The 131966-nt window shown below is 47.6% G+C and overlaps 4 protein-coding genes, 2 long non-coding RNA genes and 1 pseudogene across 11 annotated transcripts; 4 read left to right on the top strand and 3 right to left on the bottom strand.

Moving 5' to 3' along the window:
• Positions 1-2581: 2581 nt before the first annotated feature.
• On the bottom strand, positions 2582-49506 carry SEMA7A (semaphorin 7A (JohnMiltonHagen blood group)). Its single transcript, XM_081925635.1, has 14 exons — positions 49354-49506; positions 19698-19831; positions 17124-17168; positions 15803-15898; positions 15244-15328; positions 14173-14283; positions 10489-10634; positions 9044-9222; positions 7776-7884; positions 6544-6730; positions 6015-6130; positions 4880-5046; positions 4321-4388; positions 2582-3680 (listed from the first exon to the last, which is right to left on the bottom strand). Exons 1-14 carry the CDS (start codon positions 49487-49489, stop codon positions 3298-3300), a joined length of 1962 nt encoding a protein of 653 aa, XP_081781761.1. The 5' UTR covers positions 49490-49506; the 3' UTR covers positions 2582-3297.
• On the top strand, positions 15905-19663 carry LOC309378032. Its single transcript, XR_014171801.1, has 2 exons — positions 15905-16095; positions 19215-19663. It is a non-coding gene; the product is annotated as an uncharacterized lncRNA (long non-coding RNA).
• A 2612-nt stretch (positions 49507-52118) lies between the features above and the next one.
• LOC309377278 lies at positions 52119-52420 on the top strand. The gene is made up of 2 exons (XR_014171500.1): positions 52119-52243; positions 52312-52420. It is a non-coding gene; the product is annotated as an uncharacterized lncRNA (long non-coding RNA).
• A 15346-nt stretch (positions 52421-67766) lies between these two features.
• UBL7 (ubiquitin like 7) lies at positions 67767-80937 on the bottom strand. 2 transcript variants are annotated; one of them, XM_081925712.1, is made up of 11 exons: positions 80798-80937; positions 76726-76971; positions 75760-75879; positions 75444-75526; positions 75210-75294; positions 74086-74143; positions 73407-73540; positions 73196-73245; positions 70476-70643; positions 69771-69893; positions 67767-68379 (listed from the first exon to the last, which is right to left on the bottom strand). In XM_081925712.1, exons 1-11 carry the CDS (start codon positions 80859-80861, stop codon positions 68242-68244), a joined length of 1269 nt encoding a protein of 422 aa, XP_081781838.1. In that variant the 5' UTR covers positions 80862-80937; the 3' UTR covers positions 67767-68241. The 2 variants fall into 2 exon arrangements, with proteins under 2 accessions (XP_081781838.1, XP_081781839.1); XM_081925713.1 differs by lacking the exon at positions 80798-80937 and adding an exon at positions 80631-80737.
• Positions 80938-85774: 4837 nt separating this feature from the next.
• LOC309377978 (actin-2-like) lies at positions 85775-98519 on the bottom strand. 4 transcript variants are annotated; one of them, XM_081925727.1, is made up of 2 exons: positions 98440-98519; positions 85775-87226 (listed from the first exon to the last, which is right to left on the bottom strand). In XM_081925727.1, exon 2 carries the CDS (start codon positions 87213-87215, stop codon positions 86088-86090), a length of 1128 nt encoding a protein of 375 aa, XP_081781853.1. In that variant the 5' UTR covers positions 87216-87226; positions 98440-98519; the 3' UTR covers positions 85775-86087. The 4 variants fall into 4 exon arrangements, with proteins under 4 accessions (XP_081781853.1, XP_081781851.1, XP_081781852.1 ...); XM_081925725.1 differs by lacking the exon at positions 98440-98519 and adding an exon at positions 98304-98325; XM_081925726.1 differs by lacking the exon at positions 98440-98519 and adding an exon at positions 89039-89175.
• An 8829-nt stretch (positions 98520-107348) lies between these two features.
• Positions 107349-109731, top strand: LOC309377979 (actin, cytoplasmic 3 pseudogene; annotated as a pseudogene). The gene is made up of 2 exons (XR_014173326.1): positions 107349-107471; positions 108215-109731. The product of XR_014173326.1 is annotated as an actin, cytoplasmic 3 pseudogene (transcript).
• A 10269-nt stretch (positions 109732-120000) lies between these two features.
• Positions 120001-130873, top strand: LOC309377980 (actin, cytoplasmic 3). Its single transcript, XM_081925729.1, has 2 exons — positions 120001-120129; positions 129717-130873. The coding sequence occupies exon 2, from the start codon at positions 129728-129730 to the stop codon at positions 130856-130858; it is 1131 nt and encodes a 376-aa protein (XP_081781855.1). The 5' UTR covers positions 120001-120129; positions 129717-129727; the 3' UTR covers positions 130859-130873.
• Positions 130874-131966: the final 1093 nt, after the last annotated feature.

Consider the following 131966-nt stretch of genomic DNA (forward strand, 5'->3'; position numbering starts at 1 on the left):
ATTCCTCTCCTCTCCTGTGGTTTCCAGCAGCAGGTAACCAGAAGCATTGCTACCTTGAACTGTTGGGAAAGGGCATAGCCATGGGAGTAGCAGTCATTGACAGCCCTCTGCTCCATGAAAGTGGGTTTACTGTGCCAGACCTCCCAATCAGCCACAATGGCAAAACCTTAATTTGTGAAAAGGTGACTTAAAAGCACCCACAGACAGCAAAGAAGCAACACGTTTTCTCCAGTTGATTTTGACGATGCTTTATTTATATAACAAAAATACATTATTTCTGCTACAATGCCGCTGCAAAGCAAAATACAAATCGTATGTTAATATGTTAACAATTCATACTACTTTAAAGTGCATGGGTGGGGAGAAAACTCATTGCAATTAAGAGGAATGGAGCTCAAAAGCATTTTTAAAAAATTGTAGTGCAATGGAGTGTTGTCTCCTTGGCCTGAAAGCAAAGTTACGGAACCATCCCTTGCTAAGCCAAAAAGGAACACTCTCAAATTTCACAGTTTACGCTTGAGGGGACTTGTGCGCAGATGGTGACTCAACAGTGGCGCAAAGCAAAGGCAAGCAGGCAGAGGGCACAGATTAGACCTCATCCAGAAACTGGCCTCCTTGGTCCAGGTGACAAGGGAGTCACCAAAAGCCATTTGCTATGCAGAGGGGCCTTTGGGGGGCTTTTGCATTTCTCAGTTTCATTTTTTCCTGCATTCCTAAGTTTTTCAGTCTTAAAGTTCAGTTTGCTACATTACTACATCACTTTGCATTTTTTTTTAAAAAAGTCTCCATGAAAATTTATCAAGCTTTTAGCCTGCATTTCATAGAACTTTCACTGGAAGTGACCCAAATGCTCATCTACGGCAGTCCAGAACATTGCAAACATCTATATTCCTCCACAGATTGACATTTTTTGCAATTTCCCCAGCATGACAGCATTTTTGGGTATGCCATCTTCACCAATCCATGCATTTTTGGCCACGCTCTCCCCCCAAAGAGACACTTTCTTTGGTTGGAGAACTGTGCTGCAAAATTTGGAGAAGTGCAAACTTCCAAGGACAGATGTTTGGGGAAGTGTGAATGAGGTAGGTTTGCGTTTAAAGGCAAAGCGAATCAAACGTCCCCCGCTAACGCTCCCCCAGCAAAGTTGCTGCTCTCAAAACTAATCTGCTGGGGAAGGTTTTCCCAACCTGTCAAGATGCTGCCTGCCTGCACCTGTGGCAGAGGCGGCTAGCAGCCTCGCTTGGCAACTGCTGCCCATGCAATAACCATCCTTGTTTAGCTACAACCCAACTGCAAAACCCTTCAGTCGGTAGCTTTCAAGTCTGGTTATGACATCAAGGAAAGCATACTTGGAATATAGATGAAAGGTGTTAGATACAGATTAAATATTTTGGTTTTTTGCTGATGTAACTAAAGGCACAAAACAGGAATAAGGAATCTGTGCCCCCCCCCATTTTTTGTTTATTCCTTTTATCATTTACACCCCACCTTTCCCAGGGGCCGTACACAGTTCCCCTCCAACTTGTTTTATCCTCACAGGGATACTGTGACTGTCTCACCCAGCGAGAGCTTCATGGCAGAGCAGGGAATTCAAACCCTGGTCTCTCCCAGGTCCTACTTTGACAGTAGACCCACAACACCACATTGGTTCTGGTTTGGAAGAGAGAGAGAATATATGAAGTAGTTTGTATTTAGATACACACTTAAATGTGCATCCTCCACTCCACAAAACTGGCTAGAACAGAGATAAGGGGGACTCATGTGGGGGTTGAAATGAAATAGACTCATTTGCCAATCCCTTGGAGGTGCTGGTATCAGCTAACCTGCCTGCCAGCCAGCCGAGAAGACCAAGACAGGAAACAGATGTCTGCCTTACTCTGAAATCAGCCACCGAACCACCTCGCTCAGCATCGTCTCGGCCACCGGCTGCAGCTCTCTAAGGTTTCAGAGGGCAGGAGCCTCTTTTCTTTTTAATGCCAGCAATTGCAGCTTTTGCATGCAGAGCCTGAGCTCCCCCAGCCATGACAGTGCTTCCTCACAAGGAAGAAGAAAAACAGACCCACATCCAGATTGCTGGTCTACTCACAAGAACATGTACACAATATAAGAGGTAGAACTCAGCCCTGTGAACACCCTGGGATCTCCCTCTTTCTTCTCTATATGAACCGACTTCCAGAAATTAAGACCCCCCCAAAAAAATCACCTTCAAAGGCTTTCCAACATCTTTGCCTACAAGTGGCCCTGAGGCTTGTTACTATTTTGTTCCCCACAAAAAGAGGATCTGATTTTTTAAGAAAAATATAATAAATAAAAATAAATATCCTTCATCCAGTGAAATCATACAAAGGATTTCCAAACATCTGTGAGTTAACCGGCCAGGAAGCTTCCCCCGTCTCAGTTCCTGCTCTGATGCAGGATCAGAAGGCAGGAAACTGCATCCCACAGTTTGAGGCAGGAAACTGCGTCCCTGACACCCCACAGCCCAGGCAATTGTGCCAACCCATTCTCCACCCTTGCCAGATGGACAGGCGTAGAAGCAGGCGAATCTGGGACTAGGCAGGACAGACCAGGTGGTGGCCTCTTGACCTCCTACTGCTAATGGGGAATCTTCCAAATGCTAGACTAGGTGGCTCTTCATCTGAACCTACAAGATGTTTCTTTGATCTTGGTGCATGTTGGAGATGCCTTGATATACATTAATTATGCCTTATAACTGTTCAGAGATCCTGAGCATGTATCATTGCTTGGAAAATGTCAGAAACATCAAAAGAACATTCAGAACACCAGCTATGTAAAAAAGATGCAGCAGACCGTCAAGTCTTATAAACCTTGGGCCTGAAAGTTTGCTCTCGAATCTGAGGAAACTTTTATTTAGCACGTGAGCTCTGTGCTGGGTCCTGATGCCTGCCTTTGAAGAAGCCTGACGTGGACCTTCTGGGCCACCTCAGCCATACCCTCTGCCCTGTTAGCTGCCCCATGCCTTGTTGTTTGCACTGGTTCTACTTCTTCACCCAGGTGTTCATATCATCATGTTCATTTTGGAAGGACCCATCCTGCTCAAGATTCAGGATCTTGGTGCTTCTGCAGACAGAACAGCCACCAACCTCACCTTCATTCTGCTATCAACTATGCACCACCAGGTTGCCACTTCTCTAGACAAGTGGAGAATAGGTGGCTTCTAAGCCCAAGGGAAGAATTATATCTATTGAGGGACCCATTTCTGAGATGGAACAAGACAAACTAGAAAGAGGTACAGTTTGGTCACTTGTGCTGGTAGGCAGTCAGAAGGTCAAGTCCTCAATGGGTGAGCAAGACGACTGCCACCATATGCAACAGCCCTAGCCAGAGGGACAAAGATGTTTGGGTGGCCCAGTCCTTTGCCATCTTATGCCTGGGCTCCTCAAGCAGCATCTTCACATTGGAGGGCTTGGTCAGGCATTCTGTCACAAGGGTCTGGTTAAACCAATCCTCCTGGGAAACGCAGGAATAAGTGCCATAGAGCTCGTCCGTCATATTGTCTATGAAGTGGATGCAGTGGCGATGGCCAGATCCACAGTGCGCAACCGTTTGGTTGTCACGAAGCCAAGTGTAAGTGGCATGGTGGGATTTGATAGAGCAGTTGAGGTAATAGCGGGCGCCGGGTGCCACGGTCACAATCTCACAGTGCTGGTTGTCATCACCTGGACAGGAAGGAAAAGCAGATGGTGAGAGAGTGAGTGAAAGAGAGATTGAGAGGTCACCCCTTGCACACCCCGGTGTGGAACAGCAACCGTCAGGAGGCCTTTGTGGTGCTTGTAGTGTCAAGATGGGACCAAGTTTGACTGAAAATCCCTAGCTACTGAATCACAGTGCATTATTCCTGCTCAAGAGATCCATCTCCTTGCTCGCCAGCTGTTGGTGAACATAAGAGCACTGCTAGATGTTGTGCTGATGGCCTCTGGGTCCCTAAATCAACCTCTTGCAACCTGATGGACTACAACTCCCACCGGACTCAGCCAGCATGCTCAATGGTCAAGATCAGGGACCACCGCTAGCCCCACAGGCAGGTTGCTATTGTTTAGCAAGGCCAACGCTGATCAAAAGGTGCATCATCCATGCTTGGAATAGCTGGCCAACTGGCTTCCCTTCAAATCTAAAGCAGGACTGGGAGAACCTGTGGCCCTCCAAAAGCTGCTGGACTCCAGTTCCCATCTGCCCCAGCCAGAACGGCCAATGGTCGGGGTGACGGGAGCTGAGGTCCAGCAGCATCTGGAGGGCTGCATGGCTCCACGTTCCTGATCTTCAGGAAGGGCAAGAAAATGGTTTATTTGCAAACATTACCTTTAGTGTGGCTTGGAGATGAACAAATATCCGTAACAGGGTTGTGTGTTAGAGCCTGTAGCAGTGTGCTAGAAGAGAAAGAGAGAGAGAATTAGAATGTAAAGAGAGACCAAGAACTCACAAGGTGTTGGTGTTGATACTTTATTCAAAGAAACAAAGAGAGTTCAGGTTTAGTGAGCACAGCAACTCTTCCCCGTAGGTTTTGATCCATGCAGGCACTTGCATAAAATGGGGAGGAAGAGAGCCATGGACACCACCTTGAGCTTTTTGGAGGAAGAGGTGGTACATAAATGTATTTAAGTAACAAATACATTTTTAATGCTTCAACCAAGGGTTCCCTGCAAGCAGAAAGCTAGCTCAGCAGCAACAAGGTGGGGCTAGAACGTCTCGTCCTGAGATGATCACTTTCTGCATGCAGGAAGGTGTCACCCAGAAGTGTACTCAAATGCTTTGTCACCTTGCTCTGCCACATGTCTGTAAGCGCTGAAGAACATATAGACATAGAACGTGCAACTGTCAACAGTAGAAATGAAGGGGGTTGAAAATCAGAGGGACCTACTCATTTCCATGCTGGTCACGGTCATAAACAGAAGTGCATCTCCCGTTGATCCATCCGCAGTCAGGATCCCTCGCCAGGATGCAGCTCTCACAGCTGTCCTTATACACCCCACACATAGCCATGGGCAGCTGAACCACCTCACTCTCAGAGGCTACAAACAGCTCCTTCTGCAAGATAAAATAAAGCAACAGCTGCACCGAGCTCCTTCCAAACAGCAGGACTAAGAGATGAGTCGTGCATATTCTTGAAGGGCATCATGGACTAGCCTAACTGTACCCAGGGAATGAGTAACATCAGTCTAACAGGAAAAGCAACAGCCACTGAGTGACGCACAGGAATTGCTCCTACTTTTGCAGAGGAACAGGGGACTGAAGGGGATCCCTTTTGCACGCCAGTGTATTCAAGGAGCAGAGGGCTGTCAATGGCTACTAGCCAGGACAGCTCTGCTCTGCCACCACAGTTGGGAGGGGCTCTAGGGCTCAAGTCCTACTTGTCAAGGGGTTCCCTAAATGGGCACCTGCTTGGCCACTGCAAGAAGAGGAGGCTGGACTAGGTGGGCCATTGGCCTGATCCAGCAGGACTCCTCTTACGTCACCCCTAGAACAGATACTCCCTGTGTTCAGAAAAAAACAGCATGAGACTGTTAGTCTCAGGGTTGTGGGTTTGAGTAAAAAGATTCCTGCATTGCAGAGGGTTGGACTAGACCAGCTTTTCTCAACCTGCGGGTCCCCAGATGTTGTTAAACTACAACTCCCACCACCCCTAGCTAGCAAGGCCAGAGCTCAAGGATGATGGGAGTTGTAGTCCAACAACATCTGGGGACCCACAGGTTGATAATTGCTGGACTAGACGATCCTTTCCAACACTGGCATTCTATGATATCTGCATGTTTGTTCTGAGAGATGAGGCCCTTCCAGCCCATACAGAAAAAGTGGGATGGCATTTTTCAGATCATCTGCACATTTTTTGATCCAGCCACTGCTGTTCTGCCATGGCCTGGTGGGTCAGCATCATTCCAGCGACCCAGTATGGAACAAGTCAGGGGAGGCCTCCAGTTTGCAATCAAACGGTCTAGAATTTTGATGAAATAAAGCCTGGAGCAGGCAAAGGGAAAAGAAGGGAGGTTCTTCCTTACTCTTTCACTGTCCAGAGTCATGGTCCGAATGCCAGCAGGAGAGAGGAAAGGCTGGATCTCCAGGACGTTGTTGGCCCCCGTGGGCAAGACAGCAACTTTGTGGACGGTTCCTCTGTCTGCGTAAAAGGGCAGAAGAAAAGGTTGGGAAGCTGGAAAGAGGTAATGGGAATGTGGGACATGATGCTGGTTGGACAGAGCAGGGATGAAGGCTGTAAGGTAAGACCTGTAGTCCTGCAGATGTGGCTGGTGCGGCCCAAGGAGACCCAGGTTCAAATCCTGACCCAGTACTGCTTTGGGCTGGTTGCTCCTTAGCCTGAGCAGAGGGAGACCTGTGGTCCCCAGATGTCACTGGGCCCTAATTCTCATCTGCCGACAGCCAACATGGCCCATACAGCCAGGAGTGATGGGTGTTGTAGTCAACATCTGGAGGGCTGCAAGTTCCCTCCCATGGTTTCAGAGAAAGGGGCAGTAACTTGCTCAGCAACGCCAAAGGGCAGCGATGCCAAGCGAGGGGCAGCTCTGACCGTACCTGTGGCCAGGTACAGGATGCTGTAGGTGCCGCCATCAGCTGCTGGAGTTCTGTGGACACCAATCTGCTGGTAGCGGTGCTTGCTGTAAAACAAAATGTCTTCCTGCTTCACCCTGCGCGCCACCTCAGGATGGCTGTCGGCCACTTTGAAGGTCTCGTGGGGGGTCTGCTGTTCTCCTTCTAGACACTGTTGGGAGGGACAGATAAGGCCACCAGATTAGGGGTGACAAGAAGGAGCTACAGCACCAGCCCTGGATGCTACCAGGCAGAGATGGAGAACCAGTGGCCCCCTCTGGACCACCAGCCATGGCCAGCACGGGTCCCAGTCAGGGATGGTGAGAGCTGGAGCACCACAGATGGCCCACTCCTGGCTCTAAGGACCTTTCTGGCTTCTGCCCTGGCAACAGGCACTTCTGCAAGCTTCTCTGAGCCTTGAGCACTAGAAACTTGCTTTCCTTTTTTTAAAAAAAGCTTGCACTGTGTGAGATGCCAGTGATATGGAATTTTTGCCCCAGAAAGCTTGCAAGTTTCTCTTCCCAACCTCCCAACCTTTGCTACATAATGCATAACAGGATTGTACAGTTCTTTTCAAAACTCCCCACCTCCAGATTCAAAGGTCATCACTACACACTGTCAGTTACGGGCAAAACTGCAGCAAAAACGGCAGTCACCAGCTCTCAGTCTCCTTTCAGTTCTGCACGTCTAGTCACTCTTTGACTGGAGCAGGGCTCCCCAAAGTGGCAGGCAGTGATCCCTTCAGGGAAGGGGGGATTCCCTCTCAGGGCACTAAGAGGCAAGGAGGCGGAAGGAGCTGGGGATTTAAGACTCCTGCTAAGTGACTTTAAACCAAACACTGGGAAACCACATTGAATTAAAAACAGTGAAGTTGTGGACTAAATGTGGTGTTGAAGACTCTTGCTCAATTACTATCAGACTTTGAAAAGTTGGCATACCTGGACCAACGTCATTCATTTCGTTCAATTTATTGTTTTTGTTGGATTTTGAATAAATGTGCAATTAACTGTGACTGTTCTGAATTGGGTTATTAGCTTCTTTACTGGCCCATGCAAACTGCTATGCTGAATAATGCTTTTTGGAGGGGAGAGGGGGAACTGGGGAGGAGTTTGTGGAATCAAGGGGGCAGTGGCCCCCAAAACTTTGAGAACCGCTTGGCTAGAGGATATATGCCCCAGTGATAAATCCACCAAGAGAAGCAAATTTGCATCCCTTACCTGCCCAGGCCTCACAGGGGGGAGTTTCTCGTGGTAGTCTTTGAGAGGCGATGTTCGGAAGACCTTACTGATGTCACCAACGGAATAGACACAGACTGCGGAATATTCCCTGGGGATAAGAATGAGAAGCAAGGGATCCGTTGTTTTTTTTTTATTGCTCTGCTTTTCTGTCACCACAACTACCAAAGCAGCTTATGGGAAGAAAATTGACAATGGTAAAAACACACTGGTAAAAACACAAGCGTTTCACCAGTGACTATGATAATCTCTTAATACATCAGATCAATTCTTAGAAGCTGGTTGAAATGTTCGCAAGTTTTCAGAAGCAACTTTTTAGAAGGAGGGACGTGGCGCTGTGGTCTAAACCACAGAGCCTAGGGCTTGCCGATCAGAAGGTTGGAGGTTCAAATCCCCGTGATGGGGTGAGCTCCCGTTGCTCGGTCCCTGCTCCTGCCCACCTAGCAGTTTGAAAGCACGAAGTGCAAGTAGATCAATAGGTACCGCTCCGGCTAGAAGGTAAATGGCATTTCCGTGTGCTGCTCTAGTTTGCCAGAAGCGGCTTAGTCATGCTGGCCACATGACCCAGAAAAAGCTCACCCCGTCGCAGGTATTCAAACTGCCGACCTTTTGATCGGCAAGTCCTAGGCTCTGTGGTTTAACCCACAGCGCCACCCACGTCCCCAGGGCTAAGAGAAACAAACAAACAAAGAGTCGGTGGAAGAAGATTGGAAGAAATTTAAAGTTTATTTACAGAAACATTGTAAAATTAAGGAATGTTAGAAGGATGTTGGAATGAAGTTATGTGGTTTTAGCAGAAATGTTATAAAGGATTAAGTAAAAATAGATTGTTAATTGGTGAAAGGAGAGAATGTAAAGTTACATTATATTAAGATAAATTATTAGGACAAAAATTGGGAAAGATGGAAAGGATTTGCTGAAATAGCTAACTGAACTAGAATACAAAAAAGGGAGGTGTGAGGAGGTCAAGGAAACAAGCAAATGAATGAAAGATAAGTTATGGGAAGGTTTGATTTGTTTTTTTTAATTGCTTTAATTTTTCTGTTTTTTTCTTCCTTTTTTTTACTTATTGTGATGTATTGTCTTGCTTTTGCTTAATTTGGTGTTTTCTCTTTTCTCTTTTTGTAACCTTTAAAACTTTAATAAATATTACTTTTTTAAAAAAAAGAGAAACAAACAAAAAACCCTCCGCCAAGTGTAGATGTGACCTTAGTGTTCATTTGCCCCTCACCACGGAGCAAGGCACTCACCACTCATTCCAGAAGAGCCCGTAGATTCTCGTCTCCGACCAGTCGGCAGACTCCAGGATGAAGACGTCCTGCAGCTGGTTAAAGTGCCGGTCGTTGTCAGAGTCGACGCAGAGCAAGGTGGCTTTCAGGAAGGTGGTCCATTTGGCAGCCGAGAGGGAGCCGGTGCCTCCTCTGTCTCCCTGTAGAAACAGGAACGGTGGTCAGGGATTGGCAGCTGGCCAAATGCATGGCAGCACAGTTTCACAGAACCATAGAATAGTGGAGTCGGAAGGGACCTCAAGGGTCATCTAGCCCAACCCCCTGCTCTGCAGAAATGTCAACTAAAGCAGCCAGGACAGGTGACTGTCCAACCTCTGCTTAAAATCCTCCTAGGACGGAGACCCCACCACCTCCCGAGGGAGACCGTTCTACTGTCAAATGGCCCTTGCTATCAGATAGTTCTTCCTCATGTTTCATCGAAATTTCCTTTCCTATACAGTAGTACCTCTGGTTAAGAACTTAGTTTGTTCCGGAGCTCCGTTCTTAACCTGAAATCTGTCTTAACCTGAGGTACCACTTTAGCTAATGGGGCCTCCTGCTGCTGCCAAGCCGCCACCGCCGCACGATTTCTGTTCTTATCCTGAAGTAAAGTTCTTAACCCGAAGTGCTACTTCCGGGTTAGCGGAGTCTGTAACCTGAAGCATTTGTAACCCGAGGTACCACTGTAATTTGAAGCCACTGGTTCAAGTCCTACCCTCCAGAGCGGGGAAAAACCATCTTTCATGTGAAAACCCTTCAGATATTTGAAGATAGCTCTCAGGTCTTCTGTTCTCCAACCCCCTCAACTGTTCCTCATAGGGCTTGGCTTCCACATCACATTTGTGTGTGTAGACACGTACTTACACATTTTGCCTCATATCTTAGGTTCTACAAATGCTAGAAACACTTTTTGAAAAAGATGGAAGCTGGGAATCTGGGGGTTATGGTTCAAGGGGAAGAAAATATTCCCTTTGCCACCCACCATGGGCAACTCTGTGTGTGTGTGTGTGTGTGTCTGTGTGTGTGTGTGTGTGTGTGTGTGTGTGTGTGTGATCACAGCTAGATGTGTGTGAATGGCTGAATATAGCCTACCATGAAAAGGTAAGCATTGCATTCCCCCCTCCAGTTGCTGCTCACCCGCACCCCTGCCTCTGGCACACACAAACACAGAATGTTGCCCATGAGAGGATTGGGCCCTCAGACTAAAAATGGCCCTAAAGTAACCGCAGCTACTTCTTCCCAAACCACTAGTATTTAGTGTGCGATCCAATGACATGACTTAGCCCAAGGGAGTCCTGCTCATTAACACCAATGAGTCTACTCTGAGGAAGTGGCCCCTGGGTCTGATCTTCAGCTGATCCCACGGCTTCTCATGCAGCACCCAGAGACCCCAGCACAGCCTCCCAGACCACCACCCCCCCACACACCTTGCACAGCTGAGCCACCCTGGAGACATTCCTTGGGGCGGCTGTGTTCTTCGGCCAGTCGGGGTTTTCTTCTCGGAAGAAGTAGTAGATCTTGTCATTGTAAGCCTCCTCTTGTTTTATGATGGCAGCCTTCACAAACTTCGGATCTGCAGGCAGAAAAGACAGAGAGACCGTGAGGCAGGAAGGAACTAAGCAGAACGTTCAACTAGGGCAGTCTGGGCAGAGGAGACATATTAAGAGCATAGGAGTCGCCTGCTGGATCAGGCCCATGGCTCATTCAATTTCCGTACATTTCCGAGCACAATTCAAAGTGTTGGTGCTGACCTTTAAAGCCCTAAACGGCCTCGGTCCAGTATACCTGAAGGAGCGTCTCCACCTCCATCGTTCTGCCTGGACACTGAGGCCCAGGGCCGAGGGGCTTCTGGCGGTTCCCTCATTGTGAGAAGCCAAGCTACAGGGAACCAGGCAGAGGGCCTTCTCGGTAGTGGCACCCGCCCTCTGGAACGCCCTCCCACCAGATGTCAAAGAGAAGAACAATTACCAGACTTTTAGAAGACATCTGAAGGCAGCTTTTAATGTTTAATAGACTACTGTATTTTAATACTTTGTTGGAAGCTGCCCAGAGTGGCTGGGGAAGCCCAGCCCGATGGGCGGGGTATAAATTAATTAATAATAATAAATAATAATAATAATAATAATAATAATAATAATAATAATAATAATACTATTATAGCATCGCTGCCTCCAATTGTGGAAGCAGAGAAGAGCCATTGTGGATGGTAGCCATGGACAGCCTTCTCCTCCGGCTCCATAAAGCTGTCCAGTCCTCTTTCAAAGCCATCCAAGCTGGTGGCCACCACTTCCTCCTGTGTAAGGGAGTTCCATAGTTTAACTCTGTGCTGGGGGAAGAAGCCATTTCTGAATCTCCCAATATCCGGCTTCACTGAGTTCTAGTGTTACGAAGAGAGGGATGAAAGCTTTTCTGTGCCTACTTTCCCCATGACAGGCATAATGTTACAAACTTCTATCGCGTCGCCTCTCCCTCTCCTTTTCTCCAACCTAAAAAGTCCCAAACACTGCCACTTTTCTTCATGGGGAAAAGTGGCTGCCCATTTTGGCTGCCCTTTTCTGAACGTTTTGTTGCATGGCTCCCCCCCGAAGAGTCCTGGGAACTGTAGTTTGCTAAAGGTGCTGAGAGAGACCCCTCACAGAGAGACCCCTCACAGAGCTCAGCACCTATGAACACATGCAGTTCTCAGATAAGCAAGGGCACCCACCTTAACAACAAACAAAGTGTGCGGGGAAATGGCAATATCTCACTACAATGAGACTGAGGCGACTATTTCTCACAAGTTAATGATCAAAAGCCAGTGTGGCCTAGTGGTTAAGACTGTTGGATTGGGACCTGGGAGACCAGGGTTCAAATCCCTACTTGGCCATAAAGCTCATGGGGTGTCACCTTCGGCCAGTCACTCACTCTCAGCCTAATCTACTTCACGGGGCTGTTGCAAGGATAAAATGGGAAGGAGGAAAACAGCGTAAGCCACCTGGAGCTCCTTAGAGGAGAGGAGAGATACAAATGTGGGGGGGGGGATGAGGCGAAGGAGGCGGCATACACGACCCAAACAGAGGGAACCAGTGGAAGCTGCAACAAAATGTTGCTGCGTGGAGTGTCCACGAGGTGCCGTTCCATGCTGCCTCCTACACATGCAGGGCCGTCTTAAGCATATCTGGCGCTGTGGTGCAAAGATCCCTCCTGCACCCCCTGCCCTGGCAACTACAAAACAAGGGAGGGGGCGAGGGGAAATGTCCTCTGCCTCCCCCACTGCCCCGATCCCTGGCGTGGTGGCGGTGATTAAGCAGGAAAACGTGCTGGTGGACATGCTCTCTGGCGCTGGGACGCCCGAGAAGGCAGCTTTCACCAGAAAGCAGGAGGAGGACAACAACCCCGTCTTTAGCAGATGTAGTTGGCGGGGTGCAGGTGGCGGGCGTGCAGGAAAAGGGGAGGCTGCCGGCAAAGCCACGCAGCCCCCCCCTCACTAGGATGCCCCTGAGAGGCCGGCGCCCTGGCGCAACAAACCACTAAGACCAATGGGAAAGACGGCTCTGGTCCTACCCAACCTAGCTAGCCAATCAGCACTCTTGCGCCTCTGAGCATGATCAGTCCTCATCAGGCTCATTTTGGGGCAGAAGGGTGTTTCCCTCTCCCTCAGAGTTGCCCCCCCCCCAAGATATGTTGTGCTTCTGCAACTCCCAGAATTCCCCAGGCCTGCAAACATCTCCCTGTCATGGGCGGATGTGGCTACATAACAACCCACCTGGGAGAACTGAGATCACTCTTTTTGCTGCCCATGACGCAGGTGTCCCCGCAGAGGAGAAAGCCTCACCTGTGTTGTGTGCTGGAAATGCCCCTGGCAATCCCCTCGCTCCCTACGTGATCTCAGAGGGGGAAGGTCCTCCACAGGGATCCGCTGAGCGGAACACTAACGTCACCTGAGGCTCACTGTGGCGGATCCTCCTGGCACTGGGGGAACTCTGCCTCCGTGGCGCTTCTGGCACAAGAGGCACCTGCTGTGCTGTTATCACCTGCTCTGAGCCGCTCCCTCTGGGCCAAGGGTTGTGTTGGTTTTAATGCGGCAACTTCCTCCTCTCCCTTAGCCATGAGGCTTGTTTTCAAGTGGGGAAGCCCTGAAAATCTCCAGGTTCTCCCCCTCCCTCCCATGAGCAGGTTTGTTGTGTTAATACCTCATAAGGCTGCTTCATTATGCCCCACACAGGTATAACATCAAGGTGTCTCTACACGGCTGCAAATGCTTGTGTAAAAGAGCACGCACTGTTGATTTGCACAACTGAGCTCTTGCATATGCAGACTTGCTGCAGGGTACCTGGGAATCACCGTACAGCTCAACTACTGGGGTACACAGAAGGGCACAGGAAGTACCCTTGTTGGGTCAGTGTAATGTGTGAATGCCCCCTATGGGAAGGGACTCCAGTTCTAGACCTCCTGGCAGCCGGTTCGTAGACTCACAGAACTCAGAGTCAGAAGGGATCCCAAGGGCCATCTAGCCCAACCCCCTGTTATGCTGAAATCACAGCTAAGAACTAAAACCAGCTCCAGGTTTGAGGAGGATTCTCAATGAAATCTCCTCGCAGGGGACCCCGTCAGAGCTCCTCTGGCCCAAATAGCAGGCAGTGGCAACACTCCAAATGAGTCTGGGTGGCTAGGAGCTGCCATTTTAACACCCTACAATGCCCCTGGGGTGGCGTCACTGGGAAAGGCTTCAGGGGCAGCTACCAGGCACTTTTGGAAAAGTTAAGGGGCGGCAGTTGGCCAAGAATACGGCATGCCAGTGCTGACCCTAACTCGCTCTTTACCAACTGGGCTGAACCCAGAGGGCTGAACTCCCATCATCCCCAATGAATTCGGCCAGTGGTCAAGGGGGGGTGGGCAGCTGGGGTCCAGCCACACCTGGAAGTCCACAAGACGCACATCCTGAATTTCAACTAGAGAAGGCAGGTTAAATGCTCTGAAGCCTTGGCAACACCATGCTACTGTTGAGTGGCCATATTAAGCCAACTATCTCGTGGGTGTGCTGCTGGAAGACAAGGGAGAGGCGGAGCAGTCTGAGGAGCCCCTCCGTTAGGGAGACTGGACCCCATCCCTTCAAGACCTGCCACACTCACTATTCATGACGGTGTCGCTGGTATAGAGCTCCGCAGATCCTCGAATCCGACGGAAGCGAGGTGTCCGCCCATTGTACTGGTGCTTTCTGATGGTAGAGTAGATGTCCTTGCCTGCAAGACAGGAAGAGAGACCAGTGGTAAAGAGGAATGCAGGCGCTAAGCCACCTCAGAAAGAAATGAGAATGTCAGGCCACGGCTTGAGATGAAGTGAACTGGAGTCACCGCTTTTCAAATTTGGAAAACTGCACTTCCTACAATGTATTCAACAAGACTGATAGGTGGGATAATATATACAAATATAAATGTATTTATTTTAAATTAATAAAGATATTTTTTTAAAAAAAAGACTGATGGGGGGGGGGGGACAAACAAGAGATGAGGACCCACAGCTGCCAATTGCTTAAAATTCTCCAAGTTTGCTTGGGATGCAATCCAGCAGATCTTGTTTAACCTTTGAAAGGCTGTGGGAAGTATACGTGTATGTGTATCCACACACACAAAACACAAATTCATTCTCATGCATCCTTAAACTGCTTGTAAACATTTTTATTGCTTTTGAGAGTTCCTGAAAAAACTGCACATGCCCCCTAATTGGCTGTGTAAATTTAATTTGTGGTTTATTTTATTGTTACAGTGGTACCTCGGGTTAAGTACTTAATTCGTTCCAGAGGTCCGTTCTTAACCTGAAACTGTTCTTAACCTGAAGCACCACTTTAGCTAATGGGGCCTCCTGCTGCCGCTGCGCTGCCGGAGCACGATTTCTGTTCTCATCCTGAAGCAAAGTTCTTAACCTGAAGCACTATTTCTGGGTTAGCGGAGTCTGTAACCTGAAGCGTATGTAACTTGAAGCGTATGTAACCTGAGATACCACTGTATTATTATTGGAGAGGCCTGCCAGGTGGGGAGGGCGCTTCAAGACCCCTTGCAACACCATAGAGAATGTAGGGCCCGAACTCTGGGTTTGCACAGCACAGCAGCTCGGGAGGAGGAGGATGGTGCTCGAGCGAGAGGCCTGGCTGCGTGTCCCGGCTGGGCCAGAAATTCATTCAGCATTAATGAAGGAAGGCTTACCATCGATGAGGACAAGAGCGTTTTGATTAGGGGCAAAAGGAGCCAGGCCCTGGGCACTGATCCCTGGCTCCACCTTCCCATCTACCTGCAGGAGGAGGGAAAAGAGAAGTTGAGCAGATATATCCCACCTTTCCAGGGTCTCACCAATACAGGGGGAGTGAGAGGGAGACGACTTTCAAACTCCCCTTTTCTTACGCCCATGACTTTGGTGGCAGTGGTGAAAGTGTCATCTGCATACCCTGGGGGTGGACAAAGGGCGAAAGGGCGGATCCTGGCCCCCAAGGGATATGCAATCCAGAAGAACAGTACAAGGGAGCAAACATAGCAAGTGAAGAGGAAAGCAGGAGGAAGAAGATGAAGTCATCGCCAACATCGCCCAGCTAGAGCAAAGGAGCCTTCCCACAGACACATCTCCCATCAGCCCCAGCCGAGCCAGTGGTCAGGGATCAGGACATAAGAGGCGGCTTGCTGGATCAGGCCCACAGGGAAGGCCCAGGTAGGGTGACCGGCAGCGATGTCTCAGGGTTAAAGAGCAGAGGGGCAAGGAGAAGCTGCGTACCAAATTCCAGCAGGTGGGGCTGCAGGCGTTTGTGCCACAGATCAGCAACTGGTCCTCATATTTTTCCAGGAGTGTGAGATAGTTCTTGGCATTTTCCTGGAAGAGAAGTGGAGGCGGTTAAGGTGAAGAACTGTACAGTTGGAAGGGACCCCAAAGGTCATTGGGTCCACCCCCACTATGATGAAGAGGACCAGAAAACGACCCCCAACCATCCACTCCCATCCTGGAGATCCCTCCAACAAGACAGAGACTGTCTCCCCAAGGCCTGCACAGCAGGACCTCCTAATTTTAAGGTAGGGATGGGGAACCTCAGGCCCGGGGGCCAAATGTGGCTCTTGAAACTCTCCCCCAGGCCACCCCCTCACAGGGCCTGCTTCACACTCTCCTTGACTGGTTTTGCCCATCCAGACTCTGTCCTTGAACTCTTCTCTTTTTTGCCACTCGCTTGTCAGGTTAGAGGTCAGAGAGGGCTGTGTGTACAAACCAGCTTACTACACTCAGGGCAAAATCTGCACTCTGCTCACTTTTGCCTGCCACTGGCATCTGGCCCCTGGAACGTCATCCAGAAGGGAATGTGGCCCTTGGGCTGAGAAAGACCTCTGTCTTATGGCTGTCAAATCCACATTTAGTCCAAGCATCCGCAGATCTAGCAGAGGGACAGAAACTTTTTGCGAGGCTGAGTTGCAAAGTATTAGGTCAAGGAGAAGAGAGGAAGGGGAACCTCCCATGGAGTGCGAATGAAGAATGTCAGAGCACCTGGCCCCTTCTGCATGCAAAGCACCTGCTCTGTCACTGAGCTCTGGGCCCAATCCACCTGCTGAATCATTCAGCGCAGAAGGAGAACACCTTTCTAGAGATGGTGGGGATTAGCTGCAGCAATTCCTCCAAACATCTATGTTTTATATTGTTGTAAACCTCTTCGCGGGTGGCGCTGTGGGTTAAACCACAGAGCCTAAGACTTGCCGATCAGAAGGTTGGCGGTCTGGATCCCCACGACGGGGTGAGCTCCCATTGTTTGGTCACTGCTCCTGCCAACCTAGCAGTTCAAAAGCACGTCAAAGTGCAAGTAGATAAATAGGTACCGCTCCAGAAGGAAAGTAAACAGCGTTTCCGTGCGCTGCTCTGGTTCGCCAGAAGCGGCTTAGTCATGCTGGCCACATGACCCGGAAGCTGTATGCTGGCTCCCTTGGCCAATAAAGCGAGATGAGCGCCACAGCCCCAGAGTCGGCCATGACTGGACCTAATGGTCAGGGGTCCCTTTACCTATATTTCTATGATACTGTGGGGAAAAATACTTTTATAAACAAACAAGCAAACGTACCGGTTTCCTGCAGTTGGACAGCGTCCTGTTGGTTTCAATAAGCACCTGAATGAAAGAGGGAGACAAGACACCCACGTCATTTTTAGGTCAGCTTGTCTAGGTGCCTAAAAGTTCACAGCCTCCCACAACAGAGAAATGGTAGGAGGGAATGCAGAGTGGATTTTAGGCGGCACCTGTAACAGGTACCACAGTTCCACAGATCAAAGTGGCTGAGGGGGCACAAACAAACTTCCTCTTCTAATAATAACACCCAAAACCTGGCCCAGTAACAAATTGGCAACCCGTACAGATCTCTGAGCAGAGGAGCAATATGCTAGTGGGGTCTTACCCCTGCCAGCACCCAGGCTGCAGCATTCTGCACCCACTACAGCTTCTGGATCAAATGTGAGGGAAGTCCCACACAGACTGCATTGCCGTCATCCAGTTTTGAAAGACATGACATTAGGAAGTACTTTCTGAGGGTAAGAGATGTTCGACAGCAGAACGAACTTCCTCAGAAGGTGGTGGAGATCTTTAAGCAGAGGTCAGGTGGCCATCTGCCAGGGATTCTTCAGCTGTGATTCCTGCATTGTGTTCCCTTCCAACTCTACAATTCTATGATGGCTGCTGGGACTGGGGAATCTGGCTGGAGTTGGGTTCAACTCTGGAGTTGGGTTCAAGGTCCAGGCTGCTCCCCTGGATAGGGAACCTGACAGTCTAGGGGAGGAGAACAGAACAGTGTATCCGCCAAGAGGGCCTGGCTGGCAGCCTGAACTCTGCACTGCCACAGTAGTCCCACTTGTCCTGATGTTTACCATGAGAGCTGGGGAAATTATGAATGCTGGAAAGTTAACAACTTCTCCATTCCCTGAGGCTACACCAAAGCAATTAATTTGTCACTGAGACTTTGACATTTTTCCAGACCAGCTAGCTCCCTGAGGGAACTGATTCTTCCAAGTCTGCAAGAAGAACCTTCGTTTGTCATGAAACTGACAGGAGAGACCCTTTCCCAAATTTAAGCAGATTTCGAAACGGCTGGATTATTCTGAATTAAAATGGAAACTACAGCTCCAAGATCTAAATCTGTGTTTAGGAGTCTTCTCTGAATAAAATGTAGTTGGAAACAGAGCAGGATTTGAAAAGCTGTTGCCACCTGTCTTCTATGGAGGTGAAGTCAAACCACTGCGTGAGCAACACCAAAGTGACCACAAGCCTGGTCAGTGTGCAGGGAGGTCCTGGGCTGCCCAGACAAGACCCCCTCTTGGCCTCACTGATGGGGTCCAAAGGAAAGCAGAGCAAGGCCTTTGGCACCAGCTTGGCTACAGGTGTTGCTGAAAGGAGGCGTGAAAGGTGCCACCCAACTGTTTTAGGGACTCTGGATCTCTGTAGGCTTTACTCCTGAGCTTTTTCTTCTCCCGAAGATATTCCACAAGGTAGCAGAGTTTAGCACCAGAATTTTCCTTCTCCTAGATGGACCACCTTCCCAGGTTGATGAGCCCCATCTGATCCTCACTTCCCTCTACAGCACATGCAGAAACTGCCTTCTTGACCCACAATTGGTCTCATCTGCTCAGTCTGCCGGAGTTTGTCTTTGCATGCAGGGAAGCTCCCTAACTCACTGAAGGTTTGAGACTACCTGGCTGCCCTCATCTGGTTTAGCTGGCCAGTTAAAGCCATTTCCTGGGAACGTGGCCACTGTTGTCTACTGACAGCTTCTAGGAACCGGAGAGGAGAGCTGAGTGCAGGGTGGGGACCAAAGGTGGACAATAACCCCAGAAGGAGCACAACATGTGCCCCACCAGAGGTACAGAGCTAGTGTGGTGTAGTGGTTAAGAGCGGTGGACTCGCAATCTGGTGAACCGGGTTCGCTTCCCCGCTCCTCCACATGCAGCTGCTGGGTGACCTTGGGCCAGTCACACTTCTTTGAAGTCTCTCAGCCCCACTCACCTCACAGAGTGTTTGTTGTGGGGGAGGAAGGGAAAGGAGAATGTTAGCCGCCTTGAGACTCCTTAGGGTAGTGATAAAGTGGGATATCAAATCCAAACTCTTCTACTACCCCTCCGCTAACACTCCGTTTGAAATGTAAGCAACCTTTTTCTCCTCTCTCAACAGCACCCCAGGCTGCATTTCCTGGAAAACCTTTAACCATTTGGATGGCTGGTATTCGAGGTTTGGCAAACTGCCCTTCTTGAAAAGGTATCTCATAAACTAAAAGGCCAGAGCTCAAATGACTGGTTTTTTATATATATGATGTGATTTTATTCCGTATACAAATATTGAGGCATGTGGTGACTCAGTGCCACCAGTTTACGTGAATATCTGGAAAACCGAAGCCTTTAAGGAACCTTTATTGTCAATAATGATGGAACTCACTGGTGGAAGATGCTTCTGTTTTTATACTTATTATTTGTAAAGTGAATCTTTGTAGGAGTTAATACTTTCCTATCCCTTTGGAGCTTTGTACTTTGTATATTTCGTGGCTTAAATTTCGGTTCCTTTCTTTTCCCTTCCTTTTTGTTACATTTGCACTTTTTGTGAATAAATAAACGGAAAGTTAAAAACAAATTTGTGAAGCGTTGTCCTCCATCTCCCTACCGTAAAGCTGGTGGAGTTCTCAAAGTTGTAGTAATGAAGCGTGCCGACGGTCCCCACTAAGACCGAGGGGTCCCCTTGTTTATGGTAGAGCACAACGTGGCCCTCCCTGGGATCAAACCGGAATCTCTTCTCACCTACAAAAATACAAAGAGGAAACGGGGAACATTCGACACTGCATTGCCAATTCCGGAGAGGCAGGTTCTGCAGACATTCCACAGAGGAATTGTGCAGCAGTGAGACATACCTAACCGACTGGTTTTTCCCACCCATAAGAATATAGGAAGCTGAGAACAGAGGAAGCAGGCTCATCCTGAGTCAGACCATTAGCCTAGGTTACCAGATGTCCCTGGTTCCCGGGGACAGTCCCCAGATTTGCAAATCTGTCCCCGGGAAATGTGACAGCGGCAGCCTCAGCTCTGGCTAGCTGGCTTAAGGAGCTGTTCGCTGCCAGCTGATGTCGCGCCCGCCGTTTTTCCTCGATGGAACTTCCAGCAAGGAAAAATGGCAGGCGCCATGTCAGCGGGCAGCTCCTGAAGCCAGCCAGAGCCAACTGCGCTACCAGGCTGGCTCCGGGCTGCTGACTGCCACTGCTGCCGCAACTGCCGAAGGAGAACCAGGGACGTCCAGCGGTACAGATCTCCTGCCCCCTTCCCCCTTTGTGACTGATTCCCCTTTGTTGCCTCACCATCCCCACTACTGACTCCCTATTGCTAAAGGTAAAAGTAAAGGGACCCCTGACCATTAGGTCCAGTCGTGGCCGACTCTGGGGTTGCAGTGCTCATCTCACTTTATTGGCCGAGGGAGCCAGCGTACAGCTTCCGGGTCATGTGGCCAGCATGACTTAGCCGCTTCTGGTGAACCAGAGCAGCGCACAGAAACGCTGTTTACCTTCCCGCCGGAGTGGTACCTATTTATCTACTTGCACTTTGAGGTGCTTTCAAACTGCTAGGTGGGCAGGAGCAGGGACCAACCAACGGGAGCTCACCCCATCGCAGGGATTCGAACCGCTGACAAAGTGTCCCTGGATTCATTGTAAAAAAAACTGGTAACCATACATTAGCCACCTAGTTCACAGCTATCTGCACTGACTGCCAACAATAGCTCTCCTGGGTTGCAGGCAGGGGTCTCCTCCAGCCAGGGAGGAGAGACCCATGGACCTTCCCGCATGGAGCTCCCATCAGCCCCCATTGACACAGCCAGCAGTCAGGGATGGTGACAGATTGAATCCTCCAACACTGGAAGACCAGAGGTCTTTTACACCTTTGGCTGTAACCACTGGTCCTACACTCCCCAAACCCTGCCCCCCCCAAGCGGCTATATTCCTTGGAAATAAAACCGAGGGAGCAGGGGCATTCCAAGGGAGCTCGCTTACTTATTTAACTTGATCTTATATATTTACCAGTAATTTATTTATTTATTTATTTATTTGTGGGGAAGCAGGTGGCGCTGTGGGTTTGCCAATCAGAAGGTCGGCGGTTCGAATGCCCGCAACAGGTTGAGCTCCCGTTGCTCGGTCCCTGCTCCTGCCAACCTAGCAGTTCGAAAACACGTCAAAGTGCAAGTAGATAAATAGGTACCGCTCCGGCGGGAAGGTAAACGGCGTTTCCGTGTGCTGCTCTGGTTCGCCAGAAGCGGCTTAGTCATGCTGGCCACATGACCCAGAAGCTGTACGCAGCTCCCTCGGCCTATAAAGCGAGATGAGCACTGCAACCCCAGAGTCGGTCACGACTAGACCTAACGGTCAGGCGTAGTAAGAGCTGTTTGACAGTGGAACAGACTCCCTTGGAAGGTGGGGGGGGGGGTTCCTCCTCCTTTGAGATTTTGAGAGAGAGGTCGAATGCCCACCTGCAGGGGATTCTTGTGCTGCAATTCCTGCTTTGCAGAGGGCTGGACTAGATGAAACTCTGAAGTTCAATGATTCTAGGACTCAAACACTCCCCACACGTGTACCACTCCAAAATCACTGCCCCCCCCAAAAAAATTAAAATAAAATAAAAGCCAAATGCAGGAGGGGACGTGATTTTGAGGTGTTATTACATAGAAACATAGAATCATAGAATCAAAGAGTTGGAAGGGAACCCCAAGAGTCATCTAGTCCAACCCCCTGGAATGCAAGAATCCTTTTATTTATTTAGAGGTATGTGTGTGCGTCTTTGCTTTGGCCTGCGGAGAAATTCAATACGTTCGATTTTATTAGTCTGCAGACGGAGTCAATACATTAGACTTTGCTCTACAGCATCCATTTCTCATGAATCCATTCAGAAGGGCATCCTGTCCTGTGACAGCATCCAGTGTCCAATTTACTGAGGTTGAAAACAGCACAAACATCTGCAATTATTTTGGCATGTGCTTTTTAAAAAAATCCTAAATGTGCAGTTACTGTATTTTTTGCTCTATAAGACTCACTTTTCCCCTCCCAAAAAGTAAGGGGAAATGTGTGTGCGTCTTATGGAGCGAATGCAGGCTGTGCAGCTATCCCAGAAGCCAGAACAGCAAGAGGGATTGTTGCTTTCACTGCGCAGTGATCCCTCTTGCTGTTCTGGCTTCTGGGATTCAGAATCTTTTTTTTCTTGTTTTCCTCCTCCAAAAACTAGGTGCGTCTTGTGGTCTGGTGCGTCTTAGAGAGCGAAAAATACGGTAGATACTTTGAGCCAAGAGCCAAATTGCAAAATTCAGAAAAGTGACCCCTCCCAAAAATATGCCCTGCTCCATCTGATTGTCCAAGAAGAGAGAACCTGGTTGGTTCACTTAAAACAACAACAACATGGGATGGGTCGAAAATCCCAGGAACCCTATTAGGCTTGCACATCACATTTCCTTAGGTTCTTATTCTGCTGAGATGATCAGATACTACTCTTTATCCTCTAGGTTCTAGAAACCAGCGCCTCCTTTGCTGCTTTCCCATCAGCACCCAATGCTATTTCCAAAGTTTGGAAGGAATGTTCTGTTTGCAGGCACACACCCAACTGGAACTTGTGATGCATCTAAGTTATCAGGCCACCCACATGCCCTGCTTGTCTCTCGTTCAGCCTCATGGGGAGGGACCTGCAGGATGGCACCTTCTCAGTGGTGGCTCCCGGTTTGTGGAATGCCCCCCCCCCCAGCAAGCTGCACCTGTCTCATCCATTAACTTATTTGAAGAAGAATCAAACATTCCCATTTCCCCAGGCCTCTGTTAGTGGAAAAATCTGTTCCTGCCTAACCATAAATTATTAGTTGTGAGGTGACTGGCTTGGGGTTTATTTAAAGCATTTAAACTTTTTTTTAGAAGGTTGTTTTTAAGCTATTGGTTAGAAGTTTCCATTGCATTCCGGTTTGGACGTATTAGCCACCCTGCACTCCTATAGGAGGAGGGGTGGAGCTACACACCTAGTATTTGATTACTTAATTCACAATCTGGCAATGTCCTTTGTGAGACACCCAGTCCTGTATGCAGCTTTCAGCTGCAATCTATACCTATACTGAGACTTGGCTACAACGGAAGTCTGTTTGTGTACAGCGATTTTCCTCTTTGAAACACAACCAGTTCCCTCCAGAATGTTCCCGCCGGGCACTCCCAGCCTCCTCTGATCCTGGGAAGTAGGTCAGAACAATCAGCCACGAAAGACAGCAGAGCAGAGGCATAACAGCAGTTTGCCCCGGGGCAAAACAAAACAATGCCAATATCAAAAAGCCCACTTCCCAACTCATCTTCCTCCTACTTGACCCAGCTCCTAGATGGGTGGGTGGAGATGGCATGGGCAGAGCTCACAGGACACGGCCACAATGGGTGCATTCTAACTCCACTGTACAACCAGTGCAACCACACTGGGCACTGTGATGGAGGGGGTGGCACAATAATGCTGTATGGCATAATGGGAAGGGGCACCTGCACAGGACACCACTGGAAGTTGAGAGCCCACAGTCTGTCACTGCCCTGGGAGGCAGTATGCCCTTGAGTACCAGCTGGGGGGGGGACAGAAGTGGGCAGAGTGCCCTTGAGCTCAGGCAGCAGCATAGCAGGGGTTGCCAGTGCCCGGGGAGGAGCAAGTATTGCAAATTCATTGAGGGTCCTTCTCCATGATGCAGTTGTGCCGCCTTTGTGTACGGAAGTCTTTGGGATGAGAACAGTGACAGAGAATGAGTGAACTTCTGCTACCAGATGAGCTGAAACGGTTTCTGCCGTATCTTTAAGTGTTTTGCATTGCCTGATGGGTTATTAAAGTGGTGTTTCTTATCCAGTGAAAAAGAAAAAGGGGGTGTGCCCCCCTGGTGGACTAGGCAGTTTGGGTGGAAGCACGTGCAAAGACCAGACAAGAGGGGACAGAGCCCACCTCCAACAGGCTCCTCAACTGCTGCCTCCATCCGCCTGCCCACTAGCCCAGGGGTCAGCAACCTTTTTCAGCCATGGGCCGGTCCACCGTCCCTCAGACCACGTGGTGGGCCCATGTGAAGACTATATTTTGAAAAAAAATTAAATGAACAAATTCCTATGCCCTACAAATAATCCAGAGATGCATTTTAAATAAAAGGACACATTCTACTCGTGTAAGAACACGCTGATTCCCAGACTGTCCATGGGCTGGAATGAGAAGGCAACTGGCCCACATCCGGCCCCCGGGCCTTAGGTTGCCTAACCCTGCACTAGACCAACCTGCCTGCCACCGAACTTCAGCTGCCAACGCTCTGTGTCTGACGTCTGATTGCACCCCAGTTCTCAACAGCTCCAGCCAGCATGGCCAGTGGATCAGGGTGGCCATAACTGGGAGCCCAGCAACATTTGGTGGGGTCACAGGATCCCGTCTCCTCTGCAAGAAGCTACCACTGGAATCCAGCTACCACCGGAACCAAGCACGATCTTCTGGGAGATGGAGGGAGTTTCCCAAATCGCATCAAGCTGCAGCAGCACTTTATGGCACTCGTCTGCCGCACCACTCAGGGATCCTTGCATATCCAGCAGAAGGGGGGTCATCACTACTAGAGGCCCCATCCCTGCCCACCAGGGCCTGTTAAATCCTGACCTCTGGGCCTGCTGCTCCCCAGCTTGGGCAAAGTTTCACAGAATCATAGAACTGTTAGAATTCCTGCTCCATGATTGCAGTCATGGGATTTTTGTCTATCACATGACGATGTATGTTTTGACTCCACAGAGTAGGAAGTAATGGAGACAGGATATTTGTGTTCTGTGAAGTGGGACTATTGTCCTTTGTTCTTTACCTCTTTGCTGACTGATGCTAGAGAGAGAGGGAGCCATGTTGCAGTGCTCCGTGTGTGTTTATATGTGAATAGATTAGCCAAAATGCTAAGTTGCTGAGGTCTGTTACGCAAGCTGCGAAGACTCTGCGGATCTCTATGTGTGCCGGTGTCTGTTGGCATCGGTCGCTGTGATGTTTGGGCAGAAGAAAGCTTTTGAAGCTCCCAAATGAACGACCAGGAGGGAGAGAACATGCCAGTCGGGCATGTGTCTCTGCCAGGGTCCTACTCGAGTGTAGGATGAGCTCCTGACAAGAACTGCATGGCTGAAAGGGATCCCCAAGGGTCATCAAGTCCAACCCCCTGCAATGTGTGAGGACAGCACGGACTGTTCAACTGATCTTGCCGCTCACCTGATTTTGACCACACTGGGAGCAGGTCACATTTCAAGCTCTGCACCATGAAAAACTTCATGGGCCAATTTCCACTATTCACCTTTGTTTTTTAAATAGTACGCCAGGGATCTTCCTCATCTCCCTCCCCCCCTCCTGTCGGCAAACCTTTTGCTAATGACTTGTCTTCCAAAACAAGGCTCACCCCATCCTGCCCACTGCCTAGGGACTGAGAAAGGCCAAACAGCTCTATGGAAACCAAAGTTTGATTCGAACACACACCCTTCGGAACCAGAGGAGCCTCGTGTCAGGCTCCTGTCTACCCAGGGAATATTACCTCATTCTGGCAAGAGGCAGCAAAGCTTTCTTCTCCTGAGATCTCTGAGTCACTGCTTATAATTGGAGGGGAAGGAAACCCTCATTATCATAGCAGATCCTCACTATGACAGGCTGCAAAGGATGCTCCTTATTGCCAATCCCTTGAGAGGTGGGAGAAATTCGATTCTGTTCCCCATAGAACTGCAGAGTGTCTGTCTCTCTCTCTCTCTCTCTCTCTCTCTCTCTCTCTCTCTCTCTCTCTCTCTCTCTCCTGTCCTCTCCTCCTCCCAAACACAACCATCCTTAGAAATTCTCTGGAATTTGTAATGTGGTTTCTCCAGCCAAAAATGCATATACTAGGATAAAGAGTGCATATGTATTAGTGAAAATAATCTATTACAGTGGTACCTTCGTTCCCGAACAGCTTGCCCCCCGAACAAATCGGCTCCCGAACGCCACAAACCCAGAAGTGAGTGTTCCGGTTTGCGAACATTTTTGGGAAGCCGAATGTGCATTTTGGCTGTTGGCATTGTTTCCTGTGCCAATCAGAAGCCACGCCTTGGTTTGCAAACGTTTTGGAAGTCAAATGGACTTCCAGAACGGACTGAGTTCAAGAACCAAGGTACCACTGTATATTGCTATTTATGGATTTTTATTTTCATTTTTTGCATTTTGATCTCACCTTTTTTCTGCAAGGACCTCAAGATGGTGTATGTGGTTCTCTCCCCATCATTACTCCCCATCATGGCAAACCAGTAGCAAGGCTGGCAGAGTGCAAACCCATGGGCAGGAGCACCAGATTGGTTCTGCAGGTGTGTCTGCACTGGGCTGACCATGCCACTGCCTCGCCCCTCTCAGGAGGTGAACTAAGCCTTCTCTGCCCCACCGGCTGCTACCCATCTGGAGGGGCCCACTGCCAAGGTTCATGGTCTTTTCTGTTCCACCAGCTATAAGCCTCGAACAAGGCACTTAGTGGTGCCTCACTAAGTGTGTGTCTGCAAAAATAAAATGATGGCCTTTGTTCTCCTGGCATTTTGGCAGTTCAGTCAGGAGTGCCGAACAAGTGACACTGGTGGCGGGAATGTGGCCGCTCACACACAACAGAACACAGAAAAGCCGCCACGTGCCCCTGATGGATGTCATAGCTGCACAAAGGCTAGGGGGCAGGCAGCACACGACGGCATGGCTCAGAACAGCCTGATTCAGTGGGGGAAAGAGCAACCAGTGTCTCCCACAAAGCAGGCAAAGTGCTTGCAATTTTCTCTCTCTGTCACTGCAGAGCACAGACGTTTTTATTGCTTCCTTCCTTAAAGCTGCCAAGTCCTGCCCAGCCAGCTGAACAACACTTCCCCATACAAACCACCCTGCAGTCATTGCTTCTTAAAATGTCACTGCCAGCCTGGTGGTTGACGTTGCCAGCTGGGATCTAAGAGCCCCTTGTCAGATACTCGTGGCCCTCTGACCTGTGTAAGTCTAGTAAAAGCTGCGGGTTGTTGGGTTTTTATTAAGGAGTGCATTCCTAGAAGCAAACAAGTTAAATGCTTGGCAAGTGAAGAGGGTCTAAATCTACAGGCAGAAAAGTTGCAAAGGGCAAACAGAGGGCCAAAGGCAGCTGCGCCGCATAGACAGCTTGTGGCGACTTCAGAAGGAGATGCTGGCTGAGCCAGTCCAGGGTATACTAACGCCATGTGCCGAGAAGGGGCTGTGGGTGAGTGTAAGAAATTAGTGCCTAGGAGACCCCTCTTCCCCCCCAGAGAGATACAATCCCCAGTGATTTCTGAAAACTCTGCTTAAAAACCTCCAGCGAAAGGGAAAGCCACCACCTTTCAAAAGAGTCCTTTCCACTGCCAGCTTTCTGGACTTCAGAAAGTTCTTCCTGAAGTTTAGTTGGAATCTACTTTCTTCCCCTTTGAATCTGTTGCTTTAGAGCAGGGGTCAGCAACCTAAGGCCCATGGGCCACAAGCGGCCCACTGGAGTCGTTTAACTGGCCCACGAGCCGCCCCCAAACCGGGCTGCCCACTCAGCGAGTCCCTGCACTCTGTGCTAAACCAGCGCAGCGCGGGGACTCGCTTCTGCGGTGCTAGAAATAGCGTCTGCGCAGATGCAGACACCGGAAATCGCGTCTGCACAGATGCCAGAAATCGTGGGCACGCGCGCTCACACGCACACACAATCTAGTCCACAGAGGGATCTCCACTGGAGTGAACCGGCCCAGGTGAGGTAAACCTTTCTGACCCCTGCTTTAGATCCTGACCTCTACGCCAGCAGAAAACAAGCTCCGAAACACACCAGGTGGGTGCAGATGCCGAGAGACCCCAGAGGGCAGCTCTGGCCATTTCCTCCCTGGGAATGGGTGTTAAGTTGTGGGTGAACATATCAGACGACACAGAAATTCTTCAGAAAGCTCTTGTTTATTCACAGGCCAGAACAGAACTGAACTGAAGGGTTCAGCCAGCCTGCTTATATAGAGCTCCACTACAACGCAACTGTAACAACTTTCTGTAACTATCCAATCACTGAACGTCACTTTCAATTCCTTATTTGCATATGTGGACCTGAGTGAAAACTATCTACAGTATCCCCCTGCTGGCCCAGGGTGACAACTTCAGCACATAACAGTGGGAAACCAGCAGCACCTGTGGAACTTCTGCCTGTCCAGTGTGTTTCCTCTGCGCAAAAACTCTGCACGTTTTGTCTGCGCAAGCCTCTGTGGAAAACGTCTTCAAGCAGTAACAGAGCAGCAGCGGCTGCCTCCAGGTGAGAAGATGGAAAGGAAAGTCCAGACACTGTTCTTCTCTCTTTAACAGCGTTTATTTACAAGCCAAACAAATAAGTCCATCTGAACTTGGACACATGCTGTGCCATGCACTCGCTCTCTCTTGCTCTCCGGAAAAGTGAAACTAACTTCACACAGACACTGCCTCTGTGGATCCTGCCGCCCGAGGCAGTCATCTCACCTGGCCTCATGGGTGGGCTGCCTGTGATCCATGCTGTAGGGCTCAGAAAGTGAGCACCACAGAGCAGCGTGTTTGGATGGCCCTCCCAGGAAGAAGGCGACCCAGGAGGTGGGGAGTCAAACGAAGAGGCCTGGCTCCTTCTCTCAAAAGCAGAGTCTTGTGATCCCTCTCTCTGCTGCAAGAGCAGAGGAAACAAGAAGTGTGAGCTGGGGCTTCAGAGCCTCTCCACCTTCCCTGCCCCAGGGGATGTCAGAGGACAGAAGCCTGCAGGATTATGCACAGGCACAGCCAGCTGTTTCCTGCCTGAGCAACCAAAAGCAGCCAAGATCTGTCTGTGGCAGGAACAGAATGAGTAAATATGACTGGATCTCCCAGGGTCTTTCCCCTCTGCTTAAAAGCAGCTCAGGAACAGGGCACGGGGTTCAATTTGGCACAGTGCTGTGGCACCAGGGAGAGACAGTGAAAACCTCCCCTTCTAATGGGAAAACAGGCTTTCTAAAAATGTGGATATTTATGCACTGCTTGATTGTAAACAAACAAAAACAAAAGCCAAAACCTCAAAGCTCTTTCGAAAAATAGATAAACAATAAGAAATAGACACTCATTTAAGACTTTCAAAAAATTAAAATAACAATAATAATTAAAACTCACCCCAGCTTTCTAAATGCCTGCATAGGCTTACCTGGGGAAAGATGCCTTTAGCTGAAAAGAGTGCAGTGAAGGGGCCTGACTGATGTCACCAGGCAGGGAGTTCCAGAGTGGTATCTTACAAATGCGGAATGGGTCATATGTGGCACCTGCAACAGGGCCAGTTCCACAGGCTGAAGTGGCCAGGTGGGAGCATGTGGGGTTAGGCAATCTCGCAGGTAAACTGGTCCCAACTTACTGACACTCTATTGCTATTTGGGGGCTGGCTGTCCCCCAAATGTGAGCCTCACATAATAGAGAGACTGATAAAGTGGGTCAAACCAGGTGGGCAAGCTTAGCCTGGTGCACAGTCCCTTTTGCCAGGCAGATGGGCTTGCATGGTCAACCTCGGCCAGAGGTTCCTTCCGGGAAGAGTGCATCTCCTCCCTGCAGGAAATGATCTCATCCAGTTGCTTAAGCAGGAACCAATTGATGCCCGCTAAGATGTTATTTATTTAGGCAAGGCTACCTAAGAAGAGGGATGCAGGTGGCACTGTGGGTTAAACCACAGAGCCTAGGACCTGCCGATCAGAAGGTCGGCGGTTCGAATCCCCGCAACAGGGTGAGCTCCTGTTGCTCGGTCCCAGCTCCTGCCAACCTAGCAGTTCAAAAGCATGTCAAAGTGCAAGTAGATAAATAGGTACTATTCCAGCGGGAAGGTAAACGGCGTTTCTGTGTGCTGCTCTGGTTCGCCAGAAGTGGCTTAGTCATGCTGGCCACATGACCCGGAAGCTGTACGCCGTCTCCCTCAGCCAATAAAGCGAGATGAGCGCCGCAACCCCAGAGTTGGCCACGACTGGGCCTAATGGTCAGGGGTCCCTTTACCTAAGAAGAGCCTGCTGGATCAGGGCCCATCTAGTCCAGCCCCCTCTTCTCACAGGGGCCGATCAGGTGCCCCAACGGGAAACTAGCAAGGAGGGTTCAAGCACAAGAGTCCTGCAGCAACTGGTATTCAGAAGCATCCCTGCCTCTGGCTGTGGAGGCAGAGTATGGAAACATGGCCAGTAGCCATCAACAGTAGCCTCTCTTCCTCCATGAATGTGTCTAATCCTCTTTCAAAACCATCTAGCCTCCTGTGAGAGTGATTTTATTGTTCATATCTGTTCTTAAAACGGTTAACTTTTGTCCATTTTTAAAAATAATTTCATGGTCTGCTGTTTTTCAACTTTGACCTCTAGTTACACCGTGCGCCCCCAGAGATGGAACTCTCCACACTGGGGGTGTTCATCACCACAACACATCGCACACTGGGGCACAGGGGCTCTTCTCATCGAAAGCAGCAAAGCCACTTGCCCGTCAGCCCACTGTCTCTTCCCAGTTGCGTCTCATCAAACGCCTGGTCTATCATTACAGTGGCTGCATTCAGGGCAAAGCAAATTAAAATCACATGGTCAGCTCAAGGCCGAACCTGCTCACCCTCCCTTGAATCACATGTAATAACAGCTTGGTCTGCGGCTACATTTTAAGTAGAGGATACCATCTGACACACCCTGAGCTGTTTCATCCGGAACATCAGAAGAGCCTGCAGAAGAACATCGAGTCCAGAGTCCTCTTCTCGCAGTTGCCTGTGCGAAACCTGCAAGCAGGATCAGAGCCGTCCAGCTCAGAAGCTGCTGCTCGCCCTCACCTCCTCCATGAATTTGTCTAATCCTCTTTTAAAGCCAACTGGGGAGTTAATGGCACATTGGCAAGGAGAACCAAGACGCTTCTAACCCACATGTCCAAACAGCCACCTCCTCCTCTTCCCTGTTGATTCCTCAAGTTCAAAACCTCCATGGGAGAGCTGAGCAGGCCAAGCCTGACAGCAGGAAGTCCAGGGTTCAGCCCCATCCCCACCCCGGCAGCGTCTCCAGGCAGCCCAGGGAATGTTCCCTGTCTGAAACCCTGGAGAGCTACTTGCAGTCAACATAGATCAATTCATGAACTGTCCAGTATAAGATCAAACTATCCCTGCTAAACCACACGTTCAGTGGGAATTTCAAGAGGGCTGACTGCCAAGAAAGTGTGCATAGGATTAAAATGTTAAGTCTGTCCGAGTCACAACCCAGAGTGCTCCTGTTTAGAGCCGGCTGTGCCCTTTCCAAAGTTACTCCATTTCAACTCTGGGCAAAACTTAGTTGCATCGCCCCCATCGTTTTTATTTTTAGCACACCACTTTGATGTTTCATTATAATCAAGTAGTATTAGAATGTTAGTTATCTCATTTGAACTTGAAGTACCAAACAGGTTAGATATTGACTTTCTATTATTCATTACTAATTTTGTGGCTGCGTTTACAGCCCACACTCTTCTTTCATCTGCTCATCAGCAAGCTTGCTGCATCCAGCGCCTCCAGGACCAGGTGTTGGGGGCTCTTGCTAACAAGTGTGCAAAAGGCCCCCGCAATTATCTTCAGCAAAATGTTAGAGGACATGCAACTCTTCTCCACAACTGTTAGGCATCTCGAGAAACCAAAGACATTGCACAAATGCCCTTTTAGCAGATAATGCACCAGTTTCTTTCCAATCAGGCAGCCAGCCAAGGGTTACTGACCGGGGAAGCTTTCACAGAGCTGGAAGCCTTGTGGTCAATTTGGTATTTAGAGTCATCTTGGGCAGGGGAAAGCATTTTTCCTGACTTGGGAGTGAGTGTATGGAAAATGGACTGCTGTGGGACATGGAACCATTTCAAGTGTGAGTTCTCATTTGTAAAAAATGAAACAGCCTTGGAAGCTGTCTTATAGTGACTCAGACCTTTGGCCCAGCCAGCTCCATGGGGCCTTCAACCTGGGGTCTCTCAGGTGTGGTTGGACTACAACTCTCACCCTCCCTGACCATTGGTTAAGCTGGCCAAGGATGATGGGAATTGTAGTCCAACCACTTCTGAGGACCCAAGGTTGACCGACACAGGTCCACGCTGACTAGCAATAATGCCGCTCCCCCAAAAGGCAAAAACGAAGACCCCCCAAAAAGGTGGCATTGATTTAGGACAGTTGGTGCTTATGGAGGAACCTTCTGATATTACTTATTTATTAACCCTCCTTCACCCTAAGGTCCCAGGGCAGGTTACAGAATCAAAAATAACATTAAATACAAATGAAAACAACTTACAGCCATTAAAAAATATGGTGATCGGACATTGTGTCAATTCAGCTGTTTAGTTTTTCTCAGAGCTGGGAGGCCTCTGCGCCCACTCCCAGCACCGTAAATAAATATTTATGCCCAAAACCACGTCTAGAAAGTATATTATTCATCTTTCTAGGGTTCACCACATTATTCCTGTTTAGATGAAATATGCTGTGGTCTGAAATGTGTCACCACCTCAGGGGAGAACAGCTGAACAGCTCTTGCAGAGGCCTTGGTTGTGCTGAAAAACAGCTACTGCTTTTAAATTAATTGCTAAGTTTTGGATCGGTACTTAGTTTGGAAAGGGAGGGGAAAGCCATCCCTGAACAATATTTTGGCTTTAAAAAGGTATGGAGAATCTCTCTTGCCAAGAAAGGAAGGGGTGCAGCTCAAAAGGCCCCAGGTTTTATTTATTTACTGAATTTATATACCGCCCTATACCCAGGGGGGTCTCAGGGCAGTTCAGGGGTCTCCCCGGTATTTCCAAGTAGGGTTGGGTGAGACTCCTGGTCTGAAATCTTGGAGGACCCTTGCTGCCAGTCCGTGTAGACACTGCTGAGCTAAGAAGACCGCTGCTCTGGCTGGGATTAAGGCAATTTCCTATACTCCTGGACTATTCCAGACTGGCTTCAAGGACAGAGATGTCCCAAAGGCAAGGAGATGATCAAGTGGGATTTCCTGCCCTCGCCCTCCAGTCTTCCTTGGAGGCAACCTTAGGCCTCCTCTGCCTAGTAGGCCCTTATGACCCCCATGGCGGAGGAGCGAGGCTGAGCAGCTGAAGGTGACCCGGAAACTACAACTAATCCAGAATGCGGCAGCTAGACTGGTGACTGGGAGCGGCCGCTGAGACCACATAACACCAGCCCTGAAAGACCTACACTGGCTCCCAGGATGTTTCCGAGCACAATTCAAAGTGTTGGTGCTGACCTTTCAAGCCCTAAACGGCCTTGGTCCAGTATACCTGGAGGAGCGTCTCCACCCCCATCATTCTGCCCGGACACTGAGGTCCAGCGCCGAGGGCCTTCTGGCGGTTCCCTCATTGCAAGAAGCCATGCTACAGGGAACCAAGCAGAGGGCCTTCTCGGTAGTGGCGCCGGCCCTGTGGAACGCCCTCCCATCAGATGTCAAAGAGAAAAACAACTACCAGACTTCTAGAAGACATCTGAAGGCAGCCCTGTTTAGGGAAGCTTTTAATGTTTAATAGGTTATTGTATTTTAGAGTTCTGTTGGAAGCCGCCCAGAGTGGCTGGGGAAACCCAGCCAGATGGAAAGGGTATAAATAATAAAATGATAATAATAAATCATCATCATCATCATCTTATTCAGCCCATGATGAAGATAAGTCTTCCCATAACACCAGATCTTAGAGTACAGTGGTACCTTGGGTTACATACGCTTCAGGTTACATACGCTTCAGGTTACAGTCTCCGCTAACCCAGAAATATTACCTTGGGTTAAGAACTTTGCTTCAGGATGAGAACAGAAATTGTACTATGGCTGCGCGGCGGCAGCAGGAGGCCCCATTAGCTAAAGTGGTGCTACAGGTTAAGAACAGTTTCAGGTTAAGAACGGACCTCCAGAACGAATTAAGTACTTAACCCGAGGTACCACTATAGCTGACAAATAGAGTGGGAGGCATGGATGGGGAACCTGCAGCCACCCAGATGTTGCTGCCCTACAACAGCCAGTGGGCCCCAGCCAGAATGTCCAGCACTCAGGGGAACAGAAACTGCAGCCCAGCAACATCTGGAAGGACATCTCTGACTGGTTCCACAGAATCTGCACCAGCAGGTCCAACAACACCAGACAAGGTAGGAGTTTATTACTAGAAACTAGGCACCAGAAAATAGAACCTTTTAAGATTCAACCTTTTTGGAGCCAAGACTTTGAACCCTGCCTCTAATCCTACCCAAGATTGGCCTCACTATGACCTGCGTACCCAGGATGGGGGGAGGGAACAAACCTTTAAAATCAAAAGTAAATAAATGTTTTCCAAAAGGTGTTTCTACACAAGTTTTCAGGTGCCCAAGAAACACTCACTTCAGTTGTCTACAAGTCTTGGAATGTGGTTTTGTTTCAGTATGAGCTGAACGAGGGCCAACTCCCAAATTCTAGTCTGCAGGAATGTGGAGCCGAGATAAGAGGAAATGAGCAATAGCAGAAAAAAGCAGAGCCTAGGAAAGAGGAAAATGAGCAGAAGGAAAAAATAATGACAGGAGAAATGCTCCCTCTTATCTGAAAGTCAAACCGCTTTAAGCCAGTAAGACGCAGGTGGCGCTGTGGTCTAAACCACAGAGCCTAGGGCTTGCTGATCAGAAGGTCAGCGGTTCGAATCCCCACGATGGGGTGAGCTCCCATTGCTTGGTCCCTGTTCCTACCAACCTAGCAGTTCGAAAGCACACCAGTGCAAGTAGATAAATAGGTACCGCTCCAGTGGGAAGGTAAGCGGCATTTCTGTGCGCTGCTCTGGTTCGCCAGAAGCGGCTTAGTCATGCTGGCCACATGACTATGCCGGCTCCCTCGGCCAGTAAAGCGAGATGAGCGCCGCAACCCCAGAGTCGTCCTCCACTGGTCAGAGGTCCCTTTGCCTTTAAGAACATAAGAAGAGCCTACTGGATCAGGCCAATGGCCCACCTAGTCAAGCACCCTGTTATCACAGTGGCAGAACAGTTGCCTGTGGGAAATCTGCAAGCAGGATCGAAACACAACAGCCCCTCTGCCCTCCTGTGGTTTCCAGCAGCTGGCCTTTCAAAGATTTCTGCCTCCAGCTGTGGTGGCAGAGCAGAGCCCTCATGACTAGGAGTCCTTGGCAGCCCAGGAATTCATCTAATCCTCTTCTAAAGCCCTCCGAGTTGGTGCCCATCGCTGGCTGCTGTGGAAGCAAGCTCCATAGTTTAGCTGTGTGCTGTGTGAAGCAGCTCTTTTTTCTTCTGTCCTGAATATTCTAACATTCAGCTTCACTGGATGAGTTCAAATTTTTACTTGTCTCGGAGCACCACTGGGCAGTCAGCCGTGCGCTCTCGCTCCCAGCTCGATTTGGGTCATGGGAGGGGGTCAGCGGTTCCCCCAGTTGACATGCCAGGTGTCCCCGGTTCCCCCTCAGCAGTGGCAGCAGCAGTCTCAGCAGCCCGGAGCCAGCCTGGTAGCACAGTTGGCTCTGGCTGGCTTCAGGAGCTGCTTGCTGCCATGGCGTCCGCCATTTTGCCTCACCGGAAGTCCCCATATGATGTATCCTGTTGAACCAATCAGGCAACACTCATTCCCTACTACTACTAATTTATTATTTATACCCCACCCACCTGGCTGAGTTTCCCCAGCCACTCTGGGCGGCTTCCAATCAAGTGTTAAAAATACAGCATAAAATATTAAAAACTTCCCTAAACAGGGCTGCCTTCAGGTGTCTTTTAAAGATAAGATAGCTGCTTATTTCCTTCACATTTGAAGGGAGGGCGTAATAAATCGACAACACTTAAAATATAAATCCGGGGACATTAAATGAAATCCAGGAACACATTTTGTCCAGGGACAGATTTGTAAATCTGGGGGGCATCTGGTAACCATACCCCAAAGTCTCTGTTCATTGGTCACCTTGGGTCAAACCTATCACTGTCCGCCAAAGGTCTCCATTCATTGGTAAGAACATGAGAAGAGCCTTCTGGATCAGGTCAATGGCCCATCTGGTCCAGCATCCTCGCCTCACAGGTGCCAACCAGATGCCCAAAAGGGAAACCTGCAAGCAGGACCCGCACACAGGACCCCTCTCCCCTCCTGGGGTTTCCAGCAACTGGTTTTCAGAAGCATGCACAGAGCAGAGCCACTGTGACTAGCAGCCATTGACCCCCTTGCCCTCCATCCTTCTGCCCAATCCATATAGTCACCCTGGATAAAGCCTATCAGGGTCCGCTGAGGTTCTGCATTCACTGGTCCCCTTGGGTCAAACCTATCAGCGAGCCCTGCACCCCCTCTGAACTTTCCCCTGGCCTTTGCACAAAGCCAGCAATAGCCCAGAAGGGTTTGCAGCAGGGGTAAGAATGAACACTTTGTGCTGTGCAAAGGGAGTCATAGGATACATTTGCTGGGAAACAAAATGCATTCAGAGGGGGAGGGAGGGGGAGGAAGGAAGGGCACAGACCGTGAGCAGAAAGAACTGTGTGGACCAAGAGGAAGCAAAGTATTAAGTAGTGGGTTGACAAAGGAACAGCAATCTCTTGCAAAGTCAAAATCAGGCTTGTTGTTACATTGGTTGCGATAATTGGTTCTTCCGGACATTTTTGCTCATTGGGATTTTAAATAAACAATTAGGAAGGACCGACCCATTTCGTCCACACAGAAGCCTCTTAAGACCCATTTGTGCTACTGTAGCTTTTAGTCAAGGATACAGAATGCATATCATCCTACACAGGGTATTGTGCCGATACTTTTCTCCCAGTTATGGCCCTTCCATCATTGCCGGTCAGGTAGGATGCAAAGCAAAGTCTTTTGGCCACTGAAATAGGTCTGCATTAAAAACAAAGACACGAATGCAAAGCACTGCTATTTCCATCTGGACACAGATTTTGTGCTTCATGCTTTGGACACCTCAGAACATCAGAAGAGCCTGCAGGATCAGGCCAAAGGGGTCCAGCATTCTGCTCTCACAGTGGCCAACCTGCAAGCCAGACCAGTACAATTGGCACTGGAAAAATCAAACAGGCGCCAGGGTCTTGCCACTCTTTAAGAGGGCTTTGAAACTCATATGAACTCCGACATAGTTAAGCCCCTCTGTCTCTACCACAGGTGCCTCCGTCCACCACGGAGAGGGTGGCTGCTCACACCACCCACAGCAAAAAGCTGTTTGGCCAGGTAGGCATGCAGAGGTATTCTGAAGCAGCTGCCAAAGGAGATACAGCTGCAAAGTAAGACAGAGAGGTGACACAATAACCATCTTCAAATATCTAAAGGGCTGGAAGATGAAGCCAGCTTATTGTCGGCTGCTCCAGAACGCGGGTGGCGCTGTGGTCTAAACCACTGAGCATAGGGCTTGCCGATCAGAAGGTTGGCGGTTCGAATCCCCGCAAGGGGGTGAGCTCCTGTTATTTGGTCCCAGCTCCTGCCAACCTAACAGTTCGAAAGCACGTCAAAGTGCAAGTAGATAAATAGGTACCACTCCAGCAGGAAGGTAAACGGCGTTTCCATGCGCTGCTCTGGTTCGCCAGAAGTGGCTTAGTCATGCTGGTCACATGACCCGGAAGCTGTACGCCGGCTCCCTCGGCCAATAAAGCGAGATGAGCGCCGCAACCCCAGAGTCAGCCATGACTGGACCTAAGGGTCAGGGGTCCCTTTACCTTTACCTTTACCAGAAGGGAGGACCCGAACCAAAGGACAAGAAAGGAGACTGCAGCTGAACGTTTAACTCTAAAGTTCTGTGATTCCTTGCAGGTATTCAAGCAGATGGCCATTTGCCAGGTATTCTGCAGCTGTGATTTCTGACTTGCAGGGGGCTGGACTAGGTGATTCCTGGGGGGTCGCTCCCAATTCGGCAACTTATGATGCTGTGATAAAGCATTGTCTTTTTAAAAATACTCCCTTTGCAAAAAAAAAAAAAAAGCTCCAAAAAAAAAAAAGATCTCTCAGAAAAGGTTCCCTGGCCTGCCGATCTGAATCTGGGGTGTGAAGTCAGATAGCATCATGTCCGGAGCAGGAGCTGACCCTGCGGGGGGAGCAAATGCCCCGAGGTCAGAGGGCCAGAAACAGACTGCAGACAAAGACTGGCACGGCTTCTGTGGGAACATGGGACACGGAGGATGTAGATCGGTCCTTTTGTTTCTCACAGCCGCATGTTCTTAGACCATGGAGAGCTGTGTCCAAACAGCTAATTATTCACAGGGCTCGAGTCACCACCCTCCATTAGCCAAGATCTCCATTGCTCTTCCAGCAGGCGAAAGCAGACAGTAAAAAGAAATTAAGGGTGGAAGACTCCAAATGCAGATCTACTGGGGTATTAAAAGGTAAAGCTAAACCCCTGACAGTTAAGTCCAGTCACGAACGACTCTGGGGTTGCGGCATCATCTTGCTTTACTGGCCGAGGGAGCCGGTTTTTGTCCGCAGACAGTTTTTCCGGGTCATGTGGCCAGCATGGCTAAGCCGCTTCTGGCAAAACCAGAGCAGCACACAGAAATGCCTATTTATCTACTTGTACTTTGACGTGCTTTCAAACTGCTAGGTGGGCAGGAGCTGGGACCAAACAATGGGAGCTCACCCCGTCGCAGGGATTCGAACTGCCGACCTTCCGATTGGCAAGCCCAAGAGGCTCAGTGGTTTAAACCACAGCGGAGTATTACTGCGCAAACTGAGAACCAGCATCCGAGAGACTCAAATGGACAAAAAAACCCCCACTCCTTTTCAATCCCCCTGACATGGCTTTATAACATAGGCAATGTTATGTACTGAAGTTCTCACCCTGGGCCAGCAGGGGAATACTGTAGACAGTTTTCACTCAGGTCCACATATGCAAATAAGGAATTGAAAGTGACGTTCAGTGATTGGATAGTTACAGAAAGTTGTTACTGTTTGCCTTGTAGTTGAGCTCTATATAAGCAGGTTGGCTAAACCCTTCAGCCCAGTTCTGTTCTGGGCCTATTAATAAACAAGAGCTGTCTGAAGAATCGCTGTGTCTTCTGATATGTTCACCCACAACATAACAGGCAACATCAAGAGAACAGAGCTAGATGTCTCCGAGGACATGTGGCAACTTGTGGAGTGATACCTTTGTTTAAAAACTGAAATGGCCTACAAGTTACATGTAATTAAACCGTTAATTAATAATAACCTGCAATCTCTTGGGTCTGTGGCCTGCAGGCCACATCCATTACATGGGATTTTGAGTCTAGCAAGGCTGGAATTGAGGTGGCTGGACCTCAGAGCCCTTGGGAGCAAAAGTGTAAAGAAATGGAAGAGAACTTGGGCAAATTCTCCCAGTTCAGATGTAGTGGCTTCTAGCCTACTGTTTGGAGCTGCTTGCTTGCCTTTCCCCCCTGAATGGACAAGACAGTGGCTGCTAGTGCCACCAGAGCTATAAGTGAGTCTCCCTGCTGCTCTGACAACTGCGCACCCATCCCCACCAAAATGGCCCCAATTTCATGGTCTGTGAAGGGGGCTGCAAAACACCTTTGGTATCTATAAATATACATTTAAACAAGGAGTGTGCAACCAAAAAAATGTCACAATGAGAGGATGCTATGAGCTGAACCTGGAATATTCATCTTGCTGGCTCAGGGCCTGATGGGAGTTGGAATCCTCTCGCCATGGCTGTAGAGCAGGCATGGCCAAACATGGCCCTCCAGATGTTTTGGGACTACAACTCCCATTATCCCTAGCTAACAGGACCAGTGGTCAGGGAGGATGGGAATTGTAGTCCCGAAACCTCTGGAGGGTCAAGTTTGGCCATGCCTGCCTAGAGCGATATTAGTGAGGTGCCATGATTGCAGTTTAGTTAAGGAGCACACAGCTAAGACATCTTCTGAAACACAGGGCTGCAGCTTTAATGGGTAGAAAAGGGACTTTCAGCCTAACAAGTAACACCTGATGAAATTCCACCTCCCATACAATTGCCAGAGGTGAGGAAGGCCTCTCTGGGTAGCCTATTTCAGAAGCTGCCTCAAGGATTAGTGTACAAAGGGCACTTCTAGATGGTTACTAATTCCGATGTGGGTTTTAATCACATCCTGACAAAGCCAGATTGCACAACTAAAGTTGATCGAGTGCTCTGGAGCAGCAAACCTTTTGCCACTGCCAATGCCCTACCCCAAATACTTTTTGCGATAAGGTGAGTTACAAGAGGATCCACTGGAAAGCATGGGGTAATGTGTGCTCAGTGGCAATAAATCATTGGCCAAGGCTAACCTCCACACACACACACACACACACACACACACACACACACACCAGGGTGAGTGATCAGTAAGCAAGGTTTTCCTAGAGGAGGAGTTACAGGGCAGAACTCAGAGGCTCTAGGGCAGGGGTGTCAAACTCAAATTCATCGGGGGCCGCATCAGCAGTTTGGTCACCCTCAAAGGGCCGGTTGTATCTGTAGGACAAGTGGAGGTTTCCTGAATGCATGTAAAATGGAGGTTTCCTGTGTAGAACGGCCGGCGCCGCTAGAGGGCAGACGGTCTCTGGCTTGTAGGCTGCCGCGCATGCGCTGAAGAGGCGGCTTTCTTGTATCAAAAAAAAAGGGAGAATAAAAGGTGAAGGCTGGCGGCCGCCGGTGGCTACACGGGCCACATGACAAGGTCTGGCGGGCCAGATTCGGCCCGCGGGCCTTGTGTTTGACACCCGTGCTCTAGGGTTATCTAGTCTAACCAATCTAGTCCAATGCAGGGTGCCAAGAGCTATATTACTATATTATGGCAGGGCCACAGCTCAGTACGAGAGCCTCTGGCCTCGTGTAGAAAGTCTCCAGCTCAATCCCTGGTGTCTCCGCGTCAGGCTAGGAGGGACAGGGACACCCTGCTCCCCGCTGCCTGAAACCCTGGAGCCTAAAAACAGTTATAGTCCCCATTACGACAGGGCTTTTAAAACTGTGGCATAATGATAAAAGGACAAAGTCATTACAAAAGTAAGCAGCACGGGACGCAAGAGGAAGTTCAGTCCGTCCGCTGGGAGGCCAAAATAGATAGATCTGCACACACATTTACAGCAGATGAGTCAGCGACTGTCTGTGGGCACATTTATTTTGGACCTCAAAACCATGATGGAAACAACAAGGCTGTAAGCAGATCAGCTCACAGCCTTCCTGAACTTTGGGCTACTGGCCCAATCCACAGCTAACCAAACATGCTAGCTACCTCCTCACCCCACGGAGGAGAGAGCAAGGAGAAAGAGGGTTGGACTTCCAGAGGCTACTAGTGTGTTTGGCACCTCCAATGTCAGAGGCAGTCTACCCCTGAACACTGGTTGCTGAGAATCACAAGTGGGAAGAGCTGCTATTGCGCTCAAGTCCTGCTTTTGAGAACAAGATGCTGGGTTGGAGAGACCTTTGGTCTGGTCCAGAAGGGCTCATTTATGCGCTCCATTGCCTAGAGTAGCATGCCTAGGAAGTAGGAACATGGAACCTCAATCAGGAGCATGCTGCAAATCTGGAGTGAGTCTCTCCACCATTTCCCCATCCCAAATCGCCCTCCCCTGGCTGCTATTTGCCCCTGAATTTGCCATTTATTGCAAACAGCAGCTTGGGATTTGGGGTGGGGAGGTGGGGCTGGTTACTTTTTATGGGAAAACATTGCAGAGTCTCAATGCAAACTGATTGCATGCTACCGATTTTGTGGGCCTGCTTTACCTTCACAACAAAAGTGGTGTGCCACTGAAAAATGGAGGAGGAGGAGACGACAACCACACTAAACATGGTTTTCCAACTTTAGTCTGTATGTATTAAACTCTCCTGGAAAATGCTCTTATCTTGGAACAAATCCTGATTGGGCAAAGTTATTAACACAGGGCAAGCTAAAAACCTGAGAGGTGAAGGATGGGAATTTGGAATCAAGCAGATAGGGTATAAACAAACAAACAGGATGAAAGAGCATCCTTCGTAATGAGCTGGTCTCTTAGGTGCTGCTTTGGAATTGTATGCATAGGCTTACTTCAGAGAAGTAACTGGGGCATTAAAATGAAAATCTCAAATGGGTGGCAGATTGCTCAAGATGGAGCAACGAAGAACGGATCAAGGCCATGCGCTGCATTATGTAAATGTATACAAGATGCTCAGCACTAAGGTCTAGGCTACATACACACCAATGGAGGAAGCCATGGCTAATTTTTAACCGGCTCACTAAATGCAGAAGTTCAGATTATAGTGGGATCTCCCAAGAATAGAATTGCTAAATGTGTGGCAGTTTCAGAAATTGCAGAGGAAGTTATGCTGAAACAGACACTGTTAATCGTCAGGTTGTAGCCATGTGCTTAAAATTTCCTTACTGTCTAATATTTCCGGAAGAAGTTTTGTTATTGCTGCACTGTCTCAATGTTTGGAGCAACTCTTTGTCAGAGTTCAAGGAGGTAAAAACCCTTGAGGAGGGGGCCAATCAGGGCTGGTGTGGTATGCACCAGAAGAGGAGAGAAACCCAAGCTGTTTTAGGGGGCCTCCATTTTGGGCCTAGGGATGCGGGTGGCGCTGTGGGTTAAACCACAGAGCCTAGGACTTGCCAATCAGAAGGTCAGTGGTTCGAATCCCGGCGACGGGGTGAGCTCCCGTTGCTCAGTCCCTGCTCCTGCCAACCTAGCAGTTCGAAAACACATAAAAGTGCAAGTAGATAAATAGGTACCGCTCCGGCAGGAAGGTAAACGGTGTTTCCGTGCACTGCTCTGGTTTTCCAGAAGCGGCCTAGTCATGCTGGCCACATGACCCGGAAGCTGCACGCCGGCTCCCTCAGCCAATAAAGCGAGATGAGCGCCGCAACCCCAGAGTCGGCCACGACTGGACCTAACAGTCAGGGGTCCCTTTACCTTTACCTATTGATCAACTACAATTTTATCAATCTTAATGTGGAACATGCCTTATGCAGAGTCAGACACTTGGGCCCATCTAGCTCAGTATTCCCCACATAGACTGGCAACAGCTCTCCAAAGTTTCAAGCCAGGAGAGGCCTATGTGAGGATGCCATGGAGGACTGACCCTGCTCTAGCACTGAGCTACAGCCCTTCCCCAGTCATCCACAACAACATTGGCTGAAGTGTGGCATTTTTCCAGAACAGGGAGGAGAGGTCAGCAATGAGGCAACACCCTGCAAGGCCTCAATGAGGTCAGTCTGTCTCCCAGAAGGGAGGGAAGGCTGCGGTCATCCTGGGAGGGCATCCTGCCACACAGGCACACTCCCCACAGCAGCAGAAGGATATGAAATAATTGGTTGAATTGAGGGTCAGAGCTGTGCAGGACTCCAAAGCCAGCAAGGCTCAGGGAAGGGCCCCTAGTTCAGCACCTGCTTTGCACAGAGAAGGTCCTGGGTTCAGCCGCCAACATCCTGCCAGTCCGTGTACACAAGTGGTTCCCAAACATTTGGGGGCCATTCCCACCTTGGCTCCACATGCTCATCCCCACTCAGGAAATTGATTTGCCCAACCCACCAAGGAAGACAATAACACAAGAAAATTCAAAACTGTAAGAATCAATGCCGCATTGACTCAAAATCCAATTCAAGTGATTTAGTTCCGTTAATTCAACAAAATGGATACCTTCTCTGCAAAGTTTAATAGTCATTTACACCTTCAGCAACCCCGGCAGGCAATCCCACTGCCCCCCAAGGGATACTATCACCCACTTTAGGAGCCCCTGGAGTAGACAATACTCAGCTAGATGACCCATTATCCTTACTCAGGAGAAGGCATCTTCCCTGCTTCTTTGCTTCAGAAATGTCGCCAGGCACATTCAAGCCTGCCTTCACACAAAAAATTTAAATCATTTTTGGAGATGCACAGGATTCTGCACCCTTTGCTTCTTTATAATGTGCAGATTGTGGAGTCTATGATCTTGGAAATTAAACAAGCACAAGGGGAGAACCCATACACGAAATCAGCCACACCTCCTACCTGGTGACACTGCAGAAATCTGAAGGGCAGTGTCGGGCATGGATAAGTCATAAAGGGCCTGGAGGGCCACCTCTCCCAATATGGACCGACCCAGACCCTGCAATCATCCTCTGAGGCCCTTTTTCATGTCCAGAGGGTGGCAACCTGAGAAGGGGCCTTCTCTGTAGTGGCTCCCCATTTGTGGAACGCTCTCCCTAGGGAGCCTCACCTGCTGCCTTCATTACATGAAGGCACCAGGTGAGGCTCCCTAGGAAGAGCATTCCATTACATTTAGGCACCAGGCAAAAACATTCCTCTTCTCCCAGGCTTTTTAAATGTGTCTGTGGGAAAGAGCTTATTGGTTTGTTTGTTGTTTAATTATGTATTTTGTGTTCTCATTTTGCATGTTTATGTTGTGAACCACCCCGTGATCTTCAGATGAATGGCAGTATACAAATTTTAACTACTACTACAACAACAACACCTCTCACGTTGAATCTTCTTACATCTTAATCCTGACACGCAGGTCCTTCAGAGGCTTCTTAACCCCAATCATGAGTCAGGCTCAGCTTCTCAGGGTTATGCAATCCCTGGCATGCCTTGCAGGCTTATCAGATACTACTTTAACAGCTCTGGCTTTCAAGGCCTGCAGCACAAAGCATTACAAAACCCATTGTCTTAAGCTTTTCTGGTTTTGCTGTTCAGTATCCTGGCAGATTACAAACCTCACTGACTGCCAAATCCTTTCATCATTCTGGATCAGTGATGCAAGGGATCACCACCTCACTGTGCAGGTTTTAATAAGGGGGGACAACCACTCACTGATCACTGAAAGCCTCGCTGCAATAGTTCATGCACTGGTTACTTCAAAACTGGATTACTGTGGAAGTGCTGTGTTCGCCCTCTTCGCCACGCATCCCAGGCACAGTGAAAGCCTGCTCTGCCACTGCTCCAGCCTGGTCAATTGTGAATAAGCAATCAGCATGCTTGGAAGGACCTATCTCCAGTGCCCCACTGCTGCCTCCTTGGTAATCCCACTGCCCCCCAGGGGGAACACTGCCTACTCTGGGACCCAATGCGCCACATCCTTGGTCTCAAATAAAAAATTAAAAAGGTAAAGGACCCCTGACAGTTAAGTCCAGTCGCAGACGACTCTGGGGTTGCAGCGCTCATCTCGCTTTACAGGCCGAGGGAGCTGGCGTTTGTCTGCAGACAGTTTTTCCGGGTCATGTGGCCAGCAGCAGTGCATGGAAACACCATTTACCTTCCCACTGGAGTGGTACCTATTTATCTACTTGCACTTTTTGGTGTGCTTTCAAACTGCTAGGTTGGCAGGAGCAGGGACCGAGCAACGGGAGCTCACCCTGTTGCGGGGATTCGAACTGGCCGATCTTCTGATCTGCAAGCCCAAGAGGCTCAGTGGTTTAGACCACAGTGCCACCCGCGTCCCTTTGGTCTCAAATAGGTTTCTCCAACTCCAAAAAGCTTCCTGCTCTTCCCAGAGAGAGAGAGAGAGAGAGAGAATTGTAGAGTCAGAAGGGACCATCTAGTCCAACCCCTTACAAGTCATGGCAGGAGAGCTTTCTGCACACAGAAGTAGTTCTGTTTCAAGAGAAATAGAGAGGAAAAGGTGCTTTTCCAGGTCAGCTCTCTGGTCTTTCATTTCTCTTTTCTCAGAAGCAAGAGCCATGAAGCCAAACGCTTCTCTGGGCCTCTCTGTAAAATGCAAATGCTAACATGCTAATGCCAACCAAAGTGATATCACTGTAAAATGCAAATGCCAACCAAATTGGTATCATGGCTGATGGAAGCATCCTTTGAGGCTGGACCGCAACATATACAGCAACAGATGGGGGGGCTACATGTGGGTCGGTGGGGGCTCTGCTCCTGCAGCACCATCAGGCGGGCCCCAAACACAGCAGGGCCAGCTCCCCACGTTTTGAAAACAAGTGAAGGAATACGCCTGCGCAGCTAAAGAACCCCTCGGCCCCCCTCTTCCCAGAAAGAGGTGCTGCTCAGTGGCAGAGCAGCTGCTTGGCATGCAGAAGGCACACCTCCCAGCATCTGCAGGTAGGGCTAGGAAAGCCCCCCTGCCTGAAACCTGGGGAGTACGAGGAGGAGAGGGCTAGTCATGGCTGCTGCCCACAACAGCTGGAGGCAGCCAGTGTCTCCAGCGCCGATCGCGAGGGGGAAGCTTGTGCCCATACACATGCGCAAACGCTATTTCCGGCGCACTTCCAGGTCGGAGGAGCACCGGAAATAACTTCTGCACATGTGCACAGGCCTCCTCCGACCTGGATGTGCACCGGAAATAATGCTTGCGCATGAGCAAATAAAGCTTGCGCATGCGCACAAACTATTTCCGGTGCTCCTCCGACTCAGAAGTGGGCAGCCGCGCAGCACAGCGCAGGTAAGAGCGGGTGGCGGCAGCGGCAGTTGCCGCGGGCCAGATAAATGAATCCCTCGGGCCTTATTTGGCCCGTCAGCCTTGGTTTGGGGACCCCTGCAACCCATTTTCTATGCTATGGATCCCCAAATTATAGGTACCTGACCATATGTCAGGAGTGCTCTGATGGTGTTTCCTGCTTGGCAGGGGGTTGGACTCGATGGCCCTTGTGGTCTCTTCCAACTCTATGATTCTATGATTCTAGGTCTTCTGTCACCCCCTTAAAACAAGGTGGGACACTTTTTAAAAAATGAAACAACTCCTCTCATTGATATAGCTCAGAAAGATCATCTCTCCAAAACCCTGTTAATGTCCTTTGGATATACCAGCGAAAGGGCCAGAGAGTCACCTACTTATCTCCTCTGATATAGGGCAGGGATCATCATTCCTCCACACAGCCATCCCCACAATCCAGAGGTTATGTGACATGAATCATTTAGCGTGGCAGGGCCTACACTTTGGAACTCCTTGCCTTCCCTGTATAAATTGTGTAACATAAATAAAACGCTGTATGTCTACTCCAGAGTGCTGAAGAAGAGTCTACGTGCAAACACTGCAGGGAAGCCAACATTCTCCCCCACTTCTCATTCCTAAGCAACCCAGCAGTGGAAATAAACAGCCCTGCTTCTCCATCTTCGAAGCTGACTCCGAAACTACAACTAATCCAGATTGCAGCAGCTAGACTGGTAACCTGGAGCAGCCACCAGGACGATATAACACCGTCTGCACCCCCACCGTTCAGCCCAGACACTGAGGTCCTCCTCCTCTGAGGGGCTTCTGCCAGTTCCCTCACTGCGGGAAGCGAAGTTACAAGGGAACCAGGCAGAGGGCCTTCTCAGTAGTGGCACCCTCCCTTCAGATGTCAAGGAGATGAACAATTCTATGAATTTCCATAGACATCTGAAGGCAGCCCTGTTTGGGGAAGTTTCACTGATGTTTCACTATGTTCTGCTAGATTCTGTTGGAATCCACCCAGAGTGGCTGGGGCACAAGTAATAAATTTATTCTTATTCTTAATGTATTAGAGGGGGGAGAGAGAGAGAGAGAGAGAGAGAGAGAGAGAGAGAGAGAGAGAGAGAGAGAGAGAGAGAGAGAGAGAAGCTAAAACCTTGGAGAGACCCAGGTTCAAATCCCTAATGATCCATGAAGTCCACTGGGTAAAATCCTGGGCCGCTCTCTGCCTGTCAGCCCACCCGGCCTGTCACAGAGTTGTTGTTGAGGACGGGGTCTGCCACCGCGAGCTCAGAAAGAGGCAGTATAGAAATGCAATACACCAGGCATGTCCAACAGGTAGGTCGTGGTCTACCGGTAGATCACTGGACGCCTGTGGTAGATCACGGTAGATCTCTTCTCCCCCACCACCAGAAAAAGCTTTGGCGCCCCTAAAAAAGCTCACAACTTTGCCTGTCAATAAATAACCATGGGTAGATCCCAGCCAGTATTTTTATAGAGTGAGTAGATCACAGTTTCTTGGGAGTTGGACGTGCCTGCAATACACTAATGAACAACATCTAGATGGCACCACATTGGTTACCCCCAAGGAGTCTCTGGAAGTGTTTGAATCGTTTCACAAGCAATAGGCAGAAGGCAAGAACGGCCAGTTGAACCCCTGCTCAGCTATGAAATCCACAGGGTGGCCATGGCTCAGTCCCCGTCCTCCTACCTCACAGGGTTGTCGAGAGAATAAAGGGAGAGGAGGAAAATTATATGTCATGCACCCAGGGGTCCTTGGCAGGAGGAGGGCATAAATATGCCAGAAAGAAAAGTCCTTCCCCGATCTTTATTTAGGCTAGCATTGTCTCCCCAGAGCAGATAAGGCAGCCAAGGAGGTTTGCACAAGGCCACTAAGTGAGTTCTTGGCACAGAAAAGACTCAGGCTGAACACTTTGTGTCCCGCAGTGCAGACTCTCCCTCTTGCGAGGTGAAAGCAGAGGGTGAATCCTCAGCTGTCCAGCGGGTCTCACACATGGGGGAGAGATTTGAACCCAGCTCTCTTGCTTTTAGGCAAAGACTCAGACTACTAGGCCAAACTGTGCCGTTTGCTCAGATCCAGATTGCACTGTGATCAGTGTGGATTACTCCCGGGTAAGTGTGGGCACATGGGTCCCATATCAATTAGAACTGCATATTGGTGAAAGTAACTTATGCATGCAGATAATTGCTTTGCAAAGATGTATTAGGCAAAACAACATACTGTACAAAGAAATGTGCATTTTAGGAGAAACACAGACTAAAATGCTGACAAATTTTCAAGAGTACCTTTTCTTGAAAAATGTATAAAAAGAACACTAATGTGGAGAACTGAAATTAAGATTGCAAAATCAAGACGGCAAAATGGACGGATTCAGTCATCCCTACCAGGGAGTAAATCCACTCAAAGCCGTGCAGTTACTGCTGAGTAAATACAACAGAGACTTTCTTCCCTAATGTACCCATACAATCATATGCACGCCTACTCAGAGGTAAGTCCCACTGAATTCAATGAGGCTTACTCCCAGGTAAGCACACAGGGAATTACAGCCTTTGGGGTGGGGAACCTGACTACGCTCACAAAGCTCAGAAACTTAACTGCAAGAACGCCAGCGTGCTTGGAGACCTTTGCACGAGAGTAGGCACCACTGAACGCTGCAGAGGTCATGCCAAAGCAGGCACGCTTAAGAGCTAAAAATTGCACCTTCCTTTTCTCTGTACAGTAATTCTATTGAAGGAAGTGCAATGAAACACGCTAAGCAATTTTTCAGTGATTGACTGGTTGCATTTCTATCTCACCTTTCCGACCACGAAGCTCAAGGCAACGTGCCTCATCTAATCCCCACCAAACCACAACCACCCTGCGAGGTAGGCGAGGCTGAACGGCTTCCAAGGTCATTGAGCGCGGGGGATCTGAACCCGGGCCTCTCCCCGGTCCGCGCCCAGCGCTCTTCCCACTATACCCCACTGCCGCGCGCCCCTTCCCGAAATGCCCTCTCTCCCGCAAAGCCAGCCGCCGGCGCCCAAAGGAGGAGCGGGACCAGCAACATCCTCTCCGGTGCTCCGCTTACCCAGCGCCGGCGAGACGATCCTGGGCTCGGCCGGCCGCGACGCGACGGCGGAGGGAAGAAGCAGCGGTAGCAGCAGCAGGCGGCTGGCCCACCGGGCGAGGCGGGAGGCGACGCGGCGGCGCTGCTGGGATCCCATCTGCGCCCCCGTGAAAAGCGCGAGCAGCCTCCGCGCGGAGCATCGCGCCCGGCAGAAGTACCTGCGCGGGGAGGGGCGGGGCTGGCCGAGGGGGCGGGGCTGGGGAAGGAGCGGCAGGCGCGCGCCGCTCGGGATCCCCTCGCTCTCTTCGCCTGCGGAACTCGCGGCTGCGGGATTTGCATCCCACAACAGCCCTGCGAGGGGGGAGAGGCGGAGATGATGATGATAATAATAATAATAATAATAATAATAATAATAATAATAATAATAATAATAATAATAATACAGTGGTACCTCGGGTTACAGACGCTTCAGGTTACAGACTCCGCTAACCCAGAAACAGTACCTCGGGTTAAGAACTTGGCTTCAGGATGAGAACAGAAATCGTGCTCCGGCGGCGCGGCAGCAGCGGGAGGCCCCATTAGCTAAAGTGGTGCTTCAGGTTAAGAACCGTTTCAGGTTAAGAACGGACCTCCGGAATGAATTAAGTACTTAACCCGAGGTACCACTGTAATAATATTTCATTATTTATACCCTGCCCATCTGGCTGGGCTTCCCCAGCCACTCTGGGCGGCTTCCAAAATTTTTTAAATACTGTAATATATCAAACATTAAAAGCTTCCCTAAACAGGGCTGCCTTCAGATGTCTTCTAAAAGTCTGGTAGTTGTTCTTCTCTTTGACATCTGGTGGGAGGGCGTTCCACAGGGCGGGTGCCACTACCGAGAAGGCCCTCTGCCTGGTTCCCTGTAACTTGGCTTCTCGCCAGGAGGGAACCGCCAGAAGGTCCTCGGAGCTGGACCTTGGTGTCCGGGCAGAACGATGGGGGTGGAGACGCTCCTTCAGATAGGTGTCCGCCGCAGCCCACAGAGGATTTGGGCTCAGATGCAGTGTGGTCTATGGGGCTTGAGGGTCTGGCGAGCCTGGACTTCATTAAATTGTCACTATTGGACTACAAAGAGTTTTCTTGTGAAAAGCAACCTTGGAGCCTCGCGTGGATCGGGCCCAGGATTGTCACGTCGGCACTGGCTAATCACAGTTCTTACGACAACCGTCCTGAGACCTTTCGGTATAGGGCGGTATAGAAATTAAGTAAGTAAATAAATATGTGCCAGTGTGGTGTGGTGTGGTGGTTAGTGTCAGAGTAGGACCTGGGAGACCAGGGTTCGAATCCCCGCTTGTTCACGAAGCACACTGGATGACCCTAACCCAGTCACTAATACTTTCAGCCTAGCCTACCTCGCAGGGTTGTTGTGTGGATTTAATGAGGAGGAGAACCACATACTCCACCATGAGCTCCTTGGAAGAAAAGCACGATAAAAATGCAATCAATAAGGAACATGAGACTGCGGGTGATTCTAGTCTAGGAGAAATCATTTTATGGCCAGCAGGTGGCGGTCATGTGTCCTTACAACGCTATTAAAAGCCAAGAATTAAAGGTGCAAAATACTTTTAGAGGAGGGGAGAGACTCCATCAGGCAAGGCCTCTTTCCACCCTCTAATCTCTGCTTCTCAATTTGTATTGTATTGTTTTATGTACTGTGGCTTGCCGTTGTTTTACTGATTATAGTTTAGAAATTATTTATTGTAACTGTTGAGTGGATTTCTGCTTAACTTTTATATGTGATTATTTTTTTATTATTATTATTTTATTATTTAATTATTAGTTAATACTATTCTAATGATTGTTGAATGTTACTTTTTTTGATGCCTATTTTAAAGCTTTATTATCACGTTTTTGTATTGCATTAGATCGTTATAAGATGTACATTTTTTTGTTTCTTCAGCTTGTAAACCGCCCTGAGTATTGTAAGATAGAAAGACGGTATACAAATTTTAAAATGATGATGAAATGATGAATCCACCTTTGGACAGAAACCCACCGGTGACAGGCATTTCTTTGGCTGCGGACACACTGTACCTTTAAGACGCTTTTTTTTGTTTTTTTAATAATATTTTATTAAGTTTTAACAATAAAGAAATTATAAAACAACAAATAGAAAAAACACAAGAAGAATACAAAAACACAAAAATACAAAGATACAAAAGTACAAAAATACAAACATTTAACATAAAAAGGAAAAAAAAGGACACACACAAAAACAAAAATCCCTCTTTTTTAATTTCTCATCTTTGATTAACTTATTTTCCTGACTTCCTCACGCCTCCCTTTTTTGTATTCCATTTAAAAATTGGTTCAGCAAATCCATATCCTGTTAGTTTATCCTTAATTGTTTTTCCTCACATATTATAGCTTCAAATTTTCATCTAATATCAATCCAATCTTACATTTTACCTTGTTACTAGAACCCCTTCATTTCATTTCAATGTCATCAACATTCAAGAATTTTACAATATTTCTGTAAATAAATTTTAAATTTCCTCCAATCTTCTTCCACCAACTCTTCTCCCTGGTCCTTTAAGACGCTTTTGAAACACATTTCCCCCTCACAGAATTCTGGGCACTGTTTGTTCAGGGTTGCTGGGACTTGCAGCTCTGTTGGGGCAGGAGGCGTGGGGGAAACTGCAGTGCACAGAATTCTTTGAGGGACTGAATGTGCTATCCAGGTATCTGTGTGTAGGCAGCTGTGGTGCACAGGCACTTCACTGTTTGTTCCTGGTGGGTGTGATAGGAATTTTATGGTCTTAGATATATGACAATGTTCATAACTACACGTACATAGATCAGCACAGGAAGACCAACCTGGAACCATTTTGATTCCTAAACTGACCAAATGGTTTCTCTGCAAGGAAAAGTCTCAGACTGGAAAAGTCTCCCCATTGTCTCTTTCCTCACAAATCCTGTCTTAAGGACACATTTAAGATATGAATAGGGTGTGAGCCTGTGACCTGGCCCAGGAAATAAGTATTTTACCACTACAAAAGAATGGCCAGGCTCCCAAGGCAATCCAAACAAGTAACTTGCCAGACAGGAACAGATAGGTAGCCATGTTGGTCTGCCATAGTCAAAACAAAAAAAATTCCTTCCAGTAGCACCTTAAAGACCAACTAAGTTAGTTCTTGGTATGAGCTTTCGTGTGCATGCACACTTCTTCAGATACACAGTGTATCTGTGTATCTTCTTCAGTGTATCTGAAGAAGTGTGCATGCACACGAAAGCTCATACCAAGAACTAACTTAGTTGGTCTTTAAGGTGCTACTGGAAGGAATTTTTTTTTGTTTTGCCAGACAGGAGATAAACTGCGACAGGAGAAAAACAACATGCAAATGTTCTGTTTTAGACAGCTTGTTTTTGTGAAGGTGTGATGTATCTGAGGGGTGGTCTTAGGTTACACCCCTTCTGTGATGTATGCATGATGTTTCTGGGGGTGGTCTTGATCTACAGGATGGGAATTTCAAAAGTCTTTATAAGCCTTTGCACAGCATTTTTGTGGGTCCTCCTCTTTTCCTGCATGTAAGGGGAGCACCCTGTTGAAACAGATCAATAAAGATCAGACTTACTAGCTGCTTTGCTTCTCAATATTCTCTGGTTGGCCTCTGTTATTTTCTCCTACCAATAGGGAACCTATGTAAGGACTCTATATGGGCTTTTGGATACCCCATAAGAGAAAAGGGCATATTTTTATTTACAACATGGGTGCTTTAAAAAGTCCCTTACTCTTTTGGCATGAGCTTTCCCAATACATGGAGGCCGGCTTTTAAGTGACCTCAGTACTCAAATGTGGACATGTAATTGTGCAGTTTGCTCTGCTACCATTATCGTAAACCACTCTGAGATTCTGAATAAGAAGCAGCTTGTATTTTTAAATGAATGGATGAATAATTGCTGTAGTAGGGGCAAGCCTCTTGGAGACTACAGCTGGGGAGGATTGTCCCTCACACAGCCCTAGCGGCAATTTCCTGGACCAGTGGTTCCTCCAGTGGGCAGTGGGATTACCTGGGGGATGGCACTAAGAGGCAAAGCAGGGGGAAGCTGGAGGTGTAAATGAATCGGAAAACCTGGTATCACTGGATGAAGTTAATCAATGTTGTTGGAATTAATTAAATACAGTGGCACCTCTGGTTGCTAAAGGGATCCATTCCGGAGCCCCATTCGCAACCTGAGCAGAACGCAACCCGTGACTGCACGGGTCGTGATTCGCCACTTCTGCGCATGCGTGCGATGTCCTTTCGAGTGTCTGCGCATGTGCGAGCATGTGCTATCTTTGAAGGTGACTCGGAGACTGCAATTAATCCAGAATGTGGCAGCTAGACTGGTGACTGGGAGTGGCCACCGAGACCATTGGCTGCCAGTACGTTTCTGAGCACAATTCAAAGTGTTGGTGTTGGCCTTTAAAGCCCTAAACGTCCTCAGTCCTGTATACCTGAAGGAGCGTCTCCACCCCCATCATCCAGCCAGGACACTGAGGTCCAGCACCGAGGGCCTTCTGGCGGTTCCCTTGCTGCAAGAAATGAGGTTACAGGGAACCAGGCAGAGAGCCTTCTGGGTAGTGGTGCCTGCCCTGTGGAACGCCCTCCCAGCAGATGTCAAGGCAATAAGCAACTATTTTACTTTTTAAAGACAACTGAAGGCGGCTCTGTTTTGGGACGTTTTTAATGTTTGATGCTGTATTGTTTTTAATATTCGGTTGGAAGCCGCCCAGAGTGGCCGGGGAAACCCAGCCAGATGGGTGGGGTATAAATCATAAATTGTTATCATTAATATTATAACATGAGTTTTGTTGTTTTTAAGGCTGCATGAATGATCGTTCTTGTGTGACCTGTTTTGCTCATTGAAGATAGAGAGGATGTGGTGCTCAATGACCAACATTTAACAAGAACACAGAGGAAAACATATTTTGAGAGCTGATGCCACGACATTTTGTTGGCACTGGCACAGCTGACAATCCCTGAGCCTTCAACAGAAAGCATTTATTTCCATTTCCACCCTTCCAGCGTGGACTCCTTGACCCTCTGTTGAGTGATGATCACCTGTTGTGGTAAATGGAAGAATGGATCATGCTTAATTTCTAAGAACTCCACAGTGACCCATGGCGTTGGGGGGGTGAATCCAGGAAGGAGGGGGCACAGGTCTCTCATCAGGGGGCAGGAAGTGAGCTCCTGCTACCAGAATCTGTCCTCGTGCTTCCCATACAGTGACAGGTCATGGTTCAGGAGGCAGTTTGCCCGATCCTCTTCCTGAATTTCCACCCAAACTTGCTGAAACTGTAACACCCTTCATGGCTAGATTTCGCTAGAAGGACAGCAGGCCAAGGGGCCCATTTTTTCCACTTAGAGCAACTAAACCAGCGCTGGAAATAATAAACGTGTACAGCTTGGGCAGGGGGCGGGGGGGCAGGGGGTGGAATCTGCAACCCAGGAACGACATCTTATGTATTTATTTCATAAAATGTATATGAATGTAAGAAACCTCAAAGCGGTCTAAAGGTAAAGGTAAAGGGACAACTGACCATTAGGTCCAGTCGTGGCCGATTCTGGGGTTGCAGCGCTCATCTCGCTTTACTGGCCGAGGGAGCCGGCGTACAGCTTCCAGGTCAAGTGGCCAGCATGACTAAGCCGCTTCTGGCGAACCAGAGCAGTGCACGGAAACATCGTTTACCTTCCCGCCAGAGCGGTACCTATTTATCGACTTGCACTTTGACGTGCTTTCAAACTGCTAGGTTGGCAGGAGCAGGGACCGAGCAACGGGAGCTCACCCCATTGCGGGGATTCGAACCGCTGACCTTCTGTTCAGCAAGCCCTAGGCTCTGTGGTTTAACCCACAGCGCCACCCGTGTCCCTACTCAAAGCAGTCTACAAGAAGCTAAAACAATAAAAGTAAGAAAAAACTACAACCATACTTTAAAACATACAAAAGTTAAAATACTACAAAACAGGTTAAAATTACCTCAACTTCCTAAGCATCTGAACAGACTTGTCTAAAGAGGAATGTTTTTAAGCAGGCGCTGAAAAGAGCATAGCAAAGGTACTTGCTTGAGATCAATAAGCAGGGACACTAAACAGTCGGGTTCTTACAAATGCACAACAGGCCTTATGCGGCCCCTGTATCAGTGCCAGTTCCATGGATTAAAGTGATCAAGCAGGAGCATGTGGGGGTAAGGCTGTTTTGCAGGTAGACTGGTCCCAAGTTGTTATGGACTTCATATGCTAATGGTAACACCTTGAGCAGCTGGTAGCAAATCGGCAGCCAGTGCAGATCTCTGAGCGCAAGTGTGATATGCTGAAGAGGCCTCACTCCCATCCACAATTGTCCTTCAGCCTCTCTAACTAGTCTTTGAGGATTTCATCAGGCCACACCTTGCCCTGCTCCTGCCACCTGTGTCACCCTTTGCACCCTCCTCGAGGGTTTTGCCCAGCTGGGATTCCTCCTCCTTGAACTCTGACAAATGTTTTTTTTGTTCACCTGGAATGAGGAGGAACAGGTGTGGAATTTAGCCTCCTGTGCAAAGGTAGCTTTGGTGTTTGTTGCCCCACCCACTTTGATCTCTGGCCCTGCCCATGTGGCCCCTGGAAGAGAAAGTGGCCCTCGGGCGGGAAAAGGTGCTTTGCACCTTACATAATTAAGACGGTGCAGCAATAACAAAACTTCCGTGCATCTTCTGTAAATATTAGACAATAAGGAATTTTTATGCACATGTCTGTTTCAACGTAACATCCTCTGCAATTTCTGAAACTGCCACACATTTAGCAATTCTGTTCTTGGGAGATGCCACTATAATCTGAACTTCTGCATTTAGTGAGCCGGTTAAAAATTAGCTATGGCTTCCTCCCTTGGAAATATGGAGAGAGAGAGAGAGAGAGAGAGAGAAGGAGAGAGGGAGAGAGGGAGAGAGAGAGACTGGGTGCTCAAATTGTTGCTCAGAACTGAGTCCCATGGAGCTGCCTGCATCCCAAGGAAATGAGCACAAAATGGCAGAGCCTTTTATCGCCTTAGTACCTTTAGAGCAGTGTTTCCCAACCGGTGTTCCGCGGCACACGAGTGTGCCGTGAGACGTTGCCTCGTGTGCCGCGAGATGCCTGGAGGGAGGCGGGCGAGTCGGGCGGCGAGAGGCGGGGCGGCGGCGGCGAGGAGAGGCCGCGCCTCCTGCTGCTGCCTGGCGCTCCTCCTCGCAGCCGGCAGCGCTGCCTGGGCGCCTCCGCGCGACTCTGCCTCGCTGGGTTTGGTCTCCCAGCAGAGACGGGTCACACGCGCCCCTCCCTCCCTCCCTCCCTCAGCCTGCGCGGAGGGAGAGCCAGAGAGAGGCATCGCTCCTGCGCGGCGGGAGAGGGAGCAGCCGGAGCGATGCCCCAAACGAACGCATGGGACCGGAGGGGAAATCCTCTCCGAGGCGGATTGAGCGCAGCTGAGAGAAGCCTTTCGAGGAGCTGCCGTGTCCCCTGGAAACCCCCTTCCCAGCTCTGCCTCAGCCGCCGCCGCCTCAGTTGCCGCCGTCCCTCAGTCCCTCGCTCTGCTGCCTCCTCCCACCCCCAAAGCTTGGAGGTTCCCCAGCAAGGGGGAGGGAAAAAACTTTCACTTTTGTGCGTCCCTCCCGGCGTGACGCTGCGCGCTGACGTCACGGGGCGGGGCTTTAATGGTGGTGTGCCGCGAGATTTTTTTTCAGTAAACAGGTGTGCCGTTGCCCAAAAACGTTTGGGAAACACTGCTTTAGAGCACATGGCTCCCCCCAAAGAATCCTGGGAAATTGTTATGTACTGAGTTGAATAGGATCCAAACTGCAGCAGTCTGATTGGTCCTAGAACAATAGGATCCAAAAGGCAGCAGTCTGATTGGTCCTAGAACAATAGGATTCAGAATGCAGCAGTCTGATTGGTCCTAGAACAATGCAGCAGTATGATTGGTTGGCAGGAACCATCCAATCATGCTCCAGATAGAAGTGAATCCACAACCTGATTGGCTTACAGTAGAATTCCGGAATTAGCCAATCATGTGCAGCCCATTGTGTAAATAATGTATATAAAGCAGATACTTTGAGGGGACTTTCATTCATTCCTCCTCACCACTATGAGCTGAATAAAGAGCATGAAATCACTTTGCGACTCTGAGTATATTTCAGAAATGTAGTTTAAGGGTGCTGGGAAATGTAACTCTCTGAGGAGCGCAGTACAGTTCCTGGGGTTTTTTGTGGGGGAAGCAATGTGTTTTAACGGTATGGTGTGTATGCAACCCAGACCTCTGTGCCCAGTGTTTTAGAGCTAAGATCAGGATCTTGAGGCTCTTGAGGCAACGACCCAAGGGCACATTAGCTCAGTTTTCCCGCTGAAGGTTCTCCCCACCACCACCATCCAGCTGCTTTTCCCCTGCCAGCAAACAATACGGATATTAATACCTTTTGTGTGTCTGCGTGGAAGACATTTGAGGGAATAAGTTTCAGCAGAAAAATGGGTCGAAGATGGGCAAGAGTCGGAAACCCCTTCTCTCCTGCTTCCCCCTCAAATGCCAATGGGTCTTGTTCGGTGGTTGCATTGCATAGGAAATATAAATGCTTCAGCATGGGCAGTGTAATTCAGTATTGATGTAATATATTGGATTTTTGTAGTTGAAAACTAATAAGAAGTATTTATATAGAAAAGAAATGCTTCAACATAGGAATTTATCCTGAACCTCCTGTATTGGGAAGCTTTTCCCTTCTTTTTGTGGTCCACTAAGACTCCTAGAAGAGGGACGCGGGTGGCGCTGTGGGTTAAACCACAGTGCCTAGGACTTGCCAATCAGAAAGTCAGAGGTTCGAATCCCCGCCACGGGGTGAGCTCCTGTTCCTCGGTCCCTGCTCCTGCCAACCTAGCAGTTCGAAAGCATGTCAAAGTGCAAGTAGATAAATAGGTACCACTCTGGCAGGAAGGTAAACGGCGTTTCCGTGTGCTGCTCTGGTTCGCCAGAAGCGGCTTAGTCATGCTGGCCACATGACCCGGAAGCTGTACGCCAGCTCCCTCGGCCAATAAAGCGAGATGAGCGCCGCAACCCCAGAGTCATCCATGACTGGACCTAATGATTAGGGGTCCCTTTACCTTTTTAAGACCCCCTAGATCCTTTTCATGTGTACTTCTGGAAAGCCAGGCGTCCCCCATCTTATATTTGTGCATGTTGTTCTTCCAGTGTCACCTGCAAATTGGATGAGCGTCTCCTTGATTCCTTCATTTGTAGACGTTGAACAGCAACAGGCCCAGGACAGAACCCTGCAGCACCCCACTTGTCACTTTTTCCCAGGATAATGAGGAGCCATTGGGGGGGCACTCTTTGTGTCTGTCAAACCAGCTACAAATCCACCCAACAATAAGGTTACCAGATATTTCTCAATGAATCCGGGGACACTTTTCAACTTCAATGGATTTTGTCAGGGGACTGATTTGTAAATCCGGGGACTGTCCCCGGGAAACGGGGACGTCTGGTAACCTTACTCAACAAGTGCCTTGTCGGGTCCACATTTTACCAGCTTCCTCGGAAGAATATCATGGGGAACGTGGTCAAAAGCTTTACTGAAACTGAGATACACTGTTTCCACATCATTCCCCCTGATCCACCAAGCTTGTAACTCAAAAACAAAACAAACCAAAAAAAAAAAGCAATGAGATTTTCTGGTATGACTTGTTTTTGAGAAACCCATGCTGGGTCTTAGTAATCACAGCATCCCTTTTTAAGTGCTCACATGATCAAAAAGGATAGAGTGAAAATAAAGGGGTGTTTGTGGGTGGGTGTAGCAGCCAGTCTACAAACAAAAGGGGATTCCATTCGGATTCTGTTCTTAGACCAAGGTAAAGTTCTTAAACCAAGACGCTATTTCCGGTTTTGTGGAGTTTGTAACCCAAATCATTCTTAAACCGGACTGTTCTTAAACCGAGGTACCACTGTGTTTCCATTTGTTGCCCTGCCTACGCCCACCAGGATCATGCGGTTGCCAGAAAGAAATGTGGCGCTTGGGCTGGAAGGAGCTCTCTGCCATTCTGTAGATGCTGCTGACCACAGGATGGAGGCCCCCAGAGGTCTTGTTGTTGTGGGAATCTCTGTCATTGCTGCTCCACCAGCAATTGCAGGGAGTGGGGGAGAGAAATGGGGGGGGGGTTTCCCCACAGGGTCCTAAGTCCCCACATTCACCCAAGGTGCTCATAAGCTGCACCCATTCTGGAGTTTGTGCCCATTAGGGTTTAGGGAAGCTTTTAATATTTGATGAACCATTGTATTTTAATATTCGGTTGGAAGCCGCCCAGAGTGGCTGGGGAAACCCAGCCAGATGGGCGGGGTATAAATAATAAAATAAAATAATAATAATAATAATAACAACAACCAGAGGTAGGTGGTGAGGAGGAGATGTTTCTCTTTCCTCAATCTCCTCACCACCACCTCTGTTTTGTTTTATTATTATTATTTATTAATTAAGGACACAAAAACCCTGCCAACTCCTGAACTTCCCTCCAGGACAATGAGCCAGTAGGGCAATGGACGAGATGGGTGCTCTGCAAAGGATTTTCAACACATTCACTGAAGGATTGTGCTGTAAGGAAGCCTACCTTTAAGTTTCACCAAAATTATTTTGTAGGCGATGACCGACTTTTGGATTGTCTCCGAAAGCTTTTCCTCTTCCAGCAAAATTGTTTTCAGATAGTCCACTTTTAATGTATGATGGTTAGTTCCACACAGACACATTGGTCAGCAACTGCACTGCACTTCTCTCCTCCAGGTCATTGCACAGGAAATAACCTCCACAGTTTCTTGCGTACAGGAATTGGTGTACAAAAAGTCCACCAACCTCTTGTGATACCACTGAGTTTGTAGCTGGACGCGCCCTTCCATGGCATTTCCCCCGAGAAGATTCCAGTTAACGGGCTACAGGCATGGGTGAAAAAATGCAAGCGGAGGCATAACATGGAAAGATGCTGACATCAAATATAGCAGCAATCCCCAAGGCCAAAGTTAGACAGGGCCCACCTGCTTTTCAAGTGGGAAAATAGGTAATTGTGTGTGATGGAAACTGCTAGCTCATAACTTGTTCTCTGAGATTACAAAATGTATTTGTCCTTCCCACTAATTGCATTCAATGAGATAAAAAGAGGCACTTAGAGTGGAATATCTGGAACATTTTGTCTAGGGAAGCAGGAGAAATTTGTTTCAGTCCCCGGCCCAGGTAAAGGCAAATCTATCAAAGCTGCTCTTTTAAAAACAATATGCAAACCAACCCACAGCTCTGATCGAAAATGTTCATTTATCCAAATTTTGCAATGCAGCTCTCCAACCAATGTTTATGAATGTGCATAAATTAGGAGGAAGTGAGCTAAAATTGAATATATTACTGCAAATAACGTATAGGTTCACCTTTCTTGTTCCATTTTGAGCCCTAGCTTTCAAAGCAGGTTTACAGAGCTGGCCTGGGTTTCCTCAGGCACAAGTCACTCCTGTCGGCTCTCAACTTTGGGGGGGCCACCAGTTCCCCACCTTTCCCTTTAAAAACATTGTAATTATACACACCCACAGCAGTTTCCCATATTTTCCTAAGAATTTTAAGCTGCTTTAAAAATTTATGGATCTGTGGTGAAGTCATTGTAAGCTCCAGAAAGGAAACTACTAAGGGTTCCTATTAAAACAAAACGTCATGCACTGTATTCTGTTTCCAGTTAACTACATCATAGAAATTATTATCACCACTTGCAGTTCCACTGGTCGGAGACCGAGAAAATTACTTCATTATGCGTTGCCAGTGAGGAGACTCCTTTGCAAAACCAGGACAAATAAACAGCTCCCCCTCTTGCCTCTACACCTAAAACTATGCCTTATTATTATTATTATTATTATTATTATTATTATTATTATTATTAATATCCCGCCCTCCCCAGCCGAAGCTGGGCTCAGGGCAGCTAACAACAATAAAATAATACAACATTCTAAAATCATTCCATTAAAATCAATTCAGAATCAAATTAATGGCAACCATTGGGCTAGAGTTCTATGAGGATTACCAAAGTAGGGAGTCAGACTGTGCCTTGGCCAAAGGCCTGGTGGAACAGTTCTGTCTTGCAGGCCCTGCGGAAAGATGTCAAGTCCCACAGGGCCCTAGTCTCTTGTGACAGAGCATTCCATCAGATCGGGGCCACAGCTGAGAAAGCCCTGGCTCTGGTTGAGGCCAGCCTAACCTCCCTGTGGCCCGGGACCTCCAAGATGTTTTTGTTTGAAGACCGTAAGTTCCTCTGTGGGACATACCAGGAGAGGCGGTCCCGTGGGTACGAGGGTCCTAGGCTGTATAGGGCTTTAAAGGTTAAAACCAGCACCTTAAACCTGATCCTGTACTCCACCGGGAGCCAGTGCAGCTGGTATAGCACCGGGTGAATGTGATCCCACAGCGAGGACCCCGTAAGGAGTCTCACTGTGGCATTCTGCACCCGCTGGAATTTCTGGGTCAGTCTCAAGGGCAGCCCCACGTAGAGCGAGTTATAGTGCACGTAACACACTCTCCTGCTTCATGGTTTGTCTTCATGGCCTTACTAGACATTTAGGAACTTGCTGACTTTCTCCAGAAAAGCTCAGGGCCAAAAATGTGTTGAGCATGTGGCTGCATTTGGCAAATCCTCCTTCTCTTTCTCCTCCTCCTCCTCATGACTGCAGTGTAAGGCTTACCTGGGAGTCAGCTTCATTCAATACAGTGGGACTTACTTCTGAGTAGACAGTGTCAGGCTCCATTTACAATAAAGGAATAAACATTCCCCATGCAACTGTTGCAGGAATTTATGTATAGGTTTGGGGGGGGGTTGCCCCTCCAGCAGATATCATGCACATGCAGCCCACTACCAAAACCAGCACAATCACTTCTGTGACTTTTGTTATTTGTCCCCACAAAACACTTCATCACAGTTTCTTCCTATCTATTCAAAGGGCCCTTGCTGCAGGATACCAAATGTAAGAATTCACTGATAAATGTATCTATGTACTGGCTCACTGGGAAAACTTCAGAAACTCATATAGACATTTGAGCTCAGCTACTCAGCAGCCCCTCTGCGTGGGTAATAATCCCTGGCATCCTGATACCTGAGTGCCAGACAGGTAGCCATTCCAGAAATAACAAACCCAGATGAAGACAAAAGGGTGTGATTAACTTGGCTGGGAAACAGGGAAATGTAAATATCTTTTTTGTTACACTTGATGGGTGTTTGGTGGAGGGCAAGGAGAACCATGGGGCAGGGTCCAGGATGCTCAGATTACTGCCACCAGACCTCCCTTCATGATGTAACCGTGATACATGAGTGATGTAGTTTGGGGGGGTGTAACATGGAGATTAGGTAAAGGTAAAGGTAACCCTGCCCGTATGGGCCAGTCTTGACAGACTCTGGGGTTGTGCGCCCATCTCACTTAAGAGGCCGGGGGCCAGCGCTGTCCGGAGACACTTCCGGGTCACGTGGCCAGCATGACATCGCTGCTCTGGCGAGCCAGAGCTGCACACGGAAACGCCGTTTACCTTCCCGCTAGTAAGCGGTCCCTATTTATCTACTTGCACCCGGGGGTGCTTTCGAACTGCTAGGTTGGCAGGCGCTGGGACCGAGCAACGGGAGCGCACTCCGCCGCGGGGATTCGAACCGCCGACCTTTCGATCGGCAAGCCCTAGGCGCTGAGGCTTTCACCCACAGCGCCACCCGCGCTAATAAAAGCAGCTAATAAAAGCAGCTAATAAAAGTTTGGGTTCTCTTTTGTTTGGGGCTTCCATCTTGTTCCACCTTGTGGCAGGTGGGAGTCCTGTCGCGACAGTCTTCAATAAAGACCGAACCTATTGGCTGCTGTTTTGATCTGGTATTCCTGGCTGGTGTCCTTGTTTTTTGTCCAAGAGAGCCCTCAGATTTCTCCATTAACACTTCCCAAAAAATGGCTGGCTACAGAAGCATTTCAATTTAATAATTTAAAGCGGATTGATGACCTTTTTCTTCCAAACTATAGGAAGGGCTTCGAAAGCCAGCTTCATTTCCTTCATTTGGTGCAGGTATTTTCAGACCCTCCAAGTGTCCCTATTTTCCAGAGATGTCCCTGATTTAGAGAAGCCATCTCGGTTTCTGATTTGATCCCGGAATGTCCTGCTTTTCCTTAGGAAATTCCTATTTTCATTTGATAAATGTTGGAGGGCATGGAGCTACCCAACCTCTGAGCCATCTGAAAGCAATTTTGTATAGGGAAGTTTTAAAAAATTGTTTAATGTTTTATTATGTTTTTTATATATGTTGGAAGCCGCCCAGAGTGGCTGGGGCAACCCAGTAAGATGTGTGGGGTATAAATGGTAAAATTATCATTATGGAATGGGGTATCCCAATTTTCATCGGAGAAATGTAGGAGGGTATGCATTCTTTTTCTTGTAGAAACAGAAGCCCATTTTTTCACCTCTACACACACAATACTTTTCATTGTTCTCCGAGATGTGGAGGGGAGGAAAAAGGAAAAGTGGGACATTCTGAGATCAGATCAGAAACTGGGACACCTTCTGTAATTCCGGGACCATACCTGGAAAATCAGGACTTTTGGAGGGCGTGTTTTCTACCAGCTGATCAAAGCAGCTTACAGACTATGAAGGTCAAGAAAAACAGCATCAGAAGGATGATGGTTGTGCTATTGGGGCAGGAAGTTGTGGAGAAGAAGAGAAGAAAAAGAGTTTGGATTTGATATCCCGCTTTATCACTACCCAAAGGAGTCTCAAAGCGGCTATCATTCTCCTTTTCCCTTCCTCCCCACAACAAACACTCTGTGAGGTGAGTGGGGCTGAGAGACTTCAGAGAAGTGTGACTGGCCCAAGGTCACCCAGCAGCTGCATGTGGAGGAGCAGAGATGCAAACATGGTTCACCAGATTACGAGTACTCTTAACCACTACACCACACTGGCTCCAGAACTCCAGAAAGAGCAGGACGGCCCCCCAACTCTGGAGAGATGGTTTACCGAATCTTAAAGTTGAGGGAAATAACTCTCCTCTTGTAAAGGTGATGTAGAAATGGCCTATAAAGCTTTAAACATGCCTCTCTCCATGTGAGCTCTCCTGGACCCTGACCCTGAGATCATCCTCTGCAGCCGTTCTTCGTGTGCCTCCTCCAAGAGAGGTCCAGAGGGTGGCAACACAAGAACGGACCTTTTCTAAGGTGGCTCCCTGGTGGTGGAATGCTCTCCCCAGGGAGGCTCCTCTGGTGTTCTCATTGCGTTTCTTTAGGTGCCTCTTCACCCAGGCCTTGGGCAGTTAAACAATCTATGGCCTTTTAAATGTGCTGGGGGGCTGATATATAAATGTAATGCACAAATAATAATTGTGGAACCACCAAGTTCAGAGTCTAAAAGCTCCTCCTCTATCCTGTAGCTACAGCACCTCCCAAAAGCAGAAGTGCTCGCTAAGTCTTGCTTGTTCCACACAGAGTTCTTTCCACAACTCCAGCCTGAAGATTGTCTCAGATTAAAGTTTCCACCCCGTGCCTTGCGAGTGGTTTGCTTTGCACTCCGTTTCCGAAATCCTCCTTATTGCTTTATCACAGCAACATTCCACAGTGACAAGAAGAATGCTGATAAGTGAGAGAGAATTTCCAGAGAAATGAATAACAAGGTGTGGAATGGAGCATCTTCAAAGAGCTACAATTCCTGACACCCTTAACAAACTACAGTTCCCAGGAGTCTTTTGAGGGAAGACATGTGCTGTACACAGCCAATTTACTAAAAGTCAGCCCCCACTGAGGCTTCTAATAGGGAGAAGTGTAACAATATTTGGGTCCCACCCCTTTCTTCCTTCAAGCGTATGGTTATTTAGGTAACAATGGGTGCCTTTTACTTCCACCCAAAAATGGTTTATCATAATAATGATACAGTGGTGCCTCGGGTTAAGTACTTAATTTGTTCCGGAGGTCCATTCTTAACCTGAAACTGTTCTTAACCTGAAGCACCACTTTAGCTAATGGGGCCTCCCGCTCCTGAAGCAAAGTTCTTAACCCGAGGTACTATTTCTGGGTTAGCGGAGTCTGTAACCTGAAGCGTATGTAACCCGAGGTACCACTGTACATGTTCATTGCCTTGCGTTTTTGCTTTTGTAGTGGAACAGAATGCCAAAATGGCGCTTGGGAATTGGGAGTTTCAGATCATCCACTTGATGGCTTCTTTTTATTATTTTTATTTTTATTTTATAACAATCCAACAAAAGGACCAGATGGCTTCTTTGGGTGGTCTTGGTTTTCCCAACCTCTGGAACAAACAAGGGCGTCATAGGGACCTACCTTGAAGCTCTGTCCAGCAGCTACCCAGGGCACGTGAAACAAAAGGTTCCTACACCTCAAAGGATTCATGTTTTAAGGACCAAACTACAGCTCTTGTGTTTGGAAAACCCCAACGACACAATGGAAGGAAGGTGAATGTGGAAAAAGTCAGGACAGGCAGCAGAAGAGACTCCTGGAGATGCTGAGGACCTTTTGCAGACAAAGCAGATGATCTTCCTCCCTTTTCCCTTTCCAGCACCCCAGGGAAGTCCTGTATCTTTCATTATACAGAGGCAGCCAGAAACACAGAATGTGACTCCCTTTCAAAACAGGTTACAGGGTTTAATGACACAACTCCCTACGCATTCCTAGTTTCCTCAGATGATGCCAACGCTGGATCCCCAGGTGGCAGGGCTGCAGGAAAGGGGGAGATCGCCTCCCTCTCTGAGACCTGCCCACGGATTTCTATTCAGTCCTCCTCTAAATGCTATTCCTTCCCAGCTCATCCTGGCAGCCAGCTGGGACTTCCCTGGAGCGCTGCACACCCTCCGTGCGAAGAGCACCGCCTGCTGCCTCTAAACTTCATGACAGCCAAGGATGGGGAAACTGTGGGCCGCTAGAGGTTCACAGAATCGCAGAGTTGCAAATGCAGGAATTACAGCTAAATGGTTTTTTGGATTACAGCAACATGGGCAGTTGTCTGGAATGACGAGAGTTGGGGGGCAGCAACATCTGGAGGACATGTTGACTAAGAGGTTAAGAAAAAAGTTGAGAGTATTTTTGAAGATTCAGTGCTTTCAAGGTTGACGTAATATGTAGCCACACCATTTACTGTTGATCAACACATTGCCAAACTAGAACTGAAACCCTTTGTGCATTTTCAGAATTTACAGATAATGATGTTGCTGGTGTGTGCATTTTGATGAACTGAGCATCGTACCATTGGGTCTAATTAAATAAATGTTGATAATTTTATTAAATATTCAGGGTAATGCATATTTAAAGGAAAAAGGTAAAGGTACCCCTGACCATTAGGTCCAGCCATGACCGACTCTGGGGTTGCAGCGCTCATCTCGCTTTATTGGCTGAGGGAGCTGGCGTACAGCTTCTGGGTCATGTGGCCAGAATGACTAAGCCACTTCTGGCAAACCAGAGCAGCGCACGGAAATGCCGTTTACCTTCCCACCGGAGCGGTACCTATTTATCTACTTGCACTGCATGCTTTCAAACTGCTAGGTTGGCAGGAGCAGGGACCGAGCAACGGGAGCTCACACCGTCGCGGGGATTCGAACCGCCGACCTTCTGATCAGCAAGCCCTAGGCTCTGTGGTTCAACCCACAGTGCCACCCGCATCCCCAATGCATATTTAGCACAGGTAATTATATATTTTCTTAATGGGTCTATTCATGTATTGAATTTATTTTTTAACAGAGGATAGTCTGTTACTCCATGCACCACCAGAATATGTCCACTGGAATCACCTGCATATTTAAACCTACAGCTCAGGCAGAGATCTTTCCCATTCACCTGCTACCTGATCTTTTCAAATAACCCAGGAGCTGGAGATGCCATAATTGAAACTCGGTCCTTTTGCATGCATGAAGCAGGCACTCTGCACTCAGCTACAGTCCCTGCCTTAATCCTGATCTGCCTTCTGTCCTCCCATAAGAACACCAGAAGGTCCTGCTGGATGAGGCCAATGGCCCATCTGGCCCAACCTCCTGTTCTCACAGTGGACAACCAGGCGCCTGTGGGAAGCTTGCAAACAGGATCCAAGCACAAGAGAAACCCTCTCCCCTCCTGTGGTTCCCAGCAACTAGCATTCAGAAGCATTGCTGCCTCTGACCGTGGAGGCACAGCATAGCCATGGGGGCTAGTAGCCATCGATCCCCCTCTCCTTCATGAATTTGTCCAATCCTCTTCTAAAGCTGTCAGGTGGCCAGCCCTGTCTCTTGGGAGAGCCAGATCCATGCCTTAACTGTGCACTCCATGAAAAACTCCCATTTTTAAGCTGCTCTAAATCTTCCAACATTCAGCTTTGCTGGATGCCCACCCTTGTTTCATGAGAGCACTAGGCGGCTCTCAGCTGAGCACCAGAGGCTCAAAACCTTAATGGACAACAGAAGCACAGCCTGTTGGGAGAAGGGCAGCTTTAATTAAGGTGCCTGAGAGTCATACAAATTAGACAAGAGTCATGAACACAGGAGGAAAAAGCATGCAAGTTATTCAGAACGATGGAGGATCCCTTCAGTGCCCGATCTTCTTCCCACAGGGGCACATGGGCACCCAGCTGTCTGGGGTGCAGAGTCTTTTCACCCAGCCCTGGAAGCAGCTGCTGGTTCATCACAATCCATCCCAAAGTCAGAGCTTCTGCCTTGTTGCTGTCCATCAGCCCCTCTGCCTTAAAAAGGCTTTTCTTCAGACAAGGAAAAGTGGAGGGTGGGGGAGATTGTGGGCTGGCCCAGTGCAGCATGGATGGAGAACAGGGCAATGGTGGGTGCTGGGTGCCCAAAGACGGGCTCAGTGGGTGCAGGGATCAAGCGCAATAGAATAACCTCCCAGGGTCCAAGGCCTCTCCGTCAGAGGCATGCAGGTAAGCATGCAGAGACATTAGGGGGCTCCTCCAGCAAATATGAGCTCCAGAGCGGCCTGGATATCCCCCCCAGTGGCCTGGAGGGCTCGGAGGCTCAGCTCGTCGTCGTGGATGCCCATGTCCCGCAACTGCTGCAGCTGCAGCTGCCACTGGCTCTGTAGGCGGAAGAGAGGGAAGGAGCAGAGTTAGCCCAAGGCCCAACACAGTCAAGTGGGATGGCTGGATTTGGAGGGGCAGTGGGAGAGAACCAGAGCCAGGGCTGCAGAAGTTGGCACGGTGCTCTTGGGCAAGGCAGTGGTTTCCAGTTCATTCCCAGGCCCAATTCAAGGTGAATGTTTGAAATGACTCAGGCCCCAAATACCTGAGGCCACCTCCTTCCTGACAGGCACTTTTGGGTGGGTGCAGAAATCAGCAGAGGAGGCCCTCTTGGCAGTTCCTCTGCCTGCAGGGATGGGGGACAAGGGGAGAGGGCCTTCTCTGTGGTGGCCCAAGCTGTGGAACGATTTTCTTCAAAGCTGTGCCTTTATTGCACAGCTTCTGGTGGATTGTGAAGACACAGCTGTATCCCTGGCTTTGAATACTCAAGGTGTATGTTTTTACACGCAGGTGGCGCTGTGGGTTAAAGCCTCAGCGCCTAGGGCTTGCCGATCGAAAGGTCGGCGGTTCGAATCCCTGCAGCGGGGTGCGCTCCCGCTGCTCGGTCCCAGCGCCTGCCAACCTAGCAGTTCGAAAGCACCTCCGGGTGCAAGTAGATAAATAGGGACCGCTTACCAGCGGGAAGGTAAACGGCGTTTCCGTGTGTGGCTCTGGCTCGCCAGAGCAGCGATGTCACGCTGGCCACGTGACCCGGAAGTGTCTCCGGACAGCGCTGGCCCCTGGCCTCTTGAGTGAGATGGGCGCACAACCCCAGAGTCTGTCAAGACTGGCCCGTACGGGCAGGGGTACCTTTACCTTTACCTTATGTTTTTAGGACCCACCTTAATTTTATGGTTGCAAGTTGTTTTAAATTGTTTTAAATGTTGTGTTTAATGCTATCACCTGCCCTGGAACCTTGAACAATCAATCAAGATAATCGTCTGCCTGACCCACCTCATAAAGCTGCTCAGGGAGAAGGAGGGGGCACATGGAGGCTGCAAAACACTAGGCTTAACTCACAGGAAATCTCCAGGGGAAATCCAGGTCTGCCTGCAATCACCTCAGGCAGCCTCAGGCTTGGCTTCCCTGGCCCTGCTAGGTTGTCATGAAACTAAATGCTCACTTGAATTAGCTTCAAGCAGGGGAGACAGAGTAGGGGAGAGATAAAGAAACTGGGCAAGTTGCTAGCCCTGAGCCTAACCCATCTTGCGTAGGGTGGTTAAAGAGGATGTCATGATACCAGGTTGATTTATTTAGTAATTACATTTCCACCCCACTCTTTCTCCCAAAGGAGCCCTCCTTGTAAAAGTGGCTTGTGGGTGCAGTGCGCTGCAGGCCACAAAAGCAAGGAAGGCATCGGCCAAGCCGACTGCGCCACTGGGGTGCGCAGGTGCGCCTGAAGGTTACGGACCTGAAGGTTTGGCTGCCCGGAAGCCTGCAAGGCGTGCTGCAAGGCCTGGCTGAAGAGGTCATTGGTGATGGGCGTTCCTGACTGGACGCTGGAGGACATCGGAGACGTGCCTGAAGAATGCCCCTGGGAAAGGAAGAGGAAGAAGGTGCTTTTGGTGCATAGAAGGGAATGGAGGATTTCCCATTATAGGTCTCTTTACCGCAGGGGTGGAGAAACCTGTGGCTCTACAGGTGATATTGGACTCCCAGCCCAGCAACCAGGGCCAGCAAAGTCAATGGTCAGGGTGAATGGAAGCTGGAGGGCCACAGCTGCCTCATCCCTGTTGCAGGGGGAGCAGAATATTCCCCTCCGAAGTTCCTGTACCACTAAGGCAGTGCTTTGTGTCCCAGAGGGAACTGTAAGGAGGTGGCCCACAGGGCCCAAACCCCAGGGCTTCTTGTGCCAGGCCCCTCCCACCCCTGGCCTCCAGCAAGTTGCCGATGAGGGGAATGTGGCCCTCAGCTGGAGAATAAACCCCTCACCCTTGGCATAGAAGCACATGTGTGTATACAGCATGGACAGGAAACGGGCCTGCACCCCAGGTCTTTTTAATACCACAGAATCCTAGAGTTGGGAGGCCCTCCCAAGGTCATCTAGTCCAACCCCCAGGAATGCCTCTGGAAGGTGTCCAGCAGCATGCAGCCACACCCCATGCTTCCCTTTTACCTGGGTCCCAGGGGTCGGAGTGTGGGAGCTGCTCTCAGGGGTACTGGCCAGAGCCAGGGCCGTCGCCAATTCGCTCTGGGTGATGGGCCGGGGGCCGGCAGCCCCAGTGTAGCCAAGGGACGCCGGGCGGGACCCAGAGGTGCTGCTGGAAGGTGTGGTCCTTGTGCTCTGCAAGAGCAAAGAGGAAATGCTGCTGCTTACTGCTTGCACAAAAAGGTTCGTTTCAACTGCACAGCTGACTCTCCAACCCAAGTGAGCAGAGACCAGGAGCGGGGCCTCTGGGTTCCGTTTTTTAAAAAGTGGTTCTATTTCTGAACCAGCTGGGAACATTCAGAATCCCCACTAGAGGAGTCTCTGCCTGACACAGAGACACCTGCTTCCTCTCTAGAAAGGAAATACTGAAGAGTTCTGGATAATCTTTGGATGACTTCATAGACTGGCTGCATTCGCACATCAGAATAAGCCAGCAAGCACTCAGCGCACTTAAGAGAAATTCATGGCGGAGAGGGCTATCAGTGGCTCCGAGCCAGGACGGCCGCATTCTGCCTCCACTGTTGGGAGCCGTAAATGGTTCTGAATACCAGTTGCTGGAAGGGGAGAGGCTCTTGTGCTCGGATCCTGCTTGTGAGCTTCCTGCAGAGACATCTGGTGGGCCACAGTGAGGACAGCATGCTTGACTGGGTGAGCCATTGGCCTGATTCTGCAGGGCTATTCTAACATTCGTTCTGCTCCTACTTCGCTTCTCTCACAATGCAAACAACAGGAGGAATCAGCTTCTAGACTCTTGCTATTTCTGAGTGCAATTCAGTTGCATCTTTGCAAATCCAGTCGATACAGAGATCCTGCCAACTGCCCAGCATAAGAAAGGCCATTCTGGATCAGACCTGAAGCCCCTGGGAAGCCCACCAAGACAGCTGTTTTTACCCCAAGCACCTGGTATTCGGTGGTATAGGCTGTGTTTTGAACAAGGCAGCTCAAGAACTTGAGAGTCAGAGGCGTATGTTTTTGCTCTGAGAGATTCCCATTCAGTGCTGAAAAATCTAAGTAGCACTTAATATTTAAAAGGCACTCCAAAATATAAAAAACCGACAGCTCTCTCCCAAAGCTTACAAGTCATATCAAATTCAACCCCAACGTATTTTTAAGGCAATGTGTCGTCTTGCTGCATATCCATTAACAGATGACATATTTCAACTTTTTGAATGAGGGGACATGATCAAGGCATAACATTAGGCACAGTGCAGAAAGCTTTTCTCCCTCTCTCACAATCCTGTAACTCAGGACCATCCAATGAAACCGAATTGTGAGCAATTTAAAAAGAAACGAAACACTAGGAAGCCCTCCAAGCAGAGTGAAACTACTGAATTTGCTGTAAGAGGTAAGCATTGCTGCTAACATGAGCAGCTTTTTGAACAATTTAGACACATTCATGGGGAATAAAGCTACCAATGGCTATGTGATGGCCTGGGAATCTGATTCAGAAGCTGAATCTGAGGAGTCCCAGCCTACACAGGAGTCCCCACCTCCAGGGCCGGCTGAGCCGGGGCAGGGCCTTGAATCTGACACCAGATGTATCCACTCTGGCTCCGGAGGTGATTGAGGACCCATTGCCTGCAGGTGCGCCTCTCCCAGCCCTGTCAGGGGAAGGTGAGGTCGCCTCTCGGTCCAGTAACCCTCCAGCCTCTCCTGAGCTGCAGAGGCTCAGGGCAGAGAGGCGGAGGGAACTGGGTTCTCTCAGGAGGAGTGCTCACCTTAAGGCCAGGAGAGGCGGGTCACCTGTGGGCCGGGACCGCCCCTGGCCTCAGAGGAGATAAAGGCCAGTCAGCCCAGTTCCAGGTTGTGGGAGCAACGACGTTGGAAACCTGTTTCTGCTAGCACCCAGACCTGTTTTTCCGGAGTTCCCGATCACACCCGGCTTCTTGCTTTGGACCCCGCTTCCCCCTTGGTGGACAGTCTCCAGACCCTTGGCCCAGGACCGGACTTTGACCACGCCTCACGGTAACCCCCCCCCCCCGGAACCAGCACAGGCTATTTGCCAGGGCAACTGTGTGGTGAACTCTGGTAACAGAGGTCGTATGCTTCCAAGTGTCAGTTGATGGCCACCACAATTGGGTTAAGTAAAGTCGCCCTGCTTTCCTGCGGATGGGCTTGTCAGAAGAGGCATCTGGTTGACCCCGTGGTTTCCCACAAGTCAGGAGCTCAGCCTACACTAGAGGAGGACCCTGGCAGAGACACATGCCCGACTGGCATGTTCCCTCTCTCCTGGTCGATCGTTCAGGAGCTTCAAAAGCTTTCTTCAGCCCGAACATCATAGCAACCGATGTCAAGAGACACCGGCACACTTAGGGATCCGCAGAGTCTTCGCAGCTCATGCGTGACAGACCTCAGCAACTCAGCATTTTGGCTAATCTACTTTATTTACATATAAACACACACAGAGCACTGCAACATGGCTCCCTCTCTCTCTAGCATCAGACAGTAAAAAAAGAACAAAGGAAAACAGTCCCACTTTACGGAACACAGTAACACAAACATCCGGCCTCCGTCACTTCCCACTCTGTGGAGTCAAAACATGCACCGTCATGTGATAGACATAAATCCCATGACTGCAACCATGGAGCAGAAATTCTAACAGAACAGGAGGCAGGACTGGATGGTCCTTTGGCCTCATGTCCTTCACAGGGACACCCAACGCAACTCTCAGGTCTTTTCAACATTACCTGATGGAAATCGTCTTCATCATCAGAGAGACCTTCAAACAGGAAGCCACCTGCCCAAGGAAAGAGACCAGAGGGAAGGACTCAGGTACCATTCAATACAAATTCTGATGTGCGAACTCCCCATTTTAGAATTACAAAACATCAGAAATGCACTACAATTGCCTCTCAGCCCCTCAGAGATCTGTGCCCCAAGTGGGAGCACCTCCTTCACCTGGCATGTCCCGGTAGGAGCTGGAAGGCATGCTGCGTGAGGAGGTCTCTCCCGTAGGCAAGGGGGTGCTGCTGGCCACGGAGTGGAGAACCAAGATAATGGCATTCACCAAGGCAGGGTGGGATGGGATGAGCCTAGAAAGAGTGGCAAGAACAAGTAAGCTGGGGGAGGCCCAACAGCCACAGGACCCCCCCCCCAAGGACATCTACCCCAGCCCCACCAATGGCAGAAACCATCTCCTACAAGAGCCCTGATAGGTAGGCCATCCAGACTTAACAAAAAAATCTAACAAAATGAAGTTGCCTTCTTCCGTAGTAGCCTTTTCCACTGCCCAACAGCTTGTGATATTAAAAAAATTCTAACGTTCTTCCTAAAACTTTGCAAGGTTTGTCTTCAGTTCCAGTCTAAGTTCATCAGTTTTGCCAATTCAGTAACAAAACTTTTTTTAAATGGTTCAGTAACTCAGAACTGGTTGAGATGCCTTCACATAGGGAAATAGGTGCCAGGTGCAAAAAAATAAAAAAAACCAGCACCACAAAAATCTTGACTTTTTTTTCAGGGGAAGGGCCAAAAGTTTGGAAGTTTGACAGGAAATCTGTTTTGTCTGTGAAAATCTCTCTCTGGAGTGACTCAGGAGGACACCAGGACTCAGGTCTATGATGCTTAAACAAAAACTTACGTGTCCAACATATTCGGGTCAGCAAAGACAGAGAAAAGATCTTTATCCTGCAAGACACCTGTCAGACAAAGAAATTATTGTAATCAACAAGAAAAATCAGTAACATCCTATCCACCAATAAATATTATTATTATTAAATTTACATACTGCAGAATTTATATACTTCAGAAGAAAACTTACCGTATATACTTCAGAAGATCTCAGGGTGGTGCACAGGAATATGTGAGCAGTGTTAGAAACTGATACAGTGGAACCTTGGGTTGCGAACGTGATCCATGTGGGAGGCACGTTCGCAACCTACAGCGTTGTGTCTGTGCATGCGCAGGTCGCAATTTGGCGCTTCTGCGCATGCGCAAAGCACGATTTATCACTTCTGCACCGAAACCCGGAAGTAACCCGTTCCGGTACTTCCGGGTTCGGCACGGTGCACAACCTGAAAACGCGTGACCTGAAGTGTCTGTAACCTGAGGTACCACTGTATATGAAAGCAAGGAGCTCAATGGCACAAAGCTGAAAATGAATGAACTGCAGCTAAAATATTATGTTCATTTTTCACGTGGTTTAGTCCTTCCCCTGCCCACCCCTCTAATATTTGGTGTACCCTACTGGTCCCGGCCCTCTCCCTGAACCTGTATTCAAGGGTTCCGTCTAATCACCACCCCCTCTATTTCCAGTCTACAGAGGGAGAGCCCTGTCACTTACTTTGCCATCACCTACCAAATTGGCACCACTCTTGAACAAGGGGGAAGTCCAAGAAGACTCAGAGGAACCCCAAGGTACGCATTAAGCACATTTTGGCGGGGAGAACCCTATAAAAAGCCAGCCCAATGTGGACTCAGCGTGCTCAGTGGGCATAACATGCTGGCTGACAACCTGGTTTGGGATGGTGGTCAGAAAACTGGATGATAAGGGGAATTGAAGGCAGTATCCAGACAGAAGGAAGGCAGGTCTGATTGCAATGCTTCTGGTACCTGCAGTAGGTGGTAGGAGGGGTTTGAAGAAGACAAGACGGGTCGACCTCACACAGTTAAATCCTAAGTGTCAAACTTTTGCCAGCTCAGGTATGACAGCCTGAGATAAACGCAGAATGGCAGTGTCTTTGCCTACACACCAAGCCTACCTACCCAAAGCGACTGGGTCGCTGCTGAGGCCAGGGGTAGCAACAATGATCTGATCGAGCGACTCCTTGTTCCCCAGCATCTTGAAGACCTGCGTGGGGGACACAGAGAAATCAGCAAGGCTGACAGAGAAAGCCACAAGCTGCCTTTGAGAACAGCAGCTGCAACGTATCGACGCTTCCCACTTCCCTGCGAAAGGGGTGCAGTGGATCCAGGAGGGGCAGCATCAGCCATGCTCACCGAATCCCTGAAGACAGGACTGCTGTGCAGAGCGGTGTGCAGGACCCGGAACTCCCGGACTGCGGCAGCTTTGTCCACTGGCTCTGGGGGGAAGAAGGGCAGAGCAAGAGATCAGACACTCGGTGGAATCAGTCAGCAAAAGGCGACAGCAGGAGCAGGCATCCATGAGACAAGGGTCAAGCATATTCTGTAATTCCACTGTCTGAGGTGCCAGAAGGGGACACAGAGCAGGGACTTGACGATGCAGGGACATCTTGGCCTTCATGCACCGACCGGACCAGTGGTTCCCAAAGTGGTTGGTCCCATCCCGGCTTACCTGGCTTCTGTTCTGGCTCTGGCCAGGACTTTCGGAGGACGTGGACTGTGGAGCCGGACTGGATGCCATAGAATTCAAGTGTCTGGTCATCCCGCAGCTTCCGTCCACAGTAGATCAGATCTGAAAGGCAGGCAGGCAGTGCAGCATGGCACACGTGAAAAAGCTGGGCTTGTGGGCCAGGGAGGTACCAGCATCATTTTCTGAACCAGAACTGGACAACATGGTGCCCCCCTCCAGATGTCTGATTGTTTGTTTTATAAAAATTAATACACTGGTTGATTGTAAAAAGAAAAAACCCTGAAAGTGCTTTGCAAAAAGGTAAAACATAAGATCAAGATCTTATGTTTACAATTATTTATCTTATTTACAATTTACAAGAACATTTTAGCAGACACCAAAAGGAATACAGTGAAGGTGCCTGCTTGAGATCAATAGGCAGGGAGTTCCAGAGTTTAGGTGCTGCCACACTAAAGGATCGAGTTCTTACAAATGTGGAGTGGGTCTTATGTGGTGCCTGTAATGGGGTGAATCCCACCAATCAAAGCTGTTGAACGGGCACATGCAGGGCAAGGAGATCTCATGGGCACACTGGTCCCTAGTTGGTAAGTGCTTTCTAGTAACACCATGGATTTGGCCTTGTTGTTGGAGTCCAACGCCCATCAGCAACAACAATCATGACCAGTGGTCAGGGATGGTGGGAGCTGGCGTTCAACAATAGCTACACCTGGATGAAACAGAGCGGTTAGCCTTGTCTCTGAGAGACCTGGATTCTTCTTCCCTGGAACTCCAGGAACTGTAGCTCTGTGAAAGGAATGGGGTGCAGGTCTCTACATTTCCCAGGATTCTTTGGGGGAAGCCATGACACAGCTTTAAATGTGTGGTGCAGGTGTGGCCAGGGCATTTCATGACCTTGAGTTCTGATGATGGTGATGATGATATGGCAGGAAGTTAAGAACAGCAGCTCACCAATGAGTTCCGGGTCGGGGACAGATTCCTGCAGCTTCCCTGTGATGAGCTGCTTCAGGTAGGAGATGCTGCAGCCCCCCAAGGGCCACTCGCCCAGCTCCGTTTCTGGCAGGCGCAAAATGGACTTGGGAGCCAGCGGCTGATCTGCCAGCTTGACTGCGATGTAACACTCAGAGAGAGCCATGGCGTCCGATTCTCTGGGAGGACTTGGTCCGGTGAGGCCCCAATCTGAGCTCCAAGAGGAATCTGTAAAAGGAACACAGGGAGCTGCCTTTTACTGAGTCAGACCATGGGCTCATTGAGCTCAGTACTGCCTACACTGCCTGGCAGCAGCTCCCCAGGGTTTCAGGCAGGGGTTTGCCTATTTGGAGATGCCAGGAGGGGTTGACCTTGGGACTTTCTACATGCAAAGCAGGTCCTCTGCCACTACGCTACAGCCCTTCTACATAAGGAATGTCTCCCCCGAAGGGCACCACTAACCGTGGTGTAACCTCCCTCCCAACTGCCCTTAGCACTGGTTGGGTGCAAACTGTATCACCTGAGCTGCAAAAGTGATTCCATGCCCTCACCTTGGACACCAATTCTAGGCCAAAGTAGCAAGGACAGCAGCTGCAGACATCACAGCACACCCAGCTGCAGGGAGGTCAGACAGGGGTTCAGAATAAGCTCAGGCTTGCAAGAGAAGTTAAAAATAATTTTTTAAAAGGTTTCTCTGGCTACTTTCAAAGCAAGAGGAAGAAAAAGAAGGATGTAGTCCTCTCTGTGAAGAAGACAGAGAAATGCTATTGGGGGACGGAGAGAAGGCAGAACTGCTCAACAACTACTTTGCCTCTGTCTTCACCCAAAAGGAAAGTAGTGCCCAACTTGGTCTATGAGATTTAGAAAAGGATGCTGTAATTACTAAGACCTAGCATGGGTTTCTCAAAAACAAGTCATGCCAGAAAAATCTCACTGCTTTTTTTTGGATAGTTACAAGATTGGTGGATCATGGGAATACTGTGGACGTTGTGTATCTTGATTTCAGTAAGTCTTTTAGCAAAGTCCCCCATGATATTTTTGCGAAGAATCTGATAAAATGTGGGCTGGATGAGGTTACTTTTAGGTGGATTTGTAGTTGGTTGGTTGACGGAACCCAATGTGTGCTCACAAAGGGCTCCTGGAAAAAAGGGACAAATGGGTTATTGCAGAGTTCTGCCTTGGGCCCGTTGTTGTTCAACATCTTTATAAACAACGTGGATGAAGGAATTGAGGGATGCTTATCTAATTTGCAGATGACACCAAACTGGGAGGGGTAGCTAATGCCACAGAGAACAGAATGACCTTAATAGTTTGGAGAACTGGGCCCAAACTAACAAAATGAATTTAAGTAGGGACAAATGTCAGGTTCGGCACTTAGGCAGGAAGAACCAACTGCACAAGTATCAGGTGGGGGACACTTGGCTTGCCAGTAATACATGTCAAGTGGATCGAGGGGTCTTAGGAGACCACAAGCTTCACATGAGTCAACTGGAATGGGTGCAAAGGAAGGTAACCGAGATGGTCAAGGATCTGGAAACCAAGCCTTCTGGGGAACAGTTGAGGGAGTTGGGGCTGTCACATGGAAGAGCATGCTTATTCTCTCCTGCTCTGTAGGGTAGGACTGAAACCCTACAGAGTTACAAGAAAGGAGATTCCAACTAAGCATCAAGAAGAACTTTCTAACAATAAGGAAGTTCAGGAAGAACTGTCTGAGGGTAAGAGCTGTTTGACTGTGAAATGGACCATCTCAGAAGGTGGTTGGCTTTCCTTCCTTGGAGGTTTCTAAGAAGGGGTTAGATGGTCCTTTATGCTTTAATTGAGATTCCTTCATTGTAGGGGGTTGGACTAGATGACCCTCAGGGTTCCTATCAATCTAAAGTTCTATTATTCTATGCCTCACTACTAGCTACAGTTAGGGGTGTTCAGAAATTAGTGTTTCAGGCAGGGGTCCCTCTCAGCCCTACTGAAGTTGCTAGGGATTAAATCTGTGACCATCGGCATACAAAGCATATGCTCTAGCATTGGGCTACGGCTCTTCCCTAAGGAACCCGCATATTTATTTTTTCTATTAAAATGTAACCTGGGAGCATGTCTTATTATGACCTAGGAGAGACCAGGGCTCTAGTCGCTTAGGATTGCCACTTGTCTTGTATAATACAGGACTGTCAACTATTTCAATTTCATTTTAATGCTATGTCCTGTTTTGTCCTCTATTTCAGATCTTCTCTCTCTCTCTGCCAAGTTAGGGATCCTTTCCAAATACATGAGTTTGAATGGGTGTGTGAAATGTCATGTATTTCAGCTCCGGATAGCCAAGCACAGACAGATTACAAATTCATGTGTATGTGTGTGTGTATTTGAGTGTGGCAAATTCCAGAGGAGCCATACTGTTAGGCTGCAATAGAATGTATGGAATTTACAGCAAGCTATGGTTTAAAAGAAAACTACATGAAAATGTTACATAGATGTTATCTAACACTGGGTAAATTGTCAATAATGTATAAATCAAAATCAAGTAAGTGTTGGAAATGCAAAGAGAAAAAGCATATTTATCTTGTAGTAAGCTTAAAGCTTACTGGGAAATGATATACAATGTATTGAAAAAGATGTTTAAAATAACATTTGTAAAATAACCGGAAGCTTTCCTTTTGAGAATTATAGGGGTAGAACTACCTAAACAGTATAGAGTCTGTAACCTGAAGTGTATGTAACCCGAGGTAGCACTGTATATAAATGTTGCAAGTTAATAACATTAATTTACTTTAATGCATTAATGCTTCTTTTCCTATCCTTCAGCTAAAAGCCTGGATGTTCATGTGATGGGATTATTGGGGAAATGCCTGGAATAAAGACCTCACCTCTGTACTTCCAGACTTCCAACATTGTTCTCTGTGTCATTCACGACTGGACTTAACTGTCAGGGGTCCCTTTACCTTTTATGTACAGTGGTACCTCTAGATGTGAACGGGATCCATTCCGGAGGCCCGTTCACATCTAGAAGCAAACGTAACCCGTGTCCGCATGTCACATTTTGGCACTTCTGCGCATGACATCATTTTGAGCGTCTGCTCATGCGCAAGCGGCAAAACCCGGAAGTAACGCACTCCGTTACTTCCAGGTTGCCGCGGAGCGCAAATCGAACACGCTCATCTCGAAGCACATTCAACCCAAGGTATGACTGTATATGTAAATATAATTGCCTCCACGTTACCCTGTCCTGTATTTTGCCAGAACAAAGGCGGCAACCCTACAGTCGCCCCCCACCCCAGTCCAGTCCTTGAAGCTCTCACAGAAGAAGAAGAAAGAGTCTGGATTTGATATCCCGCTTTATCACTGCCGTAAGGAGTCTCCAAGCGGCTAACATTCTCCTTTCCCTTCCTCCCCCACAACAAACACTCTGTGAGGTGAGTGGGGCTGAGAGACTTCAGAGAAGTGTGACTGGCCCAAGGTCACCCAGCAGCTGCATGTGGAGGAGCGGAGATGCGAACCCGGTTCCCCAGATTACGAGTCCACCGCTCTTAACCACCACACCACACTAGCTCTCAGCTCCTACTTGTGTGTAAGCAGGAGTAGGGGCGGGGATCTCTCAGCTCCGAAGGGACGCTTCGCTGCCTACCAGGGCTGGAGTGCAAGCAGGAGGGGGCGGGGATCTCTCAGTTAAGCAACGAGAAGCCTCCCTTCCCAGCTGAGGGATCCCCGGCCCTCCTGCTTGCACGCAAGTAGGAATGCCGCTCTTGGCCCTCTTCCACCTTCCTCTTCACCACCACCACCACCGAAGAACCAACAACTCAGGGGCTGCCCAGGCTCATGGAGAAAGGAGATAGGAGCCTCGGAGGAAGGGGAAACTGGCCCACTGGCAGCCCCTTCCCCCTCTCAGCCTGGCCCACCTCGCAGGGTTGTTGTGGTGCGGATAAACCGGGGAGGGCGAGGCGTTTGGCTGTCCTACTTGAGGCCCTTGGAGGAAAGGTGGGCCACAAATGCCGTACAGAACAGCAGCAGCAGCAACAGCAGAAGCCCATTTTCCTACAAAATGCCCCCTCCTCGCTCTGCCTACCGGGATGTTTACAGCCGACGGTCTCCTCCAGCCGGAAGCGCTTCCCTGACCCCGCGCGAGGCATGCTGGGGAGTGGAGTCCGCGCGGAGGAAGCAGCCTCGCGTCTCTCGCCTGGGCGGCCGGAGAGGGAAGAGGAGGAGCGACGGTAAGCTCCGCCCCCTCTAGAGTCGATCCGCAAGGCATCCTGGGAGCGGCGGTCCCAGCTCGGATGGTGGGAGGGGAAGGCACTTGAAGCCCGTGGATCGGGGTAGAGCAGCGTCGTGACGTTCAGCGCCCGAGCCAATCAGAAGAGAGGAGGGTGCCAGGAGGGGCCAATAGGCCGGCGGGAATTCGGAGCTGCCGTGAGTTTTGAAAGAATCTGGGCGCGCGATGTTTCTAATGCGCTTCTCTTCTTCAGTTACGGTAGTTGGAGGTCTAGCGCCTTTCGTCCTTGAATTGAGTTTTGATTTTATTTTTAATGTCATTAGTGACTGCTTAAAGGAGTTGGAAGAGTGCAAACTTTCCTTTTATATATATATAATTTTTATTAATTTTTTTCTGTTTTACAATTTAGAATACTCATTTAAACATCCTTGAAATATCAGTGACTTCCCTTCTCTTTCCATGGTTCCTTTTGCATATCATAAATTCCTGCATATTTTACATAAACTAAACCATTCGGTATTCAGTTATTACATCCATCAAATTTACATCGTTGAATTTATCTTAATGCTGCCATCAAGTGTACACAATTTCCCCCATATATTTAATAAACATTTCCCAATCTTCTTTAAACGTATGTTCTTGTTCTCTTATTCTATATGTTAAGTCCGCAAACTTTCCTGAGTTGCAGGGGAGTGGGTCTCCCAACTCTGAGATTATACCATATAACAGAAAGAAAGAAAGAAAGAAAGAAAGAAAGAAAGAAAGAAAGAAAGAAAGAAAGAACCATGAATCACCACAGCCTAGAAGGAGAAAAGCACAAACATATTGTATCTGGTGACCAGTCTCCATTATTTGCATGATTTCCTGTTCTTAATAAAAATCTCATTATTAAAAGAAGTACAGTCATACCTCATGTTACGTTTGCTTCAGGTTGAGCATTTTCAGGTTGCATCCTGCAGCAACCCGGAAGTACCAGAAAGGGTTACTTCCGGGTTTTGCCGCTCATGCATGCACAGATGCGCAAAATGACATCATGCGCATGCACAGAAGCGGCAAATCGCAACCCGCGTGCAGAAGCGGGTTGCGTTCCTTTCAGGTTGTGAACGGGCCTTCGGAACGGATCCGTTCGCAACCAGAGGTACCCCTGTACAAAGATACAGTGCAGCTCCTAGACCGACGAAGTCTTGACTCATACAAGGATTGTCTTTACAAATCACTGACTGGCATAAAATGCATCTTGTTTTGCAAACGCGGCAGCCTTTGTGCCATTCGCAGGGGCAGCTCACCACCCTCCAGCACCCAGCCTTGCAGAAGCCCAGTTCACAGAGTGAGTGGGCTAGGCTGGGGGCAAACACCCTCCCTGGCCCACTTCCCCCTACCTAGGCTTCTGCCTTTTCCTGCCCTCTCCAAGGGGGTGGCAGCCTCTCCTCTCTTTTGCCACATGTTCCCATGTTCCGACAAGAGCGGGTGGCCAGGGAGCATGGGGGACAGGGCAGGGGGTGCAGCTGGACTTTGAAGAAAGCTCTGCAGGGGAGAGTAACAAAATGGTTGCTGCTGGGCCGTGGAGAAACAAAATGCTCACAGAGTTGGGGGCACAATGGGTGGCGCATCATAAAGAGCGGAAGAAGAGGAGCGTCAGATCCCCCTGTCCTGAGGGGGAAAGCACATCAACCACTGTCACAGAGATGCTGCTTGCACCTTGAAACAAAAGGGTGGGTGAAGGGTCCAATCCTGACACACAATTAAGTGCAGGCCTCTTTTAAGTCCCTTACCTTTCCTGCCCTGATCTGGCCACAGTGATGCATGCGATGGTCACCTCCAGGTTTGACTACTGTAATTCGCTCTATGCGGGGCTGCCCTTGAAACTGTCCCAGAAACTCCAGCGGGTGCAGAATGCTGCAGCGAGGCACCTCACGGGGTCTCTGCCATGGGAGCATATTCACCCAGCACTTTACCACTTGCACTGGTTCCCAGTGGAGTATAGGGTCAGGTTCAAGGTGCTGGTCTTGACCTTTAAAGCCCTTTGTGGCTTAGGGCCCTCGTATCTATGGGACCGCCTCTCCTGGTCTGCCCCGCAGAGGACCTTAAGGTCCATGAATAACCATAGTTTAGAGGTCCTGGGCCCTAAGGAAGTTAGATTGTCCTCCATCACGGCCAGGGCCTTCTCAGTGATGGCTCCAACCTGGTGGAATGCTCTGTCCCATGAGACCAGGGCCCTGCAGGATTTAACCTCCTTCCGTTGGGCCTGTAAGACAGAGCTATTCCGCCTGGCTTTCGATTTGAACTTAACCTGATCTTTTATTCCCCTTTCTTCCCTCCCCCTCCCCTTTTTATGAAGATCACCTGCTCTGGGATCCCACAGCTAATTCTCCCCTGGTCTCCTCGCTGACCCAAGTAGGACTAATTTAGCCAGCTAGCCTTGGTGATCATCTAATGTTTATTGGATAGATTTTCCCCCTAAATTGATTTTTGAATTCTGAATTTATTGCTATTCACGTTTTATACTGTATTTTATGCTGTTTTTTGTTGCATCAATTAAGTGTTTAAAATTTGTTGTTAGCTGCCCTGAGCCTGGTTTTCTGAACCGGGAAGGGCAGGGTATAAATAAATTATTATTATTACTATTATTATTATTATTATTATTATTATTATTATTATTATTAATAATAATAATTATGTACAGCCAGTTGCTCACCCTCAGACTAACGCAAGGATAAAAAGGAGGAAACACGTCGTGAGGATCAAATGGGAAGAACATGCATGCAAACTTGAATCCCTTGGAGGAAAGGTGAGATATAAATCATACAATATGAAGGGACCCTGCGGATCATCTAGTCCAGTCCCCTGAAATGCAGAAATCCCAACACTGTAGAATAAATGCAGACTCTCCAAGTGTCAGGCTCCATTTACAAGAAAGGAATAAACATTCTCCATGCTTCCTAAAAAATGGCTGGCTGAAGAAGCATTGCAATTTAACAATTTGAAGTGGATTGGTGACCTTTTTCTTCAAAACTATAGGAAGGGCTTCGTAGGCCAGCTTCATTTCCTTCATCTGGTGCAGGTATTTTCAGACCCTCCAAGTGTTCCTGTTTTCCAGGGTCAGTTCCAGATTTACAGAAGATGGGCCGGTTTCTGATTTGATCCTGGAATGTCCTGCTTTTCCTTAGGACATTCCTATTTTCATCGGAGAAATGATAGAGGGTATGTAAATGACATAGATGTATATGCCCCGTGGCTATAGAGACAGGGCCTTGTTTGCTGCAGCACCCAAACTCTGCACCTATTCTTGTCCTCCCATGTATTTATGGTATTTAGGACCATTTAGCGTATTGACCCAAATATAAGCCACACTTTTTTTTCCAAATTCTGACCGTGAAAAGTTAAAGTGCGGCTTATATTCGCGACCTTACAAAATCGGGCTTTCCTGATATTGTTGCTGAAACAGCTGCCCTAGGTCTGTGGCTGTGCCTTGCCTACCAAGGCCGAAATGGAGAACGCCCCCCCGCCCCCCAGGATGCCACCATGAGGGCCGTCGGGGTGCGGGACAACAATGCCCGTCTGAACCGCTGTCCACAAGCCTCCCCAGAACCGCTGGAAAGAAGGGGGAAGGGGGGAAGGCCGCCGGCAAAGTGGTGTGGCTCCCCCCCAGGAAGCAGACTAGGAGCGCGGGGGAATGGTACCCGTAGGATTTTCTTCTACATTTGCCATTTACGGGCGTGAGTGCCTGCAGAATTTTAAGTGAGCGGCTTATATTCAGGTATTGACTCCCCCCCCTTTAATTTTAAAAGTGCAGTTTATTTGTAGGGGCGGCTTATATTCTGGCCAATACAGTAATTGGGTTTAGCACCCATTTTTATCATGCTCTGATCATTATCTGTCTTCATCATTTTTTTAAGAAAACACTCTAATTCTGATAAGGCACAAAACTGATGTTGGTTTATAAAGATTGGCCTTCTAAGGTACTTTGGGGGTACCTGTCAAAAAGTAGATTAAATCCAGTTAATAAACAAACCAGAGGTTCCTATTACTTCCTCCACCTGCTGCCACCTAGCCAAGTGATCAGGGATGATGAGAGCCAGAAGTCATATTCATAGGTTAGGCCTCCCCTTTGCTAAATTCAAATCTTAGCATTCATTTTTACTACATTCTCAAATTTTAAGAGCAACCATGTCTCAGATTAAAGCTGGGGAATGTGAGGCGTGATCCCTCTAGGACAGGGATCAGCAACCTTTTTCAGCCGTGGGTCGGGACACCATCCCTCAGACCATGTGGTGGGCCGGAGTATATTTTGAAGGGGAAAAATGAATGAATTCCTATGCCCCACAAATAACCCAGAGATACATTTTAAATAAAAGCACACATTCTACTCATGTAAAAACACGCTGATTCCCGGACCGTTCACAGGCCGGATTGAGAAGGCGATTGGGCTGCATTCGGCCCCCGGGCCTTAGGTTGCCTACCCCTGTTCTAGGTAGCAACCTGCACTGGGGAGATTGTATTTGTAGCCGTTGTAACCCTAGGAACTTCCTCAGAGTAAGCCCTGGGTCAGTGCAAACAAGCGAGCCTTGGCTACAGCTCGTGGTCTGTTTGGAGTGAGACCAGCCATAAGGCCCGTGTCCAGAGGGGACGCTCAGCCAAACTACTGATCAGCTCTGGACGCTGTGGCAGCAGGACATGGGGACAAGTGAAGCAGAAACCACGTGTGGCTCTCTGTACCCCCAATCTGGCTCGCTGCAACGCTGTTATCTGTTGGCTCCAAAAAGCTCTGGTTATCAAGAGAGTCATTCACTACAAGAAGCACACCAATTTTTACTTCATTTAGCATGAATTGGCTTGTTTTGTTTGGCAGAGAAAATGGATAGTAATAAAGTACTGAACTCCACATGAATCAGAAAAAAGAAAAGGCGAAGGTGGTACACAATCGATCAGAGTGGCTGGAGTAGAAATAATTTATTATTATTATTATTATTAAGAGTGCAGCTGTGGACAAGCCTAGGCAAAGCGGTGGACAAAGGTTGCCCCATGCAGGAGCCAAATCAAGAACTGGATAAATACTAAATATCCCGCAAGAGGACAGAATTCAAGAGATAAAAGCAAGGCCCCAATATATATTGACTTGGCCAGAAGAGGTTGGCTGCTTGGATTGTTAGAAGCATTTGCGGTGGACGATGGATGGACCAGACTCATCGTACTCCTGCTTGCTGATCCACATCTGCTGGAAGGTGGAGAGAGAGGCCAGGATGGAGCCCCCAATCCACACCGAATATTTGCGCTCTGGCGGGGCGATGATCTTGATCTTCATCGTGCTGGGGGCCAGGGATGTGATCTCCTTCTGCATCCGGTCAGCAATGCCGGGGTACATGGTGCTACCACCAGAGAGCACTGTGTTGGCATACAGGTCCTTGCGTATGTCCACATCACATTTCATGATGCAGTTGTAGGTTGCCTCGTGGATGCCAGCCCACTCCAAGCCCAGGAAGTGGGGCTGGAAGAAGGCCTCGGGGCACCGGAAGCGCTCGTTGCCAACTGTGATCACCTGCCCGTCCGGCAGCTCATAGTTCTTCTCCAGGGAGGAAGAGGAGGCGGCCATGGCCATCTCCTGATCAAAGTCCAGGGCCACATAGCAGAGCTTCTCCTTGATGTCCTGTACTATCTCCCTCTTGGCTGTGGTGACAAAGTTGTAGCCCCTCTCAGACAGGATCTTCATGAGGTAGTCAGTCAGGTCATGGCCCCCAAAGGGCATGGGCCTGTGAGTGTAGGGCATGGCATAGCCCTTATAGATGGGCACCATGTGGGTCAATCTGTCCCCAGAGTCGATGACAATCCCGGTGATGCGGCCAGAAGCATAGAGCGACAGCACGGCCTGGATGGCCACATACATGGCTGGCGTGTCGAAAGTCTCAAACATGATCTGTGTCATCTTCTCACGGTGGTTCTTCAGGTTATCGGGGGTTTCTGTGAGCAAGACTGGGTGCTCCTCAGGGGCCACCCGCAACTCGTTGTAGAAGGTGTGGTGCCAGATCTTCTCCATGTCATCCCAGTTGCTGACGAGGCCATATTCGATGGGGTACCTCAGGGTGAGGATGCCCCTCTTGCTCTGTGCCTCAGCCCCCACGTAGCTGTCCTGCCCTAAGCCTGCCATGGCATCTTGGTCCCTGGGCCTCCCCACAACCATGGGGAAGACCACCCGGGGGGCGCCCTCTCCTGAAAAGCCTGCTTTGCATGTCGTAGAGCCATTGTCAATGACCAGAGCGGCAGCCCCATTCTCAGCCATTTGGAGCAAGTCTGCAGGAAATAAGCAAAGAGTTGTTTACCCCCCAGATAATATTCATGTTGGGGTTTATGAATATTCCAGAACTCACTGCAAGGGAGGAAATGTGCTCATATAAACAATTATCAAGTACAGTAGTACCTCGGGTTAAAAACTTTACCTCAGGATGAGAATACGAATTGTGTGCCAGCGGCGCGGCGGCAGTGGGAGGCCCCATTAGTTAAAGTGGTACCTCAGGTTAAGAACAGTTTCAGGTTAAGAAGGGACCTCCAGAACGAATTAAGTACAGTGGTGCCCCGCAAGACGAAAGGGTTTTCCGATTTTTAGCGGCTTCGCAAGACGAATTTCCCTATGGGCTTGCTTCGCAAGACGAAAGCCCATAGGGAAATCTCCGGGGACAGCGGGGAAGCGCAGCGCGCCTTCTCCTCTGTTCCTGGACCTGTCCTGAAGGCTTGCGGTGGGAGGTCCAGGAACAGAGGAGAAGGCGCGCAGCGCTTCTCCTCTGTTCCCGGGGCTTGCGGTGGGAGGAGGGTTTTTCCTCCCCACCGCCAACATTCAGAACAGCCTTCTGAATGTTGGCGGTGGGGAGGAAAGCCCTCCTCCCACCGCAAGCCTTCAGGACAGGTCCGGGAACAGAGGGGAAGGCGGCAGCGCTTCTCCTCTGTTCCCGGACCTGTCTTGAAGACTTGTGGTTGGAGGAAGGTTTTCCTCCCCACCGCCAACATTCAGAAGGCTGTTCTGAAGGCTGGCGGTGGGAAGAAAAGCCCTTCTTCCCCGCCAGCCTTCAGAAGAGTTCCCCGCAGGGCTCGCCAAGCTGCGGATAGCAGCCTGCTGCCCCTATCCGCAGCTTGGAGAGCCCTGCGGGGAAGTCCTGCAGGGCCCCCCAAGCTGCGAATGTCTGCCCCCGCGAGGGGCGCTCTGCTTCAGAGCGCCCCTCGTGCGGGGCAGCAGCCTGCTATCCGCAGCCTAGGCAGCCCTGCAGGAACTCTTCTAAAGGCTGGCGGCGGGAGAAGGGCTTTTCTTCCCACCCAGCCTTCAGAAGGCTGACGGTGGGGAGAAAAGTCCTTCTCCCCCCGCCAGCCCTCAGAAGAGGTCCGGGGACAGACTGTCCCCAGACCTGGTCTGAAGGCGGTCTCCCTAGGAACGCATTAATTGAATTTCAATGCATTCCTATGAGAAACCGTGCTTCGCAAGACGAAAAACTCGCAAGAAGAAAAAACTTGCGGAACGAATTAATTTCGTCTTGCGAGGCACCACTGTACGTAACCAGAGCTACCACTGTATCTAAGACTGCGTTACCCCATGTTCAACTCTCCATTTCCATCCCTTTTCCCTGCCAATCTTTGGAGAACAGGAAGGACACATGGAGGAGCTGTCTCAGTGACCCAAACCAACTGCCACTAGAACAGTTCTCCTAATTCAGGGTCTCCTTCCGTAGCCACTCCATTTCGTGGTTTTGTTGGTAATGGGTTTTTTAAATAATAAATATCTATGTACAGTGGTGCCTCGCAAGACGAAAAGAATCCGTTCCGCGAGTCTCTTCGTCTAGCAGTTTTTTCGTCTTGCGAAGCAAGCCCATTAGCGGCTTAGCGGATTAGCGCTATTAGCGGCTTAGCGGCTTTTAGCGGCTTAGCAGATAAGCGGATAAGCGGCTTAGCGGCTTAGAAAAAGGGGGAGAAAGTCGGAAAAACTCGCATGACATTTTCGTCTTGCGAAGCAAGCCCATAGGGAAATTCGTCTTGCGAAGCGCCTCCAAAACGGAAAACCCTTTCGTCTAGCGGGTTTTTCGTCTTGCGAGGCGTTCGTCTTGCGGGGCACCACTGTACTATGACTTCCGGCGAGGCATCATGGCGGAAGCTACGGCAGCGAGCAGCTCCTGAAGCCAGCCAAAATCAGTTGAGTTACCTGCTGGCTCCGGACCGCTGGGACTGCTGCTGCTGCTGCCGCCAGAACCGACAAGGAACCGGGTGAGCCCAGCTGCCAGGAACGAAAGCCAGGACACTCAGCCACCCCGCCGACTGCCCAGGGACAATCAGAGACCTACGCCAGGAGATAGGAGAGGGGAGAAAAGGGGGCGTGGACAACCAAACAACAAACACAGAGCCCCACCTGCTGCTGCTGCTATCTGCAACCCTGCTGCCGGGAGGGCAAGGGAAGCCGTGTTGAAAAGACACGTGGCTGAGCCGAGCTTCCCCCCCCAAGCAGGAAGAAAGCAAGAGGAAGGCTGCGCAAAACCCTGTCCTGCTTTTTTCAATTATTTTTTTTACTTCCTTTTTGTGTGCGAGTGTTTTTTACTCCCCCCCTCTTTTTCTTCTATTTTTTTAAAAAGCATATTACCAAGCAACTTTTTTATATTATTCTCCTTAACTCTATCCTCTACTTTTTTAATACACAAAACTCCCCCTCTTTTCATGTATTTTTAACCCCCTTTAAAAAAAACAAACTCCCCTTCCCCCCCTTCCCCCCTTCGCTAAATCTTCAGCCCTCTCGCTAAATTATTATTACCACCATTTTAAAAATACATCCATATATTACCTAAAAACACATTTTCCATCCCCCCTCAAAAGGGGGGGGACTTTTTGCTGTTGCTGTTGTCCTCTTTCCTTCCCTCCCAATATTTTTTACTTTATTTTTACCAGACAAGCCGCCCCTCACTAACATATTTCCCCTATTTTCTGTATTTCGTTTTATTTTTACCCCAGTCTCTACCCCCATTTCAATTTTTTTTTAAAGGGGGAAACACTTTGTTTTTAATTACTATTTTTTATCATCATTATTACTTTTTTTAAAAAAATCCTTATTATTACTATTATTATTCCTCTTTTCCTCTTAGTCCCCCTTTAGTTTCTTAGTTTGTCTGTTTTTGAGGAGGGAGCCTTTCCTTCCCCCCATTGTCCTGCAACTACAATATTATCATCCTCTCTGAAAATTAAAATAAAATAAAAATACCCCCCCCATATCAGTGCTATTGCCACTGGTGCCCTTCCCCCCTCCCTTTTTCTTTTCCTTTCTTTTCCTTTCCTCCCCCCCTCTCCTTCTCTCTCTCCCCTTCCCCCCTCCTTTTTAAAAAGAACACATACATGTTATTATATTAAATGTGCCCCTCTCAAAAGGGCTCTCTATACATTTTCATTTCTACATTATTTTTACCTTTGGCATTTGATATACAAATACTACTGCCAGGCATCACAACTTCAACATCTTCAGATCTGTCACCTTCCCGCCCCCCCCCACTTTCCCTCTTTGATTTAGTCTGCTTCTCTACTCTCTCTTACCCTCCTAACCCTAAAATCTACATACACCTCCCCACACACTTTCATTAACACCCCCCCCCGGGGTCTTACCTCATACTATAACTAGAACCACCACTGCAACCAAACATTTTCATCTTTCCTTGTCTCTTCCCCCCTTTTTCTCTTTCCCTCCCTTCCTTCCTTCCTTCCTTCCTTCCTTCCTTCCTTCCTTCCTCTCCTTCCTTCCTTTTCTCTCTCCCCTCTTTACTTTAATCTGACCTCCATCCCTCCCCTCCCCTTTCCTCCCCTCCTTTTTCACCTTCAACCTCTATACTGCTTTGCTGGGTTCTGTTCCTGAACACATCCTTGCCAACCTTAAATTTCTAATTCTTTACTACGAACCCCTAACCCCTCCCTCCACCCTCGACTGGACCCCAATACTCCTTTCGTGAGGATCCGTGCACAGACGTGTACACACAGGTGCACCCACGAATAACCCCCCCCAAACATACACTCTCCCTCTGACCCCACCCCACCAATCTCTCATACCCTTGCCTATCAGCCCCTTTATGTGAACCGTCTGTCTGTTAGCTTACGCATCTGTCTGCGTGGCTGCCCCGACCCCCCGTAACACTGCTAAGGTGACTGCGGGAACCCCAGAGAAGCTCTTAAAGCACAGCCCAGACGGGACACTAATGACCACCAGTCAACAACGCCTGTTCAGCTCAACAGATCAGCAACACCCAGGAATCACCACAACTCCTAACCACAACACGCCCTCCTCCAAGAGGATGCCAAGCAAATTTGAAACCAAAAACACCAACGACACTGCGATGACACCAACCAGGGAGATGGCAAACTGCACCAAGAACACAACACCGCCCCCAAGATGACAACAACCCAGCAACAAAACAAGAACTGAAGGAAGTGAAAATGAGACTAACAGAACTACTCAAAGCATTCAGTGACATGACCTCCAAAGTGGAAACCCTAGAAAATAAGAACCAAATACAAGAAAGAATAATAGAGAAGTACCGAGAGGAAAACACATGTGTCAATAATAAAGTGGCTAAACTGGAAAGCCACCTGGAAATAAGAGATATGGAAAACACAGCCATGAAAATCAAACTGGCAGACTTAGAAGACCGTAGTAGACGCTGCAACATCTGCTTCCGCAACTTTCCTGAAAAAGTGGAGGAGAAAAGCCCAGCGGACCTAATTGTACGCTGGCTGAAAAATACAAACCCAAACCTGACACTCGAGGTAGACGACCTGGAGAGGGCTCTGCCTAAAACCTATACCGAAACCCCACGAGACATCATTGTATGCTTCACAGACTACAAAAAGAAAGAAGAGGTATGGAACAACCCCAGAAACTCAACAACAAGCCTTCGATATGGAGACAACCCCATATTGGCCTTACAGGATTTATCTCAGGACACCCTAAATCGGAGGAAAAACCTACGCCCATGCACCCAGCGCCTCCAACAAGCAGGGATCAAGTACCGATGGGGCTTCCCCTTCCGCCTTATAGTAACAACCAACACAACACAACACACGGCTACCAACATACCTGAAGCCCTGCAACTACGGAAGAACCTCGAACTCGGCCCTCCACTGGAATGGCAACCGACAGACCCACCAAGTGACAGTCATGACCACCACGAGGAAACAACACCAAACAATTGGACAACAGTAAAGATGAAAAAGAAGCAACAGAAGTGACACAACAATGCAAACCAGCACATCCAACCACCACCACGCACATGCAGCACAAGGCAACAGACCAGGATCAACCAAATCAACACATCACAGATGGACGACCCTACAACAACAACCACAGCTGAATGAAGCACCCAGAAAACACCTCAAACTGAAGGACTGGTCATTCTCCCCTTCCTTCCCCCTCCCCCTAGGCCATAAATATAGCCAACACCATCAGCACCCCCCCCAGCCCTGCATCTCCACCCCAACGCCAGTCCAGATGACTTCAAACCATATTCCCCACCACCCAACAACCCACAAACAGGCTAAAATCTGACACCCAATCAGCACAATGGTGGCACCAGAGTGTACCAACACCCACATCCCCACCCCAACATATTGCTAATAACATGTTGCTAATAACACTGGCAACACTGCTTATGAACCCTATACCCGACATTGGCGTCACAAAGACGCTTAACACCGTCTCACTGACCACCCCCTATCGCAAATGACAGGGAGAATGGTCTACCCCTGAACTAGGCCATCCACACCAGCTGAGACCCAGGGCCAACCGGCTAAATGCCAGATAGCCCAAAATACCCCTAACAAACACCTATATGACTACATATAGGATACTGTCTATAACCTATTCCCCACTCTTTAACCCAAATCTGATCCTAATCCCACTAATCCCCCACCCACCACATGCTAGGTCAGTGCAACCCCATTGGTTTGTTAAACAACACAAAGTGAGAGACACAGGACAACCTGGATGGGTTGGCATGGAATCACCCTACATAATAGATAAGCAAGATGGCTAGCCTAAGGGCAATTACACTAAATGTGAGGGGGCTGGGAAACCCCATAAAAAGAAAACGCATCACCTCATACATAAACACCATGAAACCACACATCACCTTCCTACAAGAAATACACAACCCACCCAAAGGGAGCAAACTCCTGAACGACACCCCCCCCCAGTCAACAGTGGGCCACACGAGGCTCAGAGAAAGCTCGCGGTGTAGCCATAATACTCAGCAGAGACCTGAACTTCACTGCCACAACAGTCCTAAAGGACAAAAAAGGCAGATTCATTTTTGCTAACGGGACATTAGATGACAAAATCAAACTGACAATCGGCTCCATATATGCCCTAAACTCGAAACAACTAGAATTCTTTCAGAAGACACTAAACAAATTCCTCTCCTTCTCTGAAGGGGAAGCAATCCTAGGAGGGGACCTCAATCTAAATATGAAAGGTATATCTCTGAAAGACATCCACCCTACAATCCCATGGGCAACCTTCCTCCGAAGGAAACCCCCAACAACTAGGAACTCTTACAGGTTATTAAAAATGCTAAAAAACAGGGGTCTCTAAGGCATTTGGGGTGAGCAAAACCCGGGAGACACCAGCCATACATTCCAATCCAGACGCCATGGTACAGTGTCTAGGCTGGACAGCATTCTGCTCACACAGGGTCTGATCCCCTCAGTGGAATCAACAAAACATAGGTAACATTAAAATCACAGATCACGCTCCAGTATAAGTCACCGTTAAAATAGGAGAAGGAACACAAACCACCCCTTCATGGTCCTTCAGTCCCATCCTAACTACAAACAAACAAATTAGAGAGAGTCTCGCAAAAACTCTCCAAAACTACTTCAAGGAAAACGATGTAGACAATATAACAACTCCCCTCCTATGGGATGCAATGAAAGCGGTCACCAGAGGAGCTTGCATAAAAGAGAAAGCATTCCTTAAAAAACAAACCTCAAAAATTAGCAAAATAGAACAAGACATCACAGCCCTCTCATCACACTACAAACAAACAGGATCTAAAAAACTCCTCAAACTTAGAGAACAAAAAAGGAGAGAACTAGACTCCCTAGAAATCAACAAAACAATGATCAACATTCTATACTCTAAACAACATTTCTATGAATATGGAGGGGAAAACTCCAGATTACTAGCAAATGTAGGAAAAAAAGCACTCAAAACAAGAATGCACTGCATCACCAAAAAAGACGGCAACATAACATTCTCTCCCAAAGAAATAACCTCAGAATTTGCAGAATTCTACTCCAACCTATACACCTCCCATAACCCACCAGAGAAGGAAATCAGAAAATTTCTAGCAGGACTGACCATGCCTATCCTAACTGATGAGGAACAGGAATTCATGGACAGTCCTATCACCCCAGAGGAAATAGATGTGGTCCTCAAAAACCTGAAACCACACAAAGCCCCAGGCCCAGACAGCTTCACAGCAGAATTCTATAGGAAATTCAAAGAACCCTTGATGCCGTACATGACCCGCCCATTCAACGACATCATAAAAGGGGGCCCATCCCCAAAACCTGGACCCATTCCAAAATAGTCTCCATCCCAAAACCACTAAAAAACCACTACTTCCTCAAAGTAGAATCATACCGCCCAATCTCATTAATAAACCAAGACTACAAGATATTCACATCGATCTTGGCCAACCGCCTAAAAATCTTCCTACACGAGTTAATAGCCCCAGACCAGACTGGTTTTGTCCCTGGCCGCAATATAACAGACCCCATCAGGAAACTACTGAACCTGATCGAACACAGCAAGGCAACCAGACTCCCATTGACAATTATGTCCCTAGACATCCTCAAAGCTTTTGATTGCTTAGAGTGGAAATACATATTAACAGTACTAACTAATATGAAATTTGGCCCCAACTTCCTACAAATCCTCAAACAAATATACCGTATTTTTCCCTCTATAACACGCAGATTTTTTCTCCTAAAAAGGAAGGGGAAATGTCTGTGCGTGTTATAGAGCGAATGTGTGGTCCCTGGAGCCGAAAAATCAGGCAAAAATCAAATCGCGCTTCACGGAGAAGGGAAACCTGAAAAGAGGAAGCGGCTGCTTTCCTGCATTCTGCCTCAGGGTCTTACTGCCCACCCTCTTCTGTTTCCTTGCTGTGTTTGCTCAAACGAAACAAAGAGCAGGGAAAGCCCCTCCCCTCCAGGCAAGCAGAGGGGAAAGCAGCCAGTGCTGCTGAAAACATGCAGGAGAGAGAGAGAGAGAGAGAAAGAGAGTGCGCAAGCTGGCTGGCTTGGGTGGGTAGGTGAGGGAAAACTTTTGCCTTCCTTTCCTCCCTCCCGTTATACCCTCTCCTGCATTCTTAGCCAGCTGCTTCTCTGCACACCCCTCTCGTGCTCCTTGTCCGTTCTGTGTTTTTCCTTCCCTCCCCACTTAAAATGTGGTTAAAAAGCATGGATCCACATGGATCCTCAGGATCTTTGCATTGGGTCACCCCAAATTCACCATCAGATCACATAGCATGTCCATGGCTACAGCCTGCCCCCCAAAAATCACGCACCCACTGTTGCCTGGGGCTGCAATGGTGCAAAAACGTGGTTACAAAGCATGGATCCACAGGGATTCTCAGGATTTTTGCATTGGGTCACCCCAAATTCACCATCAGATCACATGTCTGTGGCCACAGCATAAAGCACAAAAATGATACATCCACTGTTTCATTCAGAATGTTTTTCCCTTGTTTTCCTCCTCTAAAAACGATGTGCGTGTTATGGTCAGGTGCGTGTTATAGAGCGAAAAATACGGTACTCCCAAGCCTCAGCAAAATGCAGAACTAACAATATGGATTCTAATACTATAGCTATCGAAAGAGGCACGAAACAAGGATGCCCACTGTCTCCCTTCTTATTTATCCTGGCTCTGGAACCCTTAGCAATCTGAATCCAAGCAGCCACAGACATCAAGGGTGTGGAAATAAAAAGAACCTATAACTTAGGGCTCTTTGCAGACAACCTAATGGTCACAACACCAGACCCCATAAGCACAGCAACCTCCCTAATCAGAGAACTCAAGACATTTGCAATGGTGTCGGGCCTACAGGTAAATTTTACAAAGTCAGAAGCTATGTGCTTCAACACCCCACCTCACACCCAAAATGAACTCACGAAGGTCACCAAAATAAAACTTTGCCTCACCAAGTTCAGATACCTAGGGGTACAAATAACCAGAACCCTCAATAAATTGTACCTCCACAACTACAAGCCCCTGTGGCGACAAATTAACAAAGACCTAAAGAGATGGAATAACATGAATTTCACTTTCTCAGACAAAATAGCCATGATCAAAATGATCACCCTCCCAAAACTAACCTACCTATTCCTAACCCTCCCAATCTGGATCCCCTCAACCCAACTCCGCAGTTGGCAGAGAAAACTACACTCTTTCATCTCACATAAAAAACCAAGAATAAGCCCCAAATACCTGCACCTCCCCACCTCAGGAGGAGGATGGGGAATCTCCAACATAGAAGCATATTACATTGCCAACCAAATGCGCCATATAATCCCATATATACTCAAAGGTGAGACAAAACAAAACAAAACAATGGATACACCTAGAGAGGGACACAATTGAAAATACCTGCACCACAGCATACCCACTCCTCCCAAATAAACTAAAGAAAATTCCCACAACACTTCACAGGTACACACAGACCATGCTCAAAGCATGGAAAACAGAAATAGGCAAACTATCCCCAATCCCATCCCCACTAATCCCCCTGGCGTACCACCCATTATTCCACCATGCAGCACAAAACCTCCAGATAAAAACCTGGTGAACCAAAGGCTTATATTGCCCAATAGACTTTTGTAAAAATAACAAAACCTTGTCAACACAAGAAATACAAGACAAACTAGAAGACACCCAAATGCCCTGGTTAACACAACATCAACTACATGCCCTCTTAAACAACCCAACAGTAAAATCAGCAGCAACTAGGCCCCTGACAACTTTTGAAAACCTCCTCCGAACAACAAAGGGAAACGGTAAAGGGATGGTATCCGCAGTATACAAAATACTACTCCAAAATCCCACAAACCCCCTAGACGCAATCAAAAAACAATGGAAGAATGACATAGGCTATGAGAATAAATATCTATGTACTGTTGTACCATACAAATCTATCACAGCAGCTTACAACAATCTGAAACTATAAAACGATACAATCCTAAAAAGTTAAAAGCAAGCTAAACTAATTTACAACAAACATCAGTAGACTTCCGTGGGGAATGCACCCTTAACTGCCTACAGAGGCCTGGCAGGAGAGTTTTGAGCAGGTCTTTAAAAGTTGGCATGGAAGACACCTGCTGGGTGTCTAGTGGCAGAGAGTTCCACAGGAGTGGGCTGGTGGCACTAAGGGTTTGAGTTCTTGCTGTTATCAAGTGAGCATCAGCCAGCGGTGCTCCTGAAGCTGATCTCCGTGATCAAGCTGGGATATAAGGATTCAGGCACCCTGAGGATCCCTGACCCAAGTGGTTCAAGGCTTTGTAAATTAGCACAAGGAGCCTGAGCTCTGTTCAGCAGCAGGTGGGCAGCCAGTGCAGCTGTTTTAACAAGAGTGCCTCCTGTTACCAGGGCATGGCTTACAGGGGTTAGGCTACCCCTCTCTGGGAACAGCCATAGCTGGTGAACCAGACAAAGCTGGTAAAAGGCCTTCTCAGCCACAGGACACCTGGGCCTCTAGTGACCAAGATGTATCCAGGAGTACCAACAAGCTGCGCACCTGCCTATTCAGATAGCATGCAACCCATCCAGAACGGGTAACTTGCCAGTTTCCTGAACCTGGTAGCACAGTTTATGGGCCCTCACCCAGTCCACCACTGCATCCAGACGCCGGTCCAAGTCTTTCACAGCCTCTCCTGATCCAGATGTTATGTTGCACCAGGACCCAGAAGATCTGGGTTCAAATCACTGGGTGACTTGGAGGCAGTCACTGTCTCTCAGTGTTACTTACCTTGCAAGGTTGTTGTGATTACAGTGGTACCTCAGGCTAAGTACTTAATTCGTTCCGGAGGTCCGTACTTAACCTGAAACTGTTCTTAACCTGAAGCACCACTTTAGCTAATGGGGCCTCCTGCTGCCGGAGCCCGATTTCTGTTCTTATCCTAAAGCAAAGTTCTTAACCTGAAGCACTATTTCTGGGTTAGCGGAGTGTAACCTGAAGTGTATGTAACATGAGGTACCACTGTATTAAAGCAAAGTAGGGGTGCGTATGGCAGGCTGAGCTGCTTGAAGGGGCTTTCCATGAAATAAATAATCATGACGGGTTAGCCAATTTGGTGTTTTGCGTACGTTGCATTGCAGACTAGATGAGCTTTGTGGGTCCCTTCCAACTCTACAGTGATTCTTCAGAGAAGAGAGGAGACAAACAGTACAGGTAAGGATCAGGCAGAGAAACCATGGGTGCTGAGCCCCATTTCATACTTACATGAGGGAGATGCAGTTGCCTTTGCTGTTAATCTCACGATGCTCCTAGTAATCACAAAATCTTTTCCTTCCTCATCACACTTACCTGTTCCTGGCCAATCTGTCCTTGATCTTATATCTCTGCTTCTCTATTGACACAAGTTTTATTGGAAACCATGTGTGCAATTAAAAAGTATCATAAATACACCTGCTGTGGCTTTTCAGGGCAAACAGCAAAAGGGCAAAGAGCATTTTGCAGTATGGCCAAATATGGTCAGATTGAAGCATCTCTGGCCATATTCTAGCAATTCATGGGTGTGGCTTTGGAAAAAAAGTCCTGCTGATTCAACATCTTCTTTCTGTTGCCAGATTTTACGAGCTCTCTCTGGAAATCTGATGCAGCCTCCCACATATCTTTGGAGATGGATTATTGGTTTTGCTCAGAAACGTGTCCCAGATTGTGGCTCTGTAAAGGCCAAATAAACGGTGGGCTTAGGATGCAACGCTGTTACAAGGTGGTTGTCGCCAATGGAGGCAAAGGCTGTGAAAAGACTCAATATGGAGTCCAAATGGCCGAAATATTGGGAAATTTTGGAACAAGAAGGGGACAAACTGAAATTGCAGAGTTTTGAGAAATTAAAAGATAAAGTGCGAGACTAGCTTCATTATTACCAAATAATGGAGGCTTACAAGTTGGACAGAAAAATTGGCTTCCAGGTGGAAAAATCAAAACTGGAAACAGAATTGTTAGAACCCAAAATTAAGAATTTGTCAAAAATGTATGACTTGCTGTTGAAATGGAACACGCAGGATGAAACGGTTGAATCAGCTATGATTAAGTGGGCACAAGATATTGGTCATAACATTATGTTTGCTGACTGGGAACAGTTGTGGACCACAGGTATTAAATTTACGGCATGTAATGCCTTAAGAGAGAATATTATGAAAATGATATACAGGTGGTACATGACCCCAGTCAAGCTTGCAAAAATTTATCATTTGCCCGATAATAAATGTTGGAAATGCAAAGAAAATGAAGGTACATTCTTTCACCTTTGGTGGACGTGCCCAAGGATTAAGGCTTTCTGGGAAATGATTTATAATGAAATGAAAAAGGTATTTAAATATACCTTCCTGAAGAAACCAGAGGCCTTTCTCCTGGGGATGGTCCGCCAATTGGTGCCAAAGAAGGATAGAACCTTCTTTATGTATGCAACAACAGCAGCAAGAATACTCATTGCAAAGTACTGGAAGACACAGGATCTACCCACTCTGGAAGAATGGCAGATGAAGGTGATGGACTATATGGGATTGGCAGAAATGACTGGCAGAATCCGAGACCAGGGAGAAGAGTCGGCGGAAGAAGATTGGAAGAAATTTAAAGATTATTTACAGAAATATTGCAAAATTAATGAATGTTAGAATGATGTCGGATAGAAATTAAGTGGTTTCCAGCTGTAATGCTTTAAGAGAATATGGAAAAAAGGGTTTAGAAGCAGGTTAAAATTTATTGATAAGGATTTGCTGAACTAACAATCTGAATTGGAATACAAAAATGGGAGGTACGAGGAGGTCTGGGAAATAAGTTAATGGAAAATAAGTAATGGAAACTTTGTGTGTTTTTAATTATTTTTATTTTTGTATTTTTGTTATTTTTCTTTTTTCTTTTTGATTTTTATTGTATTAATATTGAAAACTTTAATAAATATCTTTAAAAAGAAAAAGAAACGTGCCCCAGATTGTGCCACTGTAAAGGCCAAGTAAACGGTGGGCTTAGGATGCAACGCTGTTAACACCTGTTTAGCAGTAGGGATGGAGGAAAAATTCATTTGCATTTAATGGTGAACCCAGCTAGTGGAAATAAAAGGTAGAGCCTATAAATTAGGGCTCTTTGCAGACGACCTAATGGCCACAACACCAGACCCCATAAACACAGCAACCTCCCTAATCAGAGAGCTCAACACATTTGCAATGGTGTCGGGCCTCCAGGTAAATTTTGCCAGGTCTGAGGCTAAGTGCTTCAACAACCCCCTCAATTCACCAACATCACCAAGATAAAACTTTGCCACACCAAGTTCAGATCCCATGGGGTACAAATAACCAGAAAGCTCAACAAATTATACCTCCACAACTACAACTCCTTGTGGTGACAAATCAACAAAGACCTGAAGGGATGGAACAACACCAACTTCACTCTCTCAGACAAAACGGCCATGATCAAAATGATCACCCTCCCAAAATTAACCTCCAGATCCCAATCTGGATTTCCCCAGCCCAGCTTTGCAAATGGGCTCACACAAAAAAACAAGAATAAGCCCCAAATACCTGCACCTCCCCTCCTCAGAAGGAGGATAGGGAATCCCCAACACAGAAGCCTATAACATTGCCAACCAATTATGCCACATAATCCAACTCCCTTCTCTTGCGGGGGCCCAATTAGTGCCATTGCCTTCCGTTAAGAGTTTGGGTGTAATCCTTGACGCCTCCCTTTCCATGGAGGCGCAGGTTACAGCAACAGCCAAGGCGACATTTTTCCACCTTCGCCGCATCAAGCAGTTGGTCCCTTACCTTTCCCGCCCTGACCTGGCCACAGTGATCCATGCGATGGTCACCTCCAGGCTTGACTACTGTAATTCGCTCTATGCGGGGCTGCCCTTGAAGCTGTCCCAGAAACTCCAGCGGGTGCAGAATGCTGCGGCGAGACTCCTTACAGGGTCTCTGCCATGGGAGCATATTCACCCAGTGCTTTTCAAGCTGCACTGGCTCCTGGTGGAGTACAGGGTCAGATTTAAGGTGCTGCGTTTCACCTTTAAAGCACTTCACGGCCTACATACCTACGGGACCGCCTCTCCCGGTATGCCCCATGGAGAGCCTCAAAGTCCATAAATAGCAACACCCTAGAGGTCCCTGGCCCTAAGGAAGTCAGATTAGCCTCAACCAGAGCCAGGGCCTTTTTACCACTGGCTCCGGTGTGGTGGAACGCTCTGCCTCATGAGACCAGGGCCCTGCAGGATCTGATTTCTTTCCGCAGGGCCTGTAAGTCAGAGTTGTTCTGCCTGGCCTTTGGCTTGGAGCCAATTTGATTCCCTCCCTCTCTTTCTTTTTTCTTTTCCTTCTCCTCCTGCAATGAGGCTACATTTTAATATTTTAATGTTGTATTTTAATTTTGTTTTTAAGTTGTAATCATTCAACTTGTTTTTATTATTTCTTGTAAGCCGCTCTGAGCCCGGCCTTGGCTGGGGAGGGCGGGGTATAAATAAAAATTCTTCTTATTATTATTTTTATTATTATTATCCTGTATATATTATATTATATACATTAGAAGATGAGACAAAACAATGGGTACACCTGGAGAGGGACACAATTGAAAATACCCGCACCACAGGATACTCATTCCTCCCGAACAAACTAAGGAAAATCCCCACAACACTAAACAGGTTCACACAGACCATGCTTGCAGCATGAAAAGAAGAAGGAGGTAAACTGTTCCCAACCCCATCCCCACTAACTCCCCTGGCACACCACCCACTATTCCACCATGGAGCACAAAACCTCCAGTTAAAAACCTGGCAAACCAAAGGCTTATACAGCCTAGCACACTTCTACAGAAATAACAACTCCACGTCAACGCAAGATATACAAGACAAACTAGGGGGCACTCAAATGCCCTGGGCTAACACCCCACCGATTGCCGTATTTTTCGCCCTATAGGACGCACCGGCCCATAGGACACACCTAGTTTTCAGGGGGGGAAATCAAGGAAAAAATATGATTTCCCCCCCGCAGCTCTGGGAGCAGCGGACAGGCTGCACGCAGTCTGTGCGCTACTCCAAGACCTTCTCCCTGCTTTTGCGGGAGGCGGCGGAATTCCCCCACCTCCCGCAAAAGCCCACAGGAGCCGCGCGCAACTCCTGTGGGCTTTTTGACCAGGAGGGAGAAGGGACTGAAACGGCCAGTCAGTCCCTTGTCCCTCCTCGGGGAAAAGCCCCCAAGAGCGGTGCGCTCTTTAAAGAGCGTGCGGCTCCTGTGGGCTTTTCAACTCAGATTGTGCCCCCCCATCCTCTGGGGCTGGCGATGGGGGAAGCGCTGTTTTCTCTCACCGCCAGCCTCGAAGCCGGGTTGGAGAGTAGCGGGAAGGCGTCACGTGCCTTCCTGCTGCCCCCCATCCTCTGAGGCTGGCGATGGGGGAAGCGCTGCTTTCCCCCATCGCCAGCCTCAAAGAGCAGACTCTCCTGGCTTCAGCGGAAGCAACGCGAAGCCTGCTTAGCGCAAGCTTCGGAGGTTTCGCGTTGCTATCGCTGAAGCCAAGGAGCCTGCATTCACCCCATAGGATGCAAACACATTTCCCCTTCATTTTTGGAGGGGAAAAGGTGCGTCTTTTAGGGCGAAAAATACAGTACATGCCCTCTTAAACAATCCAGTAGTGAAATCAGCAGCAACTAGGCCCTTGAGAACCTTTGGAAAACCCCTCCTAACAACAAAGGGACACAGCAAAGGGATGGTATCCACAATATACAAAATACTACTCCAAAATCCCACAACCCCCCTAGACGTAATCTAAAAGCAATGGGAGGGTGACATAGGCTATGAGATCAACCCCATCCAGTGGACCAGAATGTGGTCTAAACCTCCCTTTAAATCCATATCAGCAAAAAGAAAAGAATTCACTATGAAACTCGCTAACAGGTGGTAACTAACACCACGGGAACTAGCACTAATACGCCCAGGAACCTCAGCAAAATGCTGGAGAGGATGCACCTCCACAGGCACATAACTCCACACGTGGAGGGAATGTCCTAAAATCCAACTCTTCTGGACCTCAATCATGCAAGAAATAATGCAAAATAACTAAGCAAGTCACCCCAGAACTGGCCCTACTAAACATCTTCCAAGATAATAATGCCCACTCACATCACAAAGAGCTCAGAAGCATCATAGCCAGATACTGGAGAGACCTGTTAGGAGTAAGCATAGACCAATGGTATCAAATAGTATGGGAAACAGCCTTATTAGAAAAACTAATGTAACACTACTGTCTCACACCAAATGAAACTGATCTGCAGAAAACATAACTTGAAAAAAGAGACATTGTACATACTTTTGTAAACCAAGAAACCTTTAATAAAAATAAATAAATGGTGAGCCCAGCTAGTTTGCGCTTTCCAAAACAAGAGATGAACTGAAGTACAGCCGTCAAAGTTGACATTTCTACAAATTTTGCAATACAGCTTTCCAGTTAAGTACAGAAATGCATATACCCGGGCAAAGTGTCGTGTAAATGCATATGTGAAAATGCATATAGGAAAAGATACCTAAATGCAATATTTAAATGCATTCTATCAGGGGAAATTTCTTTGCAAAAATATGACTATTAAGCTAATTAGAACACAAAAATGTGTATATTAGGAGATAATCAGCCTAATGAAGACAATATCTTGGGGCAGGATGTCACCAACACTCCATGCATCAGCACTGGTGAGGGGCAAGACTATTTTGTCTCCCTGGGTTCCACCATAACTAGCAATCTCTCCATTGACGCTGAACTGGACAAGAGTATTGGTAAGACAGCTATGGCAATCGCCTTCCCAAAAGGGTATGGGAAAATGTGATGCCAACAGCCAATACCAAGATGAAGGTCTACCAGGCTTTCGTGTTGAGGACGCTGCTTTATGGAAGTGAGTCGTGGGCAACTTACAACCATCAGAAGCGACTCCTCAATGGTGCCCAGATGTGCTGCATCAGGAATATTTTGAGCATCACATGGCAGGACAGAGTCTCAAACAAAGATGTGCTCTCCCAAGCCTACATTCCCAGCATGTTCACACTCCTGTCTCAGCGATGTCTATGCTGGCTTGGTCATGTCAACAGAAGAGAAGATGGCAGGATCCTGAAGGATGTGCTCTATGGGGAGCTGGCTTCATGCACCAGGCCCGTTGGCAGACCAACACTGTTTCACAGAGATGTTTGCAAATATGACATGAAGGCTGGTAACATCAACCCCACCGGGTGGGAATCCCTTGCAGACAACCACTGTGCCTGGAGAATTCCACTCCTCCCGCGCTGCAGATGTGTGGGATTGTTACATGTCATGTTATGTACTGAAGTTCTCACCCTGGGCCAGCAGGGGCATCATCGATGGGCAGTTGTTGATAGGCTTGGGCAAGGTCCAGCTTAGCGAAGACCTTACAACTGGACAAGCTGATCGCCCAAGGAGTTTTGGAGCCGGTTGACCACGCCAAGTGGGAAACCCCCATCGTCACGCCTGTCAAGCCAGACGGGTCGGTGAGAATCTGCGCTGACTACAAGTGCACGATCAACAAGGCACTTCAGCAGCACGCTTATCCGGTTCCTGTTGTCCAACACCTGCTGCATTCCCTGGGTGAGGGTAAGGTCTTCGCTAAGCTGGACCTTGCCCAAGCCTATCAACAACTGCCCGTCGATGATGCCCCTGCTGGCCCAGGGTGAGAACTTCAGTACATAACATGTCACATGTCTGTTTACATTCCAGCACAGATTGTTGGAGTCTCGTGAGTGGGACATCCGCTCTGTATTGCGTTGGTGTTCTCTCTCTGAGAAGAACGATAAGGAGAGAAGCCATGTTTTCTTTGTCCTGATATATGTACAATAAACGTAGCCTACTATCCATTCCTTGAAAAGCAATGACAAACCTAGATAGCATCTTAAAAAGCAGGGATATCACCTTGCCAACAGAGGTCCATATAGTTAAAGCTATGGTTTTCCCAGTAGTGATGTATGGAAGTGAGAGCTGGACCATAAAAAAGGCTAATCGCCAAAGAATGGATGCTTTTGAATTATGGTGCTGGAGGAGACTCTTGAGAGTCCCATGGGCTGCAAGAAGATCAAACCTATCCATTCTGAAGGAAATCAGCCCTGAGTGCTCACTGGAAGGACAGATCGTGAAGCTGAGACTCCAATACTTTGGCCACCTCATGAGAAGAGAAGACTCCCTGGAAAAGACCCTGATGTTGGGAAAGATGGAGGGCGCAAGGAGAAGGGGACGACAGAGGACAAGATGGTTGGACAGTGTTCTTGAAGCTACAAACCTGTCGGAGGAGGGTGACTGATGGATCTCTGCAGCGGCAAGGCTGAGAAGGGAGGAGAGACTCCAGGTGGGGTCTGCCCAGCTGGCTTTCCATCCCACAGTTCCGACAGCAGTGACCAGAGGAGGAATGACTGCGCAACGGGGACGCCTTCTTCTGCCCCAGCTGCAGATGAAAACTTGTCTATCATGTATCAGTCTCTACAGCCACAGAAAGCGCTGTAACTCTGCAACAGTTTGTCTTCACCCCTGATGGTGCACTTTTCCACGGTTTCTCAAGGCAGGCGGATGCCAACAACAGGCCAAGGGCTGCGAAAAAGTTTTTCAGTGCGATTTTAAAACAAACCAAGGCTGACAGTGAAGCAGTGCCCAAGTGAATGGCTCAGTTGCCAAACCTTCACAGCACCCATCAAAACCAACCCTACATGTGCCCACATCGACGTGCCCAAAGGTAAAGGCTTTCTGGGAAATGATTTATAATGAACCGAAAAAGGTATTTAAGTATACCTTCCTTAAGAAACCAGAGGCCTTCCCCTTGGGCATCGTTGGCCAGAAGATGTTAAAGGAGGATAGAATTTTTTTTTATGTATGCAACAACAGCAGCAAGAATACTTATCGCAAGGTATTGGAAGACACAAGATTTGCCCACCTTGGAAGAATGGCAGATGCAACTGATAGACTACATGGAATTGGCAGAAATGACTGGCAGAATCCGAGACATGGGAGAAGAACAAACAGAAGAAGAATGGAAGAAATTTAAAGACTATCTGCAAAAACATTATAAATTATTTGAATGTTAAAGTGATGCAGGATGGTGAGACAATGTGGCATTAGTGACAAAGCTGAAAGAAATGTGCAAAGATGTTTTATGAACAACAAGTAAAGAAACACAGTCAAATTAATCAAATGATGGGGGATTAGAAGATAAGTGGATAGCAGTGGGAATGGTTAATTTAAAAGAAATTAAGGAATATTAAAATCAGTCAAAATAGAGGAAGAATTTGCTGAAACTAAATTGGAAATTTGAATACAGGAAAGGGAGATGTGAGGAAGTCAGGAAAGTAAGCTATATGAAATTAAGATTTGAACGCATATATTTTTGTTTGGTTTAGGTGTTTTTTATTGTTTATTGTTTGTTTGTTTGTTTGTTGTTGTGTTATTTTGTTTTGTTTGTTATTATAAATTTGTTGAAACTTTAATAAAAATCTTTTTTTAAAAAAAAATACATGTGCCCACATCTCCCCACTTGAACCACTGTGAACGGTGGAATTGGCACTCTACAGGTGCCACGCAAGACCCCGTCCCACATTTGTAAGAATGAGATTGCTGAGTGTGGCATCACCTACATTTCAGAACTCCCCGCCTATTGGTATCAAGCGGGCGCCTTTTCGGCACCTGCTAAAAACATTCTGTCCAGATACTTGGGAGGTTGGTGTGAATTTTAACCTGTTTCAGCATTTTAACTTTTCGTGTGTTTTAAAGTACTGTAGATTTTTCATGCTTTTATTGTTTTGTGACTTTGTAAGCCACCAAATTTCTCCCCTGCCCCTACTTCAAAACAGGGGTGGACAGGGTTGCATCCTGAACCCACCTTTTACTTGGTACCTCAGAGGCTGAATCATTCACCTCTTTAAATGGATTTCCACAACAGAAAGGAGCAACAGAAAGGACATGTTGAGTCAGCAGAAGTACTTTAGACACACCAATGAATTGCTAGAATATGACCAGAGATGCTTCAATCTGACCATATTTGGCCATACTGCAAAATGCACCCCTTTTGCTCTTTGCCCTGAGAGGCTACAGGAGATGTATTTATGTATTTATGATATTTCTTTATTGCACATGTGGTTTAAAATAAAACCTGTTTCAGCAGATAAGCTGAGGTATAAGACCAGGGGCAGATTGGATAGGTAAGTGGAGCGAGGAAGGAAAAGATTTTGCATTTACTGGGATCCCCGTGAGATTAACAGCAAAGGCGACTGCATCTCCCTCAGGTAAGTATGAAACAGGACTCAGCAACCACAGTTTCTCTGCCTAATCCTTCCTGTTCTGTTTGTCTCCTTTCTACTCTGTAGAATTACAGAACTGTAGAGTTGGAAGGGACCCCCAAGGGTCATCTAGTCCAGCCCCTGCAATGCAGGAATCACAACTACAGAATCCCTGGCAGTTGGCCATCCCACCTCTCTTTTAAAAAAACTCTGGATGATCAGAAGCAAGGTGAGATGTGGTGGAAATAACAGCTTTCTTGCCTTGCCTTTGGGCAAAAATGGCAACGCAGAGAGAAAACCGGCAGCACTGATTTATCAGGGAGAGGCAAAATGCATCTGTCTGTGCTGGGTAAGTTGACCAAACCAGGGGCAAACTGAGTGGTGCCATCTTAATTCGTATTGACACCAGAAGGCACCTTTGCTGTATTGTTCTCAGAGCCTGATGTCACATTTCTCCGTCAGGCAAGCTTCTCTAAATGTGTAAAGTTGACGTGTATTCCAAGGAGTATTTGTTTCTTGATTTGTTTCCTACTTCTTACTCATATGGATAATTCTAAAGTGCATTTTTAGAGAGTTGCACTCTCAAAGTGGAAGTTACCTGGGATGCTGATGGGCCTTGCTTGGTTTCCCTGAAGCTGGAGAATACATTAGTGTTGCATAGCTTATCTCTAATCTCTATTGCCTAAAGTGTCCCCACCCTTGTCCTAAAACAGCTGCCTGAAGTCTGTCCCATCTTGCATTCTCTACAGATCCATTCAAAATGGCGGAGGATGAGGTTGCCGCTCTGGTCGTGGACAACGGCTCCGGAATGTGCAAAGCGGGATTTGCGGGAGACGACGCTCCACGGGCCGTGTTCCCCTCCATCGTAGGGCGGCCCAGGCACCAGGGGGTCATGGTGGGGATGGGCCAGAAGGACAGCTATGTGGGGGATGAGGCACAGAGCAAGAGGGGAATCCTCACCCTGAGGTACCCCATCGAACATGGTGTCGTCGGCAACTGGGATGACATGGAGAAGATCTGGCACCACACCTTCTACAACGAGTTGCGGGTGGCCCCTGAGGAGCACCCAATCTTACTCACGGAAGCCCCCCTGAATCCGAAGGTGAACCGCGAGAAGATGACGCAGATTATGTTTGAGACTTTCAACACGCCAGCCATGTACGTGGCCATCCAGGCCGTACTGTCGCTCTATGCTTCTGGCCGCACCACCGGGATTGTCATGGACTCTGGTGATGGGGTGACCCACACAGTGCCCATCTATGAGGGCTATGCCCTGCCCCACGCCATCAGGCGCCTGGACCTGGCTGGTCGTGACCTGACTGACTACCTCATGAAGATCCTGACTGAGAGGAACTACAGCTTCGTCACCACGGCCGAGAGGGAGATAGTGCGGGACATCAAGGAGAAGCTCTGCTACGTGGCCCTGGACTTTGATCAGGAGATGGCCACGGCCAGCTCGTCTTCCTCTCTGGAGAAGAGCTATGAGCTGCCGGATGGGCAGGTGGTCACCATTGGCAACGAGCGCTTCCGGTGTCCTGAGGCCCTCTTCCAGCCCGCCTTCCTGGGCTTGGAGATGGCTGGCATCCATGAGGAAACCTACAACTCCATCAGAAAGTGTGATGTGGACATCCGCAAAGACCTGTATGCCAACACAGTGCTCTCTGGTGGTAGCACCATGTACCCCGGCATTGCTGACCGGATGCAGAAGGAGATCACATCCCTGGCCCCCAGCACGATGAAGATCAAGATCATCGCCCCGCCAGAGCGTAAATATTCGGTGTGGATTGGGGGCTCCATCCTGGCCTCTCTCTCCACCTTCCAGCAGATGTGGATCAGCAAGCAGGAGTACGATGAGTCTGGCCCATCCATCGTCCACCGCAAATGCTTCTAACAATCCAAGCAGCCAACCTCTTCTGGCCAAGTCAATATATATTGGGGCCTTGCTTTTATCTCTTGAATTCTGTCCTCTTGCGGGATATTTAGTATTTATCCAGTTCTTGATTTGGCTCGTGCATGGGGCAACCTTTGTCCACCGCTTTGCCAAGGCTTGTCCACAGCTGCACTCTTAATAATAATAATAATAATAATAATAATAATAATATATTTATACCCCACCCATCTGGCTGGGTTTCTCCAGCCACTCTGATTGTGTACCACCTTTGCCTTTTCTTTTTTTATGATTCATGTGGAGTTCAGTACTTTATTACTATACATTTTCTCTGTCAAACAAAACAAGGCAATAAAGTCATGCTAAATGAAGTAAAAATTGGTGTGCTTCTTGTAGTAAACGACTCTCTTGATAACCACAACTTTTTGGAGCTAACACCTAACATGAAGCCAATCTACTGCTCAGCGTTGCAGCAAGGCAGATTGGGGGTACAGGGAGCCACACTTGTGGTTTCTGCTTCACTTGTCCCCATGTCCTGCTGCCACAGCGTCCAGCGTGAGTGAGTAAGTACCGGTAAGAAAATTTTTATTTATACCCCGCCCTCCCCGGTCAAGACATGGCTCAGGGTGGCTAACATCAAATATCAAATACATTAAAACACAATCAAACAATTGATTAAAATACAGCTTAAAAATTAGAATCAGGATAAAATTAAATGACTGCCCATGAATTACAACCATGGGGTCGGAGACCTCAACTATTCATCAGGGCCAGCTATCCATGTTTGCCCCACATGAGCCAATAAAAGGGCCAAAGAGGTAACTTACAAGGTCCCATAGGGTCAAACTGGACCCAGACCGAAGGCCAGGCGGAACAGCTCTGTCTTGCAGGCACTGTGGAAGGATGTCAAGTCCCACAGGGCCCTAGTCTCCTGTGCTAGAGCGTTCCACCAGGCTGGGGCTAAAGCCGAAAAGGCCTTGGCCCTGGTTGAGGCCAGTTTAACCTCCTTGAGGCCCGGGACCTCCAAGATATTATTATTTGTGGACTGTAAGGTCCTCTGTGGGGCATACCAGGAGAGACAGTCCCATAACACGAGGGTCCTAGGCCACATAGGGCTTTACAGGTTAAAACCAGCACCTTAAACCTGACCCTGTACTCCACTGGGAGCCAGTGCAGCTGGTATAGCACTGGATGAATGTGGTCCCACGGCAAGGACCCCATAAGGAGCCTCGCAGCGGCATTCTGCACCCGCTGGAATTTGTCAGTCAGCTTCAAGGGCAGCCCTGCATAGAGCGAGTTACAATAATTGAGCCTGGAGGTGATTGTCGCATGGATCACTGTGGCTAGATGAGGGCAAAAAAGGTAAGGGACCAGCAGTTTAGCATGGCGAAGGTGGAAAAATGCCACCTTTGCTGTAGCTGCAACCTGCACCTCCATAGAGAGGGAGGTGTCAAAGGTTACACTCAAACTCCTGATGGAAGGCGCTGGCACTAATTGAGCCCCCGCAAGAGATGGGAGTTGGCCCCCCCAATCAACAGATAAAGCTGGGTGTCAACCCAGCTTGACAACAACCCTGCCAAAAATTCCAGACAAGCTGGGCAAGGGTGTGCATAAAAATGTTAAAAAGCATCAGGGAGAGGATTGCGCCCTGCGGCACTCCACACACCAAGGGGAGCTGCAACAATTCCTCCCCTAGGAACATTATAGACATTTTGGAGTTATTAGAGGTGGACATTAACAGGAAAGCTGTTTTGATTTTTGTGGACGCGGAGAAAGCCTTTGACAACATTTGCTGGAGCTTTATGAAGAAGAATCTCCAAGGGATGGGGGTAGGCCAAGGTTTTGAAAACGATATAGGTGCAATATACTCTAAACAAAAAGCTAAGCTAATTGTAAACAATGTGGTAACGGAGGAAATACTAATAGAAAAAGGTACACGACAGGGATGCCCAATATCCCCTCTGCTTTTTATATCAGTCCTGGAGGTTTTGTTAAATATGATTAGAAGGGACCAGTTGGTTAAAGGTATTCAGGTCGGAGTTAAAAATTACAAGTTAAGGGCATTTGCAGATGACCTAGTGTTAACTTTGCAACAGCCAGACACTAGTACCAAAAGAGTATTAGAATTAATTGAGACATTTGGTCAAGTAGCAGGATTTAAACTGAACAAACAGAAAACGAAAGTGTTGGAAAAAAACTTAACAATGGAAGAAAGAGAGAGATTTCAGAGTGAAACAGGGTTGGAAATAACAAAAAAAGTGAAATATCCGGGGGTGAACTTAACATCTAAGAATGTGAATTTATTTAAAGACAATTATGAAAAGTGTTGGACAGAAGTAAAGAAAGATTTAGAAATATGGTCTAGACTAAGACTTTCCTTGTTAGGCCGAATTGCTGTTATTAAGATGAATGTACTGCCTAGAATGTTATTTTTGTTTCAGACGTTACAGACTTTGGACAAGATGGACTGCTTCAAGAAGTGGCAGAAAGACATATCCAAATTTGTCTGGCAGGGCAAAAAGCCCAGAATAAAATTTAAGATTTTAACTGATGCAAAAGATAGAGGGGGCTTTGCCCTGCCGGACTTAAGACTCTACTATGAATCAGCAGCTTTTTGCTGGTTGAAACATTGGCTGCTTCTTGAAGATACAGACATTTTGGATTTGGAAGGGTATGATAATAACTTCAGTTGGCATGCATATTTATGGTATGACAAGGTAAAGGTGTATAAAAGTTTCAAAAACCATATTGTCAGGAAAGCATTATACAATGTTTGGATTCAATATAAAGACTTGTTGGAAAGTAAAACTCCCAGGTGGTTGTCACCAATGGAAGCTAAGGCGGTGAAAAAACTTAATATGGATTCTAATTGGCCAAAATACTGTGAAATCCTAGAACAAGACGGTGAGAAGCTTAAACTTCAGAGTTATGAGAAACTAAAGTTTAAAGTTCGAGACTGGCTACATTACCGTCAGATAAATGAGACATTTAAGCAGGACAGGAAAATAGGATTTCAGAAGGAGAGGTCAAAGTTAGAAACAGAACTGTTAGAACCCAATACTAAGAATTTGTCAAGAATGTATAATTTGCTGTTGAAATGGAATACGCAGGATGAAACGGTGAAATCAGCTATGATTAAATGGGCACAGGATATCGGTCATGACATTATGTTTGCTGACTGGGAACAGTTATGGACCACTGGTGTTAAGTTTAATGCCTTAAAAGAGAACATAATGAAAATGATTTATAGGTGGTACATGACCCCAGTCAAGCTTGCAAAAATTTACCATTTGCCCAATAATAAATGTTGGAAATGCAATGAGACTGAAGGTACCTTTTACCACCTTTGGTGGACCTGCCCAAAGATTAAAGCCTTTTGGGAAATGATCTATAATGAAATTAAGAAGGTCCTTAAGTGGACTTTTCCTAAGAAACCTGAGGCTTTTCTCCTGGGCATGGTTGGCCAATTGGTGCCAAAGAAGGACAGGACTTTTTTTATGTATGCTACTACAGCAGCAAGAATTCTTCTGGCAAAGTATTGGAAGATGCAAGAACTACCTACTCTGGAAGAATGGCAGACAAAGGTGACAGACTTCATGGGACTAGCAGAGATGACCGGCAGAATCCGAGACCAGGGGAAAGAGACAGTGGAAGAGGATTGGAAGAAATTTAAAATATATCTTAAAAACTGTTGTAAAATTGAGGTGTGTTAAGATGTCAAGGGGTAAGAAGTAGAGAATTACAGCTGTAACTGATAAGTTTAAGGAAATTTAATGAAAGGGAATTAATAGATAAACTGACTAAAGGGTTGCTAAAAATTTTTGGAATAAGGATGCAGCGAAAGGGAGGTATGGGGAAGTCGGTATATGTTTAATGTTGTGTATGTTTTTGTTTTGTCTTCTGTTTGTTTTTTATATTATGTGTTGGAAAAATGAATAAATTTTTTTATTAAAAAAAAAACAATTCCTCCCCTAGAACCACCCTCTGTCCCTGACCTGAAAGGAAAGAACTCAGCCATTGTAAGACTTTGCCCTGAATCCAAAAGTTGGTGGTCGAGAGCTAAGCGGCAGTTTGGCTGAGCATCCCCTCTGGACACGGGCCTTATGGTTGGTCTCGCTCCTAACAGACCACGAGCTGTAACCAAGGCTCGCTTGTTTGCACTGACGCAGGGCTTACTCTGAGGAAGTTCCCATGGTTACAACGGCTGCAAATGCAATCTCCCCAGTGCAGTTTGCTCCCTAGAGGGATCACGCCTCAAATCCCCCAGCTTTAATCTGAGACATGTCTGCTCTAAAAATTCGATGTATCTGAAGAAGTGTGCATGCACACGAAAGCTCATACCAAGAACTGACTTAGTTGGTCTTTAAGGTGCTACTGGAAGGAATTTTTTTTGTTCTAAAAATTCGAGAATGTGATAAAAATGAATGCTAAGATGTGAATTTAGCAAAGGGGAGGCCTAACTTATGAATATGACCTCTGGCTCCCATCATCCCTGATCACTGGACAAGGTGGCAGCAGCTGGAGGAAGTACCAACCTCTGGGGGGTAACCCTGAATATATAGCTCCATGCGAGTCAATAGTCGGCATCATTGAGCAGTTTATTTATTAAAGATTGCATTTATGCATCTCCTCAAACATAGTCAGGGTGAAGGACCACACATCTCTGCTATTTGGGTCCCTGAAGCACAGATCCACACAAAGCGGCAAAACGCCCTTGCAGGTTATTAACAGGATTTTTTATTTGAAGTGCATATGCAAAACAAAGGTACAGAGCAATAAGTTTGCAATCTGCCCCCCTAGTCAGGGTGTTCCCCCTTTATATAGATTTGCAGAATAAAATACCACATGATCTTTTGTAAACCGAAAGTTATTGCATGGCAACTTCCTATGCCCTTATATGGGCTTGACCTTATATGAGCTTGCTTGCCCCCTTCTTCCTGCAATGGCCTCACACCAGCCTCTCCACACCTGAGTCTGCTTATCTCTTTACAACCTTGAATAATAAACATTTCAGTCTGTTCCATCAATGCCAGCCTTGTTCTCCTGATGGACCTCGACACGTGTTCACATGTAAAAAATGTGATTTGCACTAATAGCAATAAGATGGGGCTTTGTTTCTTGTGCCCCTGTCTGGGGTAAAATAATCTATTCAGCTTTGCTCTTATCTTTTTACCCGCCTAAGCCAGTCATTCTGAGAGAGGAGAAAATGGCTCAAACAGTTTTTGGGATCATATAGAGAACAATATTCTAATGGCCCCTTCAAGGGCAACCTCCATCCAACTCAAACCCACCTTGCAATATCTGTTTGTTTTATTAGCTGGATTTAATCTGCCTTTTAACAAGTGCCCCTAAAGTACCTGAACAGACAAATTCTTATAAACCACCATACATTCTTTGCCTTACTAGAACACCGTTTTCTAAAAAAGGATGAAGTCTGCTGTGAAAACCGGTGAAATGGATGAAAATAAATACCTGGGAGAATAGGTGCAGGGAGAGAGCCCCAGAATTTGGGTTCCACAACAGAATGGCCCTCTCTCTAATAGCCACGGGGCACATTTTATTTATTTCATTTATTCTATGGTATTGTGATTCCTTCCTGCCAACCTAGCAGTTCCACAGCACGTCAAAGTACAAGTAGAAATAGGTACCGCTCCGGCGGGAAGGTAAATGGCGTTTCCGTGCGCTGCTCTGGTTCGTTAGAAGCGGCTTAGTCATGCTGGCCACATGACCCGGAACCTGTACGCCGGCTCCCTCGGCCAATAAAGCAAGATGAGCGCCGCAACCCCAGAGTCAGCCGTGACTGGACCTAATGGTCAGGGGTCCCTTTACCTTTACCTATTGTGATTCCTGCATTTCAGGGTATTGGAATACTAGATGATCAGTGGGAGTCCTACAGTCAGAGACCTTCAGGGTCAATATTCCAACCCCCTGCAATGCAGGAATCAGCTGGACAAAAACACCGAACCGGCTGATCCTGGCTGCCCTCCGTGCCGGGCCTTTTAGCATCGCATATCTCTCTCTCGCTCTTCGGGATCGAACCCGCAGCCTTCCAAGTGCGAATTTCAGGCGCTGTGCCTCCAGGCCACAGCCCCCCACAAAAGGGGGCGCCATAATCTGAACGAAGAGCTACTGGCGCGCATGCGCACTACCTCTGAGGAACGGCTATCAATGCTGCTGCGCCACGAGCCGTTCATATTTCCTGGAACGGACTCATCCTGACGCCTATTGGCTGTTGATTATGGAGTCCCGCCCGCCCACTCCTTGGCCCCGCCCCTCTCCCTCGGCCTGCTTCTTATCGGTTGCTATAGTGATTTTGCAAAAAGAGGCGCCTGCCCCGCACTTTCAGTCTATATGGTTGAGTCCTCGGTGGGGATCTTTCCCTCTTTTTCTTTTTAGTGCCACCTTCATTTTGTCCATGCACCTGCCTGCCTCCGTGATTTCCATGTGGCGTACCCCAGCAAGCCGAGACCGGACCCTTGGTTGAGGGATGGTGTGATGGCCTGGGAATCTGATTCAGAGGCTGAACCTGAGGAATCCCAGCCTGCACAGGAGTCCACGCCTCCAGGGCCAAATGAGCCGGGGCAGGGGCTTGAATCTGAAGGGCCCGCTCAGGAGCAGACACCAGATGAATCCACTCTGGCTCTGGAGGCGATTGAGGACCCATTCCCTGCAGGTGTTCCTCTCCCAGCCCTGTCAGGGGAAGGTGAGGTTGCCTCTGGGTCCAGTAACCCTCCAGCCTATCCTGAGCTGCAGAGGCTCAGGGCAGAGAGGGGGAGGGAACTAGGTTCTCTCAGGAGGAGTGCTCAGCTTAAGGCCAGGAGAGGCGGGTCACCTGTGGGCCAGGACCACCCTAGACCTAAGAGGAGATAAAGGCCAGTCAGCCCAGTCCCAGTTTGCGGGAGCAACATCGCTGGAAACCTGTTCCTGCCAGCACCCTGACCTGTTCTTCCGGAGGTCCCGACCATGCCCGGCTCCTTGCCTTGGACCCCGCTTTGCCCTTGGTGGACAGACTCTAGACCCTCAACCCAAGACTGGACTCAGACCACGCCGCACGGTAACCACCCCCCTCCTGGGACCAGCACAAAAACAAGAATAAGCCCCAAATACCTGCACCTCCCCTCCTCAGAAGGAGGGTGAGGAATCCCCAACACAGAAGCCTATAACATCACCAACCAAGTATGCCACATAATCCCATATATATTAGAAGATGAGACAAAACAATGGGTAAACCTGGAAAGGGACACAATTGAAAATACCCGCACCATAGCATACTCATTCCTCCCGAACAAACTAAGGAAAATACCCACAACACTAAACAGGTTCACACAGACCACGCTTACAGCATGAAAAGAAGAAGTAGGTAAACTGTTCCCAAACCCATCCCCACTGACTCCCCTGGCACACCACCCACTATTCCACCACGCAGCACAAAACCTCCAGTTAAAAACCTGGCCAACCAAAGGCTTATACAGCCTAACAGACTTCTACAGAAATAACAAATCCACATCAACACAAGAAATACAAGACAAAGTAGGGGACACTTAAATGCCCTGGGCTAACAAACCTCCAATTACATGCCCTCTTAAACAATCCAGTAGTGAAATCAGCAGCAACTAGGCCCTTGAGAACCTTTGGAAAACCCCTTCTAACAACAAAGGGACACAGCAAAGGGATGGTATCCACAATATACAAAATACTACTCCAAAATCCCACAACCCCCCTAGACGTAATCTAAAATCAATGGGAGGGTGACATAGGCTATGAGATCAACCCCATCCAGTGGACCAGAATGTGGTCTAAACCTCCCTTTAAATCCATATCAGCGAAAAGAACTTACTCTGAAACTCACTAACAGGTGGTAACTAACACCACGGGAACTAGCACTAATGCGCCCAGGAAGCTCACCAAAATGCTGGAGAGGATGCACCTCCACAGGCACATACCTCCACACATGGAGGGAATGTCCTAAAATCCAACTCTTCTGGACATCAATCATGCAAGAAATAATGCAAAATAATTAGGCAAGTATTAGAAGTCACCCCAGAACTGGCCCTACTAAACATCTTCCAAGATAATAATGCCCACTCACATCGCAAAGAGCTCAGAAGCATCATAGCCAGATACTGGAGAGACCTGTTAAGAGTAGGCATAGACCAATGGTATCAAATAGTATGGGATATGCATACTATCCAAGAGCCTTATTAGAAAAACTAATGTAACACTACTGTCTCACAACAAATGAAACTGACCTGCAGAAAACATAACTTGAGAAAAGAGAGATTGTACATACTTTTGTAAACCAAAAAACCTTTAATAAAAATAAATAAAAGACAGAGCCTAGGACTTGCCGATCAGAAGGCCAGCTGTTTGAATCCCTGCGACGGGGTGAGCTCCCGTTGTTCGGTCCCAGCTCCTGCCAACCTAGCAGTTCGAAAGCACAAAGTGCAAGTAGATAAATAGGTACTGCTCTGGCGGGAAGATAAATGGCGTTTCCGTGTGCTGTTCTGCTTCGCCCGAAGCAGCTTTGTCATGCTGGCCACATGACCTGGAACCTGTCTGCGGACAAACGCCAGCTCCCTCGGCCAATAAAGCGAGATGAGCGCCACAACCCCAGAGTCGGTCACGACCAGACCTAATGGTTAGGGGTACCTTTACCTTTAAATGGTGAGCCCAGCTAATTTGCGCTTTCCAAAACAAGAGATGAACTGAAGCACAGCCATCAGAGTTCACATTTCAACAATTTTGGCAATGCAGTTTTCCAGTTAAGTACAGAAATGCATATACCCGACCAAAGTGTACATGTAAATGCATATGTGAAAAAACATATAGGAAAAGATACCTAAATGCAATATTTAAATGCATTCTATCAGGGGAAATTTCTTTGCAAAAATATGACTATTAAGCGAATTAGAACACAAAAATGTGTATATTAGGAGATAATCAGCCTGATGAAGACAATATCTTGGGGCAGGATGTCACCAACACTCCATGCATCAGCACTGGTGAGGGGCAAGACTATTTTGTCTCCCTGGGTTCCACCATAACTAGCAATCTCTCCATTGACGCCGAACTGGACAAGAGCATTGGTAAGACAGCTATGGCAATCGCCTTTCCAAAAGGGTATGGGAAAATGTGATGCCAACAGCCAATACCAAGTTGAAGGTCTACCAGGCTTGCATGTTGAAGACGCTGCTTTATGGAAGTGAGTCGTGGGCAACTTACAACCGTCAGAAGCGACTCCTCAATGGTGCCCAGATGTGCTGCATCAGGAATATTTTGAGCATCACATGGCAGGACAGAGTCTCAAACAAAGATGTGCTCTCCCAAGCCCACATTCCCAGCATGTTCACACTCCTGTCTCAGCGATGTCTATGCTGGCTTGGTCATGTCAACAGAAGAGAAGATAGCAGGATCCTGAAGGATGTGCTCTATGGGGAGCTGGCTTCATGCACCAGGCCCTTGGCAGACCAACTCTGTGTCACAGAGCTGTTTGCAAATATGATATGAAGGCTGGTAACATCAACCCCACCGGGTGGGAATCCCTTGCAGACAACCACTGTGCCTGGAGAATTCCACTCCTCCCGCGCTGCAGATGTGTGGGATTGTTACATGTCACATGTCTGTTTACATTCCAGCACAGATTGTTGGAGTCTCGTGAGCGGAACATCCGCTCTGTATTGCTTTGGTGTTTTCTCTCCAAGAAGAACAGCAAAGAGAGAAGCCATGTTTTCTTTGTTCTGATATATGTACAATAAACGTAGCCTAGTATCCACGCCTCAAGCCAGATCTGTTGTGTGTTTACTCTGCTGAGTAACGTATGCTCTCGCACAGCAGCATGAGTCACAGACGCACGTCAGAAAAGGGTGACTGATGGATCTCCGCAGCAGCAAGGCTGAGAAGGGAGACGCTCCAGGCGGGGTCTGTCCAGCTGGCTTTCCATCCCATGGTTCTGACAGCCAACAACAGGCTGCGAAAAAGTTTTTCAGTGCGATTTTAAAACAAACCAAGGCTGACAGTGAAGCAAACATTTGTAAGAATGAGATTGCTGAGTGTGGCATCACCTACATTTCAGAACTCCCCGCCTATTGGTATCAAGCGGGCACCTTTTCGGCACCTGCTAAAAACATTCTGTCCAGATACTTGGGAGGTTGGTGTGAATTTTAACCTGTTTTAGCATTTTAACTTTTCGTGTGTTTTAAAGTACTGTAGATTTTTCATGCTTTTATTGTTTTGTGATTTTGTAAGCCACCAAATTTCTCCCCTGCCCCTACTTCTAAACAGGGGTGGACAGGGTTGCATCCTGAACCCACCTTTTACTCGGCACCTCAGAGGCACAGTCTGGAGCACATTTTTGCAAGGGGAACCAATAATCAATCTCCAAAGAGCAGGCTGGATCAATCACCTCTTTAAATGGATTTCCAGGGGAAGCTAGTGAAATCTGGCAGCAGAAAGGACATGTTGAGTCAGCAGAAGGACTTTAGACACACCAATGAATTGCTAGAATATGACCAGAGATATTTCAATCTTACCATATTTGGCCATACTGCAGAATGCAGCCCTTTTCCTCTTTGCCCCAAAAGGCTACGGGAGGTGTATTTATGATATTTCTTTATTGCACACGTGGTTTCCAATAAAACCTGTTTCAGTAGATAAGCTGAGGTATAAGACCAGGGGCAGACTGGATAGGAACAGGTAAGTGGAACGAGGAAGGAAAAGATTTTGCGTTTACTGGGATCCCCGTGAGATTAACAGCAAAGGTGACCGCATCTCCCTCTGGTAAGTATGAAACAGGACTCAGCACCCACAATTTCTCTGCCTGATCCTTCCTGTTCTGTTTGTCTCCTTTCTACTCTTTGGAATTACAGAACTGTAGAGTTGGAAGGGACCCCCAAGGGTCATCTAGTCCAGCCCCTGCAATGCAGGAATCACAACTACAGAATCCCTGACAGTTGGCCATCCCACCTCTCTTTAAAAAACCTCTAGCTTATGATCAGAAGCAAGGTGAGCTGTGCTGGAGGCTGGGCGAGGGAGGAAAGGAAAGGCTATAGCTCAACGGGAGAGGACCTGCCTTGCACTCAGGTCCTGGGTTCAATCCCAGATAGGACTGGGAGAGGCCCCTGCTTAAAATCCTGGAGAGCTGCGGCTGCCCACCGGTGTGGACCACCCTGAGCCAGATGGACCAAAGGTCTGATCTCATACAAGGCACCTTCTTGAGCTCCTAGGCTAAATTCAAAACGGCAGCCTGGGCAGTTGGAGGCGCCTTGGTGCAGCAGTAGAGCGCAGAGGTTGTTCCTGGAATCCCCAGGTGGAAAGTAGCAGTTGTCCAGAGGCCCAAGAGCTGCTGCTGGTCAGGGTAAGCAATGCAGTGGGCTAAATGGACTGACAACCAGACTTGGTCTATGGGCAGAGTTTTGCTAGAGAGTAGCTGTAGCTCAGGGACGGAGCCTGTGGTCTGAATCGGAACACAGGAATCATTTCCAAGAAACTGTAGGACTGAGCAGCTATGCAGGAGCAACTGGAGAAATGGTCACCATCATCCCTAGACCCTGAACTTCCCACCTTACATTCCAGGGAAATGGGGTACCCACCAAATGCTGCTGAACTACAACTCCCAGCGGTTCCAGCTAGCACGACTAGTAGTCTGGGATGAGGGCAGCTATAGTCCAGAAACATCTGCTGAGCCCCATATAGGCTACCCTGTCGTGATTATTTATTTCACGGATACACCCCCTTTCCTTCAAGCAGCTCAGAGTGCCATACGTGCAAATTTTATATGGGGGGGGAAAAGCAAGGATAAAATTAGAAGTAATGACAGGCCCAAAGGAAAGTGGAAGATTCGCAGTGCCAGATTTAAGAAAGTATTTTGAGGCAGCGTGTTGGATAAAAAAATTGATATTATTAAAAGATAATGAAGTCCTAACATTAGAGGGCTGGGACAAAATACATGGTTGGCACGGCTATTTATCTATGACAAAAAAGAACAACATAAAAAATTTACAAATCACATAGAAAGAAAGGCTCTGTTGGATGTCTGGGAAAGAACAAAAGGGAAAATTATTGAGAAAACTCCCCAATGGGTTTCGTCAGTGGAAGCAACTACAACATTAAAGAGTAATGTAAAAGAGACTTGGCCAACATATAGGGAAATATTAGAGGATGCAGACGGAAATACTAAATTAAAAACTTACGAGCAATTACAAACATTTGGAATAAATTGGTTACAATATTATCAATTAAAAGCAACATATGAAAAAGACATAAAAGGGGGGGGGGAATTGAAAATAAAACCTCAAAATTAGAAAAGGAAATATTGCAGAGTGATCAAAAAAAATACTTGCAAAAATGTATAGATTATTAACGAAAACCAGCTTAGAACAAGAGACGAAAGGGGGAAACATGTTAAAATGGGAGCATGATTTGGGATATGAGATAGATCTGGAAAGATGGAAAACTTTTTGGGAGGAAAACATAAATTTTACTGTGTGTGATTTATTAAGGGAGAATTTCAGAAAAAATCACCACAGATGGTACTTAACCCCTGACAGACTGTCAAAAAGAAATAAAAGGAACAACGACAAATGTTGGAAATGTAACAGAACAAAAGGTACGTTATACCACATGTGGTGGACTTGCCCAAAGATTAAAACCTTTTGGGATATGATTCATGACGAAATAAAAAAATGGATAAGGACATCACACACAGAAAAGGCAGAGGCATATCTATTAGGAATTCTAGATAAAGATATCCCAAAAGATAAGACTAACTTATTTCTATATGCGACAACAGCGGCAATAATTTTGATTGCTAGCTATTGGAAAGAGGAAAGCATCCCAACAAAAAGTGAATGGTTGGGGAAACTTTGTGAGTATCTGGAATTAGCAAAATTGACAAATATAATAAGGAGAAAATCCAAAACTATGGTTATGAAGCAATGGGAGTGCTTAAATGATTATTTACAAAACCAGGGCTCAACTGCAAAAATCTGGTTGTGTTTAGAATAATCTTGTGCGTAATATAAAAAAAACAAAGTGAGACATTAAGGAAATCAAAGGGAAAATATGAAGAACAGAGGTTCTGGCGAACGGATTATTAAAAATGCGTGAGGTAAACGGTGGAAGTCTTTTTTCTTTTTAAAAGAAACAATTTATTTAAGGTAGATAAGGACAAGATGAAATTATACAATTGAATATAAATATAGATGGGAAACAGCTATGTATTGTGAGTACTTATCTACTTTTAAAAATTTCCACATATGATCTTTTCCTTTTACTTCTTTATTCTTTCTTTGTTCTTTTTTTCCTTTTTTCCGATATCTTATCTTTATCACTGCTTTATTGTAAACAGCATTTTATAGAGGTATAAATAACTGTAAATATGAAAAGAGACAAAATATTCTCAAATTCTTTCTCCATGGTTAGATGTATTTTCTTTTTCTTTTATATTTTCTTTTGTTGTGAATACGTATGTCTCTTTAATTTGTACTTAATAAAATTAGTTTTAAAAAAGAAAAAGAAAAAACAGGGTGCCATACGTGCCCCCTGCTCTGCTTTAATCTTCACAACAACCTTGCAAGGTAAATTGTCCTGAGAGACAGTGACTTCCTCCAGGTCATCCGGTGATTTGAACCCAGATCTTCCTGGTCCTGGTCCAACATAACATCTGGATCAGGAGAAAGCTTTGGACCGGTGTCTGGATGCAGTGCTGGACTGGGCGAGGGCCCATCATCTGTGCTTGACTCCTGGGAAGATGGGGGCTCTATGCAAAGGTAGCTCCCATGTTCGGGAAATTGGCAAGTTACCTGTTCTGGATGGAGTTGCACATCCTCTGAAGAGGCAGGTGGGATGACATGGAGAAGATATAGCACCATGTCTTCTAAAACAAGATGCAGGTGGCTCCCAAGAACATCTGGTCTTGTTTAGCAAACATGCAACAGTGAAATTGTGCGGTCTAGTTACCCCCTGCTTCCAATTTGTTTTCTCTTCTGTTTTTTTTTTAAAGATATTTATTAAAGTTTTATAGACAGAAAAAGGTTACAGAATAAAAAAAGAGAAAAAATAGAAATAAAAAAGATACAAAAATACAAATGAAAAATACAAAATACATAAAAAATAGATAAAAAAAGAGAACAATTAAAAACAGATCAATCTTTTCATGTCTTATATTTCATTTACTTATTTTCCTGACCTCCTCACGCCTCCCTTTTTTGTATTCCAGTTCACATGGTTAATTCAGCAAATCCTTACCCTCTTTGTTTTTATCTTAATTTTATATCTTAACATATTGAGCTTCATATTTTCATCTAATTATCAATCCATTTTTACATATTCTTTTAACTTTGTCGCTAAAGCCGTCTCATTTCAGTCCTACATCATTTTAACATTCATTAATTTTACAATGTTTCTGCAAATAGTCTTTAAATTTCTTCCAATCTTCTTCCACGAACTCTTCTCCCTGGTCTCTTATTCTGCCAGTCATTTCTGCCAGTTCCATATAGTCCATCACCTTCATCTGCCATTCTTCCAGAGTGGGTAGATCTTGTGTCTTCCAATACTTTGCGATGAGTATTCTTGCTGCTGTTGTTGCATACATAAAGAAAGTTCTGTCCTTCTTTGACACCAATTGGCCGACCATGCCCAGGAGAAAGGCCTCTGGTTTCTTCAGAAAATACCTTTTTCATTTCATTATAGATCATCTCCCAGAAAGCCTTAATCCTTGGGCACGTCCACCAAAGGTGAAAGAATGTACCTTCATTTTCTTTACATTTCCAACACTTATTATCGGGCAAATGATAGATTTTTGCAAGCTTGACTGGAGTCATGTACCACCTGTATATCATTTTCATAATATTCTCTCTTAAGGCATTACATGCTGTGAATTTCATACCTGTGGTCCACAACTGTTCCCAGTCAGCAAACATTATGTTATGTCCAACATCTTGTGCCCATTTAATCATAGCAGATTTAACCGTTTCATCCTGAGTATTCCATTTCAACAGCAAATTATACATTCTTGATAATATCTTAGTTTTGGGATCTAGCAGTTCTGTTTCCAATTTTGATTTTTCCACATGGAAACCAATTTTTTTGTCCAAGTTGTAAGCCTCCCTTATTTGATAATAATGAAGCCAATCTCGCACTTTATCTTTTAATTTCTCAAAACTCTGCAATTTCAGTTTGTCACCCTCCTGTTCCAAAATCTCCCAATATTTTGGCCATTTGGCCTCCATATTGAGCTTTTTCTGAGCCTTCGCTTCCATCGGTGATAGCCACCTTGGGGTTTTATTTTCAAGTAAATCTTTATATCTTGTCCAAACATTAAACAATGCTCTTCTGACAATATGGTTTTTAAATGCTTTGTGTGCTTTAACCTTGTCATACCACAGATATGCATGCCACCCAAAAACGTTATTGAAACCTTCTAAATCCAAAATGTCTGTGTTCTCAAGAAGCAGCCATTCTTTCAACCAGCAAAATGCTGCTGATTCATAATAGAGTTTAAGGTCTGGCAGGGCAAATCCACCTCTATACTTTGCATCAGTTAATATTTTAAATTTTTTTCTGGGCTTCTTGCCCTGCCAGACAAATCTAGAAATGTCTCTCTACCACTTCTTGAAACAGTCCATTTTGTCCAAAATTTGCAATGATTGAAATAAAAATAACATTCTTGGCAATACATTCATCTTTATAACAGCAATTCGACCAAACAAGGAAAGCTTCAATTTTGACCATATTTCAAGATCCTTTTTCACTTCTGATCAACATTTCTCATAGTTATCTTTAAATAAATTTAAGTTCTTAGCGGTCATGTTAACCCCCAGGTATTTTACTTTCTTTACCAGTGTTAAACCCGTCTCCTTCTGAAACCTCTCTTTCTCAATCGGTGTTAAATTTTTCTCAAGAACCTTAGTCTTTAATTTGTTCAGCTTAAATCCTGCCACTTGACCAAATTCCTGAATCAATTCTAATACTCTTTTAGTACTAGATTCTGGCTCCTGTACTGTCAATACTAAGTCATCTGCAAACGCTTTAAGTTTGTACTGTTTACCTCCGACCTGAATACCTTTGATCAGATGGTCCCTTCTAATCATGTTTAGCAAAACCTCCAGGACCGAAATGAAAAGCAATGGGGAAATTGGGCAGCCTTGTTGTGTCCCTTTCTCCATCTTAAATTCTTCTGTCACCACGTTGTTAACTATAAATTTGGCCTTTTGTTCTGAGTAAATTGCACCTATACCATTTTCAAAACCTTGACCAACCCCCATCCCCTGAAGATTTTTCTTCATAAAACTCCAAGAAATATTATCAAAAGCTTTCTCCGCATCAACAAATATCAAAACTGCTTTAGTATTAATGTTCACTTGCAGCTTCTCTAAAATGTTAATTATGTTTCTCGTGTTGTCAGACAAGTGTCTACCCGGGAGAAAGCCAGCTTGGCCTTTGTGTATCTCCTCAACTAGTACTTTTTTCAATCTTTTAGCCAAGATATCTGCAAAGATTTTGTAGTCCACGTTAAGTAGGGATATGGGACGGTAGTTCTTAAGTTGTGTTTTTTCAGACTCAGTTTTCGGTATAAGTGTAATGTAAGCTTCCTTCCACGACTCTGGCACTTTTCCCCCCTCCAAAATTTCATTACAAACCTCCTTTAGTGGTTGAATTAGCCAGTCTTTCAGAGATTTATAATATTTTGAGGTTAAACCATCCGGCCCTGGATATTTGCCCAACTGCATATTCTGGATGGCACCTTCCACCTCCTGTTCTGTTATTTTATAATTCAGCATTAACTTATTTTCTTGAGAGATTTTTTGTAATCCGTTTGTTCTTAAAAACTGGTCTATATCAGTCTCTCTCTGTGGCCCTTGTGTATATAGTTGTTTGAAGTATCTCTGGAAGCACTTTCTAATCTCCAATGGATTCTGTATATTCTTTCCTTCCACTTCCAAATTTGTAATAGTGTTGAATTTTTGTCTTTTTTTTCATCTGCCAGGCTAACAGTTTCCCACATTTATTAGCCAATTCGAATGTCTTTTGTCTTATCTGTTTATTTTTCCATTCTATTTCCTGATTTATCATTTTCATATATTGTACTTGATATAACTTTATTTCTCTCAGAATCTCTTGCGACTTTGGTTTCGCTCTTGATTTCTTCTCTCCTTCTTTTATTTTCTCCAGAATTTTATCTTTTTTCTCATTTTGAGTTCTCTTCTTTATTGCATTCTGTTGAATCAGAAACCCTCTCATAACTGCTTTGCTTGCGTCCCAGATTACTCTTTTTTCAACCGTAGTATTCATGTTTATCTCAAAATAGTCTCTCAAAGTTTTTGGGGCCTTCTTGGTGACTTCTGCATCTCTAAACAAGGTGTCATTCATCCTCCATCTAAAGGAACCAATTGGTGTTAATTTCATCTCCATTCTCACAGCATTATGGTCGGAGCAAGTTTTAGAGCAAATTTCCGCTTTTCGAATTTTAGGAGCCAATCCTCTAGTTATCCAGATTTGGTCAATTCTTGTCCATGTCATTTTGGCTTCAGAGAAGAAAGTTCCCTCTCTACCCAAGGGGTTCTTAGTTCTCCAAATATAAATTAAGTCCATGTTGTCAGTCATGTCAAAAAAGGTTTTTGGCAATCTGCCATCTTTAGTGACTACCTGTCTTTGTGACTTATCCATGTTTGTGGACACCACTCCATTCATATCTCCCATCATAATGATGTTATACTCCATATAGTCCAACAATGTCTCATGCAACTTCTTAAAAAATTCATATTTCCCCTCATTTGGTGCATAAACTCCTACTATCAAGAATTTCTCTCCTTGAATTTGAATTTCAATTGCCACAAATCTTCCTTGGTCATCTTTAAAAATAAATTTCGGTGATAGGCTCTCTTTAGCATAGATTACAACTCCTCTCTTTTTAACCTTATCCGATGAAATAAACTCTTGGCCCAATCTTTTGTTAATCAGTACTTTCCTGTGTAGCCTTATCATATGAGTTTCCTGTAAGCAAATCAAGTCCAATTGTTCCTTTTTCAATAAATGAAAAACTTTTTTCCTTTTCTCCGGGGAATTAAAACCGTGAATATTCCAACTTAATAGTTGCAGAGACATGGTGTGGTTTTGCTTTTCCTCCAACTGCTCCAAGTACAGTGGTGCCCCGCAAGACGAACGCCTCGCAAGACGAAAAACCCGCTAGACGAAAGGGTTTTCCGTTTTGGAGGCACTTCGTAAAACGAATTCCCCTATGGGGTTGCTTCGCAAGACGAAAAAAATCTTGCATCCCCCCGCGGGTTTTTTTTGCTATTTTCTTCCTTTTTTAAAGCCGCTAAGCCGCTTATCAGCTGTTCCGCTGATAAGCCGCTTAACAGCTGATCGCTGAAAGCCGCTTGACAGCTGTAGCGCTAATCCGCTAAGCTGTCAATGGGCTTGCTTCGCAAGACGAAAAAACCGCTATACGAAGAGCCTCACGGAATGGATTAATTTCGTCTTGCGAGGCACCACTGTAATTGTTCTTCTTCTGTCGGTGGTGTCACTTTCTCTAGCTTGTCCAGTCCCAAAGGTAGTGATACTAGGTCTAGTGTTCCTGGTTTTAGTACTCTTGGCTCTTCTTCTTCAGCTTCTTTTTGTAGGTTTTCTCCATGCTCTCTCAGAAATTTTTCTTTATCTTCCACTGATCTTATTTTGATTTTTTTCCCTTTAAAGGTAAAAGAAAGGCCTTGGGGAAACTCCCACCTGAAAACAATTCTGTTTCCTCTCAGCAGGGCCACCAGCTCTCCATAGTTAGCCCTAAGATCCCTTTGTTTTCTCTTCTGAACCTTCCGACATTCAGCTTCGTTGGATGTCCACAAATTCTCATGTCACAAGAGCGGAAGTAAAACTTTTCCAGTCCAATTCCTCCACGCTATGCACAATTTGTTAGAAGTATATCATGTTGCTTCTTTCTTTCTTTAAACCAAAAAAGGCCCTGATGCTATTTTCTCATAGGACAGAAATATCAAATACTTCAGTAATAGAAAAAGATTTTTAAAATACTAATAAATTAAGCAGTTCAGAACTATCATTAAAATGACTGGCTAAAGGTAAAGGGACCCCTGACTGTTAGGTCCAGTCGCGGACATTCTGGGGTTGCGGCGCTCATCTCACTTTACTGGCTGAGGGAGCCGGCGTACAGCTTCCGGGTCATGTGGCCAGCATGACTAAGCCGCTTCTGGCAAACCAGAGCAGCACACAGAAACACTGTTTACCTTCCTGCTGGAGTGGTTCCTATTTATCTACTTGCACTTTGAGGTGCTTTCGAACTGCTAGGTTGGCAGGAGCTGGGACCGAGCAACGGGAACTCAACCCGTCGCGGGGATTCGAACCGCCAACCTTCTGATTGGCAAGCCCTAGGCTCTGTGGTTTAGACCATAGCGCCACCCACCTCCCAAGGAAAACGACTGGCTACTCAAGAAAAATTAAAATGACTGCATAAAAATGTAACAGATGGGGCAAATACGGCTTTATATAATCATAGAATTGGAGAGTTGGAAGGGGCCGCAAGGGTCATCTAGTCCAACCTCCTGCAATGCAGGAATCTTTTGCCCAATGTAGGGTTTGAACCCACAACCCCAAGATTCAAAATCTCAGGCTCTACTGATTGAGCTGAGTTGTCGTAAAAAAATACACGTGCTCTTTTCCTAAAATGGTGGAACAACCTGGTAAAGAAAATTCTTGTTCTTGTGATGTGAAACTTTTTCAGAAAATCAAACCTCTGCTTCTTTAGAATGGGCTGAAGTTTGAAAGTGCAGAATAGTTTTAGGGAGAGAAGCACTGTGACTCCTGACTCATGAGAATGAGTGGCGTAAAGGGGAAATAACAGCTTTCTTGCCTTGTCTTTGGGCAAAAATGGCAATGCAGAGAGAAAACCGGCAGCACTGATTTATCAGGGAGAGGCAAAATGCATCTGTCTGTGCTGGGTACGTTGACCAAACCAGGGGCAAACTGAGTGGTGCCATCTTAATTCGTATTGACACCAGAAGGCACCTTTGCTGTATTGTTCTCAGAGCCTGATGGCACATTTCTCCGTCAGGCGAACCACTCTAAATGTGTAAAGTTGACGTGTATTCCAAGGAGTAAATATTTTTGTATGTGTATGTCCTTAAACGCCAGCTTTGTTTGCATTTGGCAGATTTCTTAGCTTGATTTGTTTCCTACTTCTTACTCATATGGATAATTCTAAAGTGCATTTTTAGAGAGTTGCACTCTCAAGGTGGATGAAGTTGGAGAATACATTAGTGTTGTATAGCTTGTCTCTAAGCTCTGTTGTCTAAAGTGTCTCCACCCTTGTCCTAAAGCAGCTGCCTGAAGTTTGTCCCGTCTTGCATTCCCTACAGATCCATTCAAAATGGCGGAGGATGAGGTTGCCGCTCTGGTCGTGGACAACGGCTCCGGAATGTGCAAAGCGGGATTTGCGGGAGACGACGCTCCACGGGCCGTGTTCCCCTCCATCGTGGGGCGGCCCAGGCACCAGGGGGTCATGGTGGGGATGGGCCAGAAGGACAGCTATGTGGGGGATGAGGCACAGAGCAAGAGGGGAATCCTCACCCTGAAGTATCCTATCGAACATGGCATCGTCGGCAACTGGGATGACATGGAGAAGATCTGGCACCACACCTTCTACAACGAGTTGCGGGTGGCCCCTGAGGAGCACCCAGTCTTGCTCACGGAAGCCCCCCAGAATCCGAAGGGGAACCGTGAGAAGATGACGCAGATCATGTTTGAGACTTTCAACACGCCAGCCATGTACGTGGCCATCCAGGCCGTACTGTCACTCTATGCTTCTGGCCGCACCACCGGGATTGTCATGGACTCCGGGGACGGGGTGACCCATACGGTGCCCATCTATGAGGGCTATGCCCTGCCCCACGCCATCAAGCGCCTGGACCTGGCTGGTCGTGACCTGACTGACTACCTCATGAAGATCCTGACTGAGAGGGGCTACAGCTTTGTCACCACGGCCGAGAGGGAGATAGTGCGGGACATCAAGGAGAAGCTCTGCTACGTGGCCCTGGACTTTGATCAGGAGATGGCCACGGCCAGCTCATCTTCCTCTCTGGAGAAGAGCTATGAGCTGCCGGATGGGCAGGTGATCACCATTGGCAACGAGCGCTTCCGGTGCCCTGAGGCCCTCTTCCAGCCCTCCTTCCTGGGCTTGGAGTTGGCTGGCATCCATGAGGAAACCTACAACTCCATCATGAAATGCGATGTGGACATACGCAAGGACCTGTATGCCAACACAGTGCTCTCTGGCGGTAGCACCATGTACCCCGGTATTGCTGACCGGATGCAGAAGGAGATCTCTTCCCTGGCCCCCAGCACAATGAAGATCAAGATCATCGCCCCGCCAGAGCGCAAATATTCGGTGTGGATCGGGGGCTCCATCCTGGCCTCTCTCTCCACCTTCCAGCAGATGTGGATCAGCAAGCAGGAGTACGATGAGTCTGGCCCATCCATCGTCCACCGCAAATGCTTCTAACAAATGCCAACCTCTTCTGGCCAAGTCAATATATATTGGGGCCTTGCTTTTATCTCTTGAATTCTGTCCTCTTGCGGGATATTTAGTATTTATCCAGTTCTTGATTTGGCTCGTGCATGGGGCAACCTTTGTCCACCGCTTTGCCAAGGCTTGTCCACAGCTGCACTCTTAATAATAATAATAATAATGATGATGATGATGATAATATATTATTTCTACTCCAGCCACTCTGATTGATTGTGCACCACCTTTGCCTTTTCTTTCTTCTGATTCATGTGGAGTTCAGTACTTTATTACTATCCATTTTCTCTGTCAAACAAAACAAGGCAATAAAGTCATGCTAAATGAGGTAAAAATTGGTGTGCTTCTTGTAGTAAACGACTCTCTTGATAACCAGAACTTTTTGGAGCTAACATATAACTATGCAAGGTGGCAGCAGCTGGAGGAAGTACCAACCTCTGGGGGGTAACCCAGAATATAAAGCTCCATGTGAGTCAATAGTTGGCATCATTGAGCAGTTTATTTATTAAAGATTGCATTTATTCATCTCAAACGTCATAATCCATCCAATTCAAACCCTCCTTGCGATATCTGTTTATTAGCTGGATTTAATCTGCCTTTTAACAAGGGCCCCTAATGTACCTGAACAGACAAATTCTTATAAACCACCATACATTCTTTGCCTTACTAGAACACCGTTTTATAAAAAAGGATGAAGTCTGCTGTGAAAACCGGTGAAATAGATGAAAATAAATACTTGGGAGAATAGGTGCAGGGAGAGAGCCCCAGAATTTGGGTTCCACAACAGATAGCCACTGATAGCCACGGGGCACATTTTATTTATTTCATTTAAAAAGCAGAGACATCACCTTGCCAACAAAGGTCCGTATAGTTAAAGCTCTGGTTTTCCCAGTAGTGATGTAGGGAAGTGAGAGCTGGACCATAAAGAAGGCTGATCGCCGAAGAATTGATGCTTTTGAATGGAGGAGACTCTTGAGAGTCCCATGGACTGCAAGAAGATCAAACCTATCCATTCTGAAGGAAATTAGCCCTGACTGCTCACTGGAAGGACATATCGTGAAGCTGAGGCTCCAATACTTTGCCCACC

The sequence above is a fragment of the Podarcis melisellensis genome (genome assembly GCF_964234715.1).
Source record: "Podarcis melisellensis genome assembly, chromosome: 9".
NCBI lineage: Eukaryota > Metazoa > Chordata > Lepidosauria > Squamata > Lacertidae > Podarcis > Podarcis melisellensis.

Coding starts and splice junctions, on each gene's coding strand:
- SEMA7A (XM_081925635.1), bottom strand. CDS start 49,489: ATGGGATCCCAGCAGCGCCGCCGCGTCGCCTCCCGCCTCGCCCGGTGG. Junction 9,223..10,488: donor GGGTGGCTCAGCTGTGCAAG/GTGTGTGGGGGG, acceptor CTGTTTCTACAG/GGAGACAGAGGAGGCACCGG. Junction 6,731..7,775: donor CCCCTGTGAGGCCTGGGCAG/GTAAGGGATGCA, acceptor CCCTCCCAACAG/TGTCTAGAAGGAGAACAGCA.
- LOC309377980 (XM_081925729.1), top strand. CDS start 129,728: ATGGCGGAGGATGAGGTTGCCGCTCTGGTCGTGGACAACGGCTCCGGA.
- UBL7 (XM_081925712.1), bottom strand. CDS start 80,861: ATGCCTCGCGCGGGGTCAGGGAAGCGCTTCCGGCTGGAGGAGACCGTC. Junction 70,644..73,195: donor ATGAAGACGATTTCCATCAG/GTAATGTTGAAA, acceptor TTGCTCTTGCAG/AGCACAAGGACCACACCTTC. Junction 69,894..70,475: donor CTCCGACCCCTGGGACCCAG/GTAAAAGGGAAG, acceptor TTCCTTTCCCAG/GGGCATTCTTCAGGCACGTC.